We start from the raw sequence: 121,896 nt of genomic DNA on the forward strand, positions 1-121,896 counted from the left end.
CTGAGTATTTCAGAATGGAAATTAAGAATAATTCCATATGGGGACACTTCTCAATTTTGAGACTCACTTGTTCTATATTTGTAGAGAGAAAGCCTGTCACAGTAGCTGAAAAAGAAAATGGGGATTTAATTAATTTTCTCAAGTTGTTTTTAACATATTTGACAATAATTGGGGATAGAGAAAACATTAAGAACTTTGCATAAGGATTCTATTTACTGCAAGATTCATTCCCTAGCTAACCCTCAAATTATATTTATTGAAAAGTGATGTCTTCCTTATTTACTAAGCCAAAATCCTTTTTTCCTTGCTTTGTGTAACTCCTATGGCAGTAAAATAAAAACACGGGACTAAATGTTTATTGAATTACAAGTTTTATTTAATTTAAATAAACATTGTATAAAAAAAGTACAGAATTATCTGCTCTAGTCATTTTTCATAATGTTCTCGATCAGAGCCTCGCGATAGGAGACAGTATGTGTGATCCGGAAGGGCTCTGTGACTACAAAAGGAGGGTATTTTCTTAGTGAAGAACTTTTAGAAACAACCCCCCAGCTTCTTCCTCAGTTTTATCATACAGTTTTGTACCTGGACATTGGCACAGCACACTCCTCATTTTTTTTATGCCTTCCCTGTTTTATGGCTACACCTACAGAGTGACCTCAGTACAGTGCAGTGTTTTCAGTGACAAGTCTGCCCATAGCAACACGGAGTACAGCGCAGGCTAGTTTATTCTGGTTCCTGAGTATATATGAAGAGGTATTTTTTTTGTACAAAAACTGGCACTCAAAATAATCCAAACAGAACTGCATAGTCCCAAGGCAATATTCTTTGTTGGCAGTTTCCATGCAAAATTAACCAGCAAAGATGAAAGATTCCAAGACCACAGGAATTTTTCGTCTCATACTCACATATCCTACTAATGCAGCCAAACAAGGCTCAGATATTACACTAGTCTATTGATAACGCATAAATGTCCTTCCCCTTAAATTCCTATGCCCTGTAAAAACACAACTGAACTGAAGATTTCAGTTTGATCCCATCCATCCAGGCCATACACGGTAGGAAGCACAGGATCTGGCATCTAAAGAAGACTGGTTGGGCAGCAAGAACCACGTTCACCATCCCTGCAAATAGCTTTGCACTATCCTTTCCGCTGGAGAGTTCCCTCATACTCTCTTCTGTGTTAAAGTCTTTTGGATCATTTTGCCCACAGCAGGCTTAGCTGTAAGAATCCAACGCAATTCATATTATCATTCAAATGCAGAACAGAATTCACCTGAGTCTCTCCTAAATAGCACCTTTAAAACAGGTACCAAATTAATATCTATAATGAAAACCCGTGACACTGAAGACATATAATGTATTAATTGAAATTTAAAAGCACATAAAACAAATACTTCTTTTTATACATACACATATAAAATAGAAAACTAAAAATATAATTCATAGTACTAAGTCATCACAGGTAGTGTATAAAAAGTGCTACAGAAATGCATTACATAGTCCTCTGAATTAAAAAAAGTAGCTTTAAAAGTCTGCAATTGTATTGCATTTAACTTAATTTTGCTCATTTTGGGAAGAAATATTGACTTCTTATTTTCCTAAAGTGGTTGAATACAGAAATTAATTTACTTTTAAACCAGAACAACTTCCAATGTGATAACTTATTTTATGCAGCAAGATGGAACAGCATGGAAAAGCTGAGTAGGAAAATAAAGGCATCATGACTGGAACAAACTCAGAAATAGTCTCCATTTTGAATTATGTTTCTGTCCTATCATTTTATGGGAAGGCATATATACACAGTAATAAATAAAAAACAGTAACACTACATTATACCCTAGGGATTACACACAGGAAAACAGGTAATACAAAAACTAATGAGACCTGAAAAGGCTTTCTCCAACTTGTGGGACCAAGCCACCAATAACACTGACAGTCAATACAAAAGCTTCAAATGTATCCAGAACATTGTTATTTCAAAATAACGTACTTCATTTAGTAGTGTTCAGAATTGAAATGCCTTTCTTTTTTCTCCACGACAAGAACATAACCTTTTTCAGTGTACAAAATGTTTCTCATGAGTTAGAGATTCCAAAAGACAGAGGATTTGGATCACGATGATCTTAATTTTCCACAAAAGGAAGAAATATCTCACATTTGACCTTTTTTATCCAATAAAAAGTCTAGAGACAAGTTTGAGTATCATCACACAAACTTGGACAGCTGTGGTTTTCAAGGGGCTCAAAATCGAACCACTGAAATAGTACATTTTATTTTAGCTTAGCTGCCCTGATTAAATGGGTTAAAAGTCATCAGACCATGTCACCAAAAGTTTGTGTTCCAGCTGGTTACAGCTGTCCAAATTATCAACAAAGCTTTCAGCATCCACTGCTGATGCTTTTAACCTTCAGAACGACCACATATCAAATACAGCACAACTAAACAGAAGTTTCAGGCAAATCATCCATTTCTTCAAATGTATTCAGGGTGTTTTTGCTATTAGTTCTTGAATTATCTTGAACTTTGCTTGGATCTGAAAAAAAATGCATTATAAACAAAACAGGATATGGTAGAAACTGTATATGCAGGATCAAATTTTTGCACGTCTATTTTTTGTTAAAAAAAATCACGCATTTATTTAAACAGCAAGTTGTCAGTTTACTACCATATCTTACACAGAAATTCTTCTGTCTGCTCCTTTTCATTATTACTGAGATCATTCCACTAAGCAATATAAATGCTAGTTGCCTCAAGAACATGCTTCAGAACAAGTCTCCCAGATCCTTATATGCCCCTACCAAACTCTGACGCCTGCTGCTAGAAGGACATCTGACACCTCAGAGTTAGGTCATTTCTCTATTACACTTCCAACACTGTCAGCAGATGGGTATCTTGAATTTCCTGGTCAACATTCACGAGGGGCAGTTTGTCATCCGATATATATCGCAAAACATAAACATGAATGTTCTAGGGTTAAAAACAGCAGACTATAGTATTGTCGGGTAGAATCGGTCCAATTTCTTGACAGATTTTGCAATGCTATAGGTAACTATCAGGACTAAGTGTACTTTATGTCAGCTTTTTCAAAATAATATTTTCTGTCCATTAAAAAGTTCTCTGGCCTTATACCATGCAAATACCATGCATAACTGCTTAGAGAAAAATAAAAGGTGAAACCACCATGTTTTGGTGCCAAGGTGTAAATAATGAGAGTTTGTAAGTTTGTAACCAATCCTCTCTCTAAATCTTTAAAAATAATTTAACCCTCCTACCATATGTTTCTCATAGTATGAGTTTCCCTAGCAGTAAACTGTGATTGAATATCTAGAGTTCATATTTTTAAAGGTATAAAACTATATCAAAGCATTTCTAAGAAAAACAACACTATGTCACAAATACAGCGTTGTAAAATTCTGCAGTACCTGTTGGCCCTGGATCTTCATTAATAAATGAAACATGTGTTTTCCACTCGGTCCATTTCACTTCATTAATCCTGTTTACATTGCATATAAGTTTTGTTATTAGCATGCATTATCTCCCAGCTACATAGCTGCACTTCCCCTTTTACATCTTTATTCCTTCTTGGGATTGTGATTTACCATCATAGGCTGAATGTCTTTTGCAGTGTTATATACTATATGAAGATGACAATAATACCAAGAGTACTTTATAATTTCACACATTATGAGTACAGTCTTGAAACTCACCTTAAATATTTAAGTATTTTTCATAAAACAGCATAGTAATAGATTCTTTAATATTGTAATCATCAATTAGCCATCAATTTAAATATAATTACTTTTAAGCTAACATTCAAAGGAGATTATGACAGTGACATTTACTGCAAGCAGACTTGATACTTGTACATTAAAAACATATGAAGTTGAAAATCTGTTTTCTTACCAAAATATCATCTACATAAAAAAACCCTATACATTTTCCCTTTTTTTAAACAATTGGTCACAACTGAAAAAAACAAATTGGATTTTTATATACCTAATATAATTTGTAGAGATGTAGAAATATTTTAAAGAGGCTTTTGAGGAGAAACAACCCTGAAGAAACATACAGAGCAGAACTGATAGCACAGTAGTCTAGCTTTGCTTTACCTTAAGCACACCCTGGTGTCATTTTCAGCCACTTTACAGCGTTCTCCCAGTTGGAATTTTTTCCTCAAACATTTTGGTAAGAATTTTTCAAATTCCAAAATAGTTCTGGCTCTCTATTAACAATAAATAGTAACACGAGTATGGTTAACCATATTCAGAATTGTCTGATGACATAGCATATACAATTTGCAGGCTCCATGTTTCATTATAACATGCTGTGCCCCCATCCACCATCTGTAACCAACACTAATTCCAACAACAGCATAACACGGCATGCCACTTAATATTTGGCACATGCAAATAAAGAGCCCACAGCTTTCTAGTTAGCCCCCTCACAGAAGGCATACTCAGAGAAGAACCAAGAAATCTCACTCTAAACTCAGCGTTTAAGGTTTAATGCTAACACACCGTCATGCAACACCTGCCACAGGGACATATATAACCTGTAGAGGGATGCTGCCTACCACAGAAAGCAACTCCAATCCTAATTATGACTGTGTTCTCAATGACAGCTTGGGACTCAGAGGTGTCTAGCCTGGGTAAAAGACTAGGCTCGGATAAGGTATGAGAAATTGGAATGAGCTCATGCATTGCTCAAACCCAAGGGATGCGTGTAACAGAGCATGCTGTGTTACAGATTTCTGGGCAGATAATGAAACACACCTTCCTGGTGACAATATCAAGGGGAACGAAAGTCATAAAGGTATGTGATGCTGCATGAGGTTGAAAATCCGAGCCATAAGATTAGAATAGTTGTTATGTCTGAAGTTACTACGATACCCTAATACTAAAATTACTTATTTCCATTATTTGTACACATGCACAAATGGGGATTATCATTGTTAATACCTAACCTGTTCTGTCAGCATGCTAAGTTACCATATGTACAGCCCAAAAGATTTTAGCCAACGCATCTGTACTTGACTAAGCAAACTAACTCACAAACCTGGAGTTTCCAGATATGCTCACTCTCTTTAGAAATATCTTCCACTGTTTCTCCCATTAATGCAATCAGCATGTTCAAGAGAAGAACAAAAGTCAACACAACATAAGTTATGAGGAGCAGAAGAAATAGTACAGGATACTTTGAATTTTGCTGGATCTCCAGATCACCCAGTCCTAGGGTGAGCTTAAAAAGATCCATCAGAACAGGTCCTAGACTGCTGTTGGAATGGCATTCACTGCCATCTTGGCAGGTTTCAATCAATGCAGCAAGAGCTGAGAAGAAAGCATGAGAAAATTTTAATCACAATAACGCTTTATGTATACATGGCATTTTATCCTAAAGAATTCAAAATGCACTGCATAATAAAGAGCTAGAGCTGACCAGCCACATACACAGCAGCAGCTACATGACAGATTACCCCAAAGCAGAAAGAGCCCACGTCCAAATGAAATTGCAGGCAATTGAGAAAGAGCCAAATTACTTATCTGTTCAGATAGTCTCTGGACAGTTTAAATCTCTAAACTTGGCTTTTTAATATCCAGAAGAAACCCCAACATGAGCTCTCATCATGACAATAGGGTTCTTATTCATAATAATGCTAAAATTTTTACTCACACAGAGCATCAGTGCTTTTCTCCAGTAATATTTACCTACGCCAAATCCCAGCAAAAACACGATATAGACAACTAAAAATTTTATCACATCTTGCAGGATGACCTAAAAATTAAATTAAATATTTATCAGAAATTAAAATTGAGAACTAGTTTTACACTTATGAATTCTGCAGGGATACAGGTGCGGTACACGCTAAAGTGTCGGATTGCTTTCATTAAGCAAACTCAGTGAGAAACCCAGAGAAAATTTAGGTCTGATTTTTTATCTCATGACTGAGTGCCTGGTGCATTGTCCAGGGGTGGCTCTGTACGATATAGGCACTACAGCATACAATGCAATTAGATAGCAGAACTACATTAGCTGAAAAAACACAAGTTACTTACATATTTAATATAAAATGTTAATTTTAAGATATAAACTATTTTCTGCCATTGAAGCTATATAGCGTATTCTGCTGAAATAATACGTACAAACTGAAAATAAGACATTTCAAGATGAACTATAAAATACATCTAAATGGCTAAATATGCTTGGTTGGGATTGTATCATAACAAGGCAGGTAAAACAAAAGAAAACAAACTTGCCTTTTGAATCATAACACTGTAAATGCCCATGGACTGGAAACCTCTGGTGAAATAGAGCATATTAGCCCATCCTAGGGCCATTGCCAAAACAAGACACACGAGGTGTTCTTTGTAGGAAAACAAGTACAAAAAGACAGAGAAGATCACAAGCAAAGCTTGTATAAAACTGTTAAAAAACAAACACATGTACGTAAAAGGGAAATGACTAGCACGAAACCAACAACATAATGGAAAAATATGAAAACAAGACTTCTTTGCTTCTTATGCTTCAATTCTAATTTCATACTGCATTCTATTCTCCCCTATGAACATTACCATTGTAGTTTAACAATAAAATAGATGAGTACAAGTGGTATAAGTATATTAATATATTAGGATTATATTTATTAAAGCTTACTTTAAGTCAACTGTTCTCCCCAGAATAGCTGGTCAGTGCAGCTTTTGCTGACAAAGACATTAAGAATTCTTAGTAGTATCTTTGAAACCATCTAATTCAAGCTTTAGCTTAATGAATTGTTAGAATCTTTACAGATTTTTCCATAAAGAAGGTAGACACTAGGAGAAGGTGTGATATGCTGTGATAGGATGTAGACCAGATTCTCAGCAGCACAAGATCGGTATCAGTGTGGTTGTAGGAGAAAGAAGAAAGGTGGAGTTAAGCCTCCTCTCCTTTTATTGATCCTACAATCCTATGCCAGAAATGAGAGGGACTCCTCTGTCCTTTATCTAGGCCAGGTGATGGGACACTCCCATCAGCCAGCTGAATCAGCTTTACGGTATTTTTCCTTCCTGAAGGAGTTAAGAGGAGTGTGAAACTATCTGGTTTATTAAACATATCTCTCTATACAGCTCTAAAGAGATACAGCATCAGAAGAAGCTAAAGACAGTACTGTACCTTGTAAAAAACAAAAACCAGTCTGTACACATCAACCCCCAATATTGTTACTGACCCATGCAACCATAACCACGTGTGTTGCAGAAAAGCTGCATGTAAGATTACATCCATCCCTCTAGAAACCAATAATCTAGAGAAAAAGCGAGCATCTGCTACAGGAGTACATTCTCTGCGACCATTAGATAAGCATTTTATATAGAGTATAAAATATATGCAGGACAGACTTACAATGCAAAGTGGAACCATGCATCAGAGAGAATTGATTGCAGGTCTGAGGGCCTAAGCAGAAAGATGGCTACGCTCTATGCGGACAGATATGTAAAATACAGAAATGGTAGTAAGAGAAAGCAGGCCTTAAAATTGATTTTTCAAAATAATTTAATTGAAGTTGGTGTTCTAAAAAATCCATCTACTGATAAGACATAACTTCTAGAATGAAAAATCTTTTTATAGGGCTGCAGCTGCAAAGTTTAAATTTCTGTCATCTCTGGCATAATGTAACAGTTAGTTACTGGTTTTACTTATAGTATATGGCAAAAATTATGCCCTATTTTTTCCCCGTTACAAGTTCTAAATCAACAGTGTCCTTAAAGCCAGTAATTTGACAACACCGGTGTTATACAAATGTCAAATCTGTCTTGAGAATTTGAAAGGAAAAATCCCTCATATTTGTTTCAGAGCAATACAGTTATATTCAAATATATAACCAGGGTCATTCTGAGCAAGTGATGTATTGTGCCAAAGACTTTTAGAAATTACACATATTAGAGATGTTCCAAACGTATTGCCAATATCAGCAGCAGCAGCGTATTCACAAATCTAGAAAGTTCTTCACCTATTTTGTTAAGTATTTATTATTAAAATGTCTTACCTCTTTTACAGCTAAAAATATTGCTCCTAACATAACCATCACCTGTCCTGATAACTGCAGCCATCCCACACCACGTGTTAGAGCTAGTGGATAAGGTGGAGCCTGCAAGACAGGTCCAAAATGAAAGACTGAGTTCCACACCTGAAGGGTAAAAGGCAGAGTAACAGGAAGCCTCACATATGCAGCTCCTGGGTACACAATTTCTCCCCTTTCAGTGAGAATTTTCTTCATGGTGGATTTACAGAATCGGCCTGCTAACATATGTATTTGAAATAGCAGAAGTTTCTTTAAAAAAAATGGAAAATACCCTCACCACACTTTTAGAAATTTAACTACCTGTCTTTATATTGTGTATTTGTATTTTGGGTCACTTTCACAAAATGCAAATGTGATTATCTCCTCTATAACTGCTCTTCTTCCTTCCAGATACGAAGACCTGGTCTCACTACAGCCAGATATTCTGATACCTGGTTTTGGTTTAGCATTTTAAATACAATTCAGGAAATACTATTGCATTTTAAATCAGTAAAATTTGGTGAGATTAAGTTGCTGTACTCACTTCATTTTCATTAGGCCTGTGGTAGGAAACTAACGTTAATGTTACATTGTATAGGAAATAAAAACAGCATGACATGAAAAACATGTGTCGTGCAAACTTCTTCCATTTCATTCGCAGGAGGGAATTCAGAGGCTCCAAAGTCAGCATTTCGTGACGATTCTGTAGGAAAAAACCAAACAATTAAGATTTGAACTTGCCACCTGTAAGGAAAGTGAGATAATTTCAGGCATGTGTTTTGTGTATTTCATTCGGGATCTGTCCTTGCTGAGCTAGAAACACATCTATGCTCAAAGATAGGTGTCAGACCCTGACCTGACACCATACAGGAGACAACTCTCATGCTGGGATAACCTGCCATACTCTGGTAAATTATGGTTGAGCTAAATAATTTGTGATGTTTGTGATTTGTAATGTGAACTTCTGGTCTTGCTTCCTACAGAAGTTTTACGGTAGTATTTGAATTTAGCAAATGTAAAATTCTGGCTTTGAAAAGCTAACATTCCTAAACACCTGAAATACATACCTGTTAAGTAAAGTTTATAACATTAGGCAGAACATCCTTGTAAAGTATTTCTGTTTGCTTGCCCTGTTCTCATGTACTACCTTAGGCAGCTGCTCAGGGCCACTCCATGGAGATAAGACACTAACTTTGGTCAGACTAGCTGGGCCATATTTATGTTCCTGTGCAAGGGAAATTAATTTAATCTCAAATGTAGAAAAAACACTCCCAAAATGCCTAGCCCGTGTTTCAGGAGCTGAATGCATATTCACTTACAATTGACAATCTACAGAAGTATAAAATTCATATTGTTCCTGATAGAAAACTGAGAACCAAAAGTTCCTGTTGACTCTTTTGCAAGTAATTCAGTCAAATGTATAAACCAACAAAACTGAAATGAGTGTACTGCTAGAAAAAAAAAAAATTTAGAAATAGGTAACTTACACCAATATTTGTATTATAGACAATAATTTCCAATACTGAATTGTCTGCAGTGGTATCTAGTTCTGTCAGATCGTAAAGAGAAGATTGAACAGGACCATAAGCCCAGTCTGTGAATTTTCTTGACAGGCTCCTGTTATGCTTATCTCTTATCTCTCTGCTCAGGATGTATTTTAGAATCTAAAACATGAACAGAATCATTTGTAAGCAGATGCATTCTTCATGGGAAAGGAGAAAGCACACATATATACTTGCCCAAATCCCTGCCTTTTAACTATCACATTTTCTACAGTAGTGCAATTCAACGTATTTGTAATTCTGTTATTCGGTAAGCAGTGTTTAGAGATGACAGACCTCTAGGAAATAAGTACAGTATTTTTAATGCCTCTGGATTTTCTGTCAGAGATATTTTTCTAAAGGATGAAAGCACAATTTTCCATGCATTCACATTTGTATCTTCCTTTAACTTAATTAACTACTTTCCAAATTATCCCGCTATCGTTTCTTTACCACAATACAGTTGTTTTATGAGAGAGAAATTCTACAGTAGCATAACAGAGCAGTTCTAGGGCATTTTCTGAAATTATTCAAAGACTGAATATTGTATAACTGTAGTACTGTAATAAATGCAGAATTTCTGAGTTTTTGAGTTTTTTCTGGGTTTCCAAGGCTGCTGTTAAACAGCATGTGTATTTTGTATGGTATTTTGTTGTTAGAAGGAAACCTAGAAGGGTAGAAACAACATTGCAATAGAAATATTTGCTTGTATTTTGAACAAAATCAGCTCACCAAATACTACTGGTACATAGTAGCATAACAATCATGGAAAACTAAATGTCAGAGCACTAATGTCTGAGTACATAGTTGGCCTTGACTCTTTCTCCATACTTAATTTCTCTTAGATGCTACTGAAATAATACCCACCTCTAATTTCCCAGTTTTTGCAGCTAATTGTAGTGGTGTCAAACCCTCCTTATTCTTTGTTTTTTCCAAATTTCTGTCTTTACTTTTCAACAAAATCATATCATACATTCTGATTACAAAGTCATTCTGGGTTTTAAAGTCCTCTGCCACAGTAACTAATGCATGGAGGATATTGTTTCCTCTGGAATCCTGAAAAGTAATATTAGTCCTGGTATTGTCCATTAACAGTTGAATTATGTCTGGTTGATTGGTACATGCGGCTAACGCCAGTGCAGTTTCACCTACAAAATTATAAAATGTAACACATGTTCATATTTTATTACAAGCATTCAAATCATATTATAAAAGAGTATATAGCTGTGTTAAGCATCTTAATATATGAAAGCACATATATATTGATGGTATTGAATTTAGCTCTTGTTTTATGAAAGCTTACTTTGCATGAAAACATTATTTGGAGAAAATCTTCAGAATAAAATTTTTTACATTTCTTTTGCCATTCAGCATTTACAATTTTTTTGGTAAACATTTTACAATTATTTCTGAGTGCTTATAATACATTGCACTCTGGCAAGTTACTTTTACAAAAGGTACTATGCCATTTTTGTATCTGGTGATGTGAGTTTCCTAATCTGTGCTTAGCTACAGTAATGATTCACACTTGCCTGCCTTCCATGCTGTCTTAATTGTTTGGGTATTCCTTCCTAACTTTTCTAGAGAGATTGGATTTCCACTTACCAAAATAAAAGCCTTCATGCTTATGTTTGGGATTAAAGAAAATACCCTGGGCATGAGCATTGACATCAGCTCCTTTTTCTATAAGGCTCTGAGTTATTTCATATTGTCTTCTTTCAATGGCAATATTTAGAGCTGTCTGGCCTGAAATGACAGACACAAGTATTAGCATTGAATCTCTTAAGGACATTATGAAACATTAATGATGTTTCACAATGGATAGCAGCAGTGATAATGAATAAAAGCCATTTTAGGAATTTAAACCATCATTAGAATGTTTGAAAAACATATTATTTTTACGGAGGGTATATTTAACCATATACCTGAAATTGGTATCAGATGGCAATACCTTTATATGCCTCTTCTGTGTATGCTGCATTGATAAATCTCTCCAAAATACCATTTTCTTCTGCAAAGGATAGTAACATATTCACAATCTCATTTGTGTTTTGGTTGATGTTCAGCAGAGCTTTCATCAGACAAGTTTTGCCAGTATCTGAAGCTGTGAATTTTTTCATCAGATAATCTACAAGAGTGAATTTTGAGATTAGATCATCATTCATTATTAAAGTGGATGGAAATGAATTCTAATCTTTTGCTCATTAGGGGTGGAACCTGAGGGATGTATATGAACATAAATTATTTGCCAAGCAATTGCTCCATCTTACTCACTTTGTATTTGAGCTATGTATACTTCGTGAGACGATGCATTGAGATGTGGTACTTACAAGGTAGCCAATGCACTTGGTTCTTCTTTCTGGCATCCCGCTGCCATGGTAACTCCAGACAGACCCAGAACTCGTTCCTAACTTCTCTGCCTGTTCTCCATGCTGCACACATCACAAGCCCTGTCTACACTGCAATTTGAGTGCAGCTTGGATAGAGACATCAGCTTTGAGTCTTGCGCTGCAGAAGGCTAGCTTAGGTATGGCTATGGAAATACAGCGCAGATAGACGCTCCGTGTGTCATGAATGGGAGACAAGTACGCGCCAGTGTTGCCTCGGAGATGGCAAGGAGGTGGCTGATCGAATACCTTAAGCTTTCATTTAGAAATAGGAAATGTGTCATACATTACATTGCAAAAAAGTGACTGCAAATTCACAGGCAAGTAGCTGCTGCCCAGTTTTAGACAATACATATGCTGCCAGAAGAGCCAGCAATATTCCTTCAGGAAACTCCACAGTTTACCTGGCACAGTCATGTTTGTACATGCATTTGATCGTTCCTTCAGCTCTGCAAGCAGGCACTGTAATTCTTCTGTATTCCCCTCAGATACTGCCCGAAATATGTATCTTTTCAACTTCTTCCGGGCACCAGTCTGCTCAGGTCCTTGTGATATGTTAGCGCTGTAATTGTAAGAAATAATAATAATAATAAATAATAATAAAAATAATAATAAACTGCTGATTCCATTTACTGTGTTTTATTTTATTTTTACGTAAGAGGAAAAAAAATACAATTACTTGCCCCAGACTACATATGCTTCTGCTTCCATATATATCTTGGCATGCATCTCAGAATGTTTCTGCTTATTTGCAGATAACTGGCTATTGAGAGGGTTTTTAAAACAAGAAGGTACATTTTCCAAGTAATTTGTTTTGCATTTTTTTCTAGTTTATCCATTCTCCTAAAACAAAGACTAAGAAATACTTCTCTTATCTGTCCAAAACTCACTGACTTCAGTGCCTGAAGTTACCTGATGCTGCACTCCAGCTGCACCCATCGCACTCACAGCAGAAGATAATTTTTAACCTCACATCTTCTTACACAACTTTCCTGATCATACATTATTCTGGAAGAAGAATGGTTTAATATTGCTCCCCAATTGGAAATACTCCTAGCTCATGCCTAGTTGTACATAGTGTTTATGTCCTGTGTTGTCATCTAGGAAACAGACATTATATATGAAGAATCCTCACACTAAATATGAAATTTTAGAAAAGCAGAGGTTAGAGTTTCTTATTTCAAAATTTAGTTATTGAAGAATCAGAAATGCACGCACACATATGACCTTATTTCTAAAACATGGCAGGCAAAATAGGTAATATCTACCCTATCATAGACATAATCCATTGAAAATGTACTAAGAAATACTTCATGTCTCCACTCACCAACAACTCTCTACATTAGGGCTATATTCAGTCGCATCATCCTGAAGAGACTGTGGGGAATCCATATCTTCCCCATTTCCAGATGCACTATAGAAAACAGAAAAGCATAAATGCTAAGTCAGGAAGATATTGGAAGACATTTTGGCAATGTCAAAATCAGTGAATACTAGGAAGCAGTATCTACAGTAGAGCTGAAATTAGTCTAATTTGACACTGTGCTTTTTAATTCTATCATTTTATCTCCCCTGTGAATCTTAAAGTGAGTGGTAAAAATAGAGACCCACAGGATTTTATTATATTTAAAAAATCATTAGGAAAGCAACCTGTTTTGTGTTTTACTATGTCATTTCATTACAGATCCTGAAACTGTGGGAAGTTCTCAATTTTTTTTTTAATGATCACTGCTTTTTATGCATCATCCTGAATGCTTGAAGCTTACATTCTTCCTTTTCACATGCTTAATTTGCCACATCTGCCACGAAACAAGTGCCAAATCAGTACCAGCCCATGTGTTGCAAGCACACAGTGAAAGTGATTTACCTAAAGATTTGCTACGCGGTACACTGTAGGCAACTCAAGAGCATTTTGCAGCTGACTTGAAAGGAAGCTTCAGCTAAAAGAAGTTGAGAACTGGGCCTTAAATACATATTTAGGTAATACATTTAAAGGATTTCAATAGCATTGGTATTTTGTAATTGCTGCACATCATGTCCAGACACTCCTAAAAGCAGATCTCACTTAAAAAAATAATCTGTTATCATTTTTCTTATTTGTATTTTTGTTTTCTATAAGGTTCAGATTTGATGAACTACCTCAGGTTAATAACTTAGGGAGCCTGTACTATTAGTTGTTGTCAAAACAGATGTATGAACAGTAATGCAAGGATCCAGTAGCGCAAGGATTCAGCATTGCTCTGCAGATATTCCCTTCCCTTTGAAATAAAGCCGCTAGCTCAAGAGTCCATTCTTATTCAGTCTGTCACTTCTCTGCAGAAAACCGTGAGGAATCTGGTGTCAAAGCGTATGTGTGTCTTGTGCAGGTCAGTCCCTGAGAGGGAGAAATTTGGATACCTCTCCTCTGAAACCAAAATAACATTGTCAGCAAATTCCAAAAAGCTGACCAGATGTCCATCAGACACAAAAATATTTGGCCATTCCAAGCTTATACTAGACGATGCATATTGCCCTTATTCATAATTATTCACTATTAGTACCTCACACATTTTTAAAAGTTAAGTGCATTCCTTCCAGCCATAATATCTCTCTATTCATTCAGCATAAATGGCTGCCTTTAAATATTTCAGACGCAACAGCTTCATGTTGTTTGATTGTTAATAAGCAATCGAGGGCAGATGTCAGCACACAGCTGGGAATGGGGTTTGTTAAATTAAGCTGTGGTCTTCACACAGTAGGAAAATACACAAATGGGTGTGTGGAGTTTGTCCTAATCTATCATAAATAAGAGGCTAAGATTAATAAAAAGGACTGTACTGATTTTAAATTTATTCAAATCTGAGGTCTGATTTATTCAGTGTCAATGACAACAGTAGATAAATTCAAAGATAAGTCATCTAGCAACAACTGACCTCCAATGGAGTTCTGTCTTTGAAGCGACCAAAAGCTAAGAAAAGCCATGTGAAATTTTAGCTTTGAAGTCTAAGGAGAAATAAGGAGTAGCAGCTGAAAAGAAAATAGATATATTTGCAGTGTGACTGTTGCATATGCATCTATAACTTACCATGGACGAATATTTGAATCCATTGGTTTTGAAAACACAGGGGGAGATGTATTGCTTGGAGTTGCACTGCTTTCAAAACCATCAATCTCCAGAAAAAAGTGTGAACTGTTGAACACAGTGCATTTAAAAAATATTAGTAAAAAAGCAAGCTCAACCATAATATAAGCAAAGTGCTGCACATATCTGCCTAGGACAAAGTTGACAATTTATATTTTCTGGCATTATAGCTAATAGGACGCTGGAACAGAGGCTTATCTACTTTCCCCTGGGGGGATCTCAACCTCCAACATTGTGCCCAGCACTTTCATGCTGGCAGACGGGAAAAATTCCCAAGATATTTTTAGGACATGTGGCATCAGATCTTGACATGTCTAAGCAGCTACCCAAGCAGCCTAAAAACAGTCTTGCGTCCAACTTCTGTGCAAATAGCTAAATGCAACACCAGACATTAATTGAACAGCCACACATGTATGCATACACACATACGCTTTTTAATCTACTGCATTATAGTCCCTATTTCTCCAGCCAGGAGCCATCAGGATGGATCATTTCAAACCCATCAGCAATGATAATCATTAAGTCAGAAAGTTTGAAAGGCCACATGTTAAATGACATCAGGCATTTCCACCATCCAGGACTGAATGTGTAATCTTGCCAGTCAGTGCATGACATTTAACTATTTCTTTTTCCTATAAATAATTATTTATAGGGAAAACAAATGAAATTCGAAACAACACAGAAAAGGGAATAAGAGAAGAATAGGAATATTTCGCCCTTTAAAAGCCTGCAGAGTTGAGAGGCAAAATCAATGGCTTGGTATTACTAGATCTCATTAAAATATTTTTACATTTCACCAAAGACAGAGGAGTTTCAGTGGTGGATGTAGTGACTCCACAGGGCCTATTGTTCAGAAACTGTCTTACATTTCTAAAATTTTCCAGTAGTCACTGAAATTTTTTCCAATTCACCTAATATTTATGGTTTAGTCCATAGGTTGGTTTTTTTAACTGCATCTTCCACAAAGAATCCTGTTGAATTAAAGTACATATACTGATGCTGAAGTGGAGTATATTATTAGGACAGTACTGGACATCCTGTTGATACCTGCTAAAAATAGCATGATCTAATGGCCTCAGTTCATCTCATTTTCCAATGGCTTGGTGATCCAAGTGTTAATTCACTGTAGTTGTTTAGCCTTATATGACCTTTTAACATTTGAGACATGCCTGTGAATTATTCTAAGCAGGCAGCAAGTAAAATGTGACTTCTGGTTAGCAGGACAATGTCCCTGACATTACTTAGGCAGAGGGTGCTCTTCAGAGTACAGGGAAAAAATAGACAGAAACAGGACCATTGCTATCACTTATGCCAGCTGCTGTAAATCACTGTTGTTTCACTGGGGTCTGGACTTGGCAGAGAGGCTGAAGAGTGGAAAAAAATGGGTTCATGAAGTGCAGGAGCTGTCCCAACATGCAAACATCTGTTGAACGTTGCAGTGAACCTCCATAAAGCCAGAAGGGTCAAGCCCTAGGCTTTGCTGGACCATCTCACCTGCCCTTGGCTCGGCACCAGGAAGGGATGCTGTGCTACAGGCTGATGTCTCCGAGAGCAGCTCCTGCTCTCCCAGTCTGTTCATGCTGAAGATTTTGGCATCCAATAGATGTACCGCAGCTATGAAGTGGACCTGTTTTGGAGGCTGACACACCTAACCTATCCTGGCATGTGGGTTATCTGGGGATACGGCGGGGGGGAACAAAAGCCACTGTGCAAAGCAGGTGGACAGTTGCCAACAAATACCCAAGTGCTTACGTGGCTGTGGCCATGGTGCACGCTGTCAGGAACACTGCCCACAAATGTAATCAGGCTCTGACAACGCTGGCAGCACTCCTCCCAGCCTGCCTGTCAGTTTTCCTGTGCTTAGGTATATACTGTTAGTCCACCCAAATACCAGGACCTTCAAGAGGAGAAGTCATTGTCTTTTGAGAAAGTTGCCAGTACATTTGCCAAGTGAGAAACACCACCCATGGAAGTGCACTAGCTGCTTAGTGGCACAGTAGAAGGAACCATTTTGAAGCAACAGAAGTACAGCAGCATAGAAACATATAATTAACAGAACACGTTAAGCCTCTGTTAAAATTCACGTGATCTTCATTCCTTATATTACAGGAATGTTGTCAGCCACACCCTGAGCTCTTGGTTGAGAGGTGGGAAAAACCCACAAGTTACTGTTACTGATGCCACAAAGCTGAATGGGAGATATGAGCTTAATTGGGGGGTAGTGTCTGCCAGTATTTGTTATAACTATGCAATCCTTCATGGAATTGCTCCTTTTTGAAGTAGTAGGTGTACTGTGAGCTGTTCAGACACCTCATCTGCCCCTTATACAACCAAAGAGCTTCTCTTTTTGGATTTAATGACAGAAAGGCAAATAGGGCTACCCAGGCAGTGGGTCTCAAAAAACTAATGACACCATTTCTGTGGAAAGTGATTCCTCTGATTATTAAGAATTATAAATGTCAGAACAGCCTCAATTGCCTAGGCCTTCAGAGTTTCAAAAATTGCTATAATAGCTAGTAATTAGCCACAGAGTGAAAAGTTTATGAATGAAAGTTCATCCTCACTCTACAGTAACTTAGTTGTCTCCAATAGCATAGTATCAGGGATGAATTACTGCTTTTATTTCCCATTCATATTAAATACAAACCCTTAATCCTTTTATTCTCTCTAACATAAATTACGAATGAAAGTGAATATTTTATAAAATAAAATAATGAAGACTTTTTAATCAGAATAATGAAAAATAGAGTGAATTCAGGTTTCTGTGATAGGATTTTTCAAACCTCCTGTTCTCCCAGCCCTCATTTTTTAATTCACTTTTGCCTCTCCATAATCTGTCACATTCCCATATGAGGAATGAGTTTGAAATGCTCCCTTTTTTCAGGCCAGCATCTCTTACACAAAGCCTGGTGTATCCTGCCATGTGATGTCTTTAAAAAAAAGATCACTCTACCTTCTATTGAAACACTGACCATCATTAGACCACATTCTTGTTACCTTATACAGGTGTACAGAGTGAATGCAGAAAGCCCAGCTGATATGAGACAGGCTTAAAAGACTGGTGCATGAGTCTGGTGTCTCTAGGATAGGGGTTAAATATTTGTCCCATGAGGGTAAACTCATCATATGTCTACCTAACCAGGATAGTCTTCCACTTCTAAACAGCATAGGCATATGTTTTTTTTAAGGTACCTTCAAAAAAGGTGAACCTGCAAAGGTTCATCAGGTCTCTCTCATTCATATATGCAGCATGAATAAAGATGTTAGTGATATTTCAGTGCAAATATTGACTAAGGGAGATAAACCAGGGAGTTTCAGTGTTCTAGACTGAGCTAAAGTCCTACCTTTTCTTTGTGGGAGTGCTTTCAGTCGGCTTTTTCTCTTGCTGGTTTGAAGGGGGAATACCAGACGGATTTGTTTTCTTGCCCATTAGCGGAATAATTTCGTTGTTATCTTTAATCATGTTTCTGCAGTAGATAGATTCACAGTTACTTAACTTCCGTTCATCTGAAGAAAATATAGTGACCAAACTGCTGTTTACAGTCTCTTCACGTGTAAGCACACAAATATTGATATTTTTTCAAAGTTTTTCATTTTTCGGTTAAGCACAAACACACCATTTTGTGTCAAGGTTGGAGGGTTATATTAATGACTGATTAAATTATGTTCTAAGAAAAGTGCCATTAAAAGTGATACCATAAATCCAGGAGAAACATAAATTTAAACATGTGCCTAAATTAAACTGAGGAGAGTCAGTCAATCACAATGACAGTATACATTATTTAGAGAAACAAAAAGAGCACAATGACTTTTCTAAATAGCCCTGGAGTTTGTGCATCTAAGACTGCAATCTAAGCAGTCTGCTCTTATCCAAGATAACTTCAGAAAAGCGGTAAATTTTAGGAAGATCTGTGCAACAGACACAATGTGTGAAGGAAGGTTTCAGACATGAACGTTAGTGAACACAGAAAAAGCCCTAAAACTTTTCATTGCATTAGAATAGCAGAAGCAACAGACTCTGGATATGATGCCCAGGCTGAGCTCAGCTAAACAATCACATGGATAGCATCAAGGACTTGTGTGTCCTGGTGACACTTCTCAACAGTTCTTCAGGAAAAAAAGAACAAAATTACACCTCTACTGGATGGGAACAATCACCACATGACACAAAAGGATCTTAATGCATGTTACCTGCTTATAAGCACCCACAACATGAATTCTGTAAGAAATAATGAATAACTATCTTCCCACTTCTCAATATAATACTCAAGGGCACAATTTCAATTCACCAAGGACAATTTGAAAGCAAGAACGTAAATTTAGGATACTTTAAAATTCACTGAATGTAAAAATAGTAAATTTATGAGGTCATGGACGCATTCCCAAGGTAATCAGGGGAGTGCCCTCCGTATCCAAGGACAAATGATAAAAATCACTTGCCCGCAAGTTTGAACAAAATGAATTACACATTTTTCCTCTTCTACCTCCACTTTCTTTAATGTGACAAATGTACACACAAACTTTCTACTCCTGTTACAGTGCTGTTAATGTGCCTTAGCACTAGAATTTCTTCATTATGGGAATATCAAGATATAGAAAGCAGATTGTGAAGTGTGTTTAAGGAGACATGACTGCTGGTATGACAGAGGAGACAGGCATACCAAATACACTGATACTGGAACGAAAGTCTATTAATGCATAAACAGCAAATGTTTAAGTATGGGAAATTTTCAATCCCAAGTACAGACGACTGAGAATTTACAAGGCCCAAACACATGTAAGTGCAGCTGTAATTTCTTGTCACTAAATGAAATAGAGAAGAAATCTGAAATACTGGAAAGTACTCCTTACCTTGAAAAGGTTGGCTTAAAAAACAGGCATGAAAATAAATTGTTATTGTGTTTTCTAGCATTGGCAGGTATGTTCAAACTAGTGCAACTCAGAAATATGCCTGGTTTTGATGCATTTCCTAAGAATTCATATGACAACTTTCATAGAAATAATTTATAAAGGGCAAATATGATTTACTTAGTACACTTGCATACAAAGTACACCATCGCTTTCACTGCAGTAAGTGCACAAAAGAACTGAAATTGAATATTACATATTCAAGGTAGGAAAAAGGGTTTTGTCTATGCCTTTGAAAATGCAATTCATGTAGTCTTCAGACACATTGTATCAGTGAATACACTGATAAACATTTAATCTTAACACAGCTAAAACAAATGACTGTTGTCTTGCTTCGTTCATAAATAATGCTATTTACTTCTTACCAAGTACTTTAAGAATACACAGCAGTTTATGAGCAAAGACATTCCCCATCCAGAGGAAGAGGCAAATGTGATACTTGACATAAATTAAATATAAGGGGACTAGAATAAGATGGAGATGAGAACTGAACAATTTCACAAGAGAAGTGACTTTAAAGGAAAAGAATAGTTGGAAACAGACTAAGAGGTCAAAAAGCGCATCAGCAAAAGGAATTGCCAAGTTGAGAGGGGCACAGCTGGTAGGTGTCTGAAGTTGGAAGAATTGGAGTCAGAGGGAGTGGTAGGAATAGCTGGAGAAGTAAAGACCAAGGTTAAAATCTCTAAAGCACACAATGGACACAAGGAAGCGCCTCTCATTTGTGAGCCATGCTGGAGTGGCTCAGATATGGCAGCACATTTTTGCATGAGAGCAGGCTACATCACTTAGGAGAGGTGCAAATAGTCAATGCTAGCACGGAAGTTGTATTGGATGATGGACTACTGAACCATCAGTGATTTAAGGCAACAATTTGGGAAGCAAAAAGAGGGAAGATTTTTTTTTGTACACATGGACTACAGCTTTCAAAAGCACATAGGAGATCTGACTCTGTAGTCTCAGCTACAAAGACTATTTTAAATGAGATCTCAGAGTCTGCACAAGTAAATAACTGCAGGCACAGCAGTAGAATTAGCTTGCTACAGTGCTGAGGTAGCGTCTGTTTCTCATTTTTAATCACGATTAATTGCATGCTTAGATGAAAACTAAGCCAAGGCTTTTGACAATATGGCCTACAGAGCTCACTACTTGTTTTAACTATATCCATGCAAATCTCATGGCAGTTAATGGATCTTTTTTATGCTTATCAGTTTCTTTCCTTACTCTGTCTTGTAGTTTAATGACCAACTGCTTTATCATCATCTTCCCGTGCACTATCATTTTCTGTATTCTATGACATAGAGAAAAATAGTGCAACAGTCTGAAGTATGTCAAATCATAAGCAGCGTAGCTTACGTAACCTGATATGGAGTGTCCTCTTTTGTTGTAACTATTTTCTACTCCCATTATCTAGTTAATTGTTACTTACAGGCCACCAGAGAAGTGGCTTATTTGAAGTGGGCAGTGAGACAAAAATACTGCATTGATTTATGGTATTAAGAATTACTTCGAAGAGGATTCTGAGAACATTGAGAACTTAGTCTCTCACCTGCAGTGTGCTAGGGATAAGAAAAGGGCATTTATCTGTAATAGTGAATGTTTCATCCACAGCACAGACCACGATGCCTTCTAGCACCTACGACCTAATTCTTACTAGCTCATAAAAAAGAAATCCCCTCCCCGAGGGGAAAGATGATAAAATTTCATTTTGGCTTTTGTGCATTATTTATGGTATATAAATCCTACCAGCAGAAAGGTACACTTGATAGTGTTTCATCTTTCTGTGAGATTTTCAAACATTTGAGGGGCATTTGTAGACCTCAGGTGCTATCAGAAAGTCTTTTTCTTCTTGGTGAGGAATTTGTTCTTTCCTATGAAAGTTTTTCCTAACAGAAATTTTAGAAGACTCTGAAAAGCAATGTTTTTCCCTGAGGAAAATACTTTAAGATTATTTACCTGACTATCTCTGAATCAAATAAAAAGAAAAAATTCTACTGAGTTGAAATAAAAACTATTCTACTAGGCTAGGTATTTTACTTTCAACAGTCATTACAGTAGCTGAAACTTTCAGTGGAAGGTGAATGTATTATTTAAGTTTAGCTTGTATGATAGTATATTTTGGATCCTACTGGCACAGGAATTAGGAAGTGTAACAGTGCATCGGGCTGACAAATACAAACAAAATTAGGTCTATCTTTCTTCACTTCTGAATGCCCAAGGAGTCAGCATGGCATGGCTCAGCAGAAATTTATTTTCCCCATAAATTAGAAAAACAGAAACAAGCACAACAGACAAGCATTCTCCAGTTGTACGATAGGTTTAGTGTTTGTCTCTTGAAGATTTTACTCTCTACAAAAGCATCACACCTACACCGAACACCCACAGAAGCTCCCAGAGAACTTACCCTGCTTACGAAACTTGCATTTCGGTATAGACAAGGTGCCTCAGAATTGTATGGATGAAGTTCAAAGTAGGGGCCCGCTGTCGCTGCGACAACATCCAAAGAAGCTAATCTGCCAAATGAGTAAAGCTATATTCAAGCTCAAAATTATCCTAAAAACGCAAAACCACCCTTCTTCAGTCATCCGGTTTGCTCAGCTGTTGGAAAGCACAGATAAGTACAGTGCTGGAGTACTGCAGCCTTACAGGGTTTGCTACATCTGAAATTAGGGAGCAGAGAGAAACTTGCTAGACAACAAACTCTTTACTTCATAGCTGCCAAAGTGGGATGACACACACACACGCAATAATTATATACTGAAATATTACTAAAGCCGAGTCGCTCACGGATGACTTAATGGCAGCAGTAGAATATCTATAATGATCACTGCTCTGCAGTTTACATACTGTTTTCAAAAGAAAATGGTTATGCACATGCATTTGCATTGTAAATGACATCCCTTTATGTCATGCTTAGTTTATTATATATTATGGAACTATTCAGAAAGCACAAAGCAAAAATGAGAAAACGATCATGCTAAGTACTCCAGAAAGCAAAAATTTTTGCTATGACTTTGAAAAAGTAGAAATGGGCTTAGAATCTTACACTTTCATGTTGATAATGTCAGTGAAAACATGGTAGGTGGGTTTAGATCTTTCCCTATCTATAATAGTTTTTGATGAATGCATACCTTTAGGGTCTTAGACACTACAAACAGGCATGTTTCACATAAACAGTACTGGTGTTACTTCTTGCTCTGCCTACTACAGGGAATGGCATTTTTCTGCTTTGCTAGTTTTGAGCTGTTGCGCAATGGTTGATGCAGACTTCTGTTTTGGGACATGCCAGAAGAATGACCATAAGTTCTTCTGGTCTTTATAAATTTATAGAGTCTTTCCATTATCACTAGAAATAGTATGTTTAAAACTTGTATGTCTTTGCAGTGAGGCCTAAGAGATGTACTTACAGCTGCTGGTTTCCTTTTTTTTTTTACTTTCCTTTACTTGATTAATAGATGGGAGTTTAAGGGGAACTATGCAGGTCAGCAAAACCAAAATCTCTCTCCAGCTGTAGACAAGGGAAGAAAGAGTCAAGTTTGGTGTTGGGGTTTTTTTTTGCTAGGAGGTAGATCAAAAATTTGGAAATAAAAACATAAAATATCTCAGAATACTAAGACCTAGAACCAGACATTTGAATCTGAAGAATATGGCTTTAAAATGTATCTACAAACTGTAGCTAAACTCCTCCTGTTCAAGTAGCATCTTTAAAAACAGGACTTCTGGATCTTACATTTGCTTCAAATCCAGGTCAAATCTACTGTGTGAAATACTATGAGCGCTACACTGTTTCTGGTAATGAATCAGCTTTCCATGAGCAGCGTGGTGAAACAGGCCATGCCTAGGCCAGTTTGATTTGGCATCAAGAGACCTGTGGCTGGATGTGTGGAGCACACATTCAGCTTTGCCTGACACAAATCTATGATATATTCCAAACCCTGTACCAGGCAAGGTTGTTCACACTTTGTCAAATGACTGTTCCTAAGCTAATACGCTACAATCTAGAGTCAGCTGCTTTGATGGTCACTTAGCTGCTGGTCTAACCACCTGGAATAAGGACTGAATACTGGCATTTAATCTTGCCTGGGGGAACTTGCTTAGTTCTCAACACAAACTGTGAGAGATTGTTTAATTGAAGTCATTCTGAGGATGGAAATGCAAAAATAGGCAAAGTTAGATTAAATCTGGGTGAAGGTGCATTTGAGGACTCCTGCTTTAACTCTTGTATAAACCACAGTAAAAGAAATTCTTTTGCTAAGGGGAGAAAATTAGTTTGGCAGCAAGCAGTACTTTGAACTCATAAAGTATCTATATCTGAAAGCATACAGATCTGGGTGGTTTAGCAGAATACAGGACCTAGCAGTGTGGTCTGTTTATAATGTGGTGGCAGTTATCCAAAAAGAAAAACTGAGACAAGCCACAGCAAGAGAGTCAGCCCCATTTCAAACCTGCCTATGAAAAGGTGTAGAAGATGGTACGAGCTGTAACAGTTCACATGCATGAGACTTACACTTCATCCTGCCTGTTCGGTGTTAACAGCTTCTTGTTCCATCATGAGGACCGCCTTGACTCACTAAACCTAAGTGTGGCCTTTTTTGCACAATTGTCAGATTTAGGAAACATAGCCCAGGCTGTTTCCAGCTAATCTTCCTCAAAACAAATAAGAACATCACATGCTACACACAGGTGTCGTGAGCCCGAACTGAGCAATTTTAAGGGCAGACTTAAGAGTCAGGAAATGAGAGGCAGAACTACAGTAAGTCACATCTATCCAAACATTTTCTTATAGTTTTAATCATTAAGCTGCTTAACCTTTACGTTCCCAGACCTGGTCCAGCCAGAGGTTTCTGACAAGGCTAGCATTTTTCAGAAGCGATGGAGAGTTTTGCAGCAGGCTGTATTATGGTTGTGCAGACCATTTCATAAAGTTTTACGACAGTTACCAGCTGCTTCAGTTACTAACAGAGATGCCGTAAAGGTCAAGAACATTAAAAACTAGGCATGCATCTCCTATGAAAAGTTACTTCCAAACACTAGCTCTGCATAGTCTGCACAGTACAAATAAGCAGCAGAAGCCCTATTTGGCATTCATTATTTTGTTTTTTCTAGCAAGTGCTAGACTCACTAGAAACTAAAATGAACAAGATGAAGGAAACCCCAGATGGGAGGGATTGAGCATTTGGAGATGTGCCATCTGACATCAGCAAGTCAGAGCTGCATTTTCTGTTCTGCTGATACATGACATGATCCCAGCCAAACTTCCATTAAAAGTTATTAGGATTTTATATTTATGATTATCTATGATTATTTAGGATTATTATTTAGGATTATTGATTGCTTATTAATATTTATTATTGTGATTGTTTATTATTTATGGATGTTAGTAGTTATTATTTATTATTTATTATCTAGATTATCTATCTATTTATATTATGATTATCTTACCTATGATTTTCAGTACCGCAACAGGAGTCACCAAGGGGAAAAGCCATTGTCTAAAAAGCATTTTTAACATTAACAGGTAACAGCGAGGATAATTGTAAATTACTTATTGTCACGGTTCCATTCCCCAAGCTCCTTAAAAATAATCCACAGCTTAAGTATTAAAACACTGTGCATGCCAAGTACCAGTAGCAGCCCAATTCCCCTGAGTATAGTGTTTAATTGATTCACAAGAGTCTTTCATGATTTTTCACTGTGGAAAAAGCGCATTTAAATTCTCTTTGTTTCTGTGTAAAAGGATCCAGAGTTGTTGATCTATTGTGGGAAGAATCCACACGATATCCCATAGAAACTACGGTTTTAAAAGAATGTGTATGCATTTAATGCTAGTAGTATAGCTTATGTTGAAAAACCACATGAAGGTGTACGTCTGTAAGGTATGATAAGATGGATAAGATACTACGTTTTCTCATAGTTTTTCCAGCTAACTTTTAGCCAGAGAGAAGGAAGTAGGAGAGAATAGAAAAGTCACAACATTATAGTCACAGTGCTATGCCAACTAGAGCTCAGAAAGGGTGCTCTGATGCCAATCTTTTAAGAGAGTATAATGTGTTTTCTTAAACTTGTGTTCTAAGAGAATGTAAATGCTGCAGCCATTCCACAGGGGGTGATGCTGTAGCAAGGCAAAGTTCTCCTGATCTTACTGGCTTGCTTGCTAATATGGAACTCTTGATTTTAGGAGTGAGATTTTTTTTTTGGTACATACTCAGTGCCCAGTATTGAAAAGTTTAGTGTTACCAATTTCTCTTCAGTCAGTTATGATAACAAGTCAGAAGAAGAATAACCCCAGAGATGAGCCAGATCCTACATCTCTGCTTCCACCCATTCTCTCCTTTCCAAAGAAACAAAGCAGCCTCCCTTCTTCCCTTTTTATACTCTTTCTCCACCTGATGTCACTTCTACCTGAATCTCTATAATTCCTGCACCTGTGGCCACTTCTCTATGAAGGCGTGCACTCAGTCATGAATGGGTTGAAATTGTTGCAGTAAAAATCCACTTCATGTAAGTGACATTAGCATTTGACTTCAGGTTACAGTTATCTCTTCTCTTGGCAAAGTTACAGGGGACTACATAAGCACAAGATAGTAATAAGAGATGGGAAGAATGACTGTCGCTCTTTCCCTGTATCTGTGCTATCAGTGTCCCCTGCCACTCTCAAGGTAAAAAGTAACAGTGCAAACCTACAAAGACCTTTGCCAGTCATCACTCCATCGATGTGTGGGGTGTCAGGCGATTCTTCTTGTCCCTGTGCTGTGTGCATGTGCCGTCTGCCGGTGCTGTAGGTCACAGGCTATGCACAGTCAGTGGGGGAGGCTTGCATGGGTATGCAACCTTTTGAGGCTTTTATCTGAGGAAAAATAAAACCAGTTTTAAGATCATGAGATAGGCACTTTTTACTTCTATTGGTTCTCACTTTGCAGTCACCCGGTAGGGTGCCATGTCTCCTGCGTGAAACAACATGTAACACTTCACTGAGGTCGTTCAAAGCACAAACTTCGCTTGGCTGTTCTGAGCCTCACGGTCCCAACTAGGTCAGGGTTGTTCTCCAACCATTTCAGCGTCAGTTTGTACCCTTGGTAAATCTTCAGTTGTGGTGCATAGTTTCTGGTCACGCTTAGCAGTGCAGGGGAATTAAGCAATATGAAAATGCCTCAAGGAATACACTGTGAAGAAAGCGTGCCCCACCTACATGCTACATTTTTTTGCTCAAGTCTGTATTGCCACTGTTTGACTCAAGTAGTCTTTGGAGGGTGATCACCAAAACTGGGGAGGAAACTTAATGTTATAATAATTTCAGGTTGAACTAATAGTTCAGTCATTTGATTTTAAGAATATCAAATCTTGCTTTTTAAAAGGAAAAGATTTTTATCTGTCTCATCCATCTAAATCCAGGGAGTAACTCTTTCCCCTTCCCCCTCCAGAGATCTGGTTAAACCTGTAAAAAATACAAGGGGAACAAAAATTCACCCACTATCAGGTCTTACACTCCGAGCTAAACTGTAGCAGCATATGAGACGCTCACTAACTGTAATAAAATAAGGTCCCTGCAGGCCCCTTCCACTTTTTGTCAGGCTCTTTCTGGGAAATAAGCAGAACTGCATTGTGAACATCTACCAGTCAAAATAAACCCTCAGATACTTTGGCTCCCCAAAATAAGAGAGCTAAAGCCTGCAGCTCCCACGTTGCTGCAGTCAGGATGGCACTGGATATATTTGCTTAGGTGGGACGAATGAATCTTCCAGTGTTTTCCAAGGCAGTTCTTTGGGAACTACATCGTATGTGCCCCACAGGAAGATGATCTTTTCAGGATACATCTTCCCTGTCTCAGTATCAACGCATTATTCTGATTAAAACCCGTTTTATTATGCGAATCATCTCCTCTCTTTGTCAGTGCTTCAATTTTCTATTATTCAGTGCTTAGCTAAAATATAGCTGTTTCCATCTGTCCTTGCAAATCATTCTGTTGAGAACTGTCTGTCTATTTCCAGCCCTAAACTACACTTTTCTTTATCTTTCTGGTAATGAGGGACATTGTCTTCCTTGTATCTTCTACACCAATTAAACACCCTTGGCTTTCCCCCTCTGACTAACAGGAACTGAGGACACGATCCCTCTTTTCTAGGTGGTTCATTATCCGCATTCTTCTTTTGAATAAGAGGAACTCTCTGGGCTAAACTTACTGTGTCAGCTTGGAAACAAATGACTGACTTTGACTTAGTGACATGGCTTAAAACTGCTCTTACTGGCTGAGTGAGTAGGACACTTCCTTCCAGTTCCTGTAATTGGGAGTTGCTCTTGCTGGCTGTGGAGCAGCCAGCTGACATGGCAATTCCAGATGACACAAATTTTCGTATCAACATTCGAGTGACTAAAATGTTGATTTTAAAAGCTGATTATAAAAATGACTGAGAAGTACTGTTCTGGATGATGAAGTCTGAAAACCTTGGTGATTCTATAGATGTTCACGTCTCCTCGTGTCTACTCATCACCTGCATATTGAAACAGGAAGTGTTACTATTAGTGATGTAGCTCTGCCACAGTATCACAAACACACCAGAAAGAGAGCAGTCCAATGAGGTCATTTGCTTGATTTCCCCTCCTTCCCAAAGAAATAGATTAGCCTCCACCATGTATTTTTAAGTGCTTTATACAGTTTAACATCTGATGCAGGAGAAATTTGGTCCATGTTTTCTCTGTGGAAACTATTCCAGAGTCAGAAGTAGTTCCAGTCTGCATGGTGTGGGTGATGGAAAGCACTTCAGAGCCCTATAACCACATCAAGAAGGCACAGGATGTCTATGCTGCATCTGGCACTGTCAATTAAGACATCTTCCTCCCAGGTCCTAGTAAATCCATGCCTGTTGCCTAATGGAGCAAGAAAAACTTGTAAGAAGTACCCTTCCCAGCAAGAAGTTTCTCTCTAATGCATCAAAACATTCCAACTGGTGTTAAACATCCAAGACACTGGCTGAGAGTGGGTTGCTCTGAACATCAGCTTATCTGGGATTTTTAATGTTCATGGATTTTTTTTGAGTTTGGAAGATTTACCATTGCCGTTTGTTCAAAAACATTGTACAAAATTCCTATTAATGAGGTTCTGAAAACCTCAAGCATCAGAACCTGAGTCCACTGGCTTTATCCCTTAAGGCTATGGGGTTGGCAGGATCCCCTGTGTTTTGCAGCACAGCAGCACTTGCTGGGCACATACCTTGTCGATTTTTGAGTACTGAGGACTGCAGCAAAGATGCATGACTGAGTAATGTGCTAGTGTAATATAGATACCACAGAAGAGTGGCAGGATTAACTGACATGTGTGAAAGATAAATATGATTCTACATAATGAATTTGATCAGAAGCAACAAAGCAAGACAGTGGTGTCAGAGGGAGAGGGGCTTTCCTGGGGCAAGTCAGTTATGGGGTACCCCAGAAGGACCAGGCAGTATCCCTACACATGGCATGGGGGCCCTCTTGTGGGCCCCAGTGTGTTCCGTGGACCCCACTAAACACTACCAATGTGCTGCCTGAGAAGGGATTAACACTAATGTTTAATTAGGATAAGGGCTATTCAGGCTCCAATGCCAGCTGTTGCACAAGGCACAATGAGCACACACAAATAACAGGCTGTGTGGCTCCAAGTTTTTCAGGTAGGATGTATATTTTTGTCAACTAATTCAGAAATTACTGGAGTCTGAAAGACACAAGAGTTCAGTTTACATGGCTGACTAGACAAGTTGCATCTTGGATATGGCAATGCTGTAAAATACTGAAATCACATTTTTGCTTTTCCACATGTTCATCAGCTCATTTTCAACTCCCAGTGAAGTGTAGCCCAACTCACCTTCGTCCAGCTCAGTTCTTGCTATCTCCCATCCCACACTCATTTGCAGTCATTGCTAATTACAGTCGTCATCCACAGACAGGAGATGAGCACATCAACACTCTTCATTTCTTTTGCTTTTGTGCCAGTGTGGTTATTGGGAGCTGGCAGATATATACAGATGTCAAACCTGATCATCTCATATTAAGCACTTAGTGTGGACACAAATTAATGTGACTAATAACTGTGAGAGGACAGATTTTTACCATGTGCAATCCTCAAGGTATAGCATGGGAACAACGTGCTGTTTCTAACCATGTTCAGTGTGAAATAATTATGCAAACTTCAAACTAAAACACTCCCCAAGTGCTCAAGATGTAGATTCTGCAAGACCATGCAAAGTATGTCTGCCAAAGTGAGCAGAACCTCCACAAAACAACCCAAGTAAAGATAATTTATTGCAAAGCCGTGCTCCTCCTCAGCCAATGGTGCTGATCCTAGTAAACCTATTCTTAAAAGCACAAATACTTCCTGACAAGCCACCTCTCTTCCCTGGGGGTTAGTCACAGCCCTCCACTGTGTGAGAGTGAGTCTTTGTGCTCTCTGTCCATTCAGAATGTCCCCTGTAGGCATCCCACCTGCTCTGCCTGAACGGAGACACACCTTGATTTCCAAAAGCAATTCTATGCACCTATGTGGAATGAAGATGAAGGAAGTAAACTGTGGCAAACAGAGCCCTGGCCAGCTGAGTCTGAACAAATGTGTGCAACACTGGGTTGGAGTCACTGCCAAGCTATACTTCCCCATCTGTGGGAAACAAATTTCTGCCCATTGCAGTAACTGAGTGAAGATACAGCTGGAAATTCTCAGAGGTTAATAATAACTCATTCTAGAAAAATGGGATAATTTTGTTTGCTTCCCAGAGAAGACTAAGGGATTTAAAAAATGCAACCAAAAAACCCATCAGCACCACCCTATCCCACAAATATAGAGCATTTACATTTTTAAACACAGCATTATACTGATACATGTTTTCACTCTGAATTCTAGCATTTCAGGTTTCTTATTAAGAAGTCCCTTGCAGGCTTTGCAATCTTGTTGGAGCAGGAAGGAACAGGAGGGCAGAGCTCTATATTCTGTTCAGGTTAGCCAAGGCAGCTGATCAATACTTTTGGATAGGCACTTGATGTAAATCAAAGTGGAGTTTAAGCAATGGATTAGGTCTCTACCAAGGCTGGTAATTATGAGAAATGGATCCCTCACAGGGAACACAGAAATTTCATTAATGCTTTCCAACTACATCGGGATCCTGGTGTGCTTTCAAGCATAAATTTGCCCTGGCACACAAAGGCATGGAGACAATCAGCTATGTTTTTATGGTCAGCCCCTGTCTACATTTATTCTTAATAGTTTTAATATTAAATTATTTCACTGTTTCAGCCTGTCTTGTCTACTTAGCTGTACTTCTTTTACATGTGGACTGTCTCTTGCCAATAAAGTCTTGAATGGAACCTATAGAGACTGCTACCAAGTGTTTAGAGATACACCTTTGTAATGGTGTGAAATTGAACATGCCTATGTTAAACATCTTTCATGGTTTCCCTGTCCACCAGAGACAAAGCTTGTTGGGTTTAACTTCCAATTATTTGCATGAAATTCTTTCAAATCTTTTGGCAAGTTTCTCTGGTTATACCCTACAAACTTTATGAAAATTACTTTTGTCCCGAATGATGTTAACAAAAGAAACAAGAATTGCTAGTCCTCTAGATGGTGCTACTATTTCAAATAAAGCAGATGGATGCTTGAAGATTTTGTTGAAATATATTGCTGTACTACCTTATGAGAAAGCAGCACTGTGAGAAATCCTGACCCAAGTAAAAGAACTGATGTCAAACCACCCAAAACTTTGTCTAACAGTGTTAGCAGTGAAGGGCAGTATGTATGTAAATATACTAATTGTTTCGCTTTCAGAAGAGTGAATGTTTCCATACTTTACTAAATACAGAAGAATTATAGGTATTGATGAAAATTATCTTTCACAGGCTCACTTAATTTTCTGTGTCTTTGACTTCCAATTTTCCTAATAATTTGCAGCTGACCCCTCCAGCTTACCACTTTTCAACTTCAATGACTCCTATGAATGTTCTCTGACCGCAGCCTTTGGATGCGTCACAGGCCAAGCATGACGGGCTTTCCCTGGCAAAGGCTGTGCACTCTGGCCCAATTTCACAGAAGCACTTTAGCACAACTGTATTTCAAATGCAACCGCAGAAACAGCGCACATGCTCAAACTGAAACCCATGGTTAAAAACCTTGTTGGCTTAAGGACACTTGTATATGCACGCTGTACTTGTGCGTTAAAGTCTAAGTGCTTTAGTGATACATAACAAGGAAAGAAGGTAAAACAGTTTACCTTTTCTTGCCCAACAGAGCTGCACAGGTCCAGCACTTGAAATATTGGGCCAGCTGTCTATAACACCAATTTTCTTATCCTTAGTTCCTTTCTGTCCAGACACTTTTCAAGACAATGCCAAAGTTCCTTCTATTCTTTCCTCTTTCCAGGATTCCTATCTGTAGTTTAGGAACGTCTGCCTATTTTCTTTCTCAGATATTTTTCCTGATGCTCTTTGTAAATCCAGCCAGATGGATTTGCAGCACCCCATTTCTTTCCTCCTGTTGTTGCTGTCAAAGTCAAGAACAAAAACTTTCTGATTTCAAGATTATTAGTTACACATTATTATACATCTGACCTTTGAAACATATATTCTCTATAACCACTATCTCTTACTTTGTGTAAAGTTCATCTGTTATCTAAATACATGTGAAATTTGGGATCTTGTTAAGCATTTAGCCTCAGTAACAATAACTGAATTCTGGAGGTTACTCAGACAGTATAAAAGAAACATTTATTTCATTCATTTTGACTACTCAACCTTTAAAATTTCAAAGCAGATTTGTTCTTCTGAGAAAAGAATAACAACATCTCTAGGTCATTCATTATTTTGTATTCTTTCACCATGTCCCCATTTATTTATCTCCTTTGCAAGAAAATTCCCTCACAGGAAAAAGTATCTCTCGGCTCTGGGTGATTTTTACTGCTCTTTTATGAATCCTTCTCCAGTTTCCTAACAGTTTGGTTAGTTTTTGACGCTGCAAAGACACAAAATCAGGGCCTGCAGCTGCTCACAAAAATACTTCTTAAAGAAAAGAGAATCTAAAAGCAGACAGAAGGTATGAAATCACTATGTTCAGGATGTCAAGCGACAACAATTTTTCTATAGGTGCTTTTGTTATTTTCCTATTATCTACAGAATATCCACCATCACCGGCCACTTGCACCAGCCTGCAAAACTTAGTGAAGCTCCTGTTAGCTAGCAATGCAAGTATCAGCTCAGATCTCAGACATGCATAAGAGCACTTTGAAACAGTAAAAGAAACGGTTGAAGACTGGCAAAAAGTCTGCACTAAAAAGGGCTCGCTACCTTTACAGACAGCTCTGAAGTGTGTGAAATTCTCAGTGTATTTATTTATAAACTAAAACAAACAGAAAAAGAATTACAGGAATTGCTTCTAACACTACATAAGACAGCCTAGATGCAAATATCTATCCAAGTGAATACAAATAAAAATAGTAAATAGGTAGGTTTTTTTTCAGATTTATATTAAAAATAACCATGAAGACATAAGTTTAAACAACAAGTAGTTTATTTAGCATACTTAATGAATCCTTGCACAGAGTAATTTCTTAAGTTTTTTGACCTTTTTCCATAAATCCCTGTTCTTGTGAAGTGCTCTAATTGCCCTGCTGGTGAGGATCAACATAGGCAACTAGAATTAACCTTCTTCTTAAAAATAAAATATTAGACTGACTTTGGAAGTGACTCCTTCAACATCTCAGAATCTTCTGGCTCATAATAAGGTTCCAAAATAGGTTTTAATTTGACTTCCTCTGGTAGTTTTTGAGTCTCTTCTCTCCTGCTTCCATCTCTTAAAAGTGGAACCAATGTTTTCCAGTTTTTCCCTGAAACTAAAAAGGAAAGGAATGGTTAATTTTTTCCTCTCCACAGAACAGAAGAAAATATACAAGTGCTTTAAATAGGAAGCTGATGAGAGACGAAAGAAGCAGGAAGAAAGGGCTTTGTGGTTTTCTTCCCCGTATTGTTCCATGAGTTTTCCATATTTCAGCTGGCAAGTAGAACAGAGACTGACTGTACAGTTAAATACTTCTGTGACGGATGCTAAGCTCCCAAACTGTAGGGTTTGGGGCCTCCAGAGTAGCTTCTTGGCTATCTGGCTGCCATCATACACTGTCCCATCTCCTCAGGATTTACATATATTACCTGCCTTGTAAAATCTACAATCAGAATGATGAATCTATGGGGCTTCTATTTCAGAGAGCAAAACTGCTCTATGAATAATGAGCCCACTTAATCCTTTACATTTCGTGCTGACTGAGAATGCCATTAACTTAGCTGCTGCCATCATCATCAAGTGCATAAAACTGACTGCCCTCTAACAATCGATGCTATTTCTATCACCAGTGTGTAGCCCATACTAGGATTTAGGTCCCTGAAACCCTCACCTCTGCCAGGCTTAATAGAGTAACTGGGATTTCGCTTGAGGTCCCCAGAGTACCCAGGGTCTTCGTTGATTATGCCCAGATTAGTATTCCATGTGGACCAGTTCACTTCATCAACCCTGGGGAGAGAACAACAAAACCAATATCTAATCTAAGGATCACCAGACAACTCCAGGATGAGTTTATATCACATACTGCCACCTCTCAAGCCTCAGATCTGACCCAAAACCAGATTAAACTGACTACTGTAGACAGTGTTAGTGCACTACTTTTCAGAGGAGTACTCCTGGGGGAAAGTTCTGCTTCCCATTACCAGATACCTTAATGTTGTTTGTCCGTAAAAGATTGTTCATTTGACATACAAACAGGTTACCTAAAGCACCATCTGTAATCATCTTGGCCATCAGGCGTGACCCCCACCAAGACTTGCTTCCCAGACCGGAACGAGCGCCTCACACAGTTCAGGTAGCTGTTTTCAATATCCAAGATTGTGATGGCTCTCTACCAGGTAAAAGAAAACAGACCACTGAAAGACTGCTGTTTCAGTCATACAAATCCTGAATTCTGCCTTTACTTTAAAAACCTTGAGCTTTTATCATTGTCACCATCTTAGAGCCGGCATCATACCCATCTCTGAAACATCACCTCAGTTAAAATGTTATTTAAAATGCTAAATTACTGCCCTGTGATTAGAATGATGAAGTTCCCTTTCTTACCTCAAACAAAAGCTGATATGCCTTTGAGATTCTGGTAAAGATTGTTTTTTCCCTTGCATAATCCCTGTCTTCATACTCTGATCAGGATTTTCCATCATCAAAGGCCAAAATAATTCTAATTACAAAAGTACTTCTTTCTTAAATTCTGAACATCTGTGGAACACTGGGAACATCTGCTCAGGCAAAACATCAAATATGCATGGAAAAGGAACTAACAGACTTTTTTTTTTTTGGAACTGTTCAAGGGAATCAGAAAGAAGCAGTGACCTATTATTTAGAATCATGTCAGTTCCTAAGATTCTCTCTGAAATTTCTTATGATTCCCACACTTTCTTTCTTGGATAGCAGCCTCACAGAACCAATGTACCTGGAGTTTCCAGATGCTCTTGCTCTCCTGTGCAATTTTGCTCACAGTTTCCCCCATCAGTGCAATAAGCATGTTGAGCAGGAGGATGTATGTAAGGATGACATAGAGAACCAAAAGGATGACAAACACAGACTTGAACCTGTAGTTCTCTGTGAACTCCAGATCCCCCATCCCAATAGTGAACTTGAAAAGCTCCAAACAGGTATAATACAGACTATTGTAGGATGTGCAGCCTCGTTTCATATGGCAGCATCGGGCATATTCAGAGCTATTTGTGTCTTTTCCCTCATTGTCATCTTCAATTAAAGTCACCACAGCTGTTGCAAAAGAGGAATCACATATACAGGATAAAAATACAATTTGAGATCATAATTCTATTGCAAGCATTGAAAATGAACATACAGGTAAGACATGTTATCTTCGTGGTGCATTGTCCCCAGTGAAATTGCTCTACAAAATATTCCTCATAACTGACACCCTCTCAAAAGGTGTTGTCTCAGTTTTATCTATATAGAACAGGATGACTGTTTTTCCATTCAGCTTTGCAAAGTAGTTTGAGACCCAGGGATGAAAAGCTGTATGAAATTACTATACATAATTTTTATTCTGAAGAGATTTTTTTTGTAATTGGGCTAATCTGTTAGTTTCTAGTTGGAAACAAAAAGTCTAAGCCATTTGAAAAATAAAATTTTCTGAGATTCTTTAAGATAACAAAAAGTAACTCTAAGTATGATATTACCTGTAGAAAATCCCAAGAGGAATACTAGATAGACAAACATGAAGCGACATAAATCTCTAAGGATCATCTGTAATATGGAAACAGAACATTTTTATACTGCTAAAACTTGAATATAAACTGCAATAAAAACTGGTAGAAAATACTGCTTCAGCTCAAGAAGGCATTTGCTGTGAACTGGCTGTTCATGCATTAAACTGTTGTTTATCCTGCTAAGATAATAAACTTTAGTACAGAAAACGTTTTTCTCTGTTACTCATGCAACAGTTTACACATATGCCAGACATATGCATGCCAAATAGTTCAATCTTTGTGAATATAAACCACATTAAGACAGTCGCATCTTTCTTCCCCTCTTGGGCTAGCTGGCTACATCATATGTAGAGATTTATTAGCCAGCTCCTACCTCTTAGCTAATTGCTCCACTTGCTTACATTCCTAAAGAAACTTCCGGCTGGTAGAAAGCTGTGCCATTTCACGCCAGACCAGTATGCACTGTTCTCAGTCTACTTTCATCCATGCCTATCCAACTGTAGTTATTTTGAAGCTTGGTAGGTAATATCAAGACCACTATAAAATGCATGGATGAAAAGCTAGTGGTTTTTCTACATAATTTAAATTCTATCACTTCACTCAGAAAACAATGGCAAGTGTAGTAGACTAATACGAGACTTCCCAGTGGCATCATAGAGGTAACTGGGATCATGGCAGCTTCTCTCCTGGAAATGGGACTGTTGGCAGCAGTTTCCTTATCTAAGAATTCTGCTGGCTTCATCAACTGCTCACTGGACTGACCTTTGCAATCATGACAGAGTAAATGCCCATCTGCTGGAAGCCACGGGTGTAGTACAGCATGTTAGCCCAGCCCAGCGCCAAGGAGAAAACCATGGAGGCCACATACAGTTCCTGGCCACAGAAGTACAGCACCACAGAGCTCAGGAGGAGCAAGGAGTGAACAAAGCTGAAAGACAAGCATGGTCTGAATGCAGAATGTGGAGTTGGCCACAGGTGGTGGGAACAGGAGCCCCATGAGCCCTCATACAACAGAATGAGAGATACTCCGAAACACAAAGGAGCCCTGGCAGACACTTCTCTTCCCTTCCTTCTTTCCTTTCTCAAATCCTACAATTCCTCTTGCAAACTCCTCAGTTCCCCCCTGTACAAGCTTCTGTAGTCTCATCCCTGCTCTTCCTTGTGAGTGGAGGGAAGAAAAGTCCCTGAAGACACTCATTTCTTCAGCACGCCCTCTCTTTTCACAGACCCGTGAAACTGCCCCATTTAGCTGCACTCCAGCTGGAAAGAGAAAGGGCCCAAATTATGGAGAGGCAAAGCTCCCTTTAGGAATGGGAGGATTTCTGTACATCCAGTGCATACCCTCAATTGCAAGTCCAACTTGGAGATCTATTCTTATCTCTGCTGCATGACACAGTCACTGAACTTCTAGACACTTCATTTGCTTTACCTCCAAAGGAGGTTACTGATCCAGACACGCTTGTTCAAGTGCTATGATATCCACTGGCAAGTATTTTGTAAGGACCTGGGAAATTACAGAAAAGCATCTACCTATTACAAGTGCATTAAGCCAAAGCTAAGGATCTCACACACTCATCTGCTTCGTACTGAAATGCAATCAAAGATGTTGGAGCTTACAAAAGAACCTCGCTGTAGCTGTCAACTATCAGTGTCTTGAATGACGGGCGCCTCTGCACGAAATACTGTATCTGGAAAAAAAAGGGAATGAAGACCAGGTTTGCATCCAAGGACAGATTAAGTATCCCATGTGAATGCACCAACTAAGCACCAATACCTATACCAGAGGCTATTACCTATAAAGCATCTCACAAGAACAGCTCAAAAACACCACTGGCAAGATCTAGGGAGGACTCTTCCAGTAACACTAGATTTCTCTTACATCTGGTGTCTCTTTTGAAGACAACCACCTACTCAGTCACTGGTTTGAGGACCTGTGATTCACTGTACACTCTCCATCGACTGCCAAGAGGAAGCAGGGGGACTTTAAGCTAAGGCAGGTAATCCTCAATGGAGTCTTGGCTATTTGCAATAACCCATTCTTAAGCTTTGGCCAGGCTAATTGCCAAGATGCTCATTGACTTCTAAGGATCATCTTTTTTATACAATAGATAAAACTGTACCTTAGCCTGTGGCCTTGTTAGTAACCTGAAAACTCCTAATCAGGACAAGGACAAAGATTTGTAGCTCTTGACTAAAACGTGGATTATCTTAGCAGCCAATTCTAATGAATAGGAAAGGCATATTTGATTCTCTCCTACGCCTACCCAAAGAGCAAAGAGAAAAAGTTTCAAGTATCTTACCCCTCTGAAAAAAAAATAGAGGCCTCCCAGTACACTCAGGATCTCTCCAGTAACTCGAAAATATTCCCCAGTGCTGTGACTAAACGTGAAGGGAGGCTGTATAAGACAGGAACATAAATATGTTCAGCAGAACTGGGGATAGGAAAGACCTGTCCTTCCCAGCAGTTGAAAGCATCAACATTTATGGGGGAACAGGTTAAGTTTCTGAATGTCTTGCAGCAAGAGGGCAAGACTGGGAAACAAGCAGAGTCAAAATCTCCCTCCCACCTTCAGGAAAGAGGAAAATTCTGATGTTAGGAGCACACATTCAAATAGGAGGCAGATCTGGGATATCATGCAGTGGGTGGTTCCCCTGATATATCTCGGGAGTAATATACCTTTTCGTTCTTCTCCACAGGCCTGTAGTAAGCAGCTGCAGTGAGGATGATGATATGCATGGTATAAACAAAGAAGTTGAAGTAAAATAAGTGTTTGACAAACCGGTCCCACTTGTCTTGCAGCAGCCTGTTAAGGGGTTCCACCAGCAGCATCTCATGACGGTTCTGAGCGGAAGGAGAAAGAGGAAAGTCTTGAAGGAACCAGTATGTACTGGGCTTTGAAAACAGCGAATGATACTCATCTTCAGCAAATGTTCCCCTCCAGTACCCTTAAACTCAGGGAGATTGTTTTATAGAAATGGGGCAAAAAATGCACTGTGTGGAACATGGAGGTCTTCCCCAACAGTGCCCCAGCCTGTGAATAAAATGCCAAGGAGGTGCATACTCACTGGCGTTTCACTGCTGTAAGCAATAATCTCAAGCACTGAATTTTTCTCACATGTGTCTATACAGGACAGGTCATAAAGAGATGAGTGGACAGGTCCATAAGCCCATTCAGTGAACTTCCTAGACAAGTGTCTGCACTCAGGATCTTTGATCTCTCGTCTGAGGATGTAAGCGAAAATCTAATTGCAAAAGAACAATACAACCAACATTTCAGTGCTAATGGACTTCTAGTTCCTCAGTATCTCCACAAGATAGGATGGCTAATTTCTCCCTAGTTTAACTGTGCTGAAGTCAAACCACTGGAGCACTGCAAAAATCAAAGCCTGAAGTAAACACAATTAATTTTCTCACTGGGTGCTGGGAGATGAGAAATACAAATACTGCTTACAACTTACTATTATCTGTTTCAAAACTGCAAAAGAAAAGCAGAGATGTATGTTACATATCTCTGAGCATACAGCCATTTTGAATGGGGACTGCTAGAAGATGAGTTATGTCAGCTAGTCAAAAGTACAAGGGCTCTAGTGGTTCAGATGATAGCAGAGACACACTTTCTGTTTCCACCTGGGCTGCCTTGCATACCAGTGGTATATGAATAATGCCAGCTGGACACACATACACTTCATAGTCTTTAAGGACTATGCAGTTCTGCATGTTAAGCTGCAGCACCAGTTCCTTTTAACTAAAAGGCCCCAACAATAAGCAGTCATCAAATTTGTCCTGCATAAATGTTTTGCATGTACCCTGTATAGCTTGATACAGTAATGGGACAGTTAAACACATTTGCCCACCTACCCCTATCTTCCCTGTTTTGGCTGCCAGAGTTAATGGAGTCAGCCCTTTCTTGTTGGTGAGTTCTTCTAGCTTCAGGATTGGATTAATTTTGGCACCAAGGATTAATATGTTATTGTACATCTTGGTAACAAACTTGGTATTATCCTTAGTATTATCTGCAATCTCCACCAGTGTATGCAGGACCATATTGCCCATGGAGTCCTCAGCGGCGATGTTGGCTGCCTGGTAGGGGTTCTCAAGAAGGAATTTCACAATGCAGAGCTGGTTGGTGCAGGCAGCCAGGGACAAAGGCAGCTCCCCTACAGGCAAGCAATGGGAATGAGTGGTCAGAAAGCCCATTACTACATGTGCATAAACAGAAAGAAGATCATATTGTTTTCATCTTTCACCATGAGGAGAAGAGGTGAATTTCTCTGTCTGATGTAGCACCAATTCTTGTGATAGCTGTTAGAATCACATTTTCTTTGGTTTAACTGCATCACAGAAACATGGCTGCTTAAAAAAAAGCACTGAAAGGAGAGCTAGCAGAAGGTTGCAACCTTTCAAAGGATACAGTGCCCAGAAAACAAAAGGGATGCAGACATCAAGCTCACACTGATCATCAACTACCAATTGTGTTTCTTTATAGTCTCAGCCTTTGGGAGTAAATATTTGGACTAAGTGGTGGAACAGCCCATCTGGTACTTCTGAGCCTCCAGTCCCACATAAATAGGATTATTTAACAGCTTGCACTTGGGATGATACTAGGGTAACATCAATCAATAAAGCTCATACTGTGCTCAGTCCTACCAAAATAAAAGCCAGGCTTCCCATTGATTTTCCTGAAGAACTCCCCACAGGCTCTTGCATGAACATCTGCTCCGTTCTGGACCAAGAGTTTCACTAGGTACATGTTCCTTCTCTCAATAGCGATGTGAAGCGCAGTCTGGCCTACGGAGACACTCATCAGACAGAAATTTCAACATTTAATACAGACTGAGAGCTTTCAGGCACCACAGTTCATTCAGCTCCACATAAGACGGTGGAACTGAGAGCTCTGCAGACAGATCTAGAATTGAACAGAAAAAGATGGCACAGACAGCAAATGCAAGTCCCCTGAACTTGCTATTAAATCACTGTATATCAAAAATGGCAAATATTGCATCTAACAAAACACTGCCCTAGCACAAATGCACTGATTGTTAATCACACACTGGAACTTCAGGGTGCTGCATCCTCAGGCATTAAGGCCTCATGCAGAAGACTGTTTGAGAGCCCCCCTAACCCTATCTTCAGTCTATTCACTGTATCAGTTGTTTCTCTTACCCTTGTAGTAGTTGTCAGTATACTCTGCATTAACAAATTCTTTCAGAGTTCCAGTTTTCCTTGCAATATCCAGCAGCAAGGGAATGGTGTCATTTTTCCCATCATGTAGATTCAGCATGGCTTTCAGTAAGCAGGTTTTCCCAGTTTCTGGCTCTATAACACAAAAAATTGCAGCTACATAAAAGTGACTACAAAGCTACCATCTACTCCCAGGCATGCAGGAATTAATGAGGTTCTTTTGAAAAAGACACAAAAACGCATTCAGGGTTTCACAGAAAATTTCAACTTTCCTGAATTCTCCTTACAATCAATGGGTTACTCAATCAGTAGGGAAGTACCGGCTATTAAAGGACCTCCTGCAGATACTTAACACAATTATGTTTTTTTTGTTTTCATCTCAGGAGCACTACTAGAAGAAGAAGAGGGCAACTTAAGGTATGTGACACTAAATGGTACCTTTGAACTCATCATCTGTGAGATGCTTCAAAGTTCTATTAAGGTAGAGTAGCAGATCATCCAGGTCCCTTGTGTTGCCTTGGGCTACAGCATCAAAGATCCTTCTGCGGTCATAAAATTTGAAAGCTTTTTCTGAGCAGCCTGTGATAGAATCTGTAGATAGTAGCCTAACAAGGGTAAATTTCAGTTACTTAAAGTCAGATATTTAGCAGACTTTTTATAAACTACCAGAATACTATTTTCCATTTGTGTGAAGTAGTAAGCACTACAGACTAGTACAGGTGGACCTGCAAAGTTTACAAGATCGAAGTCCGCAAGCAACTGTCCTGATAAAGTTATGTATGTGTTGCTGAAAAGTTGAGAACAATTCTTAAAAGAGGCATTGAAATATAGCAGCCTAACTGTAGGCCTGGGACCAAGGCAATCCCAGGTTCTCAGTTTGAGTGATGTCCCTTCACTGAACAAACTCAAGCAAGTGAATTAAGGCCTACCGCTAATTTTGGGAAAAATATCCATGGATTGAATTTTCAGAGATGCCAAGAGACAACAGCTATTGTCACCTTCAGATGCAACACTCCTTATTTTGCCACAGAAAACAGTGAAACTGAAAAAATGGGTACACTTAGGTGGAGAGAATAAATGCTGCTCTAAGTAACAGCCTGCAGCTGTCAAACTTCATTACAACCAAATCTTACAAGGCAAACTTACTTGTGAAGTTTCCCCCTCTCTAAATTGGCATGAAATTTGATGACAGAAGGTGCCATCAGGTGATCCATCTGGTAAAAGGAGTCCATGGGAGCCATGTCCTTGTCACTGTCTCCCATCACAAACCGCCCACGTCTTGCAAAGATGTTGCTTTTGGGTGGCTGCGCCTTGGTGCTGAGTGTACCCTGGAGGCTGTCAGGAGTTTCCAGCATGGAGTCCTCCCCATCCGTGTGTTCATCTGTCGCTTCAGATTCCTCAATGTCAGAACTGCCAAATTTCTTCATCTTCCCAAGAATGGAAGACATGATGAACAGACAGTCTGTGAGGAATGACACAAGCACCTCAAGTCAGCACTTTATGGGGCCATGAGTCCCCTTTTGCCTAGGACTACTCTCCAGAAACAGCAGGAAATGGATTGGCTGCATTCATCCCAGAGGTGAGACAGATGGACACATATTCACCATGCCCAGAGTTGGAACAGTTTAGTAGGTCATTGCCTCCAATGCTGCTCATTACTCTCCCCACTACCCTTACCCATTTCAGAATGGAGAAAGCAAGCCAGAGTATCCCAGAACTTGCCAGCCACCTCACTGCAGAGGTGACCATTTCTGCTTAAAACTAGTGCCTTATCCTCCTCCAATCATTGTTAAAGCCTAAACAATCTCAAACTCTGAACAATCTCTGGTTTTCTTCACTACTGTCTAACTGTTTTGTGCCATAATATATTCTCAGGATTATATCAGGTCTGTGAAAAAAGCCTGTCTGTGCCATAACTGTATCTCAGTGATGCTGAGCACAGAGGGTTTTCTGCATATAGGAAAATTATCATTCAATAGCTTTACCAGAGTTATGGCAGTGCTAGATAAAAATCAGGGCGTGTGATTCTTGGGAGATTAGTGTCATCTCAAACATGAGACACGGAAAGAGAAAAGGAAAGGTTACCACAGATAAGAGATGACTGTAAGACCACAGGTCTGATCTTGTCTGATTTACAATCACAAAGCATTTGACACAAGTTAACAAATAGACTATACTGAAAGTAGAGCAAGCTTTTTTTTTTTTTTTGCTTTCTTATCAAACTTTGAATCAGAGAAATGTTGGTACGTTGTTCAGTCATGCCACTGAATGCAAAATATTGTGGAACTCCAGCAGTGGAGACAGGAACGCATTATATTTGAACTGTTTCACAGCTGGCTTTTAGAGGTGAACAGCCTTAGAAACATACTCTGAAATCCTAGATTGCTTGGAAATCTTACAGCTTTGAGCACAGGAATGTTATAAAAATCTTTAAAAAGCCTTCAACTATAAACCAAATTACAGTGGTCAGTAATCTTCTCTGTACATTCAGTGTGAAAACGACATCATAAACGCTTCAAGGTTGTTTCTCTTCACAAACATACTCTGAGGGGTTGTCCGCAATCCTACATTGTACATTAAAGCTAGATTTTCAGTTCTATGGGACTAGTTAATATTTACATTAAGGGTCATTTACATTTTCCTGTGCAAGCAGGATAGGAAAAAAACTTTTGTCAGGCCTTTGCATTTTCTTTAATTTTGTACAACATACGTGTAACGAAAACATCAATTTGCAAACTTGCACATCTAGGGTTACTGGAAGAAAAACAGCGTAGTATAGGTGAAATACTAATGACTGCAGTTTAACTCGCTATGTGCTCTGAGCTCACCTTTCCAGTTCTTTGTGTCCTCAGAATCACTCTGAAAGAATAACATAATATCTTATTAACTTAATTGTTCTATAAATAAAAAATTATATACAGAAAAATATTTCCATTTGGAATGTGATACTAAAATTACAGAAGAATAACTAGTTCAGTGAAAAAGTTACAAAAATAATTTTATTAAAAATGGAAAAATACACACTGAGTATACAGCCATGTGTAATTTTAATTTTTTGTCATATTTAAATTGATGTGGATTGAGCAAAAAACATCAGAGATGGCTATGGAAAATGGAATTGATTATTTTCCACAGAATAGGTGCAATATTAAAATCCACAGAATAGACTCAACCCTGTCTCCCTGGCAATTTGCTCAAACCTGTTTTAGTCGTATGTGCTTTTGTTTCTCAACCCTTTTGGTGATATCTTTGATAATGAAGACAAAGCCACATTTCCTTATGAGTATAAATTTGCAAGGGAAACAACTTTCAAAATCCTGTGTAAAGATTCTTAAAAAAGTATTATCTATCCTAAAAAATGCATGACCTACTTGAACTCTTTGAATCCTATGTACATTGAAGTTTGATACAATAAATAAGGAAATATTTTTGATAGAATGTCTAACCACATCACAACTTATAATAAATACTAAAGAGAGATTACAAATAACTAACAACCATGCTATTCAAATATACAATGCAGAACTTACAAATACTGGAAAAAAAAATCCTGTCTTCCACAAAATAGTCCAGTCTCAGTAAATACCCTCTGATCTATAGGAATTTGGTGCCGGATCTTCCTCCACCAAGGTGGCTGGACTGAAGACGACCTTGGAGATTGCTTCTCCACTTCATTGCAAAAGTGTTCTATGTGTCTGATGATTTTTTAGAATCAAAGGAAGTTCGCAAGAAGAACAGGGAGTAGAGTAATAACATCATTAAGAACAGTTCTGGAACCAGAAGCATCAGTAGCTTCTATTCCCAGGAGTTTATCAAAGCTCTTTACTGCAATTCTTGTAAGTTGCTGTTGTTTTTCCCTCTCCTTTAATTGCATTTAGTAATGGATACTCTTCTCCAGATTTCCTCTTTGTAAATACATTCAAGCTTGCAAAAAAAACCCAAACCACCAGACAACAATTTTTTTTCTGCGGGTCACAGTTTCATTTCAATTTACAAAACTTTGTAAAATATGCCCCCGCTGTTCTCTGAGATCAGTCATCTTTCTGGACCTCTTTCTTGGGTGACTGCTGTAAAGCCTAAAGCCCCACCAACTATTTTAAAGATAAGCTGATTCTGAACACAGCTGAGGGAGAACTAATGACAGAAAGTCCTGAGGCCATTCTATCCTTCCATATTCCTACTAAGTTTTATTTCAATAATATATAAACGTGTCAGCTTTTAAATATTGTCATTAGGGGAAAAAAATCATCTAATCCAGGATGGATCTAACACCCTTAAAAAATAAGAACTGTGTGATATATTGTTAAATATATAATTTACCTAAGATCTTTCTGCCAAAAGCTAGTCTACAGAAAGAGCTTTTCCAGCAGGCTGAACTGATAAGCTGTAGCTGTTAGGCTGGAAGCAACCTCCAAACCTCTGGCTCCTGAGGTTTTGAGTTAGATTATGAAATCATTCAATGAAATTACCTGGTTTATTTTTTGCAAAAGGTAACCATCTTTCTAGTCTTGCCATCTATCTATCTATAATTTAATAACAGAATAATATATTTGCCTGTTTAACAGCAAACTAATTATACTACTTGAAACTCCCTATGGCATTGTACTCAAAAGAAATAAGATGCGTATTTATTAATGCATAAGTATAGATTACCAATAAGTCAGGTCCTTAGCTTGTGCTCCTGGAGCTTTGCTGAGCAGAGCATCTCATTCAACATTGCAATTAACTCCTTCACCATTTCCAAAGCAGAGACTCAATAAGAAAACTGTATGGGTCAGTGGAGTGTCTCCCTTATTCAGTCTCACTAATAAAGAAGCCTCTCCATCACTGCAAATGGGAAAACATCAGTAGATGTGCTAGAGATCTTAAAGATGTATCCAAAGCTGGCCTGCAGGTCAGAGATAGTCTTGCCTTCCCTAACAGAACCTAAAACCAGGCCAGAACTTTCCAGCTTCTGGAAACAAATACCGCTCGATTTCATGGTTAACAGCATGCTGAAATAGTATTATCAACTCATTCCAGTTATTCAATAAAAATGAAAACAGATCTGCTGATACAAAAATATTTTTATAATAACAAAAAAGGGAAAACAACATATAACAAATTCAGACTTTTTACAAAACCTTTAATCTAGTTTTCACTTTCTCTAATTCCTATATATGCCAACAGTTCCCTAAACATGGCATGGAATAAATGTACAGAGGGAGGGTGGAGGGAGATGGAAATTAATCCATCTCTAATTAAGATCTCTGAACAACTTTCTCACTACAGGAATGAGTCAGTCCTGATGTTCTTAATGTGCAAGATAGGAATACACTTCCATATTTCAGTGAAAATACGATTTCATTACTTACAAACATGTATCTAGATAACATGAAGCTATCTTACTTGCCTCCCAGTCTCATTTGAGCAAAAAAGGTGTACATCCATCGTGTTTTAGGCAGATAAAGTGTAACTGTTTTCACCTTAAAGAGTAGGGGGAGAAATAAATTTTAAGAGCATAACACAAGGGATAAAAACTTCTAAATTTTAAGGGAATTCACATGAACAATACTTAACATTAAAAACAGATTTGAGTCTAGCCTGGCACCTGCCGTATTAAAGCTCAAATTGACACAATACATGAAGGGCAGAATCAGAAACACCTTTGATCAAATACACTAAAATAGCTATGGACTGTATTACAAGAACAAACTATTTTTGTGGACCATCTCAAAATGCTAATTGTGTTAGTGCTTAAATGAGAAATCAAAGCTGAAAAAGATGAGAATTGGGCTTTTGTAACTTTGAGTTTGCCAGCCCCTCCAGTTTATCACAAATTCTGACTGTTTCAGAGAGGCCCTCATCCACTCTACCACTCAAAAACCAATGTAAAATAATTAGTTATGCCAAACAAGGAAAATAGTTACATCCCACCCTATAAATGTATTTTCCACTCACATATAAACCCACATTCCAGGCATCTCCAGTCATAGTACTGGCCTAGCCATGCCTTTGACCTTAGTCCACTATACCCGATCTGGGTAGCCACAGAAATAATCCCCCATGTTTTATTTTGATTGTTTTGTCAAGGTTCAACCCAAGGTTGTATTCCATCTTTCACAAAGACAACACGCAACATGTGAATTCATGTCATTCATTCTGTGCAAGAGCCACCAAACTCCCCAAACATGGCTGACATCCTGGTCTGCTGCCTGTATGTATGTATATTGTGAGACAGCTTAAGGACAAGTAGTCTCTAAAGAAAAGCATCAGACTAAGTTACAGACTCATCTCTCCTAGTCCTTCTAAACATATTTCCTACCAGGAAAATGAGCCTCACATGAAATATCATTTTATGCAGAAAGTTAATGGATCTTTCCTAGTCACTCGGTCAAATTTAATACGATAATTACTTCTCATTTCACAAATGGGAATGACAGAGCAATGAAATGTGTACACCCAGAAGCAGAAGAGGAAATTAAATGCAAGCTTTTTTCCTACACTGTAATAAGATGGCATGTTGACTACAACTCCAGAAAAAGTGCAGTGAAAGTAAACACAGTACAGCCAGGAAAAAAAAACCAACTGCATCTCAAGCCATTCCAAACAATGACTTTATTTTCTGTGGAACATCACCATGGCAGCCCCCACAGCAGCATCGACATCCTTCCCGTAAACCACAGGGAATGGAAAAATCCTTTCCACTTCCTGCCTCAGCACTTCGTTCCTGGCAAGGGCACTCCCGCTCCCCAGAATCTTCCTGACTCCTGTCTCCATCAGGCGCTGCACAGGTAACATGGAACAGAGGTTTTCAACGATGCCACGGCACAGAGCTCTGGTTATGTGACCCAGGGAGAGGTCAGAGACAGCAATATTGGTCACTGATGCCAACTGCTCAGGAATGTGTCTCTCTCCAAATATGGTTGGGTGGACTGAGAGTTTGCTGTCATTTTGGGTCAAGGCTGCTTTGATTATCTTTGTATAGATGGCAGACTCCTGCACCTGAAGTCCTGCAGATGGGAAATACCATGTTACCAACCTGAAGGGTTCTAGTGTATTGTACATGTGAAGACTTAAAACGGACGCTGATCCACCTATTCAGCAAAATATTGCATACCTATTCCTGTGTCCCAACAGTAATTGTTTTTCCAGGATTATGAACTACAGTTCTCCCATCCAATTGTATCTAGTATCTGCGATACTAGAAATCGTTTTCTGATTACACAAACTGCCTTTCCTGATAATACAGCTATTCTTCTTTGCCTATACTGTGCTAAGTTGCACAAAACAACATCTTTAAAGGCACTAATGGCAGACTTCAGCTTCAGTGGCTGGATTGCACATGAATGCAAAGTTCACTTCAAGTACTCACTGAGAGAACAATTTCAGAGCTTATTTCTGTATTGCAAAACCCAAGAGATTAAAAAAAACCCAAACCTGTAAAGACCATGTTTAAAGGACATGGAAGATATTACATGAGTTTGTCTTAAAATCCATTAGTGCTGCAAAATATACAACAAAGGCATGTTCTTGAAACAAAAGAAAATCCAAAGCCTAGAGGCAATGTGAATGTGGAGTCCAAGCATGACTGCCCCAGCATGTTCATAAGCTTCAGCAGGAAATTCCAGAGATCTAGGAAGCATGACCCAAGAGTTACAACCTTGTTCCTTATATGGCATGACAAAACAGCTCTAGGCTTGTTACTTTGCCTTAGCTTCCTTTCACCTTGCTGATCAACCTCAATTTTAAGCTTTAACTATCCTTGAAATAGCTTACCTAGCTCTTCAGTCCACCGTGCCACCATGTCCACAAATGTTGCTAGCACATTGCCTCCATTAAGTGATGCTGCCACTGCCAAATAGTCACCATTGAAGTAGGGAAAATAAGTAACAGCTGAGGAAGGATCTGGTGTCTCTGGAGGCTGGAAGCCCAGGGGCATTGAGATAGTCAGCTGAGCAGAGGTACTGATATTAAGAACTAGAACACAAAAGAAAAAACAATAATCAGTGTTTTACTAGGCTACTGTGAAGGAATGAGAAAGCCAAATAAGATACCAAAATGATCATACCTGCATCAGTCTTTCCAGTCAGACAGGAATAAACAGAGCACTGGAAATCTCCCAGAGCAATTCCTACTTTTGCTCCTTTGGGTATTCCATGCCATGCACAGATTGTCCTGCCTGCAATGCTGCCAGAGTCTCCCACCTCTGGAAGCAAGTGAACAGGAAAGCCGGATTTTTTCAATCTGCAATCAGAGCAGTATTATTGCAGGAAAGCAGTACGGGAATGTGTGGCACGACTACAAAGACCTAACTGAAGTCACAGATGAACCTGGCCATACATTTGTGGCTGCTGGATTTATGGATGCTTTCACCTACTTAGAAAGCTTTGTCTTGGATGGGGCAGCATTCCAGTTCAACGGGCTGGGTAAACTAGAATAGTGTAGAAGAATAAATAGCTTTCCTTTACATGCAATTTGATTACCTGAGATTATACAGCAGTACATATTCAGCAAGTTTAACCTACTGATGTCCTATGGACAAGCAGTTCCAGGGTAAAGGGACAATCACAGAAACAGAAAAAAAATGCAGCTAAGTGTCAAAGAACTTTAAGCTGTCATGCAGTTAGTGGTTCAAAACCAGATCACAGAGTTAAGTCCAACAAACTCCTTACACAACCAAACTGGAAGATACACTACATTGCTACAGCAACAACACCAGATTAGTAAAAGTTCAGTAGGCCAAACGCAAGTTTCTGACATTCTTTCATACCTTCATGAGCAGATTTTTTAATCTTGGAATCCTGGCCTAACCTAAGCCCTGAAATATATAAGGCCTTAGCACTCAGCCCTGAAAGAGCAAATCATTAAAATAAGTAAATAAATAAACAAATTCACTATAAGACTTCCTATAGCCTAATAACTCTTAGATATTATCACCAGTAACTCTTAGGAGTTACAAAGGAACTCAGCTGAAAGAACTAAAGAGTAATAACTGTCTTTTAACATCACAGAGGTAACACCTTGGCTGCAGCATGCACTTGTCCACCCCATCCCACCACAGAAAGGAAGAGAACAGTTTGGCATAAAAGGCCTCACTGACGAGTCCCTCAGCTCTGCTGTCTTAGGGATTTCTAAAAATACTGGGACAGATTTTCTATAATTTAAACATATATACCCTACAAACCAGAGCAAACTCTCAATAGTTCTTCAGTACAGGCTACACCACAATTGATCAGGAGTAACATTCAATCACTTTTTATCCATAGCACATTCATACTTAGGGCCCAAAGAGGTGTTCACACTGGGTGTTCACTTCACACAAGCAGCGCACAAAACCCACTGAGTGACTTTAGCACTTACATGTCAATATTCCAGCTTTTGTTTCTGGAATTAAAATATCCCCAGCTGGCAGCATTCTGGACAGACATGAGTGGCTTCTTCAGGTCACACAACATGGCAACCACATAGTCATGGATAGTGCCAGCTGCATCATAAGACTTCAGAAAATCTGGACTTTTAAATAAAACATTTTAAAAACAAAAAACAATCAGGGGTGCTTTAAAGCAGTGGGAACAAGATTACTTCCAGTGCTACAAGGAACTTCAGACATGTGTGGTCCCATCTAAAAATGAAACAGCCACCTCATTGATCAACCTGCATTTTGTCATTTTGGTTTGGTTTTTTTTAAACAGCATTTGTTTTCCAAGCTGTTACCACAGCAGCAATACTTACCTCCTGATGGAAGATGGGAAGACAGCAGCTTTAAGGAATGAGTTGTCTAGGTGCAAAAGCACACCATTGCAAAAGTTACCAGGAAGGTAGTAATTGTTTGCACAAGCAAATGTCACTTTGCTGTGGAGCATTTGAGAAAAGCAGGTAAATTCCTGCAGTTGCTCTAGGATCCACAAATTACATGAATGGAAATGTACCAAATGGTGAAACAAAACAGAAACAAAACAAAGCAGCTGGACTCATGAGTTACACAGCTCTAAAAGAAGATCATGCCATGCTCCATATATTTGCTGAACACGCTTCGGAAGAAACCAAGATCAAATATGTTCTTCCCCATTTATTGAACCTGGACTCATTGCTGAGGGGAAGACACTGGCTCTTTGAGAAACATAGCACACTGCAGGCTAAACTAAAGAACAAATCTTGCTGATGCCAAGTCATAAGTGAAAAATTATATCCTCTGCAAACATGCCACAACAAAGCAGACCATTCCTAACACCTCATAAGGATCTCGGTGTCTAAGGCAGGAAGGAACTGAAATTAATTTAGGGACTGTTTGGTTTAGCATCTGGCAGCAAGCAGACAAACGCGACCCTATTACTGTTTTAGGCACGTTTGTACTTTTCACAATCTGCACAAGGCAAAATTACAGTATTCAAACTGCATTAGCAGAGCTCCTCTGAGCGGTACAACAGACTAGAATTATTCTGCGATACTTTAAGGATTCCGTTACTATATGGTCAGAAGCTTTTCTTTTTATTAAGGAGATCTGTAGTATTTTTATGAGGTCAGAGACTCTTGTGTGCTCAGTTGCATATAGTTTATATTGAATACATTTTAAATATTCTTTGATTACTTAGTATTATGATTACAGAGAATCACAGCCCCCTAGCCTATAGTGGCATTAACATGCTACAGGAGTACTAATCGTCACATAAATTCAAGATAAGAAACTGCCAGTGAAACAGTACCTCTTCTTTAAATACCAATAGACTGTGGCACACCCAAATCCTGTAGCCAAGCTGATATGCGACTGTGGCAAAGGAAGAGAAGAGAGGAAGGTGGGACTGCAGCGACCGTCCTGCCAAGTAATCAGGTGACTGACCTCGTCCGGCTCAAAGGTAGGCCCTGTACCACACTCTGTCCACTTGCAACCTGAAACACACAGTATCCGAGAAGTCCAATGTAGTCCAGATTCCCTGCAGTGTAGTCTGCCTGGCTTTTTTAATTTCTAGACACTCATGATAATTTGTCAATTATATTGGAAAAAGAGCAGAAACAGAGCCAGTAGTGGCTGTAATCAAATTAATTAGTCACAATTTTCAGCCCTAGATAACGTCATAATGCCAGTCATCCTTTGCTAAAACAGAGAATGGTATTCAAGGCCTTCCTTCTCTATAAGCACTCCTAGTGCCTAGAGGAACATGTAACTTGCACCTTGAGACACTAAAGATGCAATTTAAATAACAGAAAAAAATCACAATTCTGCTATGGGAGGTAATGAGCTGATATGACAGCTCTCACATATAAGCCTTAACTGGGATCTGCCACATCATGACATAGAGACTGTTGTATTAGTAATGAACTGCCTATGATGGATACCACATAGTTTCATCGCCTTCTGAGCCAAAGCAACAGGAAACCTGGATCTATATGTATTAAGCAATGGACTGCAAAGTACTAAAGATTATCCCTCCCTTGTGCTGCACAACAAAGCTTCACCAAAGGTAGAATAGGCTTTAACTCAGTTTTCAGTTTTACCAGTCCAGCATGTTCCTTTAGAACACAGAACACTACTTCTCAGAGCTGCTCAGAGCCTTCTCAGCAACATCTGCTATTGCTCCAGTCCAGCATGCTACTTCCTGCCCTGACATGCTCACCATAAGCAGTCCTGCAAAGGCAGCAATACGGCCCTGTCCAAGCAGTAAACTAAGCAGAGGCTGAGGCCAGTCACTGGCATGTGGTGTTTGCTAGCGCACTCCCCAGCACAGCTTCAGCCTCTGACAACTACCGCACTCCCAGGCGATGCCTGGCCACAATGTGGGGATACATACTGTCTCTAGCTGGCTCTGTAACTGAGGCAACTTTTTTTTTTTTCGCTGGGGCTGGGAGCAGAGTTTCAAGCTGTGGTGTGCCACTTGTCCTACAGGTCAGAAAAGAGACCCAGCTGCTTAACTGAATAGTACAAATACAGCTAAAAAGAATCTTCCTTGGGCTGGATACAGGGATTTGAAGTTACACTCACACTGTAAAAAGCAGCCGTGAAAGCTGGGAAGTACTATGTGAAACATGCAAAGCAAACACATACTTTTTCTTGTTCCCTCAATTCCCTTTCTATCAAGTCTGTTTGAACTCAATTTCCAATTTGTTTGCTTTTCTAGTTTTAAATGGATTCTAAGAAATATTATTAGCCATAAATCTAACCCTAAAGGATGCCATTAAAAATGTAATTTGTGTCCCAAAGTGCATGGATTCATTTAGTCTACTCAAAACAAGTGAGAGCAAACACCCTCTTTCACTTGATAGAAATGAAACAAAAGTGGCATGTGGCTTTAGGAAATAAAATATTAACCAATATGACATAAGAACCTATGTCTACCATTACCCCATGAGGCTTTGTTATGCAGCCCTGGGGACAGCAGGAAAGCAAGCAACAGCTCCAGCTCCTTCAGTCCATCAGCCTTTGGATTTCTTTCTAATCATTTTAGTATTTAACGTGCAATTACAGCCAGTAATGAATAGCATAGGGTCTCTCAAAGCAATTAAGACCCTGACAACTTTTGACAGGCAGTGACCAGCACTTCTGGGAAATCTATTCCGTGGTTTACAATAAATCTTTGCTTAATCTGTATGACTGCTATTATTATAAGACTTTTCTAATTGTTCAGATGTGCGCATCATAAGGTAAAGAGAAAGAAGACATGGAACCACATTCTGAAAGCCTTAGACTTCAGTAGGTTTATAGGATGTTAGCCAAGAAGATAATCCATCCCTATCTCACTTGCCTGGCAATCCAAGACTTAAATTTTTCAAACATCCTTGCTGTCACAAAGATTATTTGAGTATTTGCACAAACAAGCCTTATGTGACTACCTCACTGTGGCTGATTTTGTTTCTGAGGTCTTGGCCCTTCATTCTACAAGCAGCTGAGTATTCAGAATCATGACCACAATTCTTTTTCAGGTCCTAATAACAGAAGCATAAGCAGCAAGATAAATGCAACATGACAGTCTATGACTTGCTAGGGGAGAAAAAAAAGCCTTTAAAAATGGGGGTGGGCTGGAGGGGGAAAGGACTGAAAACATTGCTTACTGAACTTCAGTTTTTCTCTTACTGTACTTTCAAACGGCATTTCAAAATAGCACTGTTGGATAGCTACTGCTATGCACATTCTAACGTAAAGATCAAGCATAGCTTATTTTTCCAGGCATACACAGAACTGCTAATACTGCTACTGTAGAGTCATTAGAAGGTATTGAGATACTGGGCAACAGCTAGTTAAGTGTTTTACGAGATGAATAACATTCCCCCCACAAAAACTGTAATTCACATGATTCAGAAGTTCTTTCAACTGGCAGCAGATAGCATATGATGGACAAGCAATTAGCAAGCCACAAATACGTTATTCCTCCTTCATATTAATAATTGTGCTGACTCTGCAGGGATCCTGACTCTGCAAGGATCTCATAAGACTAAATCCTTTAACTAATCTGTGTAAACAACATGGTCAACTATAGTCACTGGCTGAAATTCCAGTAATTAAAGCAAAATTCTCACTGAAAAAGATCTTCTGTTAATTCTGTTTTACAGAAGACCAAAGAACATGCAACAGCTTCCTACAGATCACTTCAGTGTTAAAAATGTATTTTCTGCATCATAATACTCTGAACAGCAATGCCAAAGAATTAATATTACCTTTATCTTTTTTCCAAAATACAATCCCGTGCATTTGTCCTGAAATTCCAATGTGACTGACTCTTTGAAGCTGCTGCTGAGGTAGAGCAGCAAGGCATTCGTTCAATGCTCTTATTATCCTCCATACACTCTGCTCCATTCCCTGTAATCATAAAGCATTATTCTGAGCATGAAACCATTAGGATTCCCTCACTGTATTCCTTAAACAAAGCTACTCTAGTCAGAAGTGAAGAACAGAATTCATTTAAGCTTAATAGCATGTATTAGAGTAACATTCACTACTAAATTGGAAAAAAAAAGAAAGAAAGAATGGAAAAAAAACCCACAAAACCACAAAAAATAAAAACCAATACTAGCAAGTGGGGAATGAGACAATAACCTCTTAAACTGAAGGCCAAATAATTTTTCATTTCCTAAGTTACCATACTCAAATATACTTTTTAAAATATTCCATTAACACTCACTATATGTTTTCATCAGTTCACCTTATATATTGCTGCTCTTTTTCCCCACAAAGAGCATTATCTGTGTGTTCTGACTAGCATGCAGCCTCCCTTACATCTTCCTAAAGCTCCTCCGTATCTACTCACCATTGATTTTGATGATGCTGATATTTCATTTCTAGCTACTCTATTACTAGAACTACCCAGCAAACTGATCCACTCAGCAAACTGACCAAACTGTGTCACAAGAGAAGCTGTATTCCATCTTTCACACTTCTAAAGATTCAGATTACTTTGTGACAGACCAGGATGAAGATTATAAGCAAAAATATTCAAATACAATCTACATACAGATGTGAACTAATCTGCACACACATACTTTTGGCTGCATAAACATGACTGTAGAGAGGAGGGTTGGCCTGTTTGGTATCTTTGCTCAGAAACTAGCCCCTGAACTCACTACAATACTAGGACAGAAGAATGTTGATACGTATTTTTTATGATTTTCATTCATCCTTTCTTAGGCTGACCAACACAATGAATGTAAAGATCTTTAATGGGAGTACATGTTCCTGGTTATTTCCACAGGGAACTTCCAGTTGTGAGTCCATCTCATATTACAGTGCAAAATACCAACTTCCAGTTGGCAAGTGGTTGCTGTTTCCTCACTGGCAGTGTCAAAGACAAGGCTCATAGGAGAATAGTTTTAGATTGTCTTATGCAACTTTTCAAAACCTGAGTACTTTCTTGAACACCAGAGAACATTTTAATTCTACTTTCAGACATCCAGACACATGCAGCAACCATCTCTTAATCTAGTCACAAAAACAATCCAGGAAAGCTACTGAAGTCTGCACAATATAGCAAAACAACCCAACCACTACAAGGCAAGGCCAGTATCCTGAAATTGCCAGCAATGCTACCCGCCACCCCTTACCTGAGGTCCAGCATCCAGGCTACTGGTGTGTGCCTGCGTCTCCCTGGAGCAGCTCTCTGCCACCACCTGCCCTTGCTCTGTCCCCATCAACAGGGCTGCCTTAACTGATGTCGTGCCCAGGTCTATGCCCAGCACGCAGGCAGGAGCAGGCCTGCCTCCCGCCTCAGTGCCCGCCATGGCTACAGGGAGAGGAGGTTGCTTTCACCTTCCCTACCATCCACAGTTCTCTCTACATGGTGGCTGGACCAACAACCACCATGCTGAGGCCCATACTGCTCCTTGCCGCCTCTGAGGGGGTACCTGCCCCAAGAGCCAAGGGTGCAGAGGAAACAAGCAGTGTGGGCTCCCACCCCAGCAGCGCACAGGGACTAGGCAGGCTGGGCTGGGCAAGCGGCCTGGACTTTGCCCTCTGCCTGAAGACGTCCCCCCTCAGCAGTGCCTGGGCACTACCCCTCCATCTTGAGCGTGACAAACCACTCCTTCCCCAACCCTCCCCGGTGACCTGCACAGCTTTAAACGAAATTTCCAACAAACAAGCGAAACGGCGACTCGTCCTCTCCGCCCGCAGCTCGCTCTCCTCACACACTGGCCGGCTCTAGCCCAGCGTTCAACTCGCTCTGCCACACCCAAGATGGCACCCGAGGGCGGCCGCACCGGCACAACACGCGCGATGGGTGCTGGGCGGGGAGTTAATAGGCGGCCACCTCACATGAGAAGTTGAAAAGGGAAGAGCCGGGCCTGTGCGGGACGGAGTTGCGGCGCTGGAAGGAGGTAGGCGCCTTCGCCTCAGTACCGCTTTCTCAGTATTAGCGCATCCTAAAGCGTGGGATGGCTGCGCGTCACTGTGTCTCCTGAGGGGAGGATGGCGGGGACTACAAGTGCCAGCGTGCATCGCGGTGCGCTGCCGGTGTGAGGAGGCTGGTGGAGGCGCGGTGGCTGCTGAGATTTGTAGTCCGGCGCGGGTGGCGGCGGGGGGGGGGGGGGGGGGGAATCCCTCAGGTGGTGGTAGCTCTGTGTGGTGGGAGGGGATAAACTGTGAGGAGAAGATGTCCCCAGGGGAGGCTGAGCAGGCAGAGGGACTGAAAGGCCGATGCCCTCTCAGGGGTGTTGAGGGTCCCTCAGCTGGGCGGGGCCGGGGGACATGGTGCTGGGAGGGAGCTATTTGCAGGGAGCTGCCAGCTATGGGGATGGTCTGGTGCTCCCTCAAAATGTGTGGGTCTTGAGCAAAGCTGTCTCCTAACTTTTCCTGCAGTTCTTCTATCATGAGGATGCAATACCTGCTCCCCACTCTGCTGTACCTCTTGCTTGTGCTGCTGGGGCCCAGCGGTGAGTGTTTGGCTATCCCAGCTTGGGCCCAGAGGGCCTCCCGGGCAGGGACCGGGTCTGAACTAGTAAGAGGTGGAAGAGGGCAGCTCTGCAGTATCCCTGTCACACCCCTCTGGGGATTCCAGCGCCATGCTTCCCATCATCAGCTCTTCTTTCACACGCTACCTTTGACCTGGTGCGCTCACAGACAGACAGTGCTACGCTGAGGCACTGATGTGATGGAGAGCTCACGTTGTGCTCCAAACTCAGTCTCTGCAGGAGCAGATTAAATCCTGTCTGTGGTGCAGTCAGTGATGACCTGGGGAGCTCTCCCGCACTTAAATACCTTCTTAAGAACACTGTAATATATGACAATAAGAAAAAAGTGTCCAGGGCAACCTGTTTATCTCCCTGTTTCTGGTCTTATTTTTATATAGCTCTTTGTTCTTCCTCTTCACTCATGTGTCCTTTACACATATAATGAATAAAATAGACTTGGAGTCCAAATGTCAAAATTGTTGACATGTGACCAGCTTATGGTTTTGATATCAGTTGTATTGGCACCTGGAACCTTGGCCTCTCTTAAAGCATGATGTGGTACAACATAGCTGGATTGCTGTAAAGTGTATCCCTTAATAGCGATATTTCAGAGCACTATAGTAAGGTGCTTGTGATTCCTGAAGTGATAAGATAGTGAATGTACATTATCTTGAACATCTGGGTACCTGGTTTGAATTTATGACCAAAGAAGCAATTTTAAACTGAATTTTGGGTATTTATGATTCCTAAGTTACTAGGATCGCATCAAGAAACAATTCATGTGGGTTTGAAGTATCCTATAGCCTTCTCTTGGCATGAACTTTTGTTGCACTTCAAATATTTAAATTGCTTCCTTGTAGCATGTTCAAGTGACAGTTATTTACTTCTTCTTTTAAGTTGTTTAATCGCCTTGAAATAAGCTGTATTCCCTTTGCTGTTTAGTGTGTGTACTAATTGTATTCATCTGACACTGCAGGTGCCAAGGGACAAAATGTCTATATCACAAAAGAAAGTAGGTAGCTCTTCCGAAGGAGCTGTTCATCATTCACAGTAACTGAGATTTGTGTGGGGTTTTTCAGTTGGTTTTTTGTTGTTTGTTTTTTTTTTTTTACCCCCCCAGATGGAGTCGTCGTATTGTCTGTCCCTGAAGTGGTTTCATTAGAAAGTGGAAGTTCAACAAACGTCACTATCTCTCTGAGGTAAAACCATGATTGCATCTTTACTTTCTCTTCATAATGGAGAACGAGCAAGCGAGTAGGACTTGGCTATATACTTAAGACTTTCCTCCAGACTCAGTTAATTGTTCATACAGTGTGAATCTCATTGGTGTGACTGGCCACTTCTAGACTATTACATCACTTAGTACCAGTATGGACCAAGATAGTGCAGCATTCTTACAAACAGCCTTGTATGGCTGGCCGCTGACAATATCCTATGCCATTTGTATGGAAAATTGAGCAGGAAAAGATGTTTTACACTGTCTGTCCTATATTAGCTTACCAAACTGTCTTCCACAAGTGAACTTACAGTTCCTCCATTTCTAAAAATAGATGCTTAAGAGAAACTTGCATTTCCTAGAAGGATCACACACACACACACAAAAACTTCACCAAGCAAACAGAACTCACTATTTCTAGCAAAGAAATGCAGCTACTCCAGAGTGGGGGCTGATGCACCTTAGTCTCATTGTTTATTACAGTGCATTGTTTACCCATGTTTTTGCTATGTCAGCCTTTTCCCAAGGCCAATTATTGTTAAAGAACTAAAATTTGAGATCCCAAAGAGGAGGGAATATATGTGAAGAGAACAGTCAGATGACAATGTAGGAATTGTGATAAAGAGGAAAATAAAAAAACATGGCTGCAACAATCTAGAACTTTTTATTTTTGCAAAGAAAGATGTGGTACTGTAATCTTGTTCATGGACAGGTACAGGCGTTTGAACCTTGTGATACTTTAAGTACTGCTGTACAGTTAAACCTCTTGGAGAAATGCTCAGTGGACTTCTCTGGGAAAGCTGTACAGGATTATTTCACTTGGAGGGTTTTTGTTACTTGTTTTTATCTTACCACACTGCCATAATTTCTGAACCTCATCACTCAAGTACATGTCCACCATTTCTGCCCCCCTTTACCAGCAAAGGGTTAACAAGCACAGTGATAGGATTCTGGTGGCAGTGACTCTGCTCTGCCACTTTTGTGGAGAAGAGGGAGGTAAAATGTGGCCATATAACTGCCCATCAGGTCAGATAAAAAAATAGTACAGTGCTAACACACTTTGGTGCTTGTGTTCCTCTGAGTACTAGGTAGGTACTGTTGTGTATGGACTGTTCATTATGTTTGCCACAACTGTGAGGATTTAGCAGATACTCTCCTGCAGCCCTGAAGCAATCTTTGTGGACTGAGGCACCAGTCTAACTTGTTTTTTCTGCCTTCCCAGGGCTCCATTAAATGAGACACTGGTGATAACTCTTAATATTACACACTCATCAAAACACAGCACTATTGTTGAACTGCCTGACGAAGTAAGTGACAGAACAGACTTATGACCTTATGCAAAAGCCTACAACTAGGATGGTGCAACTCTCCTCTTTCTTCCCTCCACTTTGCCTTGCAGGTACAGTTGCCTGCAGGTCACACTAAAGCAGACTTCCAAGTGAAAGCAGCTGATGTTGGACAAGTGACAGTTTATCTTTATACCATTAATTCCAACTTAACTGGGTGAGAAACTTTTTTTTTTAGTTCTACTTATTATCCTACAGCTTCCTAAACTTTGGGGTAGCTCTTCCCTTCCTTATAGTTAAAGGGACATGGGTGGTACATAGTTGAGAAGATGTGGTGACCCTCCAGCAATCCCCAAGGTATTCAGATAAATATAGGGTATGAAAGCAGAGTGATAGTCTTGGTATCTTAGATTTCATTACTAGATGACTGTGAGTTCTTATGGCTCCTTAGTCTGGTTTTAATAACCCCTTCCAAAAGTATCAAAACTACATGTCAGCTTTTCTGATCCAGGAAGCATTTGGTTGTAAATGTCCAGCAGGATACTATTCTCACTGTGCAGAACTTGTTCTGGAGTGCTAATAGCCTGATGCAGCTGCACGCCCACACTGCTACCATGAGATACAGATGTTTTGCTTTCTAGTTAGGGGAGCCCTCTTTTCACAGATGCCAGTCCTCCCTAATAGGAAAACAGTCTAGCAAGATGAAGAAAGCTGGATTGTGTTTGCTTGTTGCCCAGATGCTACTGAGCAACATGATATTCCTGTTTTACTTCCTCATTTCGCTTCTGCTTTTAAGACTCAAATGTAGAGGTAAGCGTATGAAATGCTCAACAGGACAGGCATGATCATGAGGCTTTGCCAGCAGTATGTGAAAAGTGAAACTCCGCTCTTACATAACAGACCTCGTGCTAAGAGGGTGGAAGCCATAAGCACAAGATGACCTTTTTGAAGATTTCTATGGTAAAAGAATGGAAAGGAAAGAGTGAGGCAAGGAGGAAAGGATAGGTTGAGGATTGGAGTAGGACATGTCCTAAACATAACAAGGACACTAAAGAAAAGGGGAGCAACTCAACTGAAAACAACTCTGAATCTTTGTTGTCATGTCTCAACACCTGGATTCTGTTTTCTCTCTCAAAGCAGAACAAGGCAAAATCTCCCGAAAAAAGTGTGAACAGACAAATTAACCAATTCTCTTTGCATTAACCATCAGACCTAGGATTCAATTTCAAGTGATTCATAGCATCATAGTGAGATACGCTGATGAGGTGATTGGCTGGATCTATTTCCTTGCCTGGTCTATCTCCTTTTATCCTCAACTCTTTGAGAACTGGCGACGAAAAAGGTAAGGAAACTTAAGATGTGTTTGCAAGTCACTTAAGCACTTCTGCAAATCATGTTCCTAGCTTCAGTTCGTCCATCTTGGTTATCATGAATTATATATGGAAAGACTGGAGCAGGGGGAAAAGCACGGCAAAGATAGGGCCTGAATAAATGCAGCTCCAGTGAGCTTTTGTGCATGCAGGTCAGAGGAGACTATGTGCATCCTACAGACACTTAATTGTGAGGTTTGGCATCCAACAGTAATTTGCGATAGAGGACACTTCCCCATTTCCTTTGATGTCATGTTTTAAATCATCTGGCCAAGCCAATTGTGATGACCACCTTTGAAGATTACTTACCTTGTGAGCTGCTTATGAGACAGCTCCTTGTAGCTTCCCTCAGGCTAAATGACTGTAAGTAGAAACATTGTTATATACGAAAACTAAAGTATTTGTGCATCTTTGCCAAAACTACTAGTTCTCTGTATTCAGGCTGGAATGGTTTTATCAGACTAGCTGAGCTCATGGAGGGGTGAAGTTGAACTAGCAGGGACACAACCTTGTCAGTGAGAGCGGTTGTGAATACCAGTGCATGGCATATGAGGGATATTTCACCTTGCTTCCTGATGAACTCACAGCATCATGTTGTCACAGTGTCTGCAGCTGTGGCTTACATCAAAAATTGCCTATAAATCAGTACATTCTAGGGTCAAATTGTCCCTGGAACTGCCTCTAATGCTCTGATGCATATTTCTCATACTTTTTTTTTTCCCCTCCCCACTTCTCTAGTGTTGTCGGACTAAGCTTTGACTTTATAGCATTAAACCTCACTGGCTTTATAGCATACAGTGTGTTTAATGTTGGACTCTTTTGGATTCCATTGATTAAGGTAAGCACGATTCTCTCAATACTTGCTGGGAGAGGGGGTATGTACAGAAGGGAGTTAGGCATTTGGCTGGCTTTGGTTTCTCTTACGTTTAGGAGGAATTCTTAGTCAGTTATCCCAGTGGGGTGAATCCTGTGGCTATCAACGATGTTTTCTTCAGTCTCCACGCGGTAGCTCTAACTCTCCTCACAGTAGTTCAGTGCTGCATCTACGAGGTAAGTCTCAATGCTGGGTTGACCTGTCAGCTCTGGCAGAGCTCCCTCTGCCGGACACCTCACCGCCCTTTTTGGGCTCCCAAGTCCTCGTCATGGCACTTCCATTGGGCTCTAGAAGTCAAGCTTCACAATCCAGCTGCCTTTATATCTCCTGAGCTAGTAGCAGCTCCAGTAGGCTTAGCTACTTCAGCTTTATCAATGTTCTGAGATTATAAGTAAAGTCCTTTGGGACTCAAAATAGCTAAGGCAAACAGCCAAGTTCATAAGGTTACCAAACAGATCTCTAGCCAGCACATAGATTATGGCTCTGCATGGTACAAATGCTGGTATGCGCTTTGCTGTTTCCTCACTACATGGAGCATTCCTCAAGCTAGGACAGGTCCTCAGGGATTCCCTGCAATTCAAACTTTCAGCTTTTTTCAACCTCTTTTCTTTTAAACAGCTGCAAAGACCCTTTTATAATTCCCATCCTTTTCAGGTGAGACTGATTATTCTAATCAGGTGGTTCTTTATTTAATTCCCATTGTAAAAGCCTCTGATCTGAACAGCCAGTTTTCTCTGTGTGGTAACTATTTATGTCTTGGGGTGCTTCCTTTGGTGATACTAAACCTAAAACTGTAACAGCCCATTTGTCACCACTGCTAGGTGCCATAGTCTCTTCTAGTGAAGAATTGGAAGGTAACAATGAATCTTTTACCATAATGGCACTAGCAGGCTTCTGCATATGTAAGAACTCTTGATATCATCAGACTAAACTCAGGAGATGATTGTTACAGGTATGGCACTGATAACAGGCATCATATATACTCAAGAATACTGCCACAATATTGTTTCCCACTTGCTCATGGACAATAGTGTTCCAAATGATTGTTGAATATTGCTCATCAGCTCTTGCAAACCTATAGCTGATTGCTGTAGCGCTCAATTTTAAAATTCCCTTGTTGTATGAGCCTACCTGGTATAACAACATGTTTGGACTATAACTTGCATAGTCCTGAGCATATTCTGTATCTTACAGTGTGTCTGGGGATGTATGACCTAGGTCAGTCTAAGTGTATCTGCATTTCTGTTTCAGAGAGCTGGTCAGAAAGTATCCAAAGTTGTTGTTGGACTACTGGCACTTGCATGGATCTTCACATTTACAACACTGTTTCTTGCTGCAGCTGAGGAAATGACATGGCTACAGTTTTTATTCTGCTTCTCTTACATTAAGTTAGCAGTCACACTGATAAAATATTTTCCACAGGTAAATCTGAACTTTTCTGCTTTTATACTGTATGTCTGTCACCCCTAAGCCTGTAGTGTATGCTTTTGAAATTCTGACTAGACTAAACCAGCAATGATAAGTCTTTTAGGTGCCATAGTCTCTTCTAGTGAAGAATTAGAAGGTAACTGTAACCAAAAACTGTATTGTTTTTGTCACTAAGAGACAGTTATACAGAAGGCTTCTAAATGTTAATCTCAGAAATGCTTGTACATGACATGCTGACTGACTTCTTGCTGCACTCTCAGGCATACATGAATTTCCATCGGAAGAGTACTGAGGGATGGAGTATTGGAAATGTCTTACTAGACTTCACTGGTGGAAGCTTCAGCCTTCTCCAGATGTTTTTGCAGTCATACAACAACGGTAAGGCTGGAACTGAGGTGGTGGGGCCTTTCTTAATGGGGTGGGAGAATCCTGCTACAAAGTAGATATAAACCAGTAGGTTGTTGTGGGAGAATGTGCCATAGTATGGGTAGCTGTTCTTATACTGCTACTAAAGAACCTGTTCATATTCCTTCAAGATAGAAAATGAAATAGCTATTCTGAAGAAACCACAAGAACAGTTATTAATTATCTTTGCATAAGATGTACACTACAGTCAGTCTTAAGGTGTGTCTAAGCAGTCCAGGTAACAAACATGAACTTCTCTAATATGTATGGCATGACCTTGTAGTCTTGAGACAAGACCACATTTGAGGAGTTCATTTTAACGCTCTAATTTTGTGTTTGACAGATCAGTGGAAGTTAATCTTTGGAGATCCAACCAAGTTTGGCCTGGGTGTCTTCTCCATCTTCTTTGATATTGTTTTTATGGTCCAGCACTACTGCCTTTATAGGAGACAGGGGTATGAACCTTGTGAATAACATCACTTGTGAAGACAAAAAACTTTAAATTGAATTTGCCCCTACCTTGGCTGAGGGCTTTCAAGATGCCTACTGCCAGTTACCAGAAATACTGATTCTGATCTGTTTATACTTTGATCCTCTCTGGTACTGAACACAAGCTGTTGCCTTGCCAAATGCTGATTGCCAAATGCCTTAAAGGATAGCAAGCTATCTAGCCACCACTTGCAAATGGAAGACTCATGCCTGCTGAAGCTGTGAAGACAGCTTAGTGTGAGCTGTCCAAGCAACATGTGGCTCTTTTTCCATTAACAACAGGACAGAGAAAGACCAGAGTGATGTCTTACTGGTTAGAAGTGAAGCACAAAGTTCTGGCTTTCAAAAATCTGAGATCATGTTTAAACAACCACTTAATGTAATGACTGAAGGCTGGCTGTGGATCTAAGTGCTGCTGCTGACTCCTCACAGATAGATCACAGTAGAACACCACTCAGGTTGGCTGTTAACAGCTGTAGTGGTATGTCAAAGAATGATGAGGTTGGTAGCAAATACACAAATATTAGAACCTGAACTCTATTAAAAAAAAAGTACTGAAAAGAGCAGGAACTGTATTCTTATTTCACTGAAAGCTCTTTCAAAGGTGCTAAGACAAGTGCTCAGATTTATCTGAATACTTCTAGTGCACTAACTTCATTTTCCTCACTTGTACTGACATGCCTTGAATCCTAATTGGTGGATGGTAAAGATTAAACATTTGTCAGAGATTATTTTTAAGTGGGTTATGTTAATTAACAGCCCCATGATTAAAAATATGTTTTTGTTCCTGGGCAACTTTCTAACTACACATGGTATGTTCTAGGTAGAGATCAAGGTCTTAAGTTACTTGAAAGTAAGCTTAAAAGGACTGGAAAGGAATCCATGCATTTGTACTTGAGCAATACTCAAATGCTCAAAAGCTACTCTGTCTTACTAGGTGTCAGCTGAAGGAAAACTAGAATGCATTCTCCCCTCTGCTAGAGACTAGGTGAGGTTTGACAGCTCATGAACACTGCAACTATCTAACAATTAAATCAGACCTTACTAACCTCAGACTGTATTGTGTTGATATAGTCCACAATCCCCTTTGAGCCAAAAAAGAGGTGTCATCTGAAGGCACTTAAGTGATATGGCATTCTTAAATGTAAGGAGAAAACAGCTCAGGAAATCCAACTTTGTTTTATTGTGTGTAAAATCAAGTGAAATTGCAGTACAAATAGCAGTGTATCTTTATAGTAACAAAAATAACTTCAACTTGAAAGCCTTAAAATTTACCACTGAATTCTTAAGTTACAAAATTCAAAAGCAGTATTGTAGTAATTCCATAGATATAAAAATGGTAGATAGGCATCTGCTGGTGCATACAGAACAGTCTGAGATGCATTAATCACAGCATACGTACATGGCACAGCAGTAATGTACTGAATAAGTTAGTCTGCCACCTCCTCATGTTCTATTTACAACAGCTTACCTGAAGACTGCTTAAGGAAAGTACAGATATGTATAAATCAACTGAAGGGGATTAAGAAGTCCAGTTTTTGGATAATTGTAAAGCTAGCTGGTTAACAAACCACTAGGATGCTAGATAATTAACTTAGTGTTGCAGCAAGAATCTTAAATCCTGTGGCATGTTGATTTAAACAACTTGGTATCTTACCAGAAGTTTACATTTGGTTAAGAGGCACTTTTGGAAGTTATTGGCATATTTATCTCTTCCATCCAATAAATCAGTGATTTAAGCAAAGTCTTCTAGAAAAGACAGACCAAAATCCACTCCTCCCATTTCAAGCTTGATAGAAGTGGAATGAAGAACTGAAGACTCTACAGCCATGAGCAGCTCTTCTGGTAAGTTCAGCAACAGTGTTTTCTTTCCTGCTCCATATTCCTTTCATTTAAACTTGATCCATTTCATGTTACAAATTACTTGGGAACAAGAATAATTAAGGTTTTACTCAGTGAAGTTGAACTGTAGTGTCTATGAACCTTTAGTGTACTTTGCAGCTATTAACCTAACACTTCTGTGTTACTTAGTTGTTTCTTGTCTGAAGAGGCTGCTTTGTACAGGGAATCTTTGCAGTAAACCATAGTGCCCCAAACCATTCAGCATACTCTGTCTAGCTAGCACACAATGTGAGATTAGTACAGTGCTCCTCCCCACAGGAATGTGCAACTCAATTCTGGCATTTTGATTTGGTAGCATGGGGGGGACAGGACAGCTCGCTTCTAAAAGCTTAGGCACAGCAAACCCTCTTATTTTCCATAGCAGAAACCACATTTCCTCTTAAAATAGGAAGCTTTTGTGCTACAAAAGAATCCTGTCAAAGTTAGGGCTTCTCCAGTTGCTTCCTTAGATAACTAGGATTTGTCCTGTCCTCCTGAAAGAGATGACTACAGTGAAATCTTACCATGTACCCGCAGGGAAGACTTTAGAGAAGCATTCTTGCTGGGGGGACTCGAGTTTTACTACTGCCAGTTACACCAGAGAAAAGGAAAAAAAAAAAAATAGTGTTTACCACAGTTAGGAACATGCACTCCTTCCAGACAACCTGTTCAGGTCTAGTATTTGCTTCCTTGCTTGATACCAGTCTATATATCTCCCTCCCCAACCCTTCCCCAACTTGATGATTAATTAGGACATCATAGATTGTTGCACAGCCTTCTGCAGAGATTGCCTGGTCACCAGCAGCCGTACCACTTCTTCATTCCTTTTTGTCAGCCTCTTCCGAGCTTGGTCATGGGTCACCATTGTCATATCCCAGCCATTCACCTGGGGGAAAAAAAAACCCACATAAAATGAGGCAGGTGCATGGTCTCACGGGTGTCCTGTAACTGTTATATCAGAAATAGGTAGTATATAAGTTTACACCACAGCTCAGTTTGTTTGTAAATCCCACAAGCTGTCCTGGAAAGTACTCAGCAGACATTATTTCCCCCAGCAGAAACTTCTCTGCAGTTGTGCACCATTAGTAGTTGTCTTATCTTGGCATTTACCTGCATGATCTTATCTCCAATCTGAAGTCCTGCAACTTCTGCTGGGCCTCCCTCTGTCACTCTTGTTACATAGATACCCTGTGAAAAAATTTGTGTTCATTTACTAAATATGGGAGCATTAAATACTCAAGGGCCATTCTACTGACAATGCAAAAATACTCTGTAGTATATTACAGGATTCTATTTAAAAACAGGTTTGTGCAATGTTGGAAAATAGAAAAGGTGGAGAGCTAACTTAAACTTACTCTGTTGCCATGCTATCATTTGCAGACTAATTTTAGTAGTCAATTATGTGAGAGGACAGAAAAGAGATGCAAGGGAATAGAGCTTGCTGGCTATTTGGATAAGCTCAGCCTTTGCAGAGACAGTTGCTACAAAAAACAAAGAGCCTCTGACCTTGTCGGTCTTGTCTTCAGAGAAGGGGTTCTGAGTAGGATCCTGGTCAATGCCACCCCCGATACTGAATCCCAGAATCAAGTTGTCACCTTGACGAAGCTTATGTATTTCAATTCTTTGCTGAAAAGAGAAAAAGATAAAATTGCTGAGTATTGTGATCACTGGAAGAAATCTCAAGTGTGTCTCAAGACACAGATACTTAAGTTATATTGTCTTTCACAGAGAGTAAACCTACTAAAGCAGGCTGCATCACTGCTTGGTAAGCTGACATACTGTAGGCAGACAGCTCTAAAACCCCTTGGCAGCACAGAACCACCACGTGGCATTTGCTGTGTCACATGCAACGTTGGTGTTGACAACAGTTGGCTCGGAACTGCTGTCAGCCCTACCACAAAATAGCAGGACAGGAAACCATCTCCATGCTCATGCCATGGTACAGCCAAGCTCTTTAACTACTCAGTGCTTTACCACTGCCCAGAGATACAAGAGGAAAACACTAAAAACAGTACAAGTCTCTCCAAACACAAGTCATGTCTTGATAACTAGCAGTCACTCAGAGCTAGACTCATCTTGCTCTTTAACCACGTGCCTTGTGCTCCTGCCTAGCCCTCTCAGTGGAAATAACAACCTATTATAGGGTGATTCTTTAAGATAAGTTACCAACACCCTTTTGTAATCCAGAGGTAGGCTCCTCACATCTGATGAACATAGGCATCTGACAAGCTTCACACATTATCTGCGTATCATATAAATGCCAGCTGTGCAGTTCTTGAAGCAAGATAAAAAGCCACAGTCTTAACTGCAATGATAAATACTCAAAAGGTTCTTCAACCTGATCCAGGTGAAGATGTCCCTGCTCACTGCAGGGGGGTTGGACTAGATGACTAAAGGTCCCTTCCAAGCCAAAGTATTCTACGGTTCTTCTCGAGCAGCCCTGTCAGACACTGAGCTCCCCAAAGGGCACTGGGCTCAGGATCTCGCTAGGTACAGACCACCCGGTCACAGCAGGACAGCTTCCCTGTCCTCAGGGTTGTTTGCTCTTACACAGCTGGGTTAACAGTCGCACCACCCAAAGCACAATTAAATTTAGTATTCGAACAGGTGGAAGAAACAAGAGACCTTTGCTTGCACTGCTTGCTGATTAAAGCAATTCATATACTTTAAAAGCTTTACTCCGCTTATCTATCCTGCCCCGCTCCCGCAGCTGCTCCCGGCAGAGGGCACCGAGCGTGGCGCTGGGGCGGGGATGGGGCTGTGCCCGGGACGCGCCGCACGGAGACCCGGCTGCTCCGCGAGGCCCTGCCGCCCGCTCGCTGCTCATCCCCTTTCCCCAGCAGCTCCTTACTCCCTCTTTTCCCGAGCAACGCCTGCAGAGGAGGCGGGGGCCGCAGCCCTCGGCAGGGGTCTGTTCCCTCAGACCGGCGAAGCTTCCTCACGGTTCTCCCAGCGTTTTACCCGTGAGCGGAGACGTTTGCGCGTGGCTCGAGTGCCCAGCCCACCCGTTACTATGGAGAGGCGGCGGGGCGAGCCGAGTTCGCCGCAGGCACCGACGGCCTCTACGGCAGAAAGTCGCCGCCGGGGCGAGCGCGGAGCAGCGGCGGGCGGCAACGCGGGCCGGCGGCACTGAAGCCCGCGCTCTTCCTCCGCTCCTCCCGCGGCTGCACCGGAACGCGCCCGCGGCACCTCCGCCCGCTGACAGCCCGCAGGGCGCTGCTGGGCGGCACCGGCACCGCCGCCTCCGTCCCTCTTCCGCTCACCAGCCCCCACCGCGGTGACTCCCCTCCCGTCCCGTCCCGTCCCGTCCCGTCCCGTCCCGTCCCCGTCTCACCACCACGGCAGTGACCGGCTGCCCTGGCACGTACGACATGGCCCCACCACCACTGCCGCCTCCCGAACAAAAGCGCCTCGCCCGGCCCCGCCCCCCACCGCAGCCAGCCAACCGGATGCCCCCTCGCCCACGGCGGATGAGCGGGCGCCGGAAGCCAGGCCGCTTTCCCGGCGGTCTCGGCGCCAAGATGCCTGACAGGAGCTTCCGGTGGGGAAGGCGAGAGGCTCCGCTGTGGCGGTAGGTTGGGCCCGGCAGGGCGGCGCGGCGGCCTCGGCTCCTGTGGGTGGCCCGCGGTGACGGGCGGCGTGTGGTGTCCCTTGGCAGGGTGTGAGGCGTGACGATCGGGCCCGGCCGAAGGTCTCGCGGAGCAGCGCGCCGCCGTGGATGAGAGGTACAGGCCGGGGGGAGGCGGGAGGGCCCCGCGGGCGCTCCACGGCGCTAGGCGGGCGGTGGCGGGAGGGGCCTTCGTGCGGGCGCCGAACGCCGTTGAGCTCCCGCAGCGCCCCGGAACGGGGCTCGCCGGGTCGGTGCGGCGGGTCCGGCTCTCGGCGGGAGGCACAGCTTTAGCACGGACCGGGGCTGCGCCGGGCCAGTCCGCCCCCGGCCCGTACAGTGTGTTGTCTCCTTTACCGCAGTGTCGTTGGGAGAGAGGAGGTCCCCGAGCCCGGCTGGCAGCCATGGCCGCAGTGGTGGCCAAGCGCGAGGGGCCGCAGTTCATCAGCGAAGCGGCGGTGCGGGGGAATGCCGCCATTCTGGACTATTGCAGGACGTCTGTCTCGGCCCTGTCGGGCGCCACGGCGGGGATCCTCGGCCTGACCGGCCTGCACGGCTTCATCTTCTACTTCCTCGCTTCCGTCCTCCTCTCTGTGCTCTTGGTGTTGAAAGCTGGACGGCGATGGAATAAGTACTTTAAATCCCGAAGGCCACTTTTCACGGGGGGGCTTATAGGAGGGCTCTTCACATATGTCCTGTTCTGGACTTTCCTGTATGGCATGGTTCATGTCTACTAAAACAACTAGGAGCCACGTTAGCTGCAGTGGGTTTTAATGAAGCAGGAGGACTGTTGCCAAAAATCATCTACACAACTAGGCCAGCTTACCTTTTAAACTGTTGTTCATCGCTTCTATCGTTCATACTGTCAGTAAATTATGTCCAAGTACAAATGAATCGGTAGTACTGTTCCGATTAAACTGAATGTGAAATGTCACTTGGATGCCTCCCATGAATCTTTGGTTGTTAAGGAATAACTTCTGTCCCTAACTGCAGGCACAGCTGTGGGCTTTGGTTAATGTAGCCCCTTGTATCCTGTGCATTTTGGGTAAGACATAACAGTTAGTCGCTTCTAGATTTGCTGCCTGTCCCTACACACAAATACTGATGAAAACGGTGTGTAACATGGCACTCCTAAAAAATAATCATCCACTGACACGAGGAACTGCTGCGCAGTAGCATGTAATTAAGTGTATGTAGAGGTTTGGTACAGAAATGTAATAACTGAGTTGCTAGTGCAAATGTTATTTCCACAGTTGCGGTATGTACATGCTATCAATAAATGACATCGTTGTCATAGATGCTCTTCACTGCCATATACAAACGTCGCTAAGTAATGCTCCCACAAGTCAAACATTTTGCTTCTTTTAGTACCGTTGTGTCCAATGAAATGCAGACAACTACATGCAGCATCTTGCAACCTGCCAGCTCAGTCTACTGAGCACACGTGCAAGCCTGCTGGCCTTTTCTGTAATTGAGCAGTGCGTTGTGGTTCCATATGGCTCCGGCAGGAACGTAAAGGAAAATTTGATCACCCATCCTACAGGTAATATCTTTGCTATAGACCTGCTTGTGCAAACTTACTATTTCATTGCCTTGCTTAGCATAAGTATGTATCACAAAGAGAAGATGTGCAACCTAAAAACCACACGGTACAGAAGAGTTGGAGAGCGTTGTCCTAAAGTGACAAATTTTATTGCTGTACATTAAATACAAGGAGACAGAAAAAAAACCAAACTCGGAGAAACAAGCTCCTGAGAAGGAATCTGGTTATGTTTTATCAACAGCAGTGGTTGTGGGAATTGGTTGTGGGAATTGTGTTAAACAGAGGGTATGAAGAAGGGGAATATTCTAGGGACCTTTGGGGGCCTGAAGACTTGAATTCAGGAAATAGCTTTGGTCATCTAATGAGGATGCTGTTTTGTCAAGTTGAAACAATGATTTTGGTAGAGCACGACTGGCTTTACGTGTTACCGTGAGCTATTTGGTCTCCATGAGTTGTGCCTTGGCCTGATGTCACACATGGGGTTTACCATGCGTTTCACTATCTAGAAACTATTCAAATAGAATTAAGCTTTGACAGTCAAAAGCCTGTGCTGTTCCATTGGTGTGTCTGTTATACACAGTAACTCACATTTGCCTAGAGGCAAAAATTCCAGCATGAAGAGAGGAGGCTTTAGATCATAACATCAGAGGTACACAGTTTATCCTAAATTATTCTATTTTCTAGCTAAATGTTTGACTCAATAATTACTTGCACCTGAACAGAAGCAGAGGGAATGGACTAGACTGGGTGGTGGTTGCTATCGGTGACTGGATTCGGAGTTTGCCACTGCTAACAAAGGCAAGTTTTAATTTAGAATTAATCTGTACCTCAGAGTAACCACCTTAAAGAAGTTAAAGGCAAGGTGAGTGCAGCATGCTCTGTCCATTCCTGTGTAACACTCGATCACAGCAGCTCTCTGTAACGCCACCCTCTCTGCAGCTGTCCTAGCAACATGCAAGGACACTGCAGCAGGAGTCCTCTAAATCTTGATATTCAAAGTGAGCACAGAAACACGCAATCTTTATTGTGATGACTCCTGGTCAGTGGCAAAGTGGCAGCATTTACAGAACACTCTGAGCAGTTTGTACCAAGCCACAGGGTGGAAGCTTTAAGGGAGGTGGGAATATTTATTCACCTACTGTCTTCAGGAGCTGGTGAGCCAGTTCCGGTCAGCTCAAGCAAATGCAAACTTTAAACAATGTTATCCTATAAAAGCACTTTTCTGAGATTAGTTACATCCCCACATGAGCATAAATTCACAACATGGGCTGCAATGAGACATTTCTCTATTGAGAAACAAAGAAGCAGTAGCAGTTCTTGGAAGTTACCAGACTGCTGCAATAGCAGACATCTGCCTTCTAAATTTTCCTCCTGTTGGTATATTTAGAAGAACCTGGCAAAGTTCATTTGACTTCATAGCACTCCCCTTTTCAGTCTCTGCAGAACAGTTCAGGGTACTACGAAAAACGGCAGAAGCATTAAGTCCCCCACCATGAGCAGTTGGTTAAGTGACACAGAAAGGACAATGCCGAGCAAATGAAACCAGCTGCTGAACAAAGGAGGGAGAACCTATGACCTGAACCCTGTGCAGATACTTCCAGTGCCACGTTGCTTTCCGGTACGCTAACCCCCTTCTGCTGCCACTATTGACCACAAAAACATCCGTCCCTGTCTTGCTTCAAAATACTCCTCTGCCTGCCGTTACCTGTTCCGTGCTCTGAAGTGTCGGTCCTCTGGGCCAACTACAAATGGAGGCGGCGGGTGAGGTAGCTGGGACCCAGCTATGGCTGAACCCATCCTCTGGTCAGAGCTACAGCAGGACCTTCTCCTGCTGTTCCTGAGATGAGCAGAGCACCTTGTTGCAGCTGTTGCGAAGGCTTTTCCTGGAGGAGCACCGTTCTAGCCCTAACGGTTACACACACACAGAGCAGTAAGAGTAATTGCTCCCACTGACACGGGCCCAGCCAGCGCAGTCATTGTAGGATAAGAAGCCGCTTCTCCCAGGGCTCTGAGAGCTGTTGAAATGCTGCGTTTCAGTGCGCTTCCCGACAAGAGCAGTCCTGCTGCTTTACATCTAATCCTGCGCGTAAGGCAAGCCAAAGTTGGAAGCAGTGGACACAAGCCAGCAGAGCAGGAGACGGGTTGAATCTCAGCCTCAGCCCTCCTCAGCGTGCCGGTGGTGTTTCACATTGCTGCTCTTTCGCACACGGAAGCAAAGCACAGCCAGAGGATAATGCTGGCTGGTGATGTAGGTACAGATATATCTATCAATAGATAGAAAAACATTAATTTGGTGCCTTCTTTTCCTTTTATAAATCCATAGTGACGACACACTGTTGCAAGCTCAGGAATACCAGAGAACATCTCAGGGAAAGAAGGGTGTTCTTTAAAGGACTTTTTTGCCTCTGGAAATCCCAATAAGAAGACAGTAGACCTGATCTGGGGTGTTTCCACCTCCCAGTCCTGGTGTGATTTCACACCTGCATGGTTTTCCTGGAACATGAGTCCAGCTGGCAGACCCACGGCTGCGCCTAGAGCCCACCGAGCTGCTCAGGGCTCTGATTCCCATTCAGCGTAGGGCTAGATAACGATTTCCTGGAACTGGACCTGAGGAAACAAGCAAAGGTGACAGAAAAGGCAAGGCAAGGCAAGGCAAGGAGGCTACTTCTGTTTCAGGAAGCGATGCAGCAAGAGGTTCCCAGCCAGGCCTGTCACACCTTACCACAAAGGCCGTCACCCTCCATACCCTCCATACAGCTAAAGCCCCAGTTCTCAGTTTCATGAGGCTCTGGTGCTCTTGGAGCTCCCCAATTCCATCTGCAGTCATTATGGACCGACAGTGCAAGGTCATTTATAGCCCAGCCATTACACAGCAGCTTCCTTTGCCCCCCAACTAACTGCAGCAATGAATTACGGAGGCAGGGAGTAACTTGGGTACACGCATTTGGGGGAACATGATTTCCTGGAATTGGCCTTTGTTTGCCATTAATGTTTAGTGAGTTCCCATATCTCCTTCTATTTCTATTAGTCATAACAATAAGCCATTACATTTAAACACAAAAGCCAAGCCCACTTACTTTACTTCCTCGTACTTTTTGCCTCGATAAAAGTTACTCTTTTTAATCAGATACAGCAGCACGAGGTCACAAAAGAAAGCTCCCTGCAAAGAGAAAGACCTTGTGTTTCATCTTTAGAGTGGAATAAGAAATGTTCTGGTCTAATTTGCAATGAGCATCAGTTAAAGAAGAATAACTCATAGAAGCTGTATGTTGTTTCATACTCCATGAAATCTTAGGGGTATTTAGACTAGAAGGTTCATTAACAAATGCCTTTGAGACAGGACACAGACACACACCTGACTGAGCAGTCAGAGTAGCAAAAACTCTACTGGAGAAGCCAGAAACCAACTCTCCCATTTTATCCTCGGAACAGATCTGGGTCCCAATATGTTACTTTAAGAAAATTCACTTACCGCTCCCATGAGAGCAAGCCCCGATCCAATATTGATGATGGTGGGAATGATGTTAAATTTCCCTGCCTAGAAGAAAAAAGGTCATGAAGTACTTGGTGAGAGAACAACCCAAGAAACAAACTTAAGGGTGTGGTATTACACAGGGGAAGCTACTAGTGCCTGAGGGTGTGTTTTGTTAGCGACAAGCAGGCTCAGCCATAGAAGAGTTGCAGTGAACAATCTTGGAGGCTGAAAGTCCGTGTGTCTCAGACCCAACTGTCCATGGCTGCATTCCTGAGCTTGTGTCATCCCTGGACTAGGCTTTTTTTTTGCTGCAGTGCATACGCATGGAAAACAAGTCTCTGGGGCATATTTACTTCTGTCAGACTTTAAATGAGCCTGTTTTTAGGTAGAAGGGATGCAGACTCATCTGCACTCCAGGTCATCTCCTTTCTTAGGTAGGGTAAGCTCCACATGGATGAATGGCAAGAGCCCTTTCCTACAACAAGCCAGAGAGGCTGTTCTCATCCCAGAGCTGCCTTCCCACTGAGAGATGTCCCCCCACCTTTTTTTCTCTCCAGGGTCTGAAATATTCTGGCCTGGGACCTCACCTTGCCATTCACCATCACATCAAAGCGGATTCCATATGCTTTAATGAGTGTCCGGTAGTCAACCCCCTCAGCATCCCGGTAATATTTGGCAAACCTGGAATACAACAGTGCTGATTTTAACTCCATCTTCCACACACACAGAAGAACCATCTGAATTCAGCTATCTCTTCAAACAGATCTATTCCTCTATCAAACACAGCTTTAGCTCGCCATGAGCACGACTCCCTCCCTCCCCTCCTGCTGAAGCAGTGTGCTTGGCTGGGGCAGTGCCTGGCATGATCTGGTACTACTTCACTGCCAACCTCCAGCACCTGTGAGTCAAACCAGCTCAGCCCGACTGTGGTACAGCATCGTATTCTCCTCTTTACTTACCTGAAGTTGTACCCAGAAGAGATGGACTTTTCTGCAAAGTTGTTATCCAGCCGGCTAAAAGAATAGTGAGGATTACATTCAGAAGGGGCTTTATCAAGATCACAGTTCCATTCAATCTGAATTCCTATCACACCACCCTTAACGAAAGAGAGAGACAGCATGAGTTTTTTAAGCTTAGTTCAGTTAACGTGTCTTCAAATTTGTCAGATCCTTGGGCAAGTTTTCCCCAGGGACAAGAACAGCTGTATTTCTGGTCACAGACACAAGCACACACACTTCTGGATGGCCTAAGTTCATGCTTTTGATATTAATCACATTGCTCTACACACAACCCTAGCTTTCCCTGTGCTGGCATCCTAGGAGGAGATTTCTCATCCCAGGACACTGATTTCATTAATTTAAGTGACTGTAATATACTTCAGTGGAGAAGATGCTCTTTTATGCAGGGATGAGGTTCACACGTGCCGAAGCTGGACAGGAGGCAGACCCCCAGCCAGCGGCTCCCCTCATGGCCACACAGCAGCCGTAGAGCCAGCTGGGAAGCACCCGAGCCCGAGGGGCACTCCTACCTCCAAGGCCATTTCCTGGAAGTCGCTCCCAGCCCACTGGACAATGTTCCCCAGGAGGAAGATGGGGCAATAGGGATGCTCCGTGCTGTAGCGGCAGCTCTTCAGGTAGGACTCATTGTCAGTTGCCAGCACATTCATCCTGCACATAGGGAAGAGGGAAATCCACTTTGTCTCCCCTCTTTGCTTGCCCACACAGCCTACGCCACCAAGACTGTGGAGACGAGAGACTTCTCCAACACCTCTCATGCACAACAGAAATGGCACCTTGCCACCAGCCTTGTCACCCTGCGAGCCTTTCCACTGCTGGCCCAGGGAAAGCAGTCTGCTCACACCAAAAAAGAAGACCAGGCCAGATGGGGACTAGGCCAGCTGAATCTGGGGCTCAAGGAAGGACTTGTATGGAGCGGGTTTCCAGGGTGCTCCAGGGCCACTTACTTTTCTCAAGCTAAAAAATGAAGATACTAGAAATGTCTATCTGAGCCTGGTAGAATAGCAAGAACACGCTTCTTTCTATGCTTCTTTCCTTCATTCATACTGGAGCGAGAGCCGCAGCAGCAAATGCAAACAAATACATTAAACCTGCATTTTCCCAGCCTTGTCCAAGCGCCTGCATTTTTATGTACAGGAATATCCGGGAGCAGAAGCAGCTCTGTGCTGATTATGCACTGGCTGGCAGACAGATCCATCTGCCTTAGGAGCTCTGGTGCATCCCATACTGTAGGAGCCATCGCAGTCCTCATTTGGTGAAGGACAGCCTTATCCCAGTTGCTCTCTGAGAAGCTCCAAGCCCTCATTATCTCCTTGTTCCCACACAGCCTGAAGCCAAAGGCCTCCCCCCGTGCCTTAGAAGAGGGAATATCTGCCTCCCCACCCCAACCTGCCAGCAGAAGGACAGTGGAGCCAACCAAGGTTATTGGTTCTGTGATGGAGAGGACAGAGGGATCTCTGAGCACCTGCACTTACTTGGAGAACTTAAACTTGGGGAAGCGGATTGAGTTCTTGATGTAAACAGTGAAGTTTTCTGCGCTGGCAAGAAGTGGTTTCCTGGAAGAGAAGGGTTTGTTATCTGTTTTATGTTCATACCTTCCCCACATGTTTAAACTGGAATTGCCATTTTAGAAACAGCTAGGTTTCATCCCGTGGTGCTACACCAGCTATGCCACTTCCCTCACACTGCCGGCAAGGAGTTGGTGAGGAACGTGCAGGTTGAGGGGAAGCCCTGAGAGCTGGAAACAGCCCTGGGACAGCAGTGAGCCAAGCAGGAGGGAGCAGAGGGCCAGTCCTGCCAGGCGGCCCTGCAGAGCTCCCTCCAGAATGAACAGCCAACATTCAAGCAAGCGTCCAAGCAGAGGGAACCCAGAAACAGCCCTGAATGACACACAAGCCAAGCAGCTCAAGCTTGGAAACAGCTTAGGATGGCCACGTACTTGGGCTTGGACCTTTTTTCCACTGGGCACCAGGCCAGTATCTCACAAGTCCCTCTGATGCTGTCCCTGTCTTTCAAACAACGGCCAGTCTTAACCCCTGCAGCACAGACATCACAGAAAAGGTCACACAGAGCAGCCACCTCCTCTTCTTGCCTACAGGGCACACAAAAATCAGATCACTGCCACCCAAAGACCTCCCCCCTGCTATGAAAGGGCCTCTCAGCTGGAACAACCATTCTTTTCTTGCTTCTCTGAGCAGCCCTAGGTGCTTTGGCCCAGCCACCACAGAGCTGTAAGCAAGGCAGCAATCTTAATAAAAGATAGTAAAGAAAAGAAAGTCCTTGGCACTCTCTGTAATCAGAGATCTCTGGGGTTGTAACCAGGCTGATGCTTCTGAAGAAACCTGCCTCTACCAGAAACAGTACAGGAGGAGGGAAACTTCCCTTACCATTGCCAGCCACCACTGCTTCCCCTGCCGGGCAGTCCCCATCCTTGTAACACAGGGCGTCGGGAATGCTGGCACTCTGCAAAGTGGAAGAGGACAGAAGTGAGACCTGTAATGGGGCACAAGACTCAGAGGGGTAAGAAAGTGCTGCTGATGTGGGGTGAATCCTCTACAGGATGGTGAACACTGAAAATGTGCAGCTAAAGTGGTAACGGCAGGTCATGTGCAAATAGCTCAACAGTATCATACCACCCACAACACCATGGTTCAGCTACAAGTCCTGCTTTTGGGCTCTGCTCAATCTGGAGAGGGACAGGCTGTGGAAAAACCTAGATGTCATCTACCATTCACCAAAAGCAAGTAGGAGGCCACAGTGCTTCACCTTAAGACATAACCCTACTTTTGTTTCAAGCTACAAGCTCTCCGAGCTCAAAATTACCCTTCCCTTGGCTGCACGCTGGATTAATGCAGCCACTAGAGGACAGCCGCGTCCTGAACAAACAAGCGTGCTCTCAGCCTGGGCTACCCCTCTGCTTGTGATATGGAAAATTAATCACTGCAACATGGAGACGACACTCCCTGGATGGCCCGTGTCCTTCTCCCTCAGGCTCCAGCCCATTCTGAACCATGTCTCCACAGAGGGCATTTTAACATGACGTGGAAAGACCTCATGCCTCTGGCCCGTAAGGCATGTTCTGGAAGATGCCATGCACCCTCCCACGTCCTGAAGGTAACAAAAGCCTGAATGTTCAGCCCTTCCCAGGACGGGGCTTTTAGAAAGTCTCCTCTACCCGTAACTAGACCAAGTCACCTCAAAGTTGTTTTCCCATGACCTTTTCTGGTCCTGAGCAATCACTGCTCTGGTCTCATCTCCAGCTGAGCAGTTGTCCAACACCTTCAACTAAAGTCAGCAAGACTCTACATGATCAGTGCCTCTGGAAATTAAGAGAGCTGAACCTCCCAGGTTGGCAGTAACCAGTCTGATTTTCCCAACTGAGATATTATACTACAGAGAAAAACCGTTCGCCTTTCATCCTTCCTGTGTTCGTTGCTCCCCGGGTGTCCTCTGTCTGTTCTTACCCTCGGTTTTGTAGGGGTCTGGGGACCAAGGGGCTCAGTTCTTCCTACCTCAGGACACGTGGCTTGCCTCTGGTTTGGGGTCACAATCAGATTCGTCATGACAAAGAAGACGTTCTCACCCTTGAATAAACAAAGTAAGGCAGGAAGAATTAGAAGACCTGTTTTGCTCTTAAAATACCTGTTACAAGGGGGATGCAGTTCTCTGCAGAACAGTAACGCCTCTCTCTCCCCTCATACTTTTATACTTTTCAGGCTGAGATACAACAGGGCCCCTCTGGATGAGGCTGGTGGGTCTCTGTGGGTTCTGCTTCAAAGATTGCATTAATTTGGTGAGCAGGAGTGCTGAGCCTTGCCTTGCTGGCTGCTCAGCAAGTGCTTGTCCTCCTTTTCCGTAAGGACATGGTGCAGGATCAGGGATCAAAGGCCCCATCCCACTGCAGAGCTGCGGGTGTTTGTTCTCAGCCAGGGTCTGGCTGGCTGTCCCAGCTGTGCTGTTACAAGCCCGAGCTCACGGAGTGAGGCAGCAGGGCACAGCACAGGAGTAATGGCACATGCAATAAAACAAAACAGAGTACTTCTAGCATGGCTGTAATAGAGAGAATATAGATCCCTTTACTGAGCCATTGGGATGACTGTCTGAGACATGCAAGGAGAGACTTGACTGCAGTTCATCCCTAAAATCCTAATTTCTGGCAGTGTAGCGTTTCCTTGGTATTTAGGCAAAGCTCCCGTACTGGAGCCTTCCCTTCTTTGCACATTTACAGCTTCTATTTGGTCCCTTCCCCACATTCAGCAAAAAGCTAAAATAGCTAACTTTTCCCCTTAATGGTTTCCCCTTAAGAACCAACCACCAAAGGAAACCACAGGAAAAACAAGCCTGCAGACAGCTGTACAGTCAGCAAGAGGGGAAAGAAAGCAGCTTACCACAGCACTGCAGAGGGAGCCTGGTTCACCACTCAGAAGTGAAATGAATGCAGAAATAAACCATGTGCTTTAAGATTTCTGCTCCATACCATGCACACGTGGGAAAGGCAGGAGGGTCAGTAACAGCACCAGGCTGCAGCCACAGAACCAGGGATGTCCCCCGCCAGCCCCCTGCGCTGCGGAGCCTGACTCAGCACAGCGAGGGGCACACAGAGCCACTGGAGCCAGCCCACGGTCCTGCTGTGAGGCAGGGCAGTCCTGAGCATCTTGGACAAAAAATCCTCACCCTCGGCAGGAACCGGCAGTGCATCGAGCCCTGCCACCTGTAACACTGGTTACCCGCATGAGCGAGCACCTGGTAATAAAAAAAACTGATCAGGAACAAACTGTGGACCCCCCAGCCCCACAAGGCTGCTCTGAACCACAACAGGGACCAAGATGTTCCTTCAAATCTGTGGGAGAACAAGCCCAAGAAAGCAATGAGTGAAGGATTCACCAGGCGAATCCCTGCTCTACATTCAGCTTAACCCCGAAGTGCCACTGGTTCACCCTGTCCCAGGGCATTCTCAGCCCTCAGTGGTGAATTTCAGCAAGCTGAGTGCCTGCCGTTTATTCTGCAGTCTCTCAGAAAACCCCTTCCAGCACACGGCAGGGCCTGTTGCACGCAGACATAGAGATCTCAGGTTTCCATCTGCGAGAGCAGAGCTCGGTGCTCCTGCACTCGCCTGGCTCTCCTTCCCTCACTGTGCTTTGCGTGGGTTTACCCCACATCCCACCAGTGCTTTGGGACACAGGTATGTCTGTCCTCAGCAGGAGGGACACATTGGTCAGCAGCCACGCTGGTGGGCTCAGGAGAGCTGCCCCCGTTCTGTGGGGGAGATGGGGTTTCTCCCAGCCCTCACTGTCTCCTGCTCGCTGCCTGGGTCTCTCCAGCACAAACCAGCCTCCCCAGACCCACCCAGGATAAGGCAGGACTCTCCCTCCAAAATGAAATGAGAGATTATGCAGCAGTTAGCAGAGCATGTCACTTAATACACCGGTAGCAGGCATTCAGATACTCCTAAAAACCCATGTGGGATGCATCTCACGACTGACCCGAGATGTTCAGCGGATAAACAGTAATGAGCTCACAGAGCAGGAAGGCTCGTAAGATGTCTACGTTTGCATGCACAGTCCCCAGAAGCTGCTGAATTTCACTGTGAGCCCAGGGTCTAACATCACCATGGTTGCTGAAGGCTGCTGGACGCTGGGGCAGACTGCAGTGGTGCTGGATTCAGTGTTGTAGACTGACTGCCCAGTCATGGTTGGCTTCAGGATGCCATAGCCCAGACAACTGCGCTGCAGAGCACGCCAGCCCAGAGGGCAGAGACAGCTATCTTTACTCAGCACGCCCTACTGCAATAAGCCAACGAGCAGGAACAAGAACACTGAGTCACAGCAGAAACGTCTGAGAAGTTAGAATACTGGTCAGCGTCACCATTTCATTTCTGGGTGTGCACACCAGCCACCTGCTAAGTGTCCCAGGGCTCCCACACAGCTTGAACAAGAGGCACCGCAAGCACTGCCCTTCCTGCTGCACAGCACGTGTTGGTCTGAGACTGATACCTTGCAGTGAGGCTTTGCATCGGAATTGGTGGAGATGCAGAGCACAGATCCACAGGTCTGAGTAAACACGGGCTGCAGCAGGAGGAAGGTGAAGCCTTATTCTTTTGAACAGACAAGTAAATTGTTTGATTTACCACTTTCTGCTCCCTGACAGGACAAGACCCTCATTTTCCCCTCACACCTTTCCATGCACGTATGACAGACACGAGCAGGGAAAGCACAAACAGCCACTGGCAAGCACAGCTGGGCAATTTCCAACCTGGTGTCAGGCCACATCTGCTGCCATCTTTTCCCCTTAAGCATCAGCTATGCACCTCACTGGTCAAGTCAAGGAAGCAGCAAGGCAGGTTTAGCCAGACACATTTCAAGCAACGCTCATCACTCAAATTGCGCCACATTTTCTTTCCATCTCCCACCCGCTCTGGGCTGCCCCATGCATGCCTGCTCTAGCCCAGGAAAAGAGGCAAACAGCCACTTTGCTCAGCTGAGCACAGTCCCAGTGAAGCCCACAGGACTTCTGCTTGCAAAGTTCTGCTTGCCAAATATCGTGGGCCTTTGCGAGAGAGACAAGGCTGCTTTGATATTTGCTGGAAGCCCTAAGAGAAGGCACAGCACTGCTTTCTTGTAGCCCATCTCCTGCTTATTCGTAGGAAAGACCTGGATACATCACTTCAGCCTTTCCACCAGCAACCATGCTGGAAGATGTCCTTCTAGCGGAACGGCACAGGCGACAGCAGCAGGGTGACGCTAACCTGCGGAGGGATGACGTAGTCTGCAACATCCCACAGCCTCTCCCCCAGCTCTGAGGTGTTGGTGAAGGCTACCCCTTTCAGTTTGGTGATGACAGAGCTCTGGAGGGATGTGTCTGTGTCCTGATAGCCTTTCTTGACAACAAACACCCACCTGCAAAGACACAGAAAGAGCGGCATTAGCAAGTGGGGGCAGGGAACGAGTTAGCCAGAGATTTACACCAAGGCCAAACACTGTTCAAGGGCAAATCAAAACATACCAATGATACCAAACCCCCTGCACCTACTACAACAAATTTAGAATAAACTCTTCGACACAAGCTGCGCTTACCTGCAGCACTGGAGGAAGAGTCAGGACCAAGACTCCACACCCGGGAAAGGTGTCATTGGTCACGGGGTAAAGCAACAAGCCTCCCGCCTCGCTGTCCTGGGCTAGCACCCTCGACGGAAAGAGGGGAGGGCAGGGCTCTGTGTTCCCCAAGATGAAAAATGATATGAGCTTTTGCAAGTTGCAGCGAAGAGTGTGGTTGGTTTCACAAATACGCGACTCGCTCCCATTTTACCAGCCTGCCCTTAGGCCACCAGTCCAGCCACAGACCATGGCTGGGCCGATGCAATTCCAGCAGGAGAGCTGAGTAGCACTACGAGAAATCTGTAGGGAATATTCTCAGCTGGATACAGGACCTTTCATAAGCCAGTGTGACGGTAAGAACCCGAGTGCACCCTGGCCTCTGCGCTGGGCTTCAGGCTCCTCACCAGCACATCTGGAAGAGCTGCGTCCTCGCTAAGCACTCCAGGGAAAGGTTTTGCTTCCTTCTTCCCACTGGAAGCAGCAAGAGCTCCGTATCAGTGGTGAAAACATCTCTGGGCTAAAGCTTCTCCACAGTACTGCCAAAGTCAGCTGCCAAGACAACAAATCACACAGACCCTTGAAGAAGCCAAGGGGCAGGTTTTGGGGGAGGGAGACAGGCTGCATTTGCAGGCACAGCTCCCCGTTGCAGCGCTGTGACCTGGGGCACGCTACGGCACGCAGAAAGGGAGAGCAGCCGTCTCTGGGGCCGAGCAGCACTGACATATGCTGCCCTTCACCTGCTACTCGTGACAAACAAGAACAGTAACATTTCCCACCCCTATGAAATTTCCTACTTTCCTGTTTTCCCAAAAACACTGTTCTTCTCTCCCAGGAGGGCTCAAAAGCAGACCCTTACGTTTTCCACAGCGAATCAAGGAGGAAACGGCAGCTACAAGCAAGAAACGATCCAGAGGGTTTTGACGATCACAAGCCCCTCGCCAGCCTCTGAACAGCTATGGGTACGTAATCAAGCAGCCAGTCGTCAGACTAACGCTAACCACCTCTGCGAAGCCCCCAGCCGCGAAGGGGTCCCTGCAGGCGCCATCGGCGACGGTGCCAAAGGTTTGCAGAAAGCAATAGCTGCCTCGGGAAGAAGACAGCCTGTATGGCCCAGGCAGGCTCTGAACACTCACGGTCACCGGCCGTGCTATATCCCTCTTGGATGAAGGATGTGTCCTCAGCAACATTATTTAGAGGATTCCTCCTTTAGCAGCTAATACATGCCAGACTGCTGAGACTCCATCTCTGCCCTGCTAGCTAAAGCAGGCTCTGGAACTGTACACCCTTCCATAAATAAACCCAGCATGTAAAAATGACTCTGCTATATTTAATCAGTGAAAACACGACGTGTAAGAAAGGTTGAAGGGATTCAGAAACACAGCCAGTGAGGGTAAAGACCTATGAACCACTTTCTGCAAAGCCTCAGAAACTCAGGAAGCAATGACACAGGCATCACATAGGCTGGATAATTCCAGGTCTGAGCCTGCAAAGCTGCAAGGAGCATTGCTGTGTTAGTTACATGTCAGCGTGACCAGCCTCTCGCAGAACTGGGCCTTTTCTGAGAGGTGCTCTAGCAATCTCCATGCCAACCCGCCCTGCTCTGAAATAAATGCAAGGCAGCCGACTTTCATGCTGTCTCAGCCTCCACAATCCTGGCTGCTGCAGCCCACTCCAGCGAAGAAATCTGCCGCTTTGTGCTTGGTTCCCTCCCGTTTAGACTTGAACACGTAATGCAGCTGTGCAGGCAAACCAGGTTTGTCCCCGGGCTCAGCAACCGTGGCCATAAATGCTCTTGTTTCTAATGAGTCAGGTGTTAAGCTTTGGCACCATTCCCACCGAATACAGAAATAAATATTTACAGGCGTAAATAATGCAGTACAAAGCCAGTGCCATTCGATCTATTTTTAACCCGATGTTAATCTGGAAGGTAGAGCTGAATCTAGCGATTCCTGGCAGGTGAAAAATCAGATATGAGTCTATCAGACGTTACAAAATCCAGCTGTATAAACAAGCATAACTATCTGCATTAAAATCATAAGCCATAGCAATCTGTCACTGTATGCAGAGTATCCCACATCAATCTTCATCACAACACAGCAAGCAAACGCAACCGCAGCGGTATGTGAAACGCAGGGTGATTCTTACCCCACCAGGTAAGCCAGGATGGAGAGCTGCACCACTCGATAGAGAATCCCCACCTTCTTGTTCTTCGCAATGACGTATTTCTCTGTTTTATAATCAAAAAGCGACAGAAACAAACCTTTCCAAGCCACCTGCCCCATGCTCCCGGCTCGCTCTGTACCGGTGGCTGGAGCAGGCAGCAGCGTTTGCAGCTCGCATTATCCGCACGTGCTCTGCATGGAAACCTGAACACCAACCCCTTCAGAGCAAGAGGCTGATCTCCTCCCTCCCATCAGCTGCTCGCCAGCAGCAGCTCTCGGGTCGGAAACCGGCAGCTGCACTACCACGAGATCCTTCCTTAGCTGCTCGCCAGCTAACGCAGCCTCTGGGGAAGCCCCCGCCTCAGTTTCACCCCCAAGCTTCATCGTCTCCCCTACAGTCACAAAATGTTTATAACGTTATAAATGAAGTCACAAAATGTTATAGCATGAAGCCATGTTACAGCATCCAAGGTGACAGAGCTATAATCTCTCACTGTTAAGTATTAAAGCCTTTCTTTAATGGCAAAGCACCTCGTTAAATTTTTAATTTCTCGAGTATTTGCAGGAGCAATGAGAACTTGGGTCCTTACCAGTTATCCAAAATACTTGCCTGGTTACTACATCTTTCCACCAAAAAACCCCAACAACTTAAGAAACTGCTAAATTAATCCCGCATCTGGTTAAGGGATCAATCACCATCGCGTCTGACTAAAATGCCCAGTGAGTGCTGAGCTAGGCACATACAGACACAGAACACACCGTCTGACGGAACACCAAAGGGAGAGGAACTGGTTAACCCTCGCTGAGGTAAGTTGCTTATTAGCCAGTAGTGCAAGAGATGACTCCTAGCCTAACAGAGACATTTGCATGTGCAAGGACATGAAATGATCATTACTTAAGCCAAGAAGGGTGACACTGTCTCCTGGCTAAGGAGGGAGCGGAATGAGCTCTCAGGTGGAAAATTGAGTCAGGACCTTCCAGCAGCCTGGCTAAAAGAGCTAACATCCCTCACCAAGAGGAGATCCAGCAGCAAGCTGGGATCCGAACTGGAGCGTGCCCTTGCCGGGGGGATCCCGTACCCGTGCGCTGACGGGAGACACCTCCCAGGGGCTTCTTCTGGGATGGGACTGCTCAGAGGCTGAATCTGTTAAAGAGTCTATCAGAGACATGAGGAGGTGTAACGGGCATAAAGAGGAGGGTTTACTGCGTTCATGCATGAGCACCCAATTAGCTCATGGGGCTTTGTCAGGACTGGGGAGGCTCTCGAGATTACACAGCGTGCAACTGAGATACACGCTCGAACACAGGCCAGGAGAGCAGGTCAGGCTACGGGGGCAGTGATCTGCTCCGGCACACGCACCGCCGCGGCTCTCCTCCCACGGAGAATCGTTCTCAAGACCTTGGGTTTTATGAAAATTTGATCTTTCATCCTCCTTAACTTCCATATCAAACTTAAATGGATGGATCAGATTTTTAATGAATATCTGACGAGGTTGGTCCTTGTCAGATATTCATTAAAATCACAAGAGATTTTAATCACAAGAGAACCACAAACAGTGTTATAACGAACAAAACACTATCCTCAAAATACCTCGTTTTGTCCCTCATCCCACAGCCATCCCTAGAGTTTCCTTCTGCAAAGCAAAGGAAACCTTTCTCCAGCAACTGCAAAACTAGAACAGAAATGTGCCCGTGGCCTCCTTTTAACCCAGTGGCTGCCGCGCTCCCCAGCTCCAGCCCCACGGCGGGCGATTGCTTCCACATGTGGCTCTTTCTCTCGGAGGTCCTGGGGCGACGGGCCCGCGGCCGTGGGAGTGAGCCCCCCGCTCCCACGCACCCGATCACTCCTCTGGCTCGGGTTTAGCCCCAGCCCTGCTCTCAAACGTTGCGGCCGCCCTTCAGTCTCAGCACAAGCAAAGGGCTGGTCTTGCTCACCTCCCGCTCCCCGTGTCCCCCCCTTCCCCATCTGCACAGCCCACATGGGCAGTCCCACTTTATCTCACGAAACATGTTGGCTGCTCCCCATGCCCCTCCCGGAGCCCTCTTTCTCACTCAAGAAGCTGCTACTCATGGTTTCTCTCTTCCTCAAATGATATTTGGCCGTTGTATCCACCCCTCCGTATCAGATGCCGACAGACTAGATTGTTACTAGTTCCAGTCTTAAACAGCCTCTGTGTAAAAGCCTGAAGCACAAACAAAAACTCTTAAAACATATAATAACCAAAGGAGACAAAACCCTCCAAGAAAATACACTTCTGCAGGGAAGAAGGAGATCACAGTGGTCCATGAGGCCAGAAATGAGTAAGGAAGAAGGGTAGGCTCAGCCTATCTTTCCTCGCCACTGCCCAGAGCCCAGAGCCAAGCTGGGGCTGGGCACAGGGAGGCTGACCCAGCTCCACGAACCTTTATGGAGACAGGAGCATCCTAAAGGATCTACCACCCGATCTCCTGCCCAGTCTGCTCCTAGATGAGACACTTTGCACGCACAAGCCGCTGGGTAACAGCCAAGCAGCGTTTCTGATCATGGGTCTGGTCCCACGACAACACCATCCGCTTGCCCTGGCCCTGCTGGAGCGGCCTGAGGGACAGGGCTGAGCGGTGAGCACATCCCATGCCTCAGGACCGCCTCCGCCATTGCTCGTGCTGCACCAAGAACACCCAAGTTCACGGACGGATGAAGTATCAGGGGAGACAAGTCAGCCCTTGGTGCTGTCTAGAGACCCCCCCTCACCATCCCCATCTTCCTTATCTGTCTGGGCGACTGCACAAGCCAAAATCAGACCAGGAAACTTGTGTTGCCTCCTGGCCTGGTTTTACTTAGTGGCACAGACGTAGGTCTGCTATGAGTTTTTGCAATTATTTTCCAGGTCAATTAATGTGAGATTTACACAGGTTAGAAAAAACGTTCCTTAAGAGTGAGAAGTGTTCCTGTTACAGGTGTGACCTGAAGATGTCAACCAGGTTTGATCACTAAAAAAAAAAAAAGATTGAAAAAAAAACCAAGAGAAGTATCAGTTTTACAAGTCACCAAGTAGAAGCACAGTTGCAAGGGTTGTTTTTGAATAAAAAGTTTCAATATGGATCAAATGTTCCTCAGAATATTCTGAATACTGCTCAGCATGGGCTAGATTTGTGCTGACAACAGCATTGCTGGCATGCTCTTGCAGATATCATTCTTACCACCTGTAGTTTTCACAATCTTATTTTTGTTTTCTTTCCTGGAAATCAAGATTACTGCTTTTTTCTGTGTTTTTCAATGTATCTGTGGGTTGCTCAAATATAAGCAGTTTCACTTCCGGGGGGTGAGGGAGGAGGGTAGAATAAATGAGCTGACAAAATCTACCCATCATCAGTTAAAGACAAAAACCCAGTAGTTTCTCTTAGTCCTTCTCAAGGGACTGAGGCTGGATGTCTTCTGCAAGATATCTCCCTTCTTGAGTCCAACATTTTGAATTTCCCATGGAAAAAAAACAGTTCTGCTCCTTTCCCATGAGGGCTATTTGCTCAGTCGGGAAACTCTCACAGGGAGGATTTCTCCCCCAGTAACAAAACTCTCTCTCTCTCTTTTTTTTTATTCCTGACATGTTACACCTATACGTAATTCCTCATACTGCTCTCGGCAATTGCTTTCTCATTATTCATTCATATGAATAATGATATTCTCATATCCTATTTCTCATAGGATACACGTCCCGGTCTGCCCAGCCTGCTCCTCATCTACACTCCTCTGCACCTGTCAGTAGCTCTTTGGTGTTAACCTGCCCCAGCGCTGAACTCAGCCCAGTCACGAGCCCATAAATGCCACGTAAAGGGACTGCAGAAATTAAACTTTAGACCCCTGCTCTGACACAGTGGCATCTGAAACACAGCGAGGTCACATCTGTCTCTCTACGGCATTGTAGCACAGAAACATCTCCAGTTCGGACCGAAAACGTCTTTAACTCGCACCCAAAAGGGACGACGTGTTTTCCCGGCAACGACAGACAGCCCTGGCCAGTACAGGCGTGATTCACGAGTCACTGATGGAGGTGCCCGTTTTAGGCACTTGTCTTGTTTGCTTCCAGTTCCAAACGATCACCCCCAGGCGTTAATTCTCCCCGTGATCTCCACTCCACCCTTTACTGAGCTATCAAGCGCAGCAGAAAACGTCGGCTCCCAAACGCACGATGGAGGGCTCATAAGATGCTGAGACATTTCTGAAGCCCTGGAAATGCTCCTGCAGCAAATGTCTAAGTGATGCAGATGCATCATCCGTTAGAAACAGGCGCCAGACCAGCTACTGAAATAGAAAGGAGACAGGGAGCAGAGGATGTAAATAGGAGATAAACTATTTTGGCAAGGAAATGAACAGTGGACAAGGCAGAAGCCAGCTCTCTCCATTAGTGTTTTTTTCTCAGAGTATCATACTTGTAGGTCAACATCTTAAAAAAAAAAAAAAAAGAGGGGAAGAGTTGAAAAGGTTGAAAGAGTCGCTTTTAAACCACAGCTCATGCACACGGAAACACACAGAAATCAGCAACATCATGCATAAGGTGCTTTCTGAAGAGGATGGGTTTGGATGCAAAAACAAAGAAATCTGTGTGCAGCCTGCAGTGAAAAATGTTCCATTCAGCTTCTCTTTTAATCCTTGCCGTGACTTTGCAGTGTAAACAAGCAGTAGGCTGCTACCTGCCAATGAGAAATTCACCAAAATCAGCCTCAATATTTGTCCTCCTACCTAGAATCCCTGCACACCCAGCCACAATAGAAAAGCAAATCTTTCTTTCAGGAGCTGTTAGAAAAACATTCAGATTTTTTTTTTTTTGCCTAGAAAGGGCATCTGTGGAAAGAGTCTTTCTGTCATTACCCACAGGAGCATCCAAACCTGTCTGTAGAAGTGAGAAATGGAAGCATGCTGAAGCTCTAAAATATATTCTCTTTGCTTCAGCTCATCATTTCCAGCAGAGCAATTTTCAGCTTTATGAATGCATTCCAGGTGTCTTCCCCAAGTCTCAAATCTCCTATAGAGTGTGCAGGAGGTCTTGTTATCCTTAGCCGGAGTGTTTATCCCCTCCTCTCTCCCAACCCAGGAGGTGAAAGTGCTTGAGGAAAAGGACCAAAGACAGGGAAGAAAAATACTGCACATCTAATGAAACTAATCCATCATGGCCTGTTCTGTGAGAGAGCTGGCACTGAGACAGATAACAGAAATTAAATAAAAATGCACATAAAACATCGCTAGGAGATTAAGCGTGATGATAGCTGGAACAGCAGCATTACACAGTGCTGTATTGCAATGTTTTCACCTTCTAAAGTCAGCCAATAAAAGCATCACTGGGGAATAAGAGGAGAATGTTAAATCAAAGGCCTAAAAGCTGAATGGGTTTAATAAAATGCGTATTCACATTAACCACTGACTTGAAGGTGAAAGCCTGCTCTTGAATATGCCTGACAGATCACTTCTTTACTTCTTTGCCAATGCGTGTCATTCCTCACCTGGAAAGATACGAAACTGGCGCTGGCTTGATAGCTCGATCAGAGCTCACCTTGCTGTGAGCGCTGAGGAGATACCTTCATCCCCTTCCTTCAGCTAGGAAGGCTAGACTGAGATCTCCACCCTTTCCTCCCTGGAGTTACCAACTGGTAACTCTTTCCAGCCATAGGAAAACGCATGTGCTAGTCGGGCTTGACCCCCAGAGGAAAAGCAACACCCTGCGCCTGGCACCTGACCTTGCCTGAGCTCTGCAGCCCGGTGATGCTCTAAGCCGGCTTCGTGTTACCACCAGCAAGAGGCTGATGTGTCCCAGTTGTGCTTGCACAGATGTACTGGAGTCAGTTTAGCCAAGCTGACAGAGTTGGAGCAATGTGCTTGCAGGAGCGCTGCTCCATTCCAGCCCATTCATCCTGTTATAACAAGAGACAGGAAATTTCTCTTTTGAGCTGCAATCCAATTAGTGTCCAAATAAAGCTGCCCCAGCAGGCTCTCAAGCCCAGCAAAGCACTTCATGGCTCCTATCTGACGCTCTTACGTCAGCAACCAGCAGTTAATAATGAAGAACTGCTTATGCCCTTTTCCTGATAAGCTTTTCTGAGCAGCAGACTTCCATTTCACTTCGTCCTGCCAACCCCAGGCCACCACACTCCCACAGTTCACCACATGACGAACCTGTCAGCTTCTGAACAGGCTGAGGGAACTGTAACCCAAGGCTTGCGAAACTCCCTGGCATATGAGAAAGACATAAGCAGCTGGTATCACTCCCGATTAAAATAGCATCGCAAAATGCATCCTGTCCTCCCCTTCAAGGATACAATTAAAAAGCTATCTCGGATACACCAGCTCTTGTCAGTCACCGCCCACCTTCACACCTCCCACTCCTTGGTCAGATCACTGTAAAAATACCCAAACTCTATCAGGCCAAGTTCACCCACCAGAAGCTAACATCCAATATCCAATCTAACATCCCGGAGTGACGGAGCAAGCCAGGACCCAGAGCTAAGACAGCGGACGGGGACGGGTGATCAGCACCAGCCAACGGGCAGAGAACGAGCATCTCTTCTTGCTCTCCTGGGCTACCAGCAGCACTGAGAGTCATCTCTCCCCAGCCGAGCAAGACAAAGGCCGAGTAACAAGCTCCTCCAGCCTAACGAGCAGCGTCGGGAGAACAGGCCTGGTTGGAGAAGAGTTTAGGACACGATCCATAACCTGTATTTCCTACTCAAGAGCAGAGACACTCCCTCCCCCAAGCAGCTGTGGGTCTGCAGACACTTGGCTGTCTTTGGGTGATGCGTAAGGATCACGAACGACCCTCACAGCTCAGAGGGCTCCAGGACGTCTGCAGCAGCTTCTCTGCCTGCCCGTGACACCTGGACCATGCCAACACGTCAGCCTGGCTGCGGTCAGACGTTTCATGACTCTCAGCGAGTCATTTGCAAATCTTCCGTCATTCAGGGAGACGGCATAACTGTGCCACCGCCGGAGTGCACTACAGGCAGGGCCACACAGCAAAAGGCCACAAATGTTGACAAGGCTTTTGCAGAGGATTTTATTCAAAATGAAGATTGCAAATAAATTTAGAAGCAGACACAGCAAGGCTTCCATGGAAACAGCACAAAAACCCAGCTGTGGTTTGGATGACTGGGAGTCTTGGCAGACTTGGCTAATCCCTTAAGTGCCATCCAATTACTGCAAATGCGTTTGGCACCTACTATAGCAATTGCGAAGAATTAAATGGTTGGATGGCACTCATCGGAAATTACAAGTCACAAAACCCTGTAATGCATTTAAGAAAAAACATCTAAAAAGGAAAATAGCATCACCCACTGCAAGAGCTGACCTGCTTGAGAGCCATAAGGGACAACAAAAGGAATCCAAGTAATGAGGGATACTTAATTCAGAGAAAAAACTAGAAAAAAAGGAGAGAAGGGGGGATAATAACAAGATTGGCTGAAGGTGCTGGGTTCGTTTAGCCTTGAGAAGAGAAAACTCTCTTTGCAACTCCTTATTCTTAGTACAGCTTCTACAATTAACACTCCTTCCCTTAGGAAAGTAATAAAAAACCTACAAACAGCTTTTCTGTGTGCAGACTTACCGAGTATGATCTGACTGTAGAGATCTCTGGGTGCTTCAGAACAGGTAGGACTTCAGTGTGAAATGGAGAAGCTCAAGGAAGGGCAGCAAGATGTGTCCCTCAGCGTGCGGGCAGCAAGACCACAACGGCTGGTATACTGCAGTCCTTTCACCGACAGTGGGCCGGACCACACGTCACTCAGTGCAAGACCTGTCTATAGCAGTGGAAAAAGCAGACAACACATTTCCCTCCCCTAAGAAAAGCCAGTATGCCCTGAAACTTAAAAATAAATGAATAAGTGAATAAAAAAGGAACCTTTGAAAAAGTGTCTTCCTTATAAAGCCACCACCTCAGTCACCACTGTGCATTCTCTTGCCCGAAGCTCTTCAAAGGGATTCTCTCTCTCATCCCAGCATATTCTGCTTTCCATGTACTCAATTCCTCATAAAGGTCCTTCCACGCAGGGAGGTGCAAAGACCAACTTTGTAAGAGCTCTGCCAAAATCTGGACTGAATGATCCAGGGCAGCCCCAGAGACTTGCTATGCTGCCTGGGAAAGGATACAGCAAAATGCTCAAACCACCTTCAGAGCCAGCAAGTGCAATACACAATCAGGCTTCTCTTGCAAAAATTTATTTTCAAAGGAGATGCAATTAAAAACACTACAAAAAAGAGGATTTACACAAAGAAGGGGTGACAATAAAGCCATTCAGACCAGACAAAGCACAATTCTTTCCAAATAGTACAAAGCTGTTATGACAAAAAACCTGACACAGGTGGTTCTTTGGCTAGGACACGAATTTCCCTTCTGAGCTCTCATCCACAAGCCTCACTTCCTCTATCCCTGGCACTCGTAAACAGATTTGGAGCGACGCACGCTCTGCACACAGCTCCAGGGAAGTCCACAACCAGCCAGGGGGGACAGAGAAAGAAATTGAAGCCAGAAGAACGGCTGCAGCTGCCGACTGAGCTGGGTGACGGCACGAGATCTCTGCACCTCTCTCGTGCTGTTCAAAGTCTCTCCAGGCCCTATAATATAGATTCCTCACACGGTATCTTGCTGTGGTAACTCTTACTTTTGTCCTAAGCAGGCCAGCGTGCTTAGCACCTTTAACTTCTGGCTGTTTGGCAGCCAAATTTAGAGCTGGAACACACCCAGGGCTGTACAGCCTGCAGGACGCCCATCCCATCATGAACATGATCTCTGCGATAGCCTTGAAGAGATGGACTAATAGCGAGGAAACTTCCATGAAGGCCACAGTTTGCTTGTTAAGTTTAATTTTCCATCAGGCAATATTGGGTAAGCCAAAGCAGACAGGAGCTGTTTTGCCTTCTGAAGGTCTGAATTAAAATCGATGTTCAATCTACCGCTGTGTGTAAATACACATTAGATTTGTGGGGTTTATGCTTAGCCAAACACAACAGAAATAAAACAGCTACACAATTAGGGACAGAGGAAGCCAGAGAGGAATAGTACCAAGTGTCTGTACTTGTCCTTTAAAAACAAGGAGCACCTGAGGGGTCCTGAGATCATTTCATTGCTCAGGAAAGAAAACACCTGGTACTGGCTACAGCCAGCCAGAGGGTTCGGCTAGGCACCTTCTGTCCCTAAAGCCTATAAATTGCAATTACTGATAACCTGCAGCTGATAAACAGAGATTGCTCACAATTCACCCTACTTTATGTCACACACCCAGCAGGGTGAATGGCAACATCGCTGTGGTTGACACAGCAGCTCACTGCTTGGCTCTGCCCTCGACTCAAACACGGCTGCTTTGGAAGAGGGGTGGTGAAGCATGCTAGCTTGGGGAAATATCCCCTGATATAGGAGGAGTCCATCTGAACTGGCAAGGAGGTCCATGATACAAGTTTTTATTTGTGACCAAATCAGGATTTGAAAGGAACTGAAAATGGAAAATCAGAAGTAAGATTGTGAGGTACAAAAAACTAACCACCACATACACGCGTGTTTGATTCCAAGAACCAGAGACATCAAGGGACATACTTTACAGTATTAAAATGTATACATTTCTTTATCTATACACATATATATGTATATAAATGTATATGCAAAATGCTTGTCTCTCCCATTGCATTAGCAATAGCAGGATAGGAAGCTTCCCCTAATTCATTTCTATTTCAATCTACTCTTGAAGCTACTCAGTACTAAAAGCAATTTAAAAACCAGTCAGGATCACAGCAACTAAGACTGCAATCCAATGCATAAATCTAACAGGCTCCAAGATGAATTTTCCTAGCATATCTACATTAAAGCAAAATTTCTCATGGGGAGCCTAGTTTATCAATACCAGGCAGTCCCTCTATGATGAACAGTCAGTTCAAATTAAGCAGGCAACTGGCTTGCCCCAAAAAGTTGGGCCCCTATGGTCAAAACAGCAATGTGGGAGAGTCCCAAGATCCGCAGTGCCACAGCTCTACCAGGGAATATGAACTGTTTTGCATCTTAGCCAGACTTTGACTCTGCTATTTCCAAAAAAGCCAGTGAAAGAATACAGAGCTTTCTGCTTCGGCCAGCTTAGTCTTCAGGAAGCATCTTCTTGCTCCATCATAGTTTTATAGCGTCTTTTGGAAAAGCCACACTGGGGGGAAAAAAGCAAATAAATTTATTAAGTCTTTGTGTATGTATTAATTTTTGCTTTTTCTTAAAACAATTTAAAATGAAAATTCCGAGTTTTTCCTTTTCAGGGTTGCAATAACTGAGTGTGTGAATGCAGGACGCAACCCAGGCATGGCTTGTGGCAGAGCTGTAAGCCTGAAGGCCTACGTTGTTCAAAACTTTTCAGACAATCTGTAAACACTCCATAATACTCAAATGTTTTGCAAAGTGCTTTAAAACAGGACTTGAGAGGTTATACTGCAATGCTCAGAACAGCTCAAAATGTAAGACTGAGGTTTTATAACAATAAGCAGCAGATATCCTTCTGTGCACATCTCGAAATACTGCTTTCATACTTAGAGGAATCTTAAAAAAACATTAAAATATCTAACAAAATCGTTTCTGTTGCATTGTGTGTGCATTAGCGATACTAACTTTCCAGAGGAGCAGAGTAATGAATGCCAGCAAGACAAGTTCACCAACACAGCTTCCTGCGATAACACGCCTGGGATCAAACGCTTCATCTTTCAGGAACACAAGAGCAATCTGGAACAGAATCAAGGCCAGTTATTTTTTTTCTCGGTTAGCTTTTAACTGAGAAAGCTCTATAGTTTGAGCTAGTATTCAACCTTTAAACAAAGCTAGATGCCCTGACAATCTACCTATGCAGGTACTTGGCAGGAAATTAATTTTTTTATTGCAAGCCTAGTCAAGGGAGTTAAATTTACTGAGTCGTCTTTAGGAGTTTACAGTGATTACAACAGTCACCAGTGACAATCTTTCAGATTAAAGAGCACATCTTCACTAGGGAAGGAACATTCATTTGAAATCCCCGAGAGGACAGGAAGCCTCTGTTGTAGCCCCAGGTGTCAAATACGTAGAGCTCAATACAGAACCCTAAAAACTTCCCTGATAATGCACTAGCAAATATCCTCCTTTGGCTTTTATCCCACAGTCAAAACCCAATTTCACTAAGCTCAATGGCAGAACGGACGTTTGCTTCAAAAGGTCCAGGATTTAACTCCGAGAACTTGACTGGTTCTCTAGATTCAGCAAAAATACCTGGATTTTTCACTAGTTCCTGCCCCAAGAGAAGGACCAAGCCGCCTACACGACGCCCCAATACCTCAGCGTCACGATTCTCTTCGTTCAGGCCCAGATACAGTTCTTTGTTGAAAGCGATTTTTCCAGGGACCAGCAGCAACAGTTCTGCTTTTTAAGAACTATAGAAAAGGAAATAAAAAGAACAAGGTATCAGCTGCTTTTCGGCAAAACGCGTTGCAACTGCAAATCCTCATGCAGGCCGTAAGAACGACCGTACAGCGGTGCTGCCACCAAGCTGCGTCCCGCGGTACGTGACCTTACGTGTAACTACCGCTCCTCAGCAACGGGCCGCCGTGACGGAAGCTCGCGGCGCCGCAGGCCTCGTTCGCAAAGGGCAATTTCTGAAGGAAGCAAGAGGGCCGCGGCATCTCTTCTCAGTGCCGAGGCACCTCTTGCTCCGCAGGGTCAGAAAACAGCATCACGCGTGGAAGCGCAACGTCTCCACCGCGGCGCAGAAGAAACCCCCGCCCTGAACCTCTGGCAGGTAACGGATTTTGGCAGAGGCGGCGGAGCGCGCCCTTTCGCGTGCACCTGGTGCGAGTTGTTTAAAGACAGTTCTGCCGTCACGGTGACGTTGTCTCCGTCGGTTTGAATCGAGCAGTGCACGCACGGATACTGCGCGTCCCGCACGCGCTGCGATGCAACGGAGCGGCTCAGTCCCCACAGCAGCAGCCGGCGCCAGCACCGCTCGCCTCTGGCTCGGTGCCGCCGGAAGACTCCCGGAGAGCCGGCTCCCGCCCACCGCTGACCGCGCGCGCCGTCGCCTCCCGAAGGCGAACGTTCGCAGCGCGGCGCCGCGGCCGCGCGCCCAACGCGCGCAAAGCCCGCGGGGGGGCGGGGCCAGCCCGAGGGCGGGGCCGGAAGGCGAATCCCTCTCCCCCTTCGCGTGGGGGGTGGGGCCGCGCTGTCCTCTCGCCCCTCCCCGCGCGGTTCTCGCGATAACCCATTTGAAACAGAGGCGGGCGGGCGCCGCGGCTCCCGGTCGGGCAGGGCCTGGCCCGGGGCGGCCGCCGCCGCTATGCCGCTCCATCCGCGCCTGCTCCGCACCTACTCGCGGCGCGGCGGGCACCTCCGCCCGCTGCCGCCCCCGGACCGATGGCTTTCGCCGCCTCAGGACCGCAAGCGGTTCTTCAGCTCCACCTCGGCCGGCTCCAGCGCCGCCTCCAGCGTCCTCTCCGCCCCCTCGGACGACCCCGACTTCTCGCCGCCCGGCCAGTACCACCTACAGCCGCTGGGTAAGCGTCCCTGGCGCCTGCGGACCCGCCGCTGCGGCAGCGCGGAGAAGGAGAACCGCCCGCCGGGGCCGGCGGTCCTCGCCTCACCCTTGCCCTCCCCGGCCCCGCGCGGCGCCGCCCGCCGCCGCCGCCAGGGGCCGCCCTGCGGGGCGCGGCGCCCCCTGCTGTGCAGCACCCCCCAGTGGACGCCCCCGCGCCGCCGCCCCCGCCGGGCCCCGCCGCGCTCCCTCGCCCTGCTCAGCAGCAGCGAGGAGGGCGGCTCGGGGCTGGACGGCAGCCTGGAGCTCTGCTCCACGCCGCGCAGGCAGCGCACCGCCTCGTGCAGCAGCACCCTGAGCTCGCTGGAGTCAGCTCAGGGAGACTCGGAGCAGCTCCCGCCATCGCCGGGGGCTGACGGCATGAGGGAAGACGGGGGGGGCTGGTCCTGTCCAAACGGCACGGGCAGAAGCAGTGAGCTGGGCCCGGTGTTGCAAAAGTCCGAGAGGGTTCTGAGAGCATCGGTGCAGGGACGCTGCCAGGCACAAGCACCCCCATCCCCACAGAAAACCCCAACCGGCCCCCAGGCAGTGCTGCCTCCCCTTCATGGTGAGCCACGGCACTCTCTGCCATATGACAGCAATGAGCCATGTGATGATATAAGGAGATATTCAACAAGAGGAAGCTTGCGTTGTCAAAGAGAAAAAACCAAGAAGTACCAGCTTACACCAGTGGTGGTCTTGGACCCTCAGGAAGTGCCACTGTGGCTGACAAGCATGAAACTCAACAGAAAGACAGATATTCAACGTGCCTGCCAGCAGCCAGTATCTCCTTTGGACCTTCAAGGAACCTTGGAGGATAATCATAAAAGTACCAAAGTTGTTTCTGGAGAGGGAAGTACCTGTAGAAAAGCTTGCATCAGCGGCTTCAGTGCCAGGCGGTGGGGGAGGCAAACGAGGCTCCGTCCAAAAAGGTACAAAACCAAGAGCCAACAGCTGCCTAATAACTCATTTTTCAGACCACGGATGAGGCAAAAAGGAATGAAGAAGGGCGTTCTGGAGATGTCTGTAGATATAACAGACAATGACTGTTCATTCCTCAATAGCTCCCATTCCTGGGGTAGAGTTCGAGCATCTTTGTCCTTCCATAAGAAGAAGAAAGTTACCACAGAAAAGAGTTCTTGCAACAGCATCCTTTGTACCCCTTCTGTGAAATCCCAGCTTTCAGGGTACCGAGCAACCCTATCTACTAGTCAGGCTCAGTGCTGCACTTGGTCCACTTCCTCTATGGTCCTGCTGGCTCCCAGGATTTCCTGTTCTGTCCTGGAGCTAATGCTTACAGATGCAGAGAAGGTGTTTGGGGAGTGCTATCAGGAGGGGCCTATCGCTTTTGAGGAATGCATTCCTTTAGAGAAGATGAAAGATTGCAAGAAAATTGGAGAAGGGGTATTTGGAGAGGTCTTCCAGATCCACAGTGAGCAAGGACCTGTGGCCTTAAAAATAATTCCCATTGAGGGGACTGAAAGAGTAAATGGTGAAGCTCAAAAGAGCTTTGGAGAGATTCTGCCTGAGATAATAATTTCAAAAGAACTCAGTCTTCTGTCTGAAGAGTCCGTGAATAGGACTGTTGGGTTCATCAGCTTGTACTCTGTGCACTGTGTTCAAGGGGCCTATCCTAAGTATCTCCTGGAAGCCTGGGACAAATACCACAAAATAACAGGATCAGAAAATGATCGGCCAGACTTTTTTGGGGATGAGCAGCTCTTCATGGTTCTGGAGTTTGAATTTGGAGGCAGTGACTTGGAGAATATGAGAAACAGGTTAAGCTCAGTGGGAACAGCAAAAAGCATTTTGCACCAGGTCACTGCTTCCCTGGCGGTGGCAGAACAGGAACTGCACTTCGAGCACAGAGACTTGCACTGGGGGAATGTGTTGGTAAAGAAAACAGATGTAAAGGAGCTTAATTATGTGTTGAATGGGGCAACACACACAATCCCCACAGCAGGGATTCATGTCAACATCATAGATTATACTTTGTCTCGGCTGGAGAAGGACGGGTTAACTGTGTTTTGTGACCTTTCCACTGATGAAGAACTGTTTCAAGGCACAGGGGACTACCAGTTTGATATCTACAGGCAAATGAAAGCAGAGAACTCCAACAGCTGGACTGACTATCATCCACGCAGCAACGTCCTCTGGCTGCACTACTTGTCAGAAAAACTTTTGAAAGACATGCGCTACAAGAAAAAGGAATCAACTTCTGCCATGAGGAAAATAAAGAAGCAGCTCATTAAGTTCCACAAAGAAGTACTGACCTTTGAGTCTGCCAATGAAGTTTTACAAAACAGCAGCCTCTTCCAGTGAGCAAGGGAGTGCAATGTTTCCAAGAACTAAGTCACTGATACCGCCTTTCTCCTTTGCTGTTTTTTATGTATGACCTTTTTAAATGTTGGCACAATGCCTGGCACAACGAAGAAGTGTTATGATCGGTTACCAAGGTGTATAATACACTATAAAAAAAAGTCAATTCCCCCCCGAAAAAGGTCTTTTGCTTTAAGATGTTTCCATAGGTACTTCTTCTGAGGAGTGATAAGGGGAGAGCTGACACTTGAGAAGGGGGGGGGGTGGGAAGGGAGACTCCTGTAGGGTCAATTAATGTTTTGAATGCCACAGAAGTTTTCTTACCGTTTTAGTCTTAGATTATTAAAAGTTCTTTCATTATTATATTGTCTTTCTTACAAATTCTTTTTTTTTTTTAAACAAAAATAAAATTCTGGACAGCAAGGACAAAGGTAAGTATTCTTAGACCTCTTGGGGACAGAGAGGGAAAAACCCCACCTTTTAACTTAATTTTAAAGATGGACTTTTGTTCAGTTTTACAAAATTTGTACCTGGAATGATGCTACAAAATATTAATATGTAAAGTTTCTGTAGTGTAGGTTTTAAAAACAGTCTAATCTGCAATAATACGATTTTTTTTTCTTCTGTTAGGACCAGTGAAGAGGTATTGGATTAGGAAAAAAATGAGAAAAAGTACCTGTGTTCCTGATGCATTTTTGACTGTCATTATATTGTGACCTTGTATACTGATAGGAACCCAAATCTGTAACTTGATGGTAGCGTTAAATGGATTTTCTCCATTTATCTCCAGAAGAAAATGCACAAGATAATAAGTGTTCTTTAGTCCTGACTGCAGATAGATCAGATAACCTAAGTTTGAAGCTATACTTACATTAAATTTGAATTCTTTGTTTTCAAGAAGTCCTTCGCTAACGTTCATGTGCATGAAAGAAACTGGTCTAAGGAGAATAATAAATCAAACTAAGTGAAAAGTGAGTTAGATTATTATTATTAAAAAATAGTACATCCAACGACCCAGATGCATTATGTAATTAAGAGGTAGCATCATCAGATTTCTTAGAACTGGAATGTCTATGCAGTCTGTCTATACATCTGTGTATAGTGTTCTATCTTCCAGACCCTTTACTTTTGCTGTCTATTACCACAGAGTGGTTTGACAACCTGCTGTGCTTGAAATTAAGATAGAAATTGTATTGGAATCTTACTAGGCATCCTCTCAATCTTTTTTCCTCTAATTGACTAAAGTAATGCAATATAATTGAATATTCTTAAAACTTACTTGGTAAGGATGGCTGTGAATGCATATCTGACATCAAGGATGTGTTCTTCAGTCAGAATGGTGCTATTTTCATTTATGCTTTTAAAAAAAAAGGCATGATGGATGAAACATTATCTGCTTGCCTTGGTCTTTTATTTCTATGGTTTGAGAACTGCTAAATTGGCTGTACAAGAGGGATGGAAACAGTGGCAGTAATTAATGAAAGAAGAGGTGCCAGCCCACTTTGTGACATGGTACAGTAGTGTTGGAGTAGCTTTCTATTTCTGCAGATTTTGAAAGCTGCCATTGCCTTGAAATGTTTCCCCATAAACCAATGCTAATTTGTGAATATGTAGTATTGCTTTTAGTAATAAAAATTTAAAGCTTCTACCCTCACAAATGAAACATGAAATTCATATAGAAACCTTTCCCTTAAACTGTGCTTGCAGTCAAGTGTAGCTGCTAGAGCTATGCTTTAAAGATGCTCTCTGTTTAGCAAATGCTGTGTACTAGTCAGTGCCCATAATTTTAATGGGGGGAATGTGACAAGAAAGGAATCTGAACAATACCTTTCCCACATTAGACAGCCCCTAATCGAGAAAAACGCCCTGAACATAAGTTCTCATCCCAATCATTTGGAAAGAAAGCTTTACTTGGAACAGAACTGGATTAGATATTTTATTCATCTGTTCTCTCTGCTAAGGAAGGAGGGTGTCAGAACCTACTTTGCCATTTCAGAAACAAGCTTTTAAATACATACTACACTTTAATTAGGACCTTAGAGGGTGCTCTACCTTTTACCAAAATAAAGTATGAGGAAAGCTAGAATTATCATAGGGGAAGGAAAGATTTTTCACATGGAACCAAATGCTTTAAAAGGTTGAAGAGGACAAATATAGTTTTGTGTAACCAGTGACTGATAAATAGTGTGGACACCAAGTAAGGATTCTGATATTTCCTTTCTAGTTCACAGGGTATTTTGTGGTGAAAATAGCAACACTCACTTGGTGATATTAACGGTGATTGCAGGCTTATTTTGGAATAGGCTTTCATCTAATTGCCAAATCACTGAAAATTTTGCCTATTTTGAGGGAAGAGAAAGACATAACAAAATACTGATTACCCTGTAAATACTTTTTAACTCACCAAGGTACTGTTAAAACATGATGACTAATGTATGTTCTGCTCATCATTCCCTTCTGGAGAAACTAGACATTAAGTAAAGTACAGGAATATGAAAGTTGTCTCTTGCCTTCAGAAAATGCACACTAGCCATATGCTGAATTTGAAGGACTAGAGGCTCAGGCCTAGTTGGAGAGAGGGAGAGGATGACACTTTGAGCTACTCGAAATATCATTTAGAGGTAGGGAAAAGTGAAAATAATGATATCTACTTACAGTTGTTGTCTTGAATACTGGATTCCCATTTCTGCGGTTACAGGATGAGACTAAAGAAGTTAATGGTATGGGTTGGCCACAGTGAATAGCAGGAGAGGACAGCTGCCAACAGAATAAGAATGCTCTTTAATGTTGAATAAAAACAGACTGGGAAATTCAACTCAGTCTGTATCTGCTCCCATAAAACAAATTAGGTACAAATAGCCCCATAAAAGCTTGGGAGTCTTAAATCAGATAAATCCAGTATTCAGGCTCTAGTCCTAGCAACTGAAATGTTCTTTCCCTTCCCTGGACCTTGTGTCAAGGTTTACTAGGTAGTAAAAGAAGAGCAGTCTGCTCTGGGTTTTCTTGCAGCAGTGGGCTGCTAGCTGAAGAGTGGTTCTACGATCTTACCTCAAGTCACCTTCTTAAAATGAAGGTTTTTAGAGTAGTTCAAGACCACAGTTGCAATGTGTGAGTCATCTCTGCTGTTTGTTAGTGAAACATTCATGGTCACTTCTTTAGTGTGTCTTCCTTTCTAGAAGCAGACAGAAAAATGAGATGGGTGACCTGTAATTCCCAAGGGTTGTTATTTAAATAAGAGGCCTGAAACATTCTAGTAATTGCTCCCTCCAAATGCTTTCACACACAGGATAATGCAATAGGCCAATTAAATATGCAATATTCTGCAGGGTGTGTAGGAAAAACACTTCCTTCTTAATATCAAAGGCAGTCATCTCCAGACTTCATATAATATTTTATCATTTCTGTTTCACATCAAGATAGACTTTAAACACTGTTCCACTTGATTAGCTTTTCAGTGAATCTCCAGGGTAAATTTTTACAATAAAGTGATGCCTACTGTTTTGTCTAAGGCTGTGTAAACTGAGCAACTCTTTGCTGTAGCGCTATGCTGTGCATCAACCTAAAACAAAATCACATATTCACAACTAAATGCCAGAATTGTGATTTTAGGATGACTACAGTTGTTTAAACCTTGGTCTTTCCTCAGATTTCCTAGAGCAGCCCAGCAACGCCCATGGAGGCATATAGTTACAGCATGGTATGAATATGATGTTATGGAAAGGATGAATTGGCTAGAAAGTAAACAAAGGGATAGCAAATCTTGCCTGAAAATTTGAAGACAACATCCTCTGTACAAAGATGACATTTTATATGAATGCTGAATGTGAAATCTGGATAATACTATGACTCACCGAGCCTGACTTGTCAAAGTTAAATGAGTCGTACAGATGGTCTTGTTGTTGCAGTCCTTCTTGTAAGGCAACTGAAAGCAAACACAGATCAAGTCAAATTCTAACAGTCCTAATTTTTCTAAGAGTCTGAAAACCAAAATTCCCATAACCTCAATTAAGGAGAAGTTGGAAATAAAAGACCCTCTAGTGATAAGTCAGTTCTAAATTGATGATATTCTGTAATTCAACTCCCAGGAGAAGATCTATTAGCCATAACATGAGAATTCTTCACTGGGGACAAGGTCTTGTTAAAGAAATGCCAGTTGTTTACCCTAGATTTCCACAGGGCAATAATAATGCCTTTTCCAGATTCATGTTTTTCTTGAATAAAAATGTTCATATGCTGTGCCAGCTTACAGGCACACTGTTTTGTAGAGATGAGGTTACTTCCTTTAGCAATTTATTGACCAATAAAAAAAATCTACTGTCTGTGGCTGATGTTTCTGGAGAAGTTCAATGACAATTAATAATTAGATGTTGGGTGCACAAGTACTAAGCAATGCTGACCAACACTCAAGAATCTCATTAATTATTCTTAGGAAATAAGTGTACCATCAACATCATCATTCCTAAGAGTACTGCGACTATAGTAATTAGTGTTCATTAGCTCAGTGCTAAATGTTTTCCTATGCTCTACGGGCAGCTAATTAAATATTGAATTGTGGTAAAGACTCCTATTAAGTAGCAAAAAGCTGCCTTTTTACAGAACTTTGTGGAATTTTTTCAGCAGCTGTGATTTGGATTTCAGACTAACTGTGAAAGAGCTAGATTAGCTGTAGGAATCCTGCTACTAAACTGCAAGAGAGGAGGCAGAATATTTAATAAAGTTAAAGGCAGAAGTTTAATAAAGTTAAACTTCACCTTTAACTTTTATTAGAAGTTTGCAGCCTCCCAAATAATCAATTTGAAACAAACAAGTGAAATAAAAAAACCCAAACATAATTTTCATTATTTTTAAAATTACTTCATTAGAAAATTGTGTAGCTGTCACTATGAAATACACCGTAAGTCTTAACATAAGTTCCAGTGTAGAGCTCAATACCTGAAAAGTACTTCCCAAAACACAAACCATCAGCCTTCTTCACAGGTGGAACCTATCTCATTTTATACAGAGGCACAGGAGAAATGTCATGGTCAAAAGTAAAGCAATTTTTTAGCAGACCTGAGGTTGGACCTTAGAGGTGAGATTCTCTTAAGATATGAGTGTCTGTTAGGGGGAAATCTGGCCCTGAAGTCTACTCAGAATACAGGATTGATAACTAGCAAGCTAGCAGAGATCAGAAGATGACATGCAAAGTCTAAGAAAACCACAATTTATTTTTTAATAGTAAAAGCTTTGCATCCTGGAAAGAGAGAAAGTTCTTTGCTAGTGTTTTATTACCTGAAAATGCATTTCTGATGGTTGGTATCTATCTAGCACAGGAACAGCAAATTCCATGTTATCATTTTTCTTATAGAGCTCATGTTTAACTCTCAGAAAAACACTGGAAAAACAGTCAAAGTCACATGGCTACAAGAAAAGAACAAGAAGTTGAGAAAATATCTGAGCATTAAAATGCAAAACTCTTCACATGACAGAAGCTGGAACAGAGGTGACGTCTGGCATATTTAGGGACCTTCTGGCTCAGCCGTTTTCTTTGGGCCACTGTTTAATAGCCACCAGTGGACAATAAGATTGTCAAATGCTTTTTTGGATCATTTTACACATTTGGCTCCCATGACATCTCCCGAATAATGTGTTTGGTGATTCAATTACAGATTGTGGAAAAGTTTCTTTATGTTTGCTTAATCCTGTAGATTCATAGAGCTTCATGCCTCTCCTACAGTTCTAGGATTAGAAATACTTTACACACAAAGATACAAACCAAAATGGCACATGACACATCTCCTGCCTCAGCTGTAAAGCATGCTCAGCAAGCCTAAACCTGAGAAAACTCCACCCCATTGTAGTATTTTTGCATTTCAAGAGTCATCCTGACGTAAATTATTCTTTAAAAAACCTTTCCTCTTAGCCCTTCTAGTCTGACCCCCATCACCTACCGGCGCGTAAAGCTGCAGCTCAGAGCACATGTGCTCACTGACCACCAGCTTTCCACTTCTTGTGGTGTTCCGATCTTCAAACTGTACTCTCCTCTTTGCCATTTTCACATCTAAATCCACCATGTAGAGAATGTATAACTGTGAAAACACTGCAAGATTTTCAAAATACTTTCTTAGATATACCAGAGGTTGTCTTCAGTGCCAAGTTCCTGAGGACAGTGTAGGACTGTAGATTTCAATCTGATCACAATTCCCCTTTATTACCTTGTTGAAACACTGGTAAAGCTGAGATTGCATTGAAATATAGTTTTGCTGTAACAATGCTGTTATTTTTGAAAATTACTATTCTCTCGGGGTTGAATCTCATGCTGGTGAGAAAGTGGACAACTGGTCTTGAGCTGGTCAGTGAAGCACAGATAAGGAACCGAATCAAATATAAATTTTTGAACTGAAACATTGCAGGAGAAGTGTTTTAAGAAAGCCTGGCAGCAAGAATAAGAACTGCTCAGTATTTCCATGGTATTTCACCTGGTCCATGCTAGCCTATTTACAGAAGTTCCAGTTTCTGCTGGGAACATTCAGAACATACAAAATCCCAAGAGTCTGAAGGAACAGACAGCCAAAATACACCAATGTGGCTGGAGTTTCAGAATTAAACACGGTGTTTATGTTTCCATTAGATAAACACATTATCTAGCTGTTCAAATTCTCTCTTTATCTACACTTTGTTTTCAAATACAAAATGCAAGAACAAAACCAGATGTGTCTGCCACGTCTTAGCCTTTGTGAACTCCACAGTTCCACTCGGCTACCAGACATCTGATTGAAAATGGGGTACGGCCTGTCAAGAAATTTTTTTTTTATCTAAATGACCTAAGTTATCCGTGCTGAATTGCAGCCAGCAAGGTCTTCTTAGACCTAGACCTATGTTATCAGTTCATCTTCACACTCTCATACTTGTTCAAAGCTTTAGACAAAGGCAAAAGCCTTTGCGACTCAAACTAAAGGCTTTACATTTTATATAATTTCTAGCACTGGGAAAGATTTTTTTATGTCCCTCTGATGATGAATTAAAAATAGAATCATTACACAGTGCTTGGAACACAGATTCTATATTTGTCGTTAAAGCATTTCCCCAGCACACTAAAAAATAGCACTTATTACCTACCGGAGCACAATCACGTTCTCCAGTGATCCTACTGTAACATCCTGGAGACCCATCACTAGTGAAATCAAAGCCACCATCAATGGATTGTCCAAAATATTGGGAGTCCTGAAGAAATTTCAGAGGCTTTTACTTTCTAAAAGGGGGGGAAACACCAACAAATGTCAGAATCTCTCTCCTGTCCCTGGGAAAATAGACTGTTTTGCACGAGGCTGCTGTGAGGATGATTTTGTAACACTCCCAAGATGCAAAATACTGACTCTGAACTTCCTGTAACAGACAGGCAGGCTTGCAAAAGGCTATACTGTTCTATAGGCAGCACCTGAATCCAGCTCCTTTCCCTAAGCAGACAGGTGAATAATTGCAGTTAAGGAGCAGCTCTGCTGCAGAAACCTGTGGAGTCACATAAACCATCTGAAATCTGCACATTTCTCACCCATCAATGCAAATGAAATGTGGAAATCCTTCCTCCCAGCCTCTTGCTACAAAAATATAAGCTTTTCCCTCCAAGGTGTACTGCAGGCAATCCCCAACAAGACACGTACTTGAGAAAAAGAGCTCTGGATCTCGTCATCACCATTAAAGATGTAAATGCTGCCAAAAGAGGAACTCTTTGAAAACTGATATTCAAGGGGGGCTCCAACTGCAATATCCTTGTATCCATCCCCATTGATTTCTCCAATGCTGGCCGTTGTAAACCCAAACCTTGCAAAAGGAGAGGTCACCTGCACATTTAAGCGTCCTTTCAATGTGAATGAACCAGTCTGAAAAACATGGAAGAATTAAATCCATTTATAGCAAATGTAGCATGAGTAGCTCTTATATGAAAAAAAATCTTATTGCACATTGACAATGCTTAAAGGTGAACAGCAAAGCCCTAAACAATATAATAAGACGTTCAAGATACCGGTTGACTTTCAGAACAAAAGCTTAATCCTTCTGCATTGAGAACATGCAAATTCTCGCACAGAAGCAGTGGCTCTGGACAGCCCTATGCAAGCGGACACGATGAAGCACTATCTTTTCTTAAATCAATAGCAGATTGAGTTGACCCCCAGCTTGTTTCACAAGAGAAACCACTTCGTCTTCTCCACCCCATTACAGAAATAAGCCACAAGAGGGTGCACGTTATTTGAATTCTAACAGATGCCCAGCCCGTTGTTTTCTGCTTCCAGCCATCCTGTTACGTGTCCTGAGCACATTTGAGCAGTGCACCAAAGAGAATTTTCTCCCGGTCCGCTGTTGAAGTTCACTTCTCATTCGAAACGATGCAATTAACCTACATCCTGTATATTGCGTAACAGATCCTGTAGCTAGGCCCACAAAACATTGTTTTCTACAAGTCCCAGGAAGCAAAGTTTTAGCAGCTACCCATGCGCACGTTATTGCAAGTGTTGCAAAAAACACTGCTTGGCAGAGCAAGGTCTGCACCATCAAATTGCCTGTGTACAGGCAAAAGACACGATTTTATCACGCTGTGATGAGTATGCCTTAGGTACAGAATGGTTTTACTTCTTCAGTTATTTCTCTTTTATATTCTAATGGCAAAGACGGGACCACGGGCTTCATCCTGCGGTCCTCGACCATACAGGGAGAGCACATTCAGTGAGAGGACAAAGGAGGAATGTTTTATTTGTCACTACTTAGGCATGGTTGGAAAATCCCCAAAATGGAGTGTTTACGCTACCAGTGTTTTTACCTCTGTCTCCAGGCGATAGACATAAACCCTTCCTTCTTCCCCCTGAATGTGATAAAATGGAGCTCCAGCAAGAAGATCTGTCACCCCATCACGGTTCACATCAAGTGGGCAGAGCTCAGATCCAAAATAAGATCCAACCTGTGCTCCAGAGAAAGACAAGCAGCTCTTCCACTGGAATTCTCTATATATAGCTTTGTAGAATTAGTGTCCTTTGCAGCAGTAAGGCAATTTTTAGAACAAAACATCACATAGCTACTTATATGTGGATCATTTCCCTATTATTTATTTTATTACAGCCATCCTCAGGGACAGATCCTGTAACCAGTTTAGCAGTAACAAAATCATTATTCAACAACTTGACAGAGGAAAAAGAATACCACAGTTGACAACCTCTTTCCCCACGAGCCATGAGAACAGAACATAAATATAGTACACCCCAGCTAGCTAAATTTCTTCCTAGTCTTTTTCCAAATATCATGATTTCTTACAATGTTCCCAAAGCATTATGGAGTGAATATGAAGACTGCGCAATCCACATCTGGCGAAATCGGATGCTGTGTAAGGGTGTGTCTGGAGGAGAAAGCACAGCTGCCGTTGCAGCGGACGATGTACCTGCAGCCCACCTGACCCCACTGAGCTGACGGCCCCAGCCGAGGGAAGCACAGTACCTGTTCTCCTTGCAGGGTTTGTTCTAAAGGGCTGTCCCGAAACACCAACGCCTTCCCTCTCAGGCTGTGCCGTGGAGCTCCAGCCACATACAAGGGTCCATATTCTGTGTGTACCACTGCCACACTGTACCCTGGTACAGGCACACAAGGAGCAAAAATGGCATACGTTACCAGTACCAGACTCTACGCCTGGAGAAAAAAGCCCAGAGCCTGGACTGAGACAGACCTACATATTCAGTAAGATCCAAGAGTCTGCACCATGTCAAGTTGTTGTGGCCCATGGTTTTGATTACAGACCATCTCATTAAAATACTGATTAGGAATAGGAAATAGGAGGTAACTTTTCTGAGAGAAAAGCCAGCAAAGCTGAGGTTTTCCTCTCTTAGCTTGTCAGGTAATGGAATAAATTACTGCTCTGAAAAACCTGCTTGAACTCTTGATTACTCTTCTTAGTATTGGTCACAGTTCCTGAGTGATTATTCAACATGCATGCTTTTTTTCTTTTTAATTATTATGTCTGCAAGCTGGAAGGTTTATCACCCTTCACAGAAGTGAAGAAAACGCTACTCTGTATAGAAAGCAAAAAGAGATGTTATAGGGCTTCTGTAACAGGGAGGTAATGGGACGAGGATTATCCTGACACAGACAGTCCACAGCACCTCATGTTACCTGGTAAGACTTTAAGGCCAAGGCTACAGTCAGGACACACAGGGCTCATGAGGCTACAAAGTGCTGGGGTGAATAACCAAGGCTTTGTTTGTCACCAAGCCAAGAACAGTATTGATTCACAAGCTATTTCTTCTCCTGACGCTCACAACAAGTGAAATATTTATCGTTACCGGCTCTCAAAAATGCCCTTCATTGCAAGTATCCTTACACAGTAAAACCAAACGGCATGTGTTAGCAGAATAATACCACAAGACATCACAATTCATAGGAGAAAACAAGTCATATTTCCCCACAATAAGGAGACAGAGACCGTTTTCATCAGAATCTCTCTCCTTGCTAGCAAAAAATACTCAAAATCCAGGAAGATGCTGCAGGAGGTGCCCCTCTTCAGGTAAATGCTGTCAGCGTCGGCACACTGTACTGAACACAAACTAAGCAAAACTGCAGTCAGGTTGGCAACTGGTCTTAGAAGGAGGTAAGCTGATTACCTAGGTAACTATTCTGATTTTTTGCCGTCTTCGTTAGATTCATTCAGGAAAACAGCTGTCTTGGTTGCCAGATGATACAGCAGAATTCCACCAGACCAGTCAAGGGCTCCCACCGCACCAAACATTAAGACTTGCTGCAAAAATAACATACTGCAAATTAGAAGACATGAACGCAGAGCAATTGCTTCTAGCACTCTGCAAAGCAGTTTAGTAAGGAGCAATGTTTTCTGGCTTACAAGTCCTGCGTTTTTTCCTGGACCCTGTCGCTTGGGCAGTTCTACCAGCTCCTGCCAGGTATTGAAGACAGACAAGGTGACTGCCCAGCATCGAGAGGCAGCTGCACATCTCCCAGCTCACTACATGAGGTTTTTTTTGCAAAACTGGATCAGTGTTGTCCTTGCAGCCAAGGCTGCTGAATGTTCATTAGCCTACTCAGCATCCACTATTTCTCTCTCTCAACAAGGACAGAGATCATTCTCGTCCTGGGTGGACTAACGCTTTAAGCCACAGGATTCCAAAAGAGCAGAATTTTTATTTGCAACATGACAGAGCCCCTGACTTGTGCATTGGAGATGTGAATGCCAGAAAAATCAAAGCTGTCAACTGGAGATAGCTCTTTTGCCCAGTGGAATAAAAAGGATCCAGTAGTTAGAACAGGGGTCACATGAGATAAATGTAATCCTAAAATAAAATTCACTAATGACTGACTACATAAAAGTGGTATCTTTGCTTATCTGACACGTTCAAAGCAAGCAGTGGCTTGCAAAGGAGATTTGATTACATAGGTCTCACACTTTTGTATCACCATAATTTCTTGCGAGAGATCTCCTGAATCCTTACATGTATAGAGGCAGCAGCAGAGCATACAACGGTTCAGCAGGGCTGAAGGCAGAACACTTACTTTATCCAAGATCTGCGCACTGAAACCAGCTTGTGGAAGCTCAAATTCCAGAGCATCACCCTGTGTACCTGAGGATGCAATATAAACAGGGTAAGCCACTTTCTCCTTATTTCTCAGGAGGTACTAATAAAATAGAAAGGTTGCTATTTACCTTCTATACCAATAATACTCTGCTGCAGGGTTGAAAGCAACCCATCTAATGCTGCATAATTGGTCAGCTGAAATACATTAGTGTCATCTGGACCAGATGCAATTAGTCACAATTCATTTAGGGCTTTTGGTTTTTTGAAGGCATCTCCCACCTGCAGAAGACATGCAAATCAATCAAAAGAAGCAACCTTTAGAGTGTCCTTACCCCCACCCTACTTCATTCAACAGTTTGTGGTAAAAACCTCAGCTTCAGCCACTATGTGTAAGTCCAGAAATAGCAATTGCTTTGAAAGCCAATGAACTGGCCAGTCTTAGTGTCTCCTGGAGCCAAATCCTTACAAAGCCTCTTCATGAAACTGGCTGGTGCTGTATTTCATATATATACCTTTGTTGTACCCAAGAATTAATTTTGGAAATCAACGAGTTACAAGACATCATAAAATTGAACATTCTCCTGTTCTGAAAGTATGAAAAGAGATAGCAGAAAAATTATTTGAGGAGACATATAGCATGTCCGAAACCAAACTTCAGGACAAAGCCTTGTTGACAAACACACAGGCTAATTTGCCTGTTTTGTTCTGAAAAACTTAACATTTTAAGCATGCCCTTCATCTAGAAGGTAGCTTTAAATTCTTGGCCTAGTTCTGAGTCAGGAGGATTGAGATAGAAAACCAGCAATGAACAATGACCCCTTGGTTCTGCTATTTTGTCCTTGGATAGGTAGGTCAGAAAACCTTTTACTTTTTATCATTTTTACATTTTCCAGAGTAGCCTGGGTAATAAACATAAATCACACCTGTGGAGCTACACTTAACTAAGGTTAAGCACTTTGCTAGATTCAATCATTCTAGAAATATTTTTTTGAACTTTGTACATGGAAGGACAAGATGGGTCTGATCTACTGAAAGCACGACTCTGTTCTGAAAAGTCTGAGAGTACGTGGATACAGGGTCCTGAATGTAGTAGGTGTACAAAGGAACAAACACGGGTATATAATTGACACTACACAAATTATAGTATCAGTCCATACCGTAGCTTTATCTTTCACCTCCTTATTTTATACGTGCCTCTTCCCTTGTTTACTGGAACCGTACATGGATCAGTTTCTCCTTTAATCTGCCCCCAGTGCTACCAAGAAATGGAAGGAAGATACAATCCAAGTACATTCCCAACTTACCCCAAGGGCATAGCGCTCGATTCCTGCCATTTTGGGTGAATTTATCACTGTTGTCAAGTTCGTTTCATCCAGAGTATTTCCCCATCTGTAAACACAATCATGACCTTGGCTGCTTCCTTGCGGGACCCGTGACTTTCAGTGAAGATAGAATCCCTGGTAAAGCATCAAAACAACGAACTTGGGATGAAAGTTGAAGCTTTCCTCCTTGGGATAGAAGGAAAAGTCTTGTTGAATTATGCACTTGCAACTCACAGTCACAGCAAGGAGGCAAGAGAATGTCTTTCATATTCCCACATTTAAAACTACAAGGTGCTGTCTCCCTTCCTATTGCTTCCCGAGCACCCCCACACCAAGAATTAGGCACCGACAGCTGGTTTTTATAACCCTCTAAAACACGGCACAGGAACTGCTGCCTGCCATTCAACCATTGCCAGAAAAATGACTGTTTTCAGGACCTGAGTGTCCATAGAATTCCCTCTCCCTTACTCTGAAATGCCTCAGAAATTCATCCCCTTCATTTCTTGGGCTCTTTTCTTTGTTACTTACAGGACATGCTGCATGGCAGATGCTGTTTTTGTCACATTGCACACCTGCACAATATCAAGAACTTTCTGGAGGGTGGCACACGGATCCTGGTTTTCTCGCAGGTCAAACTCAGTTCTGATTTCAAACCCGTACTGTACCACTGCAAAAATCACACTGGAAGGAAGCAGCAGATAAGCACCTGCTTCTGAAAACTGTTGATTCACAGAAAGTGGGTTCTCTGCAACAACTAGCCCAGAAACCCAACAGAAACATTAGCCAGACTATGCAGAAATGATGATTTTTTTTTTTCCAGGGGAAAGTGGCTTTTAAATATGCCTAGTTCAGACACAGAGATCGTTGTAAGTATATTGTAGCTGAGGAAAACAAAAGCACTATCAGCACAGAGAGAAAATTTGTTTTGGGAAAGACTGATTTTTTTTTTTTTTAAGCCCTTGCATTTTCCTGCTGTTTGGCCCATGTGCAGGTTGCAGAGGGGATTATCTGTAATATGACTGAATTGTTCCTTCCCTGCTCCCTGCTGCACATTGTCTTTCCTTGGAGTACTCCTATTCCATGATTATCAAAGACGGTCTGGAGAATGGGACCATTTCTTCATTTTGTATTTGCACAACACATAACATAATGTTTCTTCCCTCCACTGTGCAAATAACAAGTTAAAATATGCTTGGAACACTGGAGAGGTAGAGACTTTCCTAAAGTCGGTGTGTGGCTCACGCTTCTTCAGCTCAGCAGAGAAAGCAGTAGAGTACCTTCATGCAGAATACGTGACCGGAGCTGACGAGGCTGGCAAGGTGCACGGCTGCAGAGGCAGTCTAAAGGGTGCGTCTGATTGCAGGCACAGATGTTACAATAGAGGAATAGAGGTGGGAAACCAGAAGAAAGTCATGACTGTCAGCTTACAAGAAAGCAGAGATGGTGCTCGCTGGGCTCCAAGCATGGCAGCGTAGCAGAGCTAGGGATTTCTGAGCATAGAAATCAGACTTTTTATATCTACAGTGTTCTTGGGATCAAGACCAGGAATGTACTGCTAAGATGTAATGAAAATTATGTCGAGAATACATGCAAGTTGTGGAAGTGCTTTTCCATCCTAAAGGAAACAAACCTGCATAGCCCCAAATTCTGGTGAAGAGGCAGCTTAAAGCACAGCACATTCTTTAGCCTACTGAAGAAAAGAGTAGAGAGTACCTCAAAGCACTTCTCATACAGTGTTTTCATCATCTCGTGGATGAATACTTTTGCTCTTTGAAAATCCTCTGGCTCAATGCTCCCCGATCCATCTAGAATAAAAGCAATCTCTGTTCCAGAAGATGCCCAGGATATGGAAAGTAAAGGAATGAGGAGAAGGCTATCGGCAGTCTTGGTCAGGACCAAGTTCTTTATCCAGTGTTATCGATCAATGCACAAGTAATCTCACTCAAACAAGCAACTGAACTGCACCAAGACTGCTCAGCTGTCACTTCAGCATGGGCTACAGCTCAGGTCTGGCAGCTCACGGTACAGCAACTCCCCAGACTTTGTCAGTCCACGGTACGATTCTGTTAGAAGATGCTTCGCCACATACGCAAGCCATTTTCCTCCTCCTCCATCCAGGAAGGGAGCTTGCTGTCACTGTTGTCATCAGTGTTTCTGTGCTCTGGTGCTTCAGTTGGAATATTTTCAGCTGAAACGGGAAACACGGTTGAGCAAAGATGATGGGGCAATGGGAGAGAAAGCAAAAGGTGACTAAAACCTCGCATTATTGCCCATGCAGTGTTCCTGTGCCTTGCTGCCAGGCAGCTGAACTCTTCCTCACCTCTGCAGTCGATGTTGCTTTCGGGCACAAGACTACAAGTGCTACTGAAATACTTGTGAGTTTTGAAGGCTGTGGGGATCAGAACTGCATCTTAAAACTACAGCTACAGTTCAACAGAAATAAACTGCTCTGAGCACACCCAGAAGCGTATAACAGAAACAGCATTGTCGTAAACCTGGTAAGAGGAGAATACAGATTGTGTAGGACGTTAACAAAAAGCTCAAAGCTTGGCAGCAAGGGAGCAAACTGATGCCAAATGTGATGGACGCTCTGCTGAGGATGCAGCTCTGCTGAAAGTCCAATAACTTCTCAAAAGAGATATAAAGCAGCCAAAGAGGAAAACTATCCATTATTCTGAGCGGTAACTGAACTTGCATCCTAAAGATAACTGTGGTTTTTGCATGAATGCACTTCCTTCTTGCAAGGCAGCCCACAAAAAAGGGGGCCGACATTGGTGTTTTAGCGGTAAGACTCTGTGGCAAGCCAACACTTATTGCTGAATAGCAATAGTATTGCAACACCTCAGCTCTTCATTTCTGTCAATGTGTTAACACTTCAGTAAATGCACAGGCTAGGAAGATAAATATACTTGAATCTAAGTGACAGACTGAAAATGTCACAAAGTAGGATGCATGAAAGGCAAGCTACTATGATAAATGCTGTAGATTCAAGCACTGAGCTGTACTGTATCATCGAGCCTCTGTCAATCACACAACTTTGAAAACCTCACACTAATCTCAGGCACAAGCCCAAGTGACTCTGATCACAAACTCTGTCCCTTTTTCAAACTAGAACAAAAGTACAAAATCTGAATTTTACAAATTACTCCAGCCTAAAATCCTTGCTCCGAATGCCCAACTCTAGCAGCTGTAGGTTGAGCCTGCATTTAAACACATAGTCCAGCATTTTTAATATAACCTCTGATGTACTAACAACAGGTCAAATTCTGTCCTTGTGTCCATCTAGAGTCTTTCCTGATTCTAGTTTTACTCAGAGCTGAACCTGAGTTTATGCAATCCATTCCATGTCATTTCCCAGCCTGGCCACGAAAGCCCAGGTGAAAGAAGTGAGACCGCAATCGGAGCGGTGACCAGAAACGTGCAAACCGCGTGGAGACTAAGTCTTTGCTTCTGCTTCCTGCATCGTCCCGTGCCGCAGGCGGATGCACGCATGCATCCCTCTCAGAGCACAGGCAGACCATCCTGCACCACCGCCTTGCTTTGCAAATCCCTCTTTACCAGCTAACACACCTCAATTAACTCGGAGATGCTCCTAGCCATCCGTGTACGTCTCCACTGCAAGAGGCTCAGCCTAACGATACCACACATTTACAAAGGCTCCCAGCAAACTTCTGTTAGAACAAAACCAGAATTCCAGATATGCTGGAACAAACTTCCCGGAAAGTTCAAGAATCTTTCGAGTAAGGGGCAATTCTCAAGCAAGCAACAAAAAGAAAGAGCGACGGCCAGGGAGCTAACCTCCCTCTTGTGAGTATCCCCGTGCTTGTACGGCACTTGGCCCGGGAACCAGACGCTCCGCGACTCCATGCTCGGTCCTGCTGCTGCCATCCTGCAAAGCCCAGTTACTTCAGCTTTTTGCTCCCGGCTCTCTGCTCACAGGGATTTCCAACACAGACGACTCAGGGGGGTTTAGCACTTTAGTTATTGAAATTAAGTGCACTGTACTTAAACTGATGGGGGAAAAAGGTGTGTGTTGCCAATTAGCCAACTATATATACACACACCTATATATATAGTGTACATATAGTATTTTAGTATATATAGTACATTAGTATATATAGTAGTATATAATACTATAGTATACGAATCTGTAATATATTAGTATATATAACCATATACATTAGTATATTAGCATATAGTATATTTCTCTCTATATAGCCAATTATATATACACAAATTATCTGTAGAGTTTAGACGCTCAGCACAGATCTTAGATTCAAAGAACGTAACCAAGACCCACCAAGTCAGAAAACTACGTTTTTCTGCGCTGCTACTTTCATCACTAAAACCCACAAATGCAAAAAAAAAAAAGGTTACTAGAGAAGAGCAATAGGAAAGATCTACAGAAGCACACAAGGATAGAAGCTTCCACCAACAATTCCACCTTAATTTTGCATAAGCCAAGTCAAGAAAGGTCAAGATTTGAAAAAGTATCAGTAACTTCTGTAGGCATATCCATTAAGGATTTATATGTTTACAAAGCTGGGAGTTACCTAGCATAATGACAAACCCAAGAACAAAAATATTAGCAGAAATAATACATCATCATACAACATGCAGATGTCAAACCCAAATAAAGAGAACAGCAGAGCATAAATCTTGATGTTAAATCTAAAATCACAGCAAAGCAAGCTACAGGGAAGTTTGATGGGCATCTCATTAAAAGAATAAAATTAATAATTTTTTCCCAAATACATTGGAAGCGTAAAGCTTGTCAGGAAGTCTCTGAGGCTTATCAGGGCATGAAATTAATACTTAAAGGATAATATTCTTTCCATACAGATGGAGTAGGTATATACAGTATCGAGTCTTTTGAAGAGGAAACCAGACAAGTAGAAATTCTATCATACAGAATCAAACTAGCATTTATTTGTGGAGTGGCTGGAAGAGAGGCCAGTAACATCCCCAGCGCAGTTGTCCCTTGCTTGAGTTCATGCAGTAGCGGTTTAAGGGTGTTACCCTTCCTGGGACAAGCAGCTGAAGACTAATTCATGGCAGAATTGTCCCCACAAGGCTACAGGACACAGTGATGTGGATACAGACCATGACTCAAGAAATGTTCCTTCTAATTCATACGTATGCTTTACACAAACTTACTCCCAGATGAAGGTCTTCTGAATTTACTTGTAAAAACTGCTACATGTTCTAGAGCTCTTAAGGAGATGAGCAAGCCAAAAACTTGCAGGGAAATATATATCTGAAAGTGCATACTGCTTAATCCAAGGTATATCTAAAATGACACTAGAAAGGCAAGAATATAAAAAAAAAATCTCACCTACATTCTACTCTCACCTACTTAACTACAAGCAAGCTGACAAATAAAAAAAAATAAAAGGCCAAATGTAACTTGTTAGCTTTGTATTTGAGAGTATAATTTCACCTGGCAGCCACTTTTCTCCCACTAAGGATGAACTATAAAACTCTCTCCCCGCAAACATATGAATTTCTCTGAAATAGTAGAAAAACACATCACAAACTAAGGACTTTCCATACAAGTCCAAACATCCTGAACTTTCTACATAAGAATCATTTTATTGGCTCACATTAAGGGATCAATCTGAGTCTCCAGAAGTTACTTTTGTTTCCAGACTACGACCTTTATTTTATGTAAAATAAATATAGAGGTAAGACTCACTCATTGGGAAGAGCAGATACAGGAGCACTCTTATTGTTCCCAGCTTTAAGGTGAAGGAAGGAAGGAGGACTGGACACCAGGCAAAAGCCGTTCTCTTCCTCTGATGATTCTCCAGAACTGCATGTTTCATCGTGCTTGCTGAGACAAAGTGGCTCTACTGTGGACTTCCTAACTGAGGTTTCAAGGCGTACAATAGTGACTTTTTAATAAAACTGCAGATGCAAAGACCTACTGAAAGGTAAACTTATGTTACTGAAAGGTAATTTTTAGCAGCGTCTCCATTTCCGTCCATCAGCAGCTTTAGCATACCTAGAATGACAGGACCCGTCTGGAAAAGCCGCTAGGGTCTATGTTCGTACTGTCCACCTTGTCCTTCGGCGCTTGCTACGCGGACACGCCACATCCCATCGAAATGCGCAGATCGACTCGAGTGAACTCACAGCAGGGATTTAAGAGATGTCAGCTCTCAGATGTCCCTCTCGCTCATTTTTTTTTTTTTTTTTAAAGCAGAGGTTCTCCCCACCTCACACACACAGCACTTGGTGTTCCCCTTTTATTTAGGATATTATTGGTGTCAGAAACCGTGACATTTTGTGGCAGGATGCACAGGGTAGGATAAGGGATTCTGCACGTCCCTTCTCCCCTCTATCAACGCTGCTTTGGCTGCTACTGTTCCCTTGTTTCTCTGGGCCGCTGACCCTAGTCTGGACCAGACTAGCACAGACTTACTCCCAAGTAGTTCATACTATCGGAGTACTGCGTGGCAAGTATTATTTGGATGCAATGTGTTGTTACTACAAGTGCTAAAGGAGCTGAAATAGCAAATGCTGAGCAATCAGAAGAGTTAACTGCATACCAAATCCTTTGGGGAGGCAGAGAAAGCCATTCCAGAGATGCGGTTGTTTGCCCAGAAAGTGTAACTTTTCCAAGTATTCTCAGAAAAAGAGTGCAACAAACGACACAGACACCTTCTAGCTAACCTCCAACTCTCTTCCTCTGAGGACTCCCTGTGTTTAACATTTGACAACCATCCTCACAGTCCAGAAATGCTGTAGCACTCCACATCACACGAATCCGAACTGAAAAAAGATTACATCAAAGGAGGAAGTGAAGAAAACACTCTTTGCACTCAGATTTTAGTAAGAGTTAGGTGCCAGCCGTGAGGCAGCCACAGTCATGCCTTTCTAAGGTTTTGCCTGGTCCTGTCTGGCCCCATTTTTATTCCTGCTGCTGAAGCAGATGTGACATTGTAAAGTGAAATAGTTTTCTTTTAAAATGTCTTTTCTTTTTCCAATTTTATTTTCATGTTGGTCCCAGAGCAACAAATTAAATTTCTTAAATACAGCAAAGAACAAAACTGATAGCTAGCCACAGGAACGGTCCAGCTGAGAAATCCACCAGCTGCATCACTTCAGAAATAGCTCGTTGCAGCTTATGTAGACTTACATAAAGCATCTGTTCTTTGTCTGAGCCCTTTCGCTTGTCACATTTCAAAGACACCTTTTGCTAGTTACAGAGGCAATGGAAAATATGCTCTGTTGCAAGTGGGGTCAGGAAGAGATGAAGAAAGAGGGAATCAACCGAGACAGATACACCTCCCCATACTGGCTTCATCTTCACAGCACACTTTGGAAAAAACATGGGAAGAAAAACAACAATAAAACAAAACATGCAAAGCATTTGAGGAACAAGAAAGTCTTGCTTCCACTTATAGCCCTGAGGAAAATGGCCTTATGGGGAATTGGGAACCATACAAACCAGACATGAAGTTTCTTTTAAGAAAATTACACAGACAAGTGGTGAGATAGATCACTGCGCAGTGGGAAGCATTTGGAGCCTAGTAGAGAGGCCACAGGGAGCAATGACCAGGCAAAGTGTGCTCAAGTAGAGGAGTTTGGAAGCGACAGGGTCTGCATTCATCTCCCAACCCTGCTGGAAACCAAGCAGCTTTGTCCAACTCACACAGGGGAGAGTTTGAGCATCCACAACCCTGCATGGAAAGTAATGAGAGCTGCTGGTGTCTTTAATTTATAGCATGGCTGGGCCTTCAGAGTCTCTGTAGCTCATACTTACAGAGTAGACAAGAGGAGAGAAACTGCAGATATTCTTTCATGGATGCTTGTGAAACATTTCAGTTTTCTCAGGTGAGAGCCCTGCAAAGCCTCCCCATTTGCACAGGGATGGGTTCACGTGCAGGCAGGTTTACCTGTCACAAGAGGTAGAAAGGAGAGGGCACTTACCTTGATTTTAGATAATCAGATAATCAGAAATTATCCGTTGGTAATTTCTTGTGTAAATGACAGAAGTGTTTCCTGACAAAACCTTAAGATCTATTAAGAGTGGACCCCAAAATCCTGTTGGGCCTTCAAAGCTATGAACCAGCTTGTAAGTCCTTCCTCTTGCAAGGAACTGCAGACATCCACAAAATAAACCCCAGGCAGCCTTCCTGTTTGTAACATGACCAAAACGGGAAGCGGTTCAGATGATGAAGCCAAAGAGGAGCCTTGTACATTAAGAATACAGAAAACTGGGAGGTTACTGATATTAATAGTCCTGATTCACATCTCACTGCAGAGAAGTTGTAACTCCTCAAAAATCTCCTTTTTTCCATAGCACAAAGAACTGTACAACAGCCTGGGCACTGCTAAATCTCCTGACCAACCTGACATATCCGTTTGCTGCATGTGCCTGTCCCTGTCTGCCGTCCATCATCCTTCATTCATGAGCTTGAGAGGGCTGGGACTGGTGGTCTGTGGCATGACTGTGCAGCACAAGGAATGCCAAGACCCTGTTTCACAGCAAACACTAGATGTTGAAGAACATTTCTGATGCAGATCACAAGATAAACTAACACTACAGGCTTAAGAAAGGGATTTA

General features: G+C 42.5%; 9 protein-coding genes across 10 annotated transcripts; 3 read left to right on the plus strand and 6 right to left on the minus strand.

Moving 5' to 3' along the window:
* Positions 1-2,441: 2,441 nt before the first annotated feature.
* TRPV3 (transient receptor potential cation channel subfamily V member 3) lies at positions 2,442-18,550 on the minus strand (the record flags this gene model as incomplete). Its single annotated transcript, XM_082008656.1, has 17 exons — positions 2,442-2,536; positions 3,426-3,496; positions 4,113-4,225; positions 5,059-5,330; positions 5,709-5,775; positions 6,258-6,423; positions 7,381-7,454; positions 8,024-8,125; positions 8,583-8,741; positions 9,526-9,702; positions 10,447-10,727; positions 11,185-11,325; positions 11,531-11,707; positions 12,371-12,528; positions 13,294-13,380; positions 15,031-15,135; positions 18,432-18,550. The coding sequence occupies 17 exons, from the start codon at positions 18,548-18,550 to the stop codon at positions 2,442-2,444; spliced, it is 2,364 nt and encodes a 787-aa protein (XP_081864782.1).
* A 15,119-nt stretch (positions 18,551-33,669) lies between these two features.
* On the minus strand, positions 33,670-42,870 carry TRPV1 (transient receptor potential cation channel subfamily V member 1; the record flags this gene model as incomplete). The annotated part of the gene is made up of 15 exons (XM_082008524.1): positions 33,670-33,836; positions 34,392-34,507; positions 34,762-34,889; positions 35,472-35,788; positions 36,211-36,277; positions 37,003-37,168; positions 37,858-37,928; positions 38,541-38,636; positions 38,918-39,082; positions 39,307-39,483; positions 40,100-40,398; positions 40,889-41,029; positions 41,405-41,557; positions 41,861-42,027; positions 42,569-42,870. The coding sequence occupies 15 exons, from the start codon at positions 42,868-42,870 to the stop codon at positions 33,670-33,672; spliced, it is 2,532 nt and encodes an 843-aa protein (XP_081864650.1).
* Positions 42,871-47,989: 5,119 nt separating this feature from the next.
* Positions 47,990-56,608, minus strand: SHPK (sedoheptulokinase; the record flags this gene model as incomplete). Its single annotated transcript, XM_082008525.1, has 7 exons — positions 47,990-48,414; positions 49,181-49,381; positions 49,473-49,648; positions 50,765-50,917; positions 52,108-52,291; positions 55,052-55,193; positions 56,432-56,608. The coding sequence occupies 7 exons, from the start codon at positions 56,606-56,608 to the stop codon at positions 48,020-48,022; spliced, it is 1,428 nt and encodes a 475-aa protein (XP_081864651.1). The 3' UTR covers positions 47,990-48,019.
* A 1,085-nt stretch (positions 56,609-57,693) lies between these two features.
* On the plus strand, positions 57,694-64,828 carry CTNS (cystinosin, lysosomal cystine transporter; the record flags this gene model as incomplete). Its single annotated transcript, XM_082008506.1, has 10 exons — positions 57,694-57,757; positions 58,896-58,974; positions 60,214-60,298; positions 60,391-60,494; positions 61,488-61,619; positions 62,386-62,485; positions 62,578-62,697; positions 63,773-63,943; positions 64,210-64,327; positions 64,698-64,828. The coding sequence occupies 10 exons, from the start codon at positions 57,694-57,696 to the stop codon at positions 64,826-64,828; spliced, it is 1,104 nt and encodes a 367-aa protein (XP_081864632.1).
* Positions 64,829-66,804: 1,976 nt separating this feature from the next.
* TAX1BP3 (Tax1 binding protein 3) lies at positions 66,805-70,097 on the minus strand (the record flags this gene model as incomplete). Of its 2 annotated transcripts, XM_082008526.1 has the most annotated exons (4): positions 66,805-67,610; positions 67,835-67,912; positions 68,231-68,350; positions 70,059-70,097. In XM_082008526.1, 4 exons carry the CDS (start codon positions 70,095-70,097, stop codon positions 67,473-67,475), a joined length of 375 nt encoding a protein of 124 aa, XP_081864652.1. In that variant the 3' UTR covers positions 66,805-67,472. The 2 variants fall into 2 exon arrangements, with proteins under 2 accessions (XP_081864652.1, XP_081864653.1); XM_082008527.1 differs by lacking the exon at positions 67,835-67,912.
* Positions 70,098-70,735: 638 nt separating this feature from the next.
* Positions 70,736-71,068, plus strand: EMC6 (ER membrane protein complex subunit 6; the record flags this gene model as incomplete). Its single annotated transcript, XM_082008599.1, has 1 exon — positions 70,736-71,068. The coding sequence occupies one exon, from the start codon at positions 70,736-70,738 to the stop codon at positions 71,066-71,068; it is 333 nt and encodes a 110-aa protein (XP_081864725.1).
* Positions 71,069-74,405: 3,337 nt separating this feature from the next.
* P2RX5 (purinergic receptor P2X 5) lies at positions 74,406-85,741 on the minus strand (the record flags this gene model as incomplete). Its single annotated transcript, XM_082008657.1, has 12 exons — positions 74,406-74,481; positions 74,952-75,034; positions 75,347-75,412; positions 75,937-76,030; positions 76,309-76,445; positions 76,878-77,016; positions 77,841-77,921; positions 78,305-78,401; positions 78,753-78,828; positions 79,878-79,949; positions 83,111-83,261; positions 85,605-85,741. 12 exons carry the CDS (start codon positions 85,739-85,741, stop codon positions 74,406-74,408), a joined length of 1,209 nt encoding a protein of 402 aa, XP_081864783.1.
* Positions 85,742-97,906: 12,165 nt separating this feature from the next.
* On the plus strand, positions 97,907-100,491 carry HASPIN (histone H3 associated protein kinase; the record flags this gene model as incomplete). The annotated part of the gene is made up of 1 exon (XM_082008486.1): positions 97,907-100,491. One exon carries the CDS (start codon positions 97,907-97,909, stop codon positions 100,460-100,462), a length of 2,556 nt encoding a protein of 851 aa, XP_081864612.1. The 3' UTR covers positions 100,463-100,491.
* Positions 100,492-103,963: 3,472 nt separating this feature from the next.
* ITGAE (integrin subunit alpha E) lies at positions 103,964-121,688 on the minus strand (the record flags this gene model as incomplete). The annotated part of the gene is given in 24 exon segments (XM_082008724.1): positions 103,964-104,018; positions 104,311-104,381; positions 105,731-105,859; positions 106,390-106,538; positions 106,654-106,787; positions 107,558-107,607; positions 107,609-107,656; positions 107,658-107,690; positions 108,100-108,318; positions 109,254-109,391; positions 109,922-110,052; positions 111,079-111,089; positions 111,091-111,212; positions 111,980-112,047; positions 112,131-112,236; positions 112,240-112,281; positions 113,307-113,380; positions 113,383-113,459; positions 113,853-113,998; positions 114,000-114,005; positions 115,038-115,159; positions 115,414-115,512; positions 120,000-120,098; positions 121,682-121,688. Coding segments are annotated over 24 exon segments (2,136 nt in total).
* Positions 121,689-121,896: the final 208 nt, after the last annotated feature.

The sequence above is a fragment of the Phaethon aethereus genome (genome assembly GCF_964289735.1).
Source record: "Phaethon aethereus genome assembly, chromosome: 19".
Classification (NCBI taxonomy): Eukaryota; Metazoa; Chordata; class Aves; order Phaethontiformes; family Phaethontidae; genus Phaethon; species Phaethon aethereus.